This window comes from Oryctolagus cuniculus, chromosome 15 (assembly GCF_051225735.1).
Source record: "Oryctolagus cuniculus isolate XC-2025 breed Fujian yellow rabbit chromosome 15, ASM5122573v1, whole genome shotgun sequence".
Classification (NCBI taxonomy): Eukaryota; Metazoa; Chordata; class Mammalia; order Lagomorpha; family Leporidae; genus Oryctolagus; species Oryctolagus cuniculus.
Window position 1 is genome coordinate 90,208,233 of NC_142881.1, and position 144,179 is coordinate 90,352,411.

The following is a 144,179-nucleotide window of genomic DNA, read 5'->3' on the forward strand; positions in this document are numbered from 1 at the left end:
TCTTTTCCCCACCTTCCTTCCTCCATCAAGCTTCCCTGTAGAAGGGGGACAATACCAGTTTCTCAGGAACAAAACTGAAAGCCCTGAGGTCAAAATTTATGGAAGCCGCCATGGAGAACGGCTGCAAGGTCCCCGCAGAAAATCATGAAGAAAGTTCCAGAGGGCCCCTAAAAACGGCATGGCCGCCATGGGTCTGCAGTCTCACTTGATCCCCCCCTAACGCTTGGCTGTGCGGAGTCTTTCCCAGACTCAGACAGCAGCATCCCTGCTGGCTCCCAGCTGCTTCTTTAAGGCTCAGGCAGGAACCCAGGCGGCGCGCGGTGTAGCAGGAGGTCACACGCCAGCAGCACTTGCGGGTCACACCGTCCCACAGGGGAGTGCTGCCCACGAGGTGGGCATCCAGGTGCAGCCTCTGTCCCACGGAGCACTGCCCGCCTAACACATCTGTGCGCAGGTGCGCTTCGGGCTGCTCCGCCTTTAGGATCCAGGGAGGCCGCAGGTGATGGATGGACTTGAATGCTGCAACTGATACAGCTGACCCAGAGTTCGTGTGGTTGTCATCACTGGGCTCAGAGGTCCAGTCCAAGGTTCGGGGAAGAAAGAGAAAAGTCTTTGGCCCAAAGGAGAAGCAAAATGGAGCCCCACAGACTGCTAGCCTCAGCAGCTGCCCGGGTCCTTTGCCAAGATGGGCAAATAGTGGGTGGGTTGCAGAATTTCACACAGTGGACTGCTGGTGCCCAGAGACCAGAGCCCTGCAGAGAATGGCCAGGCATGGGCAAGCGGCACCACGGAAGGGACAGTCACCAGGCCCAGGCACAAAGGCAGTGGCTGCCCTGCCCATACCAAGGCCTTCAGGACTCCCAGTGGACATGGAAGGCCGCTCTCAGGGAAAACCTTGAGGGCTGCTCTCCCCCAGGCTGAGACTGGGCCGGAACCAGGGACCTCTGGGCTGCCTGGCCGAGGTGTGGCCGCCTGCCTGTCAGGAAGCCTGACCTCTTGGCTCCCACTCCCACCCCCAGGGCTGCCCTCAGTGAAATTCCAGCTCAGGACTGCCTTTCAGTGTGAGTGGTTAAAGCAAGCTCTTCAGGCCCTCCCAGAGAGTGCTCAGGTTGCAGTGGGAAGGGAAAGAAAATTTCCTTCGGGTTAGACAATGGGAAAGACTTACTGAGCCGCCTCAGCTCCCCGCCTCTGGCAGACCCAAGTGCTGCAGACAGAAACGGATGCCTTGGTCACCCTTGGGGAGACCCCCACCTGCACCTCAGATCTTTCCCAAGGCAAGCAGAGGTGCTACCAAAGGCTGGAGTCCACTCTTCTCAGCCAGAAAAAGTGGTCTGGTGACCTCCGAGAGGCTGTTGAATAGGCCTGTTTATTACTTAGGAATGTATTTTAGCTGGCAAAAATTTTTGCATTTATCACATATAACACAATATTTTGAAATACATGACATGGCTAAATGAATTAATTGACATGAATTATCTGAATACACTTATCTTTTTTGTGATGAGAACACTTAAAATTTACTCCTAGTAAATCCTCAAGAATACAATTTGTTCCGTGGTTTTCATGTTATACAATAGACGGTTTTAACTTTTCCCTCCTATTTGCCTGAAATTTTGTACCATTTTATCAACATCCTGCCAAGAGGCAGGCCCTGCTTGACCCTGGTACCCACTATTCCACCCTCTACCTCTTTGAGCTCAGTTTTCTTACATTCCACATGTAAGTGGCAGCATGTGGAGTTTGTCTTTCTGTGCTGGCATATTTTAGTTACCATAATCACCTCCAGGTTCATCCATGTTTCACAAATCACAGGCTGCAATTCCTTTTTTTAAAACATTATTTATTTGAAAGGCAGAGTTAGAGAGAGAGAGAGAGAGAGAGAGAGAGAGAGAGAGAGAGAGAGAATGAGAATATTCTATCTGCTGCTTCACTCCCCAAATGGCCACAACAACCAGGGCTGGGCCAAACTGAAGCCAAGGGCCAGGAGCTTCTTCTGGATCTCCCACATGGGTTCAGAGGTCCAAGGACTTGGGCCTTCCTCAAAAGTGCTTTCCCAGGCACACTTGCAGGGAGCTAGAGCAGAAGTGGAGGAGCCAGGTCTTGAATTGGTGCCTATATGGGATGTTGGCACTGCAGGCTGTGGCTTAACCTACTGCACCACAGCGCTGGGCCCTGTTACTCCTTTTAAAGTAACATTCTGTTGTCTGTGTATATACATTATCTTTATCCATTAATCCATTTTTTAAGGAGTTATTTTATTTATTTGCAAGAGAGTTATATATAGAGAGGTCTTCCATCCACTGGTTCTCTCCCCAGTTGGCCACAAATGCCTGAGCTGGGCTGATCTGAAGCCAGGAGCTTCTTCTAGGTCTCCCACATGGGTGCAGTGGCCCAAGCACTTGGGCCATTTTCTACTGCTTTCCCAAGCCATAGCAGAGAGCTGGACTGGAAAAGGAGCAGCCGGGACTAGAACCGGTGCCCATATGGGATGCCGGCACTTCACAGGCCAGGGCTTTAACCTGCTGTGCCACAATGCTGACACCCTCCAGTCATCCATTGATAGACACCTACTGCAAATTGTACCACAATGAGCATGGGCATGCAGATACCTCTTTAACATACTGATTTCCTTTTCTTTGGTTGTATACCCAGAGGTGGGATTGCTAGGTACATACTGTAGCTCTATTTTTAAGTTTTTGAGAAACAACCATACTATTTTCCATAGTGGTTGTACTAATTTACATTCCCACCAACAGAGTACGAGGGTTTCCCTTTCACCACATCTCCTCTGATATATTATCTTTTTCCTTTTTATGGCAGCCACTCTAACAGCTGTGACGTGACATCTCATAGTGGTTTTAATCTGCATTTCTCTGATGAATAGAGATGTTGAATTTGTTTTCATATACATGTTGGCTGTTTGTACATCTTATTTTGACAAAGTTCTAATAATATGTTTTGCCCATTTTTCAGTTAGGTTATTTATTTTGCTACTATTTAATTTGAGCTCCTTATCTGTTTGATATTGACCCCTTACTAGATGTATGGTTTGCAACTCTTTTCTCCTTACTCTGTTGATTGTTTTCTTGTGTGAGGTAATCCCATTTAACTCTTTCATTTTGTTACATGTGCTTTGAGGTTCATATCTAAAATAGTCATTGCCCGGACTAGCTTTTTCCTATGTTTCCTTCTATCAGATTTTACAGTTTCAAGTCTTACATTTATGTTCTGTGAGATAAAAGTCTGACTTCATTTTTCTGCATGTGATTATCCAGTAGTCCCAACATCCCATATTGAAGAGGCTGTCCTTTCTTAATTATGTGTTCTTGGCAATTTTTTCAAAAATAAGTTGATCATAAACATTCTGATTTATTCCTAGGATCTCTATTATTTTCTGCTGCATCTATTTTTATACCAATATGATGTTTTGATTACTATATCATTCTGTATATTTTGAAACAAAGTAGTGTGATGCCTCCAGCTTTATTCTGTTTGCTCAAGATGGCTTGGTGATTAAGGCTCCTGTGGTTTCCTACGAATTTTAGGAGTGTTTCTTCCATTTCTATGAAAAATGTTACTGGAATTTTGATAAGAATTTCATTGACTCTATAGATTGTTTGGGGTAGGATGGACATTTAAACAATATTACTAATTCTTCCAATCCAAAGTCATAAATACCTTTCCATTTATTTGTGTCTTCCTCCATTTCCATTATTCAAGTCTTTTACCACCTAGATTAAATTTTTCCTATTTTTTGGTAGCTATTATGCATGGAATTTTCTTCATTTCATTTTTGGATCGTTTGTTATTAGTGTGTAGAAGCTTGTAGTCTTTGTTGTTGATTCTTCATCCTGCAACTTTACTGAATTTATTTTGGTGTTAACATTTGGAAGAGGGGCCTGCACTGTGGTGCAGTGGGTTAACGCCCTGGCCTGCAGAGCTGGCATCCTATATGAGCACTGCTTCAAGTCCTGGCTGCTCCACTTCAGATCCAGCTCTCTGCTATGGCCTGGGAAATCAATAGAAGGTGGCCAAGTCCTTGGGCCCCTGCACCTGTGAGGGAGACCTAGAAGAAGCTCCTGGCTTAGTTCTTCTTCTCCTATTTCTAGTTATTAGAGCTGTGACAATAGATTGCTTATTTAAAAACTTTCTTTTTTTCTTGTTGTAGTTATTTCTTGTTCTAAACTTCTCTCTTAGAATTGCTTTGGCTGCATGCCACAAATTTTGATGTGTCATGTTTACATTTGTCTCAAGATATGCTTTAATTTCTTCATTGACCCAGTGATTATTCAGGAGCATGTTTCTTCATTTCCATGTATCTGTAAATTTTCCTAAGTTCATTCTATTATTAATTTCTAGTACCATTTATTTCTGTTTTTATTTTGTCAAAAAACAGCATTGTGATGTAGTATCTATTATGATATAGAAATATAACAAATTGGAGTTCTATGATTAGAAATAAACAGGCCATTATGATCTATGTATTTTGGAACAGTGAAGCCATTTGTAGAAGAGAAGGATTTTTATTTTCTCTAAAATGAGTTTGACTGTGATTTTGTTGTTACAATCCTATGGAATTCCATAGTAATTTTGCTCGTTATGGGTGGCTCAACCCAGAAAATCCGTTTCTCTTGTTGCTAACCTCAGTATCAGATTTTGCTACAGCCTCTTTGGTTGTTTTGGTGATTTGAATATTTTTTCATGTATTACATTTTGATTTTTAATAAATTTTATTATGTAACATATTGTCTTTATGCTGAATGATGAAATTCTGGTATTTGGATAAATGATCTTTTGAAATCAGGACACAGGCATTTGACTTTCTGAATTTCAGTTTGTTTTATTGTTTTGGCTTCCAGCAGGCAAATTTCCCTTTATTAATGAGCTCTTCACCACATGTCTTCTTGTTTTAAATTTGTTTATTTGCTTATTCACTTCATTCTTTCTATTTTTATTCTTTCAAATAAAAAAATACTTTTGCCATAGTATCCATTATGATATTAAAAAAAACCCAACAAATTGGAGTTTTATGATTAGAAATCTACAGGAAACACCTACCATTATGATCTATATGTCTTGGAAAAGTGAAACTGAATTCTTTTGTAAAAGAAGATTTTAATTTTCTCCAAAATGAGCTTCTGCTTCTCTTGTTAAAGTCATTCAGAATGCTAGAGCAAGTTTGCTGGTTATGGGTGGCTAAAGCCAGAGAAATCCATTTCTCTTGTTGCTAACCTCAATATCAGATCTGACTATTGCCTGTATGATTGGGATTTAAAAAAAAATTTTTTTTCATGTACCACATTTACTTTTGGTTTATAAATTTTGTTATGTTGCATTTTGTCTTCATGCAAGATAATGGATTTCTGGTAATTGGATAGGTTTCTTTTGAATCAGGGAACAGGCATTTGATATTATGGAATTCAAGGTTTTATTGTTTTGGCTTCCAGCCAATTTTTTTTCCTTTCATTTTGAGCTGATCCCCACGTTTTTTTCTGTTCTTAAGTTGATTTTTTATTAATTTCTTTATTTATTTACTGTATAAAATCCACAACACATTTGACATAGTTTCCCTTATGATGCAACAAAACACAAAAAATTCGAATGATGATTAGAAATCTGCAGGGAATACCTATCGTTATCTATGTGTCTTAGAACAGTGAATTTAAGCCTTTCATAGAAGAGAAATATTTTAAGTTACTCCAAAACAAGTTGGACTGTGTTTTTTCTTTTGTTAAAATCATTGGGAATAGTATGCAACTTGTCAGGTTTTGGGTGGAAGAAAGCAGAAAATTTAATATCTCTTGTTCAAGACTCCATAGCACATTTGGCTACAGCCTCATTGGCATTTCTTTCATGTATTACGTTTCATTTGGGTTTATAAATTTTATTACATTACATTTTGTCTTAATGCCTGATAAGGGAATTCAGATAATTGGATAAGTGGTATTTTTTTAATAAGGGCACAGACATTTTGCATTCCAGCCATCCTAGGTTTGATTGATTTTATTTTGGCTTACAGCAGTCGATTTTTCATTTGTTTATGGGTTGTTCCCCACATTATTTCTGGTATTAAATTTATTTATTTGTTAATTCATTTGTTGATTTCTTTATTCATGCAAAAACAACAATATATTTGACATAGTACCCTTATGATACTAAAAAACACAAATAATTGGAGTTTTATGATGTGAAATATTTGTTTATTCATTTGTCTATTTTTTGATTCTGTCAAAAACAACACCTTTGACATCTTATCAGTTAGGAACAAAAAATACATCAAATTGGAGTTTGATGATTAGAAAATTTCAGGGAACACCTACCCTTCTGATCTATGTGTCTGGGAAAATGGATATTTAAGTCTTTTGTATATGAGAAGGATTTTAATTTCTCCAGAAAGAGTTTGACTATGGTTTTCTTGTTAAAATCATTTGGAATAGCAACTTGGCCAGTTTTGGGTGGCACAAAACTGATATGGAATTCAGATAATTGGGTTATTATTTTATTCACAGCACAGGCATTCCACCATCTAGAATTCTAGGTTTGTTTTATTATTTTGGCTCCAGCAGCCAATTTTTCCTTTGTTTATTTGCTGTTCTCCACATTTTTTCACGTTTTAAATTTATTTACTTGTTAATTTCTTGTTTATTATTTACTCTGTCAAAAACAACAACACAGTTGACATAATATCCCTTAGGATACAAAAAAAAAACACAACAAATTGGAGTTTTATGATTAGAAAACTACAGGGAACACCTATGCCTATGACCTATGTGACTGGGAAAAGTGAAATTTAAGCCTTTTTAGAAGAGCAGGATTTTGGGGCCAGCACTGTGGCGAAGCAGGTAAAGCCACTGCCTGTAGTATTGGCATCCCATATGGGCACCGGTTCCAGTCCCAGCTGCTCCACTTCCAATCCAGATCTCTGCTGTGGCCTGGGTAAGCAGTAGAAGATGGCTCAAGCCCTTGGGCCCCTGCACCTATGTGGGAGACCAGGAAGAAGTTTCTGGCTCCTGGCTTCAGATAGGTGCAGCCAATTGGGGAGTGAACCAGCGGGTGGAAGACCTCTCTCTCTCTTTCTCTGCCTCTGCATCTCCTTCTCTCTGTGTGTAACTCCAACTTTCAAATAAATAAATACATCTTTTTTTTTTAAAGACCAGGATTTTAAGGCTCTCCAAAAAGAGTTTGTGTTTTTCTTGTTGAAATCATCCCAAATGCTAAAACAAGTTCGTCGCTTTTAGGTGACACAAACTATAAAAATCTGGTTCTCTTGTTGAAAACATCCATATCAGATGTGTCTAGAGCCTTTTTGTTCATTTTTCTGTTTTGCATTTTTTTCATGTATTAATTTCATTTTGGTTTATAAGTTTTCTTATATTACACTTTGGCATCATACTGGATAATGGAATTCTGGTAATCAAATAAATGGTCTTTTTTTTTTTTTAAATCAGGGCACAGGTATTTCACCTTCTGGAATTCTAGGTTTGTTATATTGTTTTGGCTTCCAAAAGTTTATTTTTCCTTTGTTATGGGCTGTTCCCTACAGTTTTTAATAGTTTTAAATTTATTTACTTGTTTTTTATTTGTTTATTTATTCTATCAATAACAAAAACATATTTGACTTCATTTCCCCTAGGATACAAAAAACACAACATGTTGGAGTGTTATGATTAGACATCTCCAGGGAACAGTTACCTTATGATCTCTGTGTCTGGAAAAAATGAAATTAAAACCTTTTGTAGATGAGAAGGATCTGCAGTTTCTCCAAAATGAGTTTGACCGCAGTTTTTATTTTTTTAAACTATTGAAGTTTTGATTTGCACAAAGCAGAAACGTCTGGTTCTCTAGTTGCTAACCTCCATATCAGATCTGGCTACAGCCTCTTTGTTTAGGTTTTCATATTTTCTCATGTATTACATTTAATTTTGGTTTGGAAATTTTAGTTTGTTACATTTTGCCTTCATGATAGATAATGGCATTCTAGTAATTGGATATATGGTCTTTTTTTTAAACAGGACACAGGCATTTTACCTTTTTGAATTCCAGGTTTGTTTTATTGTTTTGACTTCCAGCAGCCATTTTTTTCTTTGTTATGGGCTGTTCTCCACATGGTTTCTAGTTTAAATTTATCCATTTGTTTATTGGTTTGTCTATGTTTTTATTCCGGCAAAAAAACAGCAACATATTTGACATAGCATTCCTTAGGATACCAAAAAGAATCACCAAATTGGAGATGTATGATTAGACAACTACAGAGAATACCTTCACTTATGATCTATGTATCTGGAACAAGTGAAATTTAAGCCTTTTGTAGAAGAGAAGGATTTTAAGTTTCTCCAAAATGAGTTTGACTGCAGTTTTCTTGTTAAAATTTTCATAATGCTAAAAAATCTTACAGGCTGGCGCCACGGCTCACTAGGCTAATCCTCCGCCTTGCAGCGCCGGCACACCGGGTTCTAGTCCCGGTCGGGACACCGGATTCTGTCCCAGTTGCCCCTCTTCCAGGCCAGCTCTCTGCTGTGGCCCGGGAATGCAGTGGAGGATGGCCCAAGTGCTTGGGCCCTGCACCCCATGGGAGACCAGGAGAAGCACCTGGCTCCTGCCATTGGATCAGCGCGGTGCACCAGCTGCAGCACGCCGGCCGCAGAGGCCATTGGAGGGTGAACCAATGGCAAAGGAAGACCTTTCTCTCTGTCTCTCTCTCACTGTCCACTCTGCCTGTCAAAAAAAAAATGCCAATTTACTACGTAAGCATGTCAGTATATGCCACAAGTAGCCTTTGGCCGGCGCCGTGGCTCAATAGGCTAATCCTCCACCTAGTGGCGCCGGCACACCGGGTTATAGTCCCGGTCGGGGTGCCGGATTCTGTCCCGGTTGCCCCTCTTCCAGGCCAGCTCTCTGCTGTGGCCTGGGAAGGCAGTGGAGGATGGTCCAAGTGCTTGGGCCCTGCACCCCATGGGAGACCAGGAGAAGCACCTGGCTCTTGCCTTCGGATCAGCACAGTGCGCAGGCCGCAGCGCGCCGGCCGCAGCGGCCATTGGAGGGTGAACCAACGGCAAAAGGAAGACCTTTCTCTCTGTCTCTCTCTCTCACTATCCACTCTGCCTGTCAAAAAAAGAAAAAAAAAAAGAATCTTGGCTGGTTTTGGGTGGCACAAACCAGAAAAATCTGGTTTTCTGGTATCAAAGCTCAGGCATTTTATCTTCAAAATTCCAGGTTTGTTTTATTGTTTCACTTCCAACAGATGATTTTACCTTTGCTTATAGGCGGTTCCCCACATTTTTCTGCTTTTAAATTCATCCAACTCTTTATTCATTTGTCTATTTTTAAAAAAGATTTATTTATTTTACTGGAAAGAGTTTCACAGAGAGAGAAGGAGAGGCGGGGGTGGGGGGATCTTCCATCCTTTGGTTCACTCCCCAATTGGCCACAATGGCTGGAGCTGCACCGACCTGAAGCCAGGAGCCAGGAGCTTCTTCCAGTCTCCCACGAGGATACAGGGGCCCAGGACTTGGGACATCTTTTACTGCTTTCCCAGGCCACAACAGAGAGCTGGATTGGAAGTGGAGCTCCGGGACTCAAATTGGCACCCTTATGGGATGCCAGCACTGCAGGCAGCTACTTTACCTGCTATGCCACAGTGCGGGCCCCCATTTATCTATTTTTTTATTCTCTTGAAAACAACACATTTTTCATAGTATCCCTTAGGATACAAAAAAAAAAAACACTACGATTTGGAGTTTTATGATTAGAAAACAAAAGGAAACACCTGGGCTTATGATATATCTGTCTGGAAAAAGTGAAATTTAAGCCTTAATAGGAGAGAAAGATTTTATGTTTCCCCAAGATGAGTTTGTGGTTTTCTTGTAAAAGTCATTCTGAATGTTAAAGTAACCTGGCCACTTCTGGGTGACACACAAAAGAAAAATCTGGTTCTCTTGCTACAAAGCTCTATATCAGATCTGGCTACAGCCTCTTTGTTCATTTGTTTATTTTGTGTTTTTTTTTTTTTCATGTATCACATTTATAAATTTTATTATGTTACATTTTGGCTTCATGTCTGATATTGGTGTTTAGGTATGGATTAATTTTCTATTTTTATCAGGGCACAGGCATTTTACCTTGAATTCTAGGTTTGTTTTAGTATTTTGGCTTCCAGTAGCTGATTTTTCCTTTGTCTTATGGGCTGTTCCCCTCATTTCTTTCTAGTTTTAACTTTATTCATTAGTTTATTCATTTGCTTTTTCATTTATTCTGTCAAAAACAATACATTTAACACAGTATCCCTTAGCATATACATTTGACATAGCATCCCTTAGCATACAAAAAACACAACACATTGGACTTTTATGATTAGAAAACTGCAGGGAATAACATATTTTATTGTTACATTTTGTCTTCATGCTGGATAATGGAATTCTGGTAATTGTATCAATGGTCTTTTTAAATCAGGGCACATGCATTTGAATTTCTGGAATTCAAGGTTTGCTTTAATTGTTTTGGCTTGCAGCAGCCGAATTTTCCTTTGTTAATGAGCCCTTCCTCACATTTTTTCTTGTTTTAAATCAATTTATTTGCTTATTCATTTCTTTTTTTTATTCTGTTAAAAATGCTTTTGGCATTGTATCTATTGTGATATAAAAATACACAACAATTTGAGTTTTATGATTAGAAATCTACAGGGAACACCAACTATTATAATCTATTTGTATTGGAACAGTGAAAGAGGATTTTAAGTTTTTCCAAAATAAATTTGAATGAGGTTTTATTGTTAAAAATCATTTAGAATGCTGAAACAGCTTGGCCAGTTTTGGGTGGTACAAACCCTGAAAAATCCTGTTCTCTTGTTACAAAGCTTGATATCAGATCTGGCTACAAATTCTTTGTTTATTTCATGTATCACATTTCATTTTGTTTTATAAATTTTATTTGTTACATTTTGGCTTCATGCCAAATAATGGAGTTTAGGTAATTGGATTAATTTTCTTTTTTAAAATTAGGACATGGTCATCTTACCTTCCAGAATTTTAGGCTTCTTTTATTGTTTTGGCATCCAGCAGCTGATTTTTCCTTTGTTATGTGCTGTTCCCAACATGTCTTCATGTTATAGGTTTATTTGTTTATTCATTTGTATATTTATTTATTCTGTCAAAATCAGCAACACATTTGACATAGTATCCCAGAGGATACAAAAAAAAAGAACAAATTTGGACTTTTATAATTAAAAAAACTATATGGAACACCTATGTTTATGATCTATGTGTCTGGGAAAAGTGAAATTTAAAACTTCTGTAGAGGAGCAGGATTCCAAGTTTCTCCTAAATGAGTTTGAATGCATTTTTCTTGCTAAAATCATTCAGAATGTTAAAGCAACTTGGCCAGCTTTGGGTGGCACAAACCAGAAAAGTCCAGTTCTTAGGTGCAAAGCTCCATATAGTATGTGACTACAGCTTCTTTGTTTGTTGGTTTGTTTTGCATCTTTTTCATGTATTACAATTCATTTTGGTTTATAAATTTTAATATGTTACATTTCAGATTCATGCTGGATAATGCAGTTCAGGAAATTGGATTAATTTTCTTCTTTTAATCAGGGCACAGCCATTTTATGTTCTGGAATTCTAGGTTTATTTTATTGTTCTGGCTTCCAGCATACAATTTTTCCTTTGTTTATGGGCTGTACTCCACATTTTCTCTGGTTTTAGATTTATTTATTTGTTTATTTATTTATTCTCACAAAAACATAACACATTTCACATAGTATGTCTTAAGACACAAAATAAAACACAACAAATTGAAGTTTTATGTTTATAAAACTACAGGGAACACTTATGCTTATGATCTATGTTTCTGGGAAAAGTGAAATTTAACCTTTTTTTAGAAAAGGATTTTAAGTTTCTTCAAAACGAGTTTGACCTTGGTTTTCTTATTAAAATCATTTGGAATGCTAAGGCAACTTAGCCGGTTTTCAGTGGCACAAACCAGAAAAATCTGGTTCTCTTGTTACAAAGCTCCATATCAGAAATGGCTAAGTCTCTTTGTTCATTTGTTTGTTTTGCATTTGTTTTCATGCATTACATTTCTTTTAGGTTTATATATTTTATTATGATACATTTTGGCTTCATGCAAGATAATGGAGCTCAGGAAATTAAATTGATTTTCTTTTTTAATCAGGGCACAGCATTTTACCTTCTGGGATTCTAGCCTTTTTTCAGTTTTGGCTTCCAGCAGCCTATTTTTCCTTTGTTTGTGGGCTGTTCACAACATTTTTTTCTGTTTTTAAATGTATTTATCTATTTTTTAATTTGTTTACTTATTTATTCTGTGAAAAACAACACATTTGACATAGTATCCCTTAGGATACAAAAAAAAAAAATACCACAACAAATTAGAGTTTTCTTATTAGAAATCTACAAAGAACAACTACTCTTATGATCTATGTGTCTTGGTAAAGTAATTTTTTTTGACAGGCAGAGTTACACAGTGTGAGAGAGAAACAGAGAGAAAGGTCTTCCTTCCGTTGGTTCATCCCCAAAATGGCCGCTACAGCCAGTGTGCTGTGCTGATCCGAAGCCAGGACCCAGGTGCTTCCCCCTGGTCTCCATGCGGGTGAGGGGCCAAGCACTTGGGCCATCCTCCACTGCCTTCCCGGGCCCCAGCAGAGAGCTGGACTGGAAGAGGAGCATCCAGGACAGAATCTGGCACCCCAACCAGGACTAGAACCCGGGTTGCTGGCGCCACAGGTGGAGGATTAGCCTAGTGAGCCGTGGTGCTGGCCGGTAAAGTAAAATTTAAACCTTTTGTAGAAGAGAAGCATTTTAAATTTTCCAACATGAGCTTACTGCAGTTTCCTTGTTAAAATCATTTGGAATGGTACAGCAACTTATCAAGTTTTGTGTGGCACAAAAGGAGAAAAATCTGGATCTCTTATTGCAAAGCTCCATATCTGATCTGGCTACATCTTCTTTGTTTGTTCTTTTTATTATGTTTATAAAATGGGAAATGCTAAACTGTAAGAAATGGTAACAAATTGTAGTACTACACAAATAAGAAAATCAGTATAAAATGGTTAAAACTCAAGAAAATAGTCAGTGCTGTGGATGCACCTTCTCAGAGGAAAATGTGTATTCCAAGTTCTAAAAACTCACTTTCCCACTTTGACTCATCTATATACGCTTATTCCTAAATCAGTGTAAATTGAACAATCTGTTCATGTACCTATCCAAAGTTACATCTGTGTAACTATTTAGACAAATGTCCATCATTTCTCAGTGGCCTCTGAAAAACAAATGCCAACATCTCATTTTCCCTTGATGAGATTATTGGGCTCTTTCCTGATTACTACAAGCATGGATATCATAAAAGTGATTATAAAAATTGTTTCTGCTTATTAGAACACTAGTAAACCAAATTCTTGCTTCCACATCAGTGGAAGTCCCATGTGGGGTGTCATGGGCAGGGTAAAAGAGGCACTCAGGTAGGATCAAGGGCAGTGGCAGAAATGGGAGATTAGTTATACACAGAAGGATTAGCAAAGAAGTAAGTATAGTATGGATATTGGGAACCAGGTTCTTCACTGTTAGAGCATGGAGGAAATCTGTCATGTGATTTGGATTGGCAGTCAGAATGTGACTCTGTGGTTTCTAATATATTTATATAGAAATCTAGACATAAATATGAGCAGAAATATTTGAAGACACACTAAAAAGTTTATGGAAGGAGCCGGTGCTGAGGCTCACTAGGCTAATCCTCTGCCTTGTGGCGCCGGCACACCGGGTTCTAGTCCCGGTCGGGGCGCTGGATTCTGTCCCGGTTGCCCCTCTTCCAGGCCAGCTCTCTGCTGTGGCCCAGGAGTGCAGTGGAAGATGGCCCAGGTGCTTGGGCCCTGCACCCCATGGGAGACCAGGAGAAGTACCTGGCTCCTGCCATCGGATCAGTGCGGTGCGCTGGCCGCAGTGCGCCAGCCGCGGCAGCCATTGGAGGGTGAACCAACGGCAAAGGAAGACCTTTCTCTCTGTCTCTCTCTCACTGTCCACTCTGCCTGTCAAAAAGAAAAATAAAAAAAAAAAGTTTATGGAAGGAGCAAGTATTGAGGTGCACTTGGAATGTCTACATTTCATATCGAGTGTCTGAGCTTCAGTCCTGTCTCTGCTTATGCTTCTAGTTCACTGTTAATGTGTTCCCTGGGAGGCGGCTGCAGCTGATTCAATTACTTGAGTCCCTGCCACTCACATGGGAGACCCAGATGGAGTTCAGGTTCCTGCTTTGGCTTTTTCTCCTTTTCAGAAAATAATATTTGGAACATTTAGATGAGTTTATGGAGATTGGAATTAAAGGATGTTTATTTTGATCCAAAAAGTTTTTGATATCCTTGCATAAGTTTTTCAAAATCTACATTTTTTCTTGACTTGTTATAAAGATCCCTTGTATGCATGGGCTTTAAAATTTTTGTACCAAAATAAATTCACTGTTTAATTGCATTTTTCTACAAGCCTTTGGAATGAAATTCATGTAGACACAAATATATACAGATATGCACATATATTTTTATCCCTGCAAGAAAGATCTAGGGAGCTGCAGCACTCAATGGCAATGTGCACATCTAGAGGCTGATTGCCTTCTATGTACTGCACTCCATTAAAATAACCAAAGCCCCTTGGAAAAATAACTGATGCCAAAACTGTGCCAGAGAAAGGACTACCAAATATTAGAATATCTTGTATGAGAAAGCAAGGAAATGTTCATAAAGGGATGGGAACATCAGAAGCCATCCAGAACCCATTAGATAATAAATAATGACAGCAATGGATTATAATGCATTGAAGCAAATAGAGATCATGAACCCATAAAGATAAAAAACAAAATAAAAGCTTGATATGGAATATTTATATACTTTCAAAATATTTCTTCACAAAGTGCATATTAATTAAAACATGGAATAATTTTATGATGAATAAGCCTCACAGATATCAAATGATCAAAACATACATCATCAATGGCAGGATAGATTAAAATCATGAAGAATTTGAAAAAATGCAACAAAAAACAAAATATCATTTCTGCGATAGTCCTGCTGAGAAGGCAGTCCCTGAATCTAATCATGAAAAAATATCAGACCATCCTTATTTGAGAAACAACCTATAGAATAATGATCTGTAACTTTCCAAAGTATCAAGATAATGAATGACAAGGAATACTTACAAGGGAAGGTCTAAAAGAGACTAAGAAATTTCATAATTAAATTCAATCAGTGATTCTTTTTTTTTTAACTTTTATTTAATGAATATAAATTTCCAAAGTACGATTTATGGATTACAATGGCTTCCCCCCATACCGTCCCTCCCACCCACAACCCTCCCCTTTCCCACTCCCTCTCCCCTTCCATTCACATCAAGATTCATTTTCGATTATCCTAATATACAGAAGATCAGCTTAGTATACATTAAGTAAGGATTTCAACAGTTTGCTCCCACACAGAAACATAAAGTGAAAAATAATAGATGATTTTTTTTTAAATGATGATGAAATCAGATCAGACCTATTGTCATGTTTAATCCCAGTGAGAGTCAAGTTGGGAGTTGATAATTTCTTTTTTTTTTTTTTTTTTTTTTTTTTTTTTGCAGAGGATCAGTTTAGTATGCATTAAGTAAAGATTTCAACAGTTTGCACCCCCATAGAAACACAAAGTGAAATATATTGTTTGAGTACTTGTTATAGCATTAAATCTCAATGCACAGCACATTAAGGACAGAGATCCTACATGAGGAGTAAGTGCACAGTGACTCCTGTTGTTGACTTTACCAATTGACACTCCTGTCTATGGCATCAGTAATCTCCCTATGCTCCAGTCATGAGTTTCCAAGGCTATGGAAGCCCCTTGAGTTCTCCGACTCTTATCTTGTTTAGACAAGGTCATAGTCAAAGTGGAGGTTCTCTCCTCCCTTCAGAGAAAGGTACCTCCTTCTTTGAAGACCTGTTCTTTCCACCAATCAGTGATTCTACACAGGATAATTTTTTTTTTTGACAGGCAGAGTTACACAGTGAGAGAGAGAGAGAGAGAGAGAGAAAGGTTCTTCCTTCCATTGATTCACCCCCCAAATGGCCACTACGGCCAGCCCATGGCACCAACCCAAAGTCAGGAGCCAGGTGCTTCCTCCTGGTCTCCCATGGGGTGCAGGGTCCAAGGACTTGGGCCATCCTCCACTGCCTTCCCGGGCCACAGCAGAGAGCTGGACTGGAAGAGGGGCAACCGGGACAGAAACGATGCCCCAACCAGGACTAGAACCCGGGTTACCGGTGCCGCAGGTGGAGGATTAGACAAGTGAGCCGTGGTGCCGGCCATGGATAATTGTCTTTCAAAGAACATTCTTGGGACAATTGACAAAACTTGAATACAGTTTGAAGATAAGATGTGAGTAATATACCTATGTTCATTTCCTGAAATTGATGGTTTTATTTTAGTTACGTAATAAAATACACATGCCTGTAGGAAACACATGCAAAGTATTCAGGGTTAAGGAACAGGAAGAAAGTACTCACAATTTCTATGTAAGTTGGTGTGGGGCTCCATGGGATGGGCAGCCATGGAGCCCCCACGTCAAGGTCGGTCTGATAGCTGTTGCTGTGTCTTTATCACAAGGCGGATGTTGCTAGTTTCGGTTAGGGCAATGCTTTCCCACGGTCGGGACTTTCCAGAGGAGTTGAGAATGTTGTAAACAACAAGATGGCGCTGAGGACTGCGTGGTGAGCCTGCCTGCTGCGTGACACCTCATCTGATTGGCCTGAGGACGCGTGCACACTGCGTGAACAGACAGCGGATTGGAATGTTCCGTGCATGGACTTGAGCCCACTTGTAATTGGCCAGATTTTTTATATAAGCTGTGTGCTGAGGAAGGAGGGGGCTTTCCTGTCCACTCTCCTCCCTTCATTCTTTCTCTGTCACTGTTATTTTCTCATTAAAAGTCTGCTGAAGACCGATAAGCTGCGAACAGTGTCGTTCCTTTGCGGGCAAGGGAGCGACAAATTGGGCTTCTCCAAACTTTTTTAAAAATGGTTTTTGAAATTCAAGTGTGAAATGGTTTATAAAAGGAGGAGCATTTGGACTAGCAGTTGCTGGTTAAGATGCCTGTGTACCACCTCAGAGTACCTGGATTCAATTCTCTGCTCTAATCCTGACTCTGGCTTTCTGCTAATGTTCACCCTGGCAGGCAGCAGGTACTGACTCAGATGACTGGGACCCTCCACTTATTTGGGAAAACAGCATTGGCTCCTGGATTCACCTTGGTCCAGCCCAGGGCGTTGCAGACACATGGGGAATGAATCAGTGGAAGTGGGGCTCTCCTTCCTCCTCCTCTGTTCCTCTTGCTCCACTCTCTTCTTTCTCTTTTTCTATAAGTAATTACCAAGAAAAACAAACAAACATAGAACAGACAGTGTGTAAGGGAGAGAGCTCCAAGTGGTGTTTGCAGAAGGCAGGCTGGCAATAGGCAGTCCTCAAAGCATTCCTCAGGGCAGATGCTCTCTCTCCAGCTGGGTCTCCATCAGCAGAACTCCCACTCACTGTTCTCACTGGCACTCAGGCCACCATGTAGCCTCCTCGGTAAACTCCCCTGCCCTTACAGCAGCAGCACCCTCTATTCTTTTATGCCTACCATCTGCCACCATCCTATGGTTTCTCTTTTTCTACTGATGTCTTTAGACTATACTCACAGGTTTACAGAATGTAAATTTATAGCTTATACAATCAATAGGATATCATGTATTTATTTGAGCAGAACTGAAAAACAGTTTATGATTTTTGTGTAGAACATCAGAGACCAACGTTTACACCTATTTATTCTCAGCTATCTTTTATCTAGCAAATCAAAGGTAGTAAGAAGTCCATTTAGCAAAGAGGAAAATGCATGGTTCTCTCATGAAAATAAGGGGATTGGCTCTCCTAATGGGCACAGGTGAAGGGTGAATAGAGACTACCATGGAGCCAGCCTGATGTGGAGAACTAGGCCTATGCCACAGCCCCTGGAGGACGGTGTCTGTGCAGAGTACTTACACAACAGACACCAATAGCTCCCCTGTGGCCATTACTATCAGGAGAATGACACACATGCCAAATAACACATTTACTGAGGAAAATAATAGGACTTTGTAAAGAGATTCAATATTTATTTACCTCAGAGACCAAAGATGCACCAAATCACAAGATTTGTGGACGCACAGAGGAGTCATTATAGTATAAGTATGTTTATAGCCTCCATCAATAGAAGAGAGTGGGAGGACATAATTCTTTAATACATTTAAGGCCTAGGGAGTTTCATGAATGTGAAAAGAAAATAATCCCATCATAAAACCCGTGGTCTGCTCCCATTGAAGCTCCCAGCTGCACACGTGGAATCTCTAGGAGGTATATGAGGGAATTCAAAATCCATAGTTTCTTTCCCAAAACATACATTTCCATGACATTTTTATGACTCCTCATATGCATGAATTTCAAAAAATTTGTGGCAAAATAAATGTGTATTTTAATTCAATTTCCCACAATCTCTTTGAAGTACACTTATACCATGTCTGCACTCAATCCATGCCTTCAAAAACCAGATTGGGAGGTAGGGGTTCATTCCAAAGAAACTCTGAGGTGTCAGAACAAGGTTCCAAGTTCATCTGACAGGAAGGACAAACACTACACCTGTAGCTTCCTCAGTTTCTAGACCTAGGGCAAGTCCCCATCCCAGTTTGACCTGTGGATTCACAAGTGTTAGGCACCTGAGTTACATAAGGAACACAATCCTTGCCTGGAAGTCACTGAGTCACAGGCTTTGTCTTAGCAAAAAATAGTCTGCAAACATATAAGCTGGATGCCTTCAAAAGTCATAATTTTCCATTTAATAATTTATCCTTACTGCCAGGAAACCTCTTACGGAAATCACACATTACCAAAGGTGACAGAAAAGCAACAAAGGTTACAGTATAGCCAGCATGGGAAAATGCGGCTCAGAAAGAGAAAAGCACTGTGAAAAGTTCACATAGCAGGATTAAAATAGAATCCAGGGGTAAAAGCTGTCACCTGCAGTGACTTATACCATATACCATATAATATGGACACTGGTTCGAGTCCTGGCTGCTCCACTTCCAATACAGCTCTCTGCTGTGGCCTGGGAAAGCAGTAGAAGATGGCCCAAGTCTTTGGATCCCTGCAGATACTTGGGAGACCCAGAAGATACTCCTGGCTCCTGGCTTCAGATTGGCCCAGCTCATGGCCATTTGGGGAGTGAACCAGCGGATGGAAGACAATCTCTCTCTCTCTCTCCCCCCGTTTCTGTAACTCTGCCTTTCAAATAAATAAATCTTAAAAAAAAAAAAAAAAAGATCCAGGACTTTGCTCCAAGGCAGCACCAGGGAGAGCTCTTCCAACAGCAGCAGCAGTCAGAAATCCCAAATTACTAGCATGGTTAAAGTTACTGATGTCCTTTAGGGATGCTGAATTCTTACAGCAACATCATAGGGCCACAGGAGATTGGCTCTTGCCTTCAGTGGCCCTGTCTTAGCAGCCCAAAGCAGCATATAAAAAGGGTTTATTGATGTGTTTTGTCTGCTATTTTCTAAAACATCTGCCATGCCCAGTAGCAAGAACCAGAGGAGAAAAAACTGGAAGATATCTCTTTGCCATGTCTTACAAGTTAGTGATTATTCCACTAAAAATGAGAAGGAGCAAAGTCTCATTTCCTAAGACACTATGAGTAGGCTAGAGATGGAGAGAGGGTCTGGAGTGGTACCATAAACCCTTTAATCATCTCCAGCACTTGTAGATAGCATCTATAGAAGACAGGTTCAAACAAACGTATTCTTCTTCCAGGATGGAACACTGGTGTAGAAGCAAGCAGTCATTTATCTAGTCGCTAAGACACTTATCAGATAAATCTGAATTCAGATCATGAATACACTGCATACTCTTTGTGACAATCGCTTTCATGATACATGCATCTTTGGAGTTCAACCACGCAATATATATAAATTGCTTTGCACAATAATAAGTGCCAGTAAAAGGGAGTTAGTGTTAATACATGAGAAAAAGGAAAGGGAAATATCATTTTCTGAAAAACTCCTCTAAACCAGTACATGGAAGCTCTGCACTGACAATTTATATGGTTTATACACCTTAATTATCCTAGCTATCAAACAAAATGGATAAAACTATTTCCATCTTACAAATGAGGAAAAGAAGATTCATAGATACTCTGATCTGGGGGACTCTGTTTTTCCTTCACCATGTTTGATGGCTGCATTTCTCCATTTGACTGATTCCCCCATCAGCCATCATGCTAATGATGCACACCAACTACAATTTTCCTTTGGGGTAAAGTGTGGTTTTAAGCAACAGTAGTCTACTTTAGTCTACTTTAAGTGATAACAACATCTGTCTAAACCACCCAAATTTATGTTCATAATTTATTTTCCTTTTATTTTAAAGAGAGAAAAAGTACAGTCTTGAAGGGACAAGCAGAAACAGGAAGAGGTTCCTTGGACAGCCGCTCCAAGCCTCTTACAGAACACAATTCCAGAGGAGCAACCTCTCCTGCCTAACAGAGTGAGACACCGCGAGGAAGCAGGCTACAGCCAGCTTTTGTGCAGATCCCCAAGTCTGAGGTTTTCATTCACAAATCTCCACCTTGGCAAATGCGGTCCCCTCTATTTTGGCATTCACTTCCATTGTTCTCCAGTTAAGTTATCGCCAGTTCTTCAAAATCCAGCCAGAGTTTCCCCTTTTTACTAACTTTTGCTGATACCCCACCATAAAGTTAGTTGCTAAAGCATGATTTATTCCTGTTTAATGAGTTCTGTCTCACTATATTAGAAGATATTATGTATAAGTTTTTCCTAGTAAGAATTTTCAGTGAGTTAGGGGAGAAGGATAAGATTACTTTTTAAATCTAAATAGAGCATAAAAGTCCGAGAAACAGTGAGCTAGATCCTTAAGGACAAAGACCACATTTTAATCATTTCTGTATTCTCAGAATACAGCACAGGGGCAGACAAAAAGTAAGTGTGAGTGAAAATTGCCTGAATGAATAACTGTGCCCAAAGTCCTAACACTAATTCTCTGGAATCAGAACCTACTAGAACAAAATAAGGTCCAAGTACCAACGTTTTCTTCCTTTTCTGTTTATTCTTTCTTCTAGTGAGACTGTACTCATATAAGGTAAAGGTAGGACCTAACTTCTTGTCTGTTGCCCTTAAACAAGATGTCATGGCCTGTCTTTTCAAAAATAATTCTCTGGGGGCTGGCATTGTGGCACAGTGGGTTGAGCCACTGATTGCAACACCAGCAACCTGTATCAGTGCTAATTCAAGTCCTTGCTTCTCCACTTCTGATGCACCCCCTGATAATCCATCTGGGAAAGCTCTGGAATATGGCCCAAGGTTGTGGGTCCCTGTCACCCTTGTGGGAGACTTGCATGTAGTTCTAGGTTCCTGGCTTCATCCTGGCATAGCTTGGCTTTTATGTACATGTGTTGAGTGAACTAGCAGTTGGGAGATCTATGTCCCTGCCTCTCCCTCTGTAACTCTGCCTTTTAAATAAATAAAATAAACCTTTCCAAAAAAAGTAATACATTTAAATGAGGGAGTGATAAAACTGGCCCAAGAAGCTTCTGATAACTGGATTCCAGAAGTCATTTGCTTCTCCAATGTATAAAACTCTGTTGGCCAGTATTCCCTGGAGGGGTTTGTGTAGGGGAATTCCAGCACAGGAAAGAAAATTCCAGGTAGGGCAGATGGGAACTATGACTTACCTGTGATGCCACAGAACAGGTAGAACTCATCATAAAAATTCCCTATAGAGCACAGCGTTGACGACCGATCCAAGGAAGATCACGAGCATCACTGACCAGCAAGGAGCATGGAGGTGAGCTGAACATACACCTCTCAGCCCAATTTCAAACTGCAGGAACCTTCACCCCTCGATCCTCAGGGAAGCTGGGAGTTAAGCAGCAGCTGCTGGTTCCTTGTTGTGCATGTTACAACAAATATGTACTTTCCTCCATCAGCCCAATGTCCATGATTGGCTTCTGTGCACTGGCCAAGAGACTCAGGCTGGAGATTCTACAGCAACACTTCCAACTAGTTTGGGGCATTATTTTACTGCATTAACCCATCCCAGCCTGTCCTCCTCAGTGAAATAGATAGATGATAGATAGATAGATAGATAGCATTGCCATGATACCTGAGTAGTATTAAAAGGATTAATTTAGGGACAAGTATTTGGACTGTCCCATCCAATTACCACCCACAGATCTACAGTTCCCCAAATCAGGCTCATGCAAAGAGAAATCAATTACCAGGACACAGAAGGTTTGAACAGGCATGTTGGTGGTCTCCTGAGAAGCCAGGGTTGGCTTTGACACTCCCAAAAAATTAACTGCCTTCTTATTTTACTTGTGGTTGTGGGCACAATTTTGAACATATCAAAGCAATCCTTAAAAATACAAGTTTCCCCAAAAGAATGTCTGTAAAGGAAGAAATGCTTAAAGTAAGGACACCAAGTAAATTTGCTTCTCAGTAGGTCTAGGCCGTAGTCATCATTTAAAATACAAAAAAATCTGTTTCCAAGAAAAAAAGTATATATACATATATGAATACATATGCATACATATAGGATATACTGTGTACATCTGAAGTGCATGTGACAAAATATTTTTAAAATAAACAAAATAAACTTACAATAAAAAAGAAACCATTCAAGAAAACCGAGTAGATCCAGTGGGGCTCGAGTCAAACCTGGCAGGTGTGGCCAAGGAACGCATCAGATTGCAGTCGGCCCAAACCACACACCTCTCCTCCAGGGAAGAGAAACCGCAGCAGTAAGGTGACAGCTTCATCTGGTAGCAGCTCTGCACTAGCCTTGTCAGCACCTCATGACTTGACCTCTAGTAACTCACTTAACATTCCTGGGCCTGTTTCTCACACAGGCAGTAAAGACACAAATGTTCACCTTCTTGCCCGTTTCCTGCAGTGACTGTGAGAAGTTATTAAAGAATTCAAGAAGCACTTTACAAAGATGTGTGAGGCCACAGGGGTGGCAGCACTAACAAATGGCCCCATACAGACAGGAAGAAATGATGGGCCACACTTTGGAGAATTTCTATAGAGAAGCTGCTCACTTACTTTGCCTTTCTGACAGACTTTAATCCATCCTTAAAAAGTCCATCCTGGGAAAACCTAAGAACCCCTGCTGCCTGAAAATTTTTCATTATAAAGAGTGGTACCTTCCTTTATTTCCTCTTTTCTGTTGGCTGCCCCCACCAGGAGTTGTGTGTACCACATGGTCACAACTGTGAGAACCCAAAACATACCAAGCCACTTAATACTGGCTGGCTTTTAAAAAATATTAACTGGGTAAAATATTACTATTGATCAAGTATCCTCTTTGTAAACTATTGTCTCCATAATTAATCTAACTAAGGGTTAAATCAGATGATGTAAGGGATTCAGTCCACTAACCTGGCTTCTAGAATAGGTGTTCAGGAATGTCGTTCTCTATCCAATTCCCCACCTTTCTACATTTGGTGAATTAGAGGATATAAAATAATCTTAAAAGAACTACAAACATCAATAAAACACCAATAAAATATTATTCTCGCATGAGGATGTTAATTTATGCTCTTTGCAAGCCCTCTAAGTATTCACACCCATGTATTATGTTATTTATTACGTTATTCTTACAGCCAGAGACGCAGAGATGCATTCCAGGAACAGAGCAGCAGGTAAGATTTTTCCAGAAGACAGAGTTTAGGAAAGGCCAGGATTTGCCGGTGGGTCAGTAGCAATAAGGGTTCACTCTTAAAGGTTCATCTTCAGGAAAGGAAGAAGGAAGAAGAGCACCGACCGATTCTTGAGAGTTTTGGGGTTAGGGAGGGATGCAAACAAAAGCGAACACCTTATAATTTCCATTCCGTTTCCCCTGGAGACTTTCCAGTCCCTTGGTGAGGGCCCGCACGTCCGCAGCCTGCACACGCCCCGGGCTGGACTCCATTTCCCAGAGTGCCCAGGCGCTCCAGTGTGTTCCGTGCTCTACGTGCGAACGTGGGAGGTCGGTGCGCGCGCGCCTGCGAGTCCCCGGACTGGCCTGGGGCGTCCCCGGATCCGAGCGAGCGCGCTTGCCTCCCCGCACTCGCAGACCCCGGCTCCGCGCCTGCAGTCCCGGCTCTTTCCGAGCGCAGCCCCCCACTCCCGGGCCGGCCCCCGCTGCTTCCGCTTCCGCCGCCCCGCGTGCCCAGGACTGTCCTGGCGGCGCGCTCCCCCTTGCTCCCGTGCGTCCCGAAGAGCGCGGCGGTGCTCCCCAGGGATTTCCACGGCAAGTACAGCGCCGGCAAGGGCTGCGGATGCGTGTGTGCGTGCGGGCGCTAGGGCAGCTGGCGGGTCGGGGACAGCTGGTTCACTTTCTGGGCGCGCTTCCGGGGCGATCGGGGCTGATCCCCCCGGGCAGCGGCCAGGGGCTGAGGCTCGGGCTGCCCTGCCTTCGGCCGTCGCCTCCTACCCTTCCAGCGCCTGGCGAGCCCCACGCGCGCTCTCAGCCTTTCCTTTAGGCGTTTTATTTAGGGGGATCCGAAGAGGGAGCGACCCGACGCGGGAACTGTGCGTACCTGTACAGCGAGAGGACCGCGAAGGAAAGCACCCGCACTCCGGTTCTCCGTATTTTAAAAGCTCTGTTCCCACTTTGGGTCGGTCGTGAGGGCCATCTTCTCCGTGTATCCCGTGCAGTTTCCGGCGGGGCGGGAGAGGTCTTGGCGGGAGCCCGGGCAGCCGGCGGGATGGGGAAGGAGAATCTGATGAGAGTCTGCCGCGCGGTTCCCAATCTTGCCCTGCCGGCCAGCGGGGTAGACGCGGACACCTCGGGCAGTTGGGGTCCTGAGCGCTGGGCTGACTTTGTCCCAGCAGGAGCAGCGTGGGGGCGGGGTAGGCCGTGGCTTTGTGGTGTCTAGTTAACAAAGACTTTTTGCAATTTGGAGTTTGAGGCTGTGGAAAAGTAGCTGATGACTTATTTGGCTGCTTTTCGACTTTTGTCTTCAGTCCTTTCTTCCTCTTTTAGCAGGGCTGTCACTGTTATTACTTGTTGATCCCTTCGCAAGGTGAGAAGTGCTCTGAAGTTAATGCAAATCTACCGCTTGGGGCAGTAACGGGAGCTGTTTTCCTCTGGAAAGTGCTAACAGGAAGAAAAGTTAACACTTTCCCTTTATCTGAAACTACCATCATCTCAATGCTCCACCCATGTTGTTACAATGTATAGTGTTTTAATTAAGATGTCCAATTAGTTTTCTTATTTTGGGTTCTGTGTTTAAGCCTATAACATTTTTTTTTACATTGGGAGCATATCAGCTATACATTTTTATAATGACTGTGCTCTGTGGAAGCCTCCAGACAAGTTGTTAGTGTGAGGAGGAGGTAAGAAAGAAAAGGGAAAAGAAAAAAAGTGCCCACACAGTGGGAGTAAAAGAGATAAAACACTATTGCTGCCTAATGTTCAGCATAATAAATTTTTCAAATGATGAACCAGGCTTGAGTGACTCACCTGTTCTGTTAGAGTGTCAGCAGAAATACCAATTTTTGAAGCTCGTTAAATGAGGTCACGTAGGAAGTATAAAAAGTGAATCCTGGGTAGGAAGAGTATTAGGGTAGCAGCGTTGCTCCTCTCAACCCCGGTGTGCTGTTTGTTCTTTTCTTTAGCATAACTTCCTGCCATAGTGCTTGTTGATAGAGAAGCAGCTCCTTCAAGCCCTTCAAGCAGCTGTAAGCTCACTCACATGTTGCGTAACCATTAATTGACTTGGAAATATCCAGTATCAGGATTCCTAGGCTTGTCAGTCTAACTGGCTGTCCAGGGCAGATCATTCCTTGTACTGCTACTAAGTTGGTAAGCAAATTACTTGCACGTTGTCCTTCCACTCCACAGCATTTCCTATCTCATTTTCAAAGCTGTGACAGGCTCCGGGTAGGCAGGTGGTGGTATTTACACACTGCACAAATTGCCACTACCAACCAAGACCCACAGCAGAACTCTCTCTAGGGAAGTTTTCCAGTCAGCTGGCCCCAGGGTGATTATTTTGAAACAAAATTATTTTGAAACAAAATATACATGCTGTATCCAAATAATGGAAGTTGTTCCACACAACCCTCCCTTTTATGTTAGTAAGGAAAAGGAGGGAAAAAAGGTTCAAAATGCCTTTTCTGTCCTGGTCCAGCTGCTTCTCCTCACTTCGTTGTTACCCATCCACTAGGATTAGCCCTGGATTTCCTCTGACTTCTTTGTCCTTTCATTTTTTTATATATTTATATTTTATTTTATTTAATGAACATAAATTTCTGTCCTTTCATTTTAATTAGATGCAAGTTCATATAAGAATTAGACAGACTGGGTCTCTGAGTTAGGAACGGACTTCAGAGTTACATATCTACCTGATAGCTTGGGTTAGAGAACCTCCAATCTCAAGATACTTTCTTATTCTGGAATTTATATTATTAGATATTGTTTGAAAGAAATAAGCTAGTAGAATTTGCCTGTCATGGAGATTGGGGTGAAACAATTAGATGTGCTGTAATATTTTGAGGAGCATCCAAATTCAGGGTCCTAGAGGTTCCAGTGTGTGCTTCAACACTTTGACCCTCTTGCTGAGGGGAGACCCATCTGTAAGCCTCCCCCATATGTGTGCACAACAGATTGTCTCTGCTCAGGAGAGGCTTCGGGTGGGACTTGAAGGACCTTGCAGGTTAGGGGAAAAATACAGAGCAAGGCAGAGATAGGACTTCTGGACTGGGATGAGAAGGGAAAGGGAGAGGGGAGATGGGTAGGGAGCCGCATAGTGACTGTGTATGTGGGGATATGAATACACACACAGACACAGCAATATTTGTCTAAAGAACAAAACAATATTCAGGAACTGAAATAGCTTATGAAGTACCCGACTGTACTACTTGGAGGGAGCCCTCTTACATGTAGTTGTTTACTTGAAATCAGGCTGCAACAGAGAATCCTTTCCCTGACTCTGATTACAACATTCCTTCCTTAGGTGGTTTGGAGCAAAAGTTACCCAACTTTTGTTGACTTTTGTGAGTGTAGGCTGGTAGAGCATATTCTGTACAGCATATTGTGTGACATCTCAGCTGACATTTACTTTGCCAGATCTCCATGAAAATAATCCACCTTTTGCCTTTCTCAGCAGAAATCAGAGCAACGTTATTCTTCTGTGTCTGGGGCCAGTGACTCTTTCCCTATGCTGTGGAGGGAGATACTCTGACTCAGAATTGTAGCACTTCAGCCTGAGGAATGATGGGTGGAGTTCAGATGAAGAGGGCTTCCTGCCCTAGAGGTCTTTCCTTGGCTGCAAGCATAGCTGTGCTCTGTGCTGGGCCACTATGATGGGATGAAGAGGCGCTGTGAGACTTGGAAGGGCTAATCCCTTAAGAGCTTTAGAAGTTAGAACTGGGCCAGAAGAATTGGAAAGAGCAAGCATTTGAAAAGGCTTTACTTGTGTGGCAGACTTCATTATGAGGTTATTTAATAGGCCATTAACAAACAGATTAGTTGACAAAATCTTAATTAATAAGTTACAGGATTATTCTTCTAACCTCCATCTGTCCATCTCCTATTTCATCCCAGGGACTCCATATGCTCCTTAAGCTAAATATATCCGATGCAATGAAATTCAGTCTTTTTATTAAAATGAAAGCAGGCAGATGTAGAACTTAGTGCTATGCCTAATAATAATAGCAGACATTATTTGAGTGTTTCTTGATGTCAGACAATATTCTGGATGCATTGAAGGTAGCCAGTTGTTTACAACATCTTTATGAGATAGGTGTTATGTATCTCCATTTGCGGTTGAGGAAACTGAGTCCCAGGATTTTTAAGCAAAGTTCCCTTTGTCACATAAGCAAGAAGGAACATTGATGAGAGTCAACCCCAGGCAATGTGGCCTCAGAGTCAATTAGAAGGAAGAAAACCCCAGGGGAGGGAGACCTACGAGTCAGATTCATGAGATAATAAGAGTATTAATGATATTTCTCTCTGTTCACTGAGTGCCACACACTGTTCTTTTTCAGTATTTATTTGAAAAGTGGAGTCATAGAGAAAGGAAGAGAGACAGATAGAGAGGGATATACAGAGAGCTGCAGAGAGAAATTCTTCATCCACTGGTTCATTAACCAAATAGCTTTAATAGCCAGGGCTGGGCCACATTGAAGCCAGGAGCTGGAAATTCCAAGCAGATCTTCCCCATGGGTGGTGGGCCCGTGTGCTTGGGCCTTCTTCCACTGCTCTTCCAGGTATCTTAGCAGGAAGCAGCACTGGAAGCATGGAGTAGCCAGGTCTGATGTGGGACACCAGTGTCACAAGCAGCAGTTATATAACAATGTCTGACTCCAAACACTGTTCTAGTACTTCACATGGATGGATACACTTGAGACAGGCTGTGTCCATACTAGAAGAAACTGTAGAAATCTTCTGTAGGGCAGCAGCCTTTAGGTACAGTTGATTTTAGCCCACTATCAAGCCTTTGTCATCCTTGCCACACTGTGGGTTTTTTGAGTTAGGAACTGTGTCTTATTCATGTTTGTTGCAAGGTTCTGATGAATTGCCTGCGATTTACTAGTTAAACTCTTAAAAAAGTTTGCTAAATGTATTCCTTGATGGGATGGGGCAAGATGATTTAGCATCTGTTAATTCCTAATCTTCTTTGTGCTGCAGCCCCTGTCTTTGGGCTGCCCAAAGTACTTTATAGATCCTGTGGTTTAAGGAGTGTTGATTGTGGGCTGGCAATGTAGTGCAGCAGGTTAAGTCACCACTTGTGATACCTGTATCACCTATCAGACTGCTGGTTTGAAGCTTGACTGCTCCAGTTCCAATCCAGTTTTTTTAATATGTCTGGAACAGCAGCAAATGATGGTTCATGTACTTTGTTCTCTGCCATCCATGTGGGAGACCCAGATGGAATTTCTGGCTGGCTCCTGGCTTTAGCATGTCACAGATCTGGCGGTTGCAGCCTTTTGAGAAGTGAACCGCTGGATGGATGATTGATCTCTTCCTTTCTCTCTCTCTCTCTTGCTCTGCATTTTAAATAAATAAATATGTAAATAAATAAATTTTTTAAAAAGAAGTTCTGAGTCTGTGAGACAGCAGACATGCATCTGTTCTTTGTGTGCCTCCTTTTCTCAAGGGTAAAGTGGGATGAACATTGATAGAATTTACACTGGACCACTTTTTCTTAGTAACTTTGGAGAGAAGATGAAGAAGTAATAGAAGGCCTAGAACTATTTTTAATTTTGAGCTAGGAGAGAACTGTATCATGCTGCTTTATTTTTCTCATTTTCTATGTATCGTATTTAAATAAAACTCAAGAATTTGTTTTCCAAGGTGGGTGTTTAGTGCACTGGTTAACATAGCACTTGAAACACCTGATCCCATTTTGGAGTGCCAAGTTCAAGTCCTAAATCCTTCATTTCTTAACCAGCTTTTTGCTAATGTACACCCTGGCAGACAGCAGGTGATAACTGAAGTACCACACATTTGGAAGACATGGATAGAGTTCCAGGCTCCTGGCTTGAGTCTGACCCAGTCCCCACTGTTGTGGGCATTTAGGGGTATACCAGTGTCTTTCCCTGCCTTTCAAGTGAAAGATAAATTGCTAAAATCTTAAAAAAAAAGAATGTATTTTCCCTTGTATCCTACAAAAAACTTCTTTTGCTCTATGTAGATCTTATTTGTATATTTTGCAAATTTTCTTCTAAATCTCAATATGAAACCTTGCTGAGCACTGCCATCAGGCTGTCTACTTTGCTCCCATTCCATGATATATCCCCTTACATCATCTTCAGTTCACTGTAACTGCTCATAAACCCCCAGGCTGCCTCCCCATTTTGCATCCTTGTGTTCTTTCTAAGAAACTTGGTCATGGCCATATGAACTTTCTTTAGCAGCATCCTAATCTTTTAAGAGACTTAATATGCAGATTGTGGAGTAGTTGATTTTTGTTCTGAGCCTTAGCCTTAAGTGGGTTATTCTATGAAGCTGATTTTGGGTAGTGGGTAGAATTTTGCTGGATCAGAAGTTGGGGTGGGGGAGTTTGATGTTAGGGAAATAAGGCTGTCACTGCCCTTTTGTCTGTGCCCTACCTTGCAACCCATGCCTGCCATTGTATTCATTTTTAGAACTCTGGAGTGAAGACAGTAGTGATGGAATGAAGGAAAGAATTTTTCTTAGAGAATTTAAGAAGCTGACTTTTTTTCCTAACCTAAGCTTTGCCTTCTCACCTCCACCCTTCCTGCCCATTTGTTCCTACTTTTCAATCTGGTACTTTTAGGTTTTTCCTTTCTTTTCTTATACTACTTTTGTCCTATACCCAGCCTTGCTCCAAAAAGGAGTAGTGAATACAAATTATGAACTAGTGAATATAAATTATGAGCTAATGATTCAGAGAAAATTCATATCCAGTGTGGAACATAGAAAAGAAAAATCCATTTAAAAAGAGACACCATGCAGAATTCCTCTAGATGACTTTTCTTTCTTCAGAGCTGCATCAACAGTAATTTATTCCTTCTGATAATGTGACACAAAATAAATACTTCTAGGTTTCCTGATTTACATTCTCTGTTGGTTCGAGAGGCTGGCAGGTTGTTAGAGCAGGGGAAGAGCATCTGTCTTCCATTCATTTGTGCTGAGCTTCAGGTAAACTGGAAAGAAAGGAAATTTTTGCACAGGAAAAATGAAGTTGGAGGATTGAGGGAAGGGAATCTAGAGTGTAGAGGGGAATAAGTGCAAGGCAGTCTTCACAGGGATGTTTAGAAAGAAAACCAAATGAGAGCTAAATCAGAGAGCCAAAAAAAGGAAGAACTTGAAGAAATAGGTGGGAAGATGGGAAATTTGCATCATCTCAAGGAATTATGAGTAATCTTATAACATCTTTTTGATGAAGTTGTAGGGAAAAAGGATTTTGTGCTCATAGTTGGTAGAAATATAATACAGTAGAGTCTTTTTGGAGGGTAATTTGGCAGTTCTACCTGCAAAATTTTTAAATGCAAATGTTCTTTGGTGGGATTCAACTAGAGAAATTTTTCCTACATATATTTGGTAAAGTACTTAAAGACTTTGTAAAGTTCTTTCTAATATTGCTTGTAATGGGAATAAAATAGAAGCAACCTAATTATATATTATTAAGGAACTGATATTGTGATACATGCATATAATAGAATAATAAATATGGAATGGTTTGAAAAATGATTTGGGTACAAAGTACTTATGTATAAAATAATGTACAAAAAAGATACCTATTTGGAAAAATACATATATACATATATATATCTTTATGAAGGTACTTCAAAGGTTCATGAGAAATAACGTTAAAAGAGAGGTTGTTTTGATGCTCAAAAATTGAAATCCTTCGATAGTTTTTTGTGATATACACTTTATACAGACTTTTTGGAGATGCCTTCTATGTATGGATTTCAAAATTTGTTGCACCAAAACAAGTAGTTTTTTTTTTTTTTTAAGATTCATTTATTCTTTTTGAAAGTCAGAGTTACAGTGAGAGAGGGACAGAGGGATCTCCATCTGCTGGTTCACTCCTCAGGTGGCTGCAATGGCTAGCACTGAGCCAGGCGAAAACCAGGATCCAGGAACTTCATCTGGGTCTTTCACATGGGTGGCAGTGGGTGGCAGTGTCCCAAACACCTGGGCCATTCTCCACTGCTTTTCTCAGGCCATTAGCAGGGAGCTGGGTCAGATGTGGAGCAGCTAGGACATGAACCACTGCAAAAAGGATGCCACAACACCAGCCACTATACAACAACACCAGCCCCAAACTTATATTTTAATTCATTTTTTCATGATGTTTAAAGCAGCCTTGTATGCATGCATATAAGACTTTCAGAAGTATGTAAGAAACTGTTAAGAGCAGTTTCTTCTGGGAAATTTGAGTAGGATAGAAAGAAGGGAGTAACACTTTTATTTTATGTTCTGCTGCAATATTTAAATAGCTTATATGTGATATATTATTTTTAAAGATTTATTGATGTTATTTGAGAGGTGGAGCCTCAGAGAGAAAGAGAGAGAGAGAGAGAGAGAGAGAGAGAGAGAAAGTGGTAGAAAGAGAGAGCGAGTGAGCGAGAGATTTATCTTCCATCCACTGGTTCTCTCCCCAAATTGCTGCAACATCTAGGATAGACCAGGCTGAAACCTTGAGTCAGGAAACTCATCTGGGTCTCTCACGTGTGTGGTAGGGATTCTAGCACTGGGGCCATCTTACACGGCCTTCCCAGGTGTTAGCACAGGAAGCTGGATCAGAAGAATAGCCGGAACTGAAACACCACAATTCTGGCTCCCCCAGATATTATGTTTATAATGAAAAATTCTACTGTCTGGTTTTAAAATGATAATTTGTATATCCTGGAACAGAAAAAGGACATTAGGTAAAAAGTACAGAAATGCAAATAAATGAGATTTATTCAATAATGCTATATCAATATAGCTTCTTTAATTTTAATATAAGATGATAATAAAGGGGCCAGCACTGTGGCATAGCAGATAAAGCCACCACCTGTAGTGCCCGTATCCCATGTGAGTGCCAGTTTGAGTCCTGGCTTCTACACTTCTGATTCTGCTCTATGCTATGGCCCGGGAAAGCAGTGGAAGATGGCTCAAGTCCTTGGGCCCCTGCACCGGCATGGGGGACCCGGAGGAAGCTCCTGGCTCCTGGCTTCAGATCAGTGCTACAGAAGTGAAGATGTTTAAAAGTGTTTAAACAATTCTTTAAGTGAGTAAGAAGGAGTGCACAGAGAGTAGATGTAAGTGGTCAGTGTAATCCATTTAACCAGCTCTGTGAGTGGTCATTTCTGTAAGATCTTTTTCCTTTAAGTTGGCACCACAGGAGGAAAACCAGGGCACTCCACTCCTAGACGTTTTCAAGTTGTATTTCTTCCCTCCTTATGCATCAGGGCGGATTGTAGCAGTTTGTTGAGTTCTTTGCAGGGTTGGGATTAGGGAACAGAGACCTGCCATCTCTTTGCCTTTGACATTAAGACATTGTTAAATTAATTTTTTGAATTAATTTATATCTTCAACAGAGGGAGGCATTTTCATTTCACCTTTCCAGGTAGTAGAGGGAGATCTGTACACCCTCATTCCAGTTGATTCAGGCACCAAGTTTGAAGAAAGGGGTCCTCTGTAGTGTCGTTACAGCCAGCTCCTTCATCCTTCTTTGATTTCCTCTAACTTTGGCTTCTGGGCCATTTTACTCCTATTGTTTTACTTCTACCCTGTTTCTGTTGCCATCACATACTAATTCCCACATCACAGCACTCACAATTTTATATTGTGACAAAAGTGTGCACATGGGAAGAGAGCAGAATGTTGTTAGTCTGTAGAGGAATTTTAAAACAGTGATCAGTGGGGCAGGTGTTGTGGTGCAGCAGGTCAAACCACCGCTTAAGTGCCCAAATCCCATTTTGGAATGCAAGTTGAAATCCTGTCCACTCTGTTACCAAACCAGCTTTCCTCTAATGCATCCTGGAAGGCAGTGGATGGTAGCTCAAGTGCTTATGTCTCTGTCACCCATGTCAGAGAGCCAGATGGTGTTCCTGGGTCAGTTATGGCTATTTTGACCATTTGGAACATGAGCCATCTCTCTCTCTCTCTCTCTGTCTCTGTCTCTCTCTGTCATTCTGCCTTTCAAATAGATAAAAATGAGTAAACATTTAAAAAATAAAACAACTAGTTTTATTAGATATTAGTCTATTAATATCTAGCCTGCTTCTTAATCGCTTTCTGTACTGGGAATTTTAAACAACATTCATTGTAAATTATTTCTCCAAAAATCTATTGAGTCATCCACTCCAGAAACCTGAAAGTCATCCTTAATGACTGCTTTTCTTAGCTCTCATAGCCAACCCATCACCCAGTGTAGCTGATTTCTGATTACTCTTTATTTCCTGGTTCTGTAAGTTTCTCTTCCCTTTACTCTCATTGCTGCTGCCTGTGTGCAGGCCTCACCATTGCTCTCCAAGATGAAACCAGTCTCCTGCCTTCTTTCTGTACCTGGAAATCCACCGTATAGGAAGTTACCAGGAAGCCCCTCTGTCCATCAGGATCTCTGTTCTCATTGAAACCCTCTGATGTCTCCCCATCATGTGCAAATCAAAGACCAAGCCATCTTGTAGAATACCTGACTGTCTGTATCCACCACTCCTAGACTTCAACTTTGTACTTGCCAAACACAATTCCCCGTGCTTGCTATGTTCTTCAGACTGTTTTTGCTGTTGGTAGCCACACTGCTTGGAATGGTCCCCTCCCTGCTTTTCCTTACTCACTTCCTCATTCTGAAGGCTCAGCTCAGATGTTACCTCCTCCAAGAAACCTTCAATGACCATCCCAGGACAGGGCAAGTAGCCTTTCAAAGAGGATTCTCTAGGCTAATCATGCATGTATCATGTTGGGCCATTATCTATGTATGATATGGCTTTCTTCCCAGCATAAGTGTCCTGGGGCAAAAATTGTCATCCAACTTCATATTATTGTGCCAAGTTTGATGCTCAACATGACTTATACTACCTAAAGTAATGTAAATGCTATGTGAATGGTTGTTATATTCTATTGTGTGGGAAATAATGGCAAGAAAATGTTTTTACATGATAAGTATAGATGCATTTTTTTCCAGATGTTTTCAATCTGCACTTGGTGGTTGAATCCACGGATGCAGAACTCCTGGATATGGATGGCCAGCTGTAGTTTCTGTGGAGATGGAGGACATGACAGTCCTGAGACAGGACTTTGGGGGGTTGTAAAGTACTGTCTACCTTGAGGGTCTACTTGAATTCTAATTTTCTCTTTTTAAATCATGATAGCCAAACACTAAAATGCATGGGACCTTTCAGAATTATGTTACCCAACACAGTGGCCACAACCACTTATGGTTTTTTAAATTGGAAAGGAATGAAATAAAAGCTCAGTTCCTTAGTCAAATTTGCCAAACTTCAAGTTCTCAATAGTCACACTTTACATATTGGACTTGTGACACACAGAACATTACCATCTTTGCAGAGAGTATGGTTGGACACCAGTGTTTTAGAATGAGAGAATCTTGGGGGCTGGCACTGTGGTGCATGCCGCGAGCGTCTTGGGGAGTGTGGCCGGCAGACTCAACCCAGGGCCCGCGACGACGGTTTCTCGGGCAAGAAAAGAACGAACGACGTTTATCGCCCTTCAGTAGACTTTTTATTAGAGAAAGTAGACGTGACAGAGGTAGAGAGGAAGGAGGAAAGGAGAGGAGAGAAAAAGAGCTTCCTCTTTACACCCGCGGCTTATATACAAAATGCGACCAATCAGGAGCAAGCTAGAGTCCATGCATCAAGCACACCAATCCGGTCTCTGTTCACATGAAGGGCACGCGTCCTTCGGCCAATCGGGTGAGGTGTCACGCAGCAGGCAGGCAGGCAGACTGACTGCGGGGGTCCTGCTGCCATCTTGTTGTTTACTGCGACCTCGATCCCTCCTCCTCCGGAGAGCCCCGCCCATAGGAAAGCCCCCCGGTCAAAACCGAAAGTAAAAACCTCCGCCTAGCGATGCCGTGGACTATTCCCTGACAGGTGCAGTGGGTTAAACTGGCATATGCTGCACCACCATCCCATATGGGCGCAAGTTCAAGTCTCGGCTGCTCTGTTTCTGATCCAGTTCCCTGCTAATGTGCCTGGGAAAGCAATGGAGGATGTCCCAAGTGTTGTACCTGGAGGAGGCTCCTGGTTCCTGACTTCAGCCTAGTCCAGCCCCAGCTATCGCAGCCATTTGGGAAGTGAATGAGCTGATGGAAGATCCCTCTCTGTCTCTCCCTCTTTCTCTGTAATGCTGAATTATAAATAAATAAATAAATCTTAAAAAGAAACAGAATGGGAGAGCCTTGATGAGTAATATCAAAGTCACCTTACATTAGCGGAAGCTTAAATTATGAAATAAGAATTATTTTAATTTTTAGGTTTTGTTTTTTAAAATCAGAATATAGAGAGAAGAGATAGCGAGAGAGACACAGAGACATCGTCCATCCACTAGTTTACTCCCCCAGATGGCTTCAATGGCCAGTACTGTTCGAGGCAAACCCCAGGATCCAGGAGCTTCGTCTGGGTCTCCAACATGGGTAGCACGGACCCAAACACTTGGGCCATCTTCTGCTGGTTTCCTAGGCCATTAGCAGGGAGTTGAATTGAAAAGTGGCATAGTCAGGCCAGCACCATGGCTCATTTGGTTAATCCTCCGCCTGTGGCGCCAGCATCCCATATGGGCGCCGGGTTCTAGTCCCGGTTGCTCCTTTTCCAGTCCAGCTCTCTTCTGTGGCCCGGGAAGGCAGTGGAGGATGGCCCAAGTGTTTGGGCTCTGCACCCGCATGGAGACCAGGAGGAAGCACCTGGCTCCTGGCTTCGGATCAGAACAGTGTGCTGGCCATAGCGGCCATTTGGGTAGTGAACCAATGGAAGGAAGACTTTACTCTCTCTCTCTCTCACTGTCTAACTCTATCTGTCAAATAAATTTAGAAAAAAAAAAGAAAAGAAAAAGTGGCACAGCCGCAACATAAAGCATATGTTATGTCAGCATTGCAGGTGGTGGTTTTACCCACTACACCAGCCCCAATAATTTTTTAAAAATTTATTTTTTAAAATTAATATGAAGAAAACAGATTTCCTGTTGTTCATACATACAGTTGTAAGAGTATAATGGTACTTACCCTCCCTCCCTCACCTCTCTTTCCTTTCTATTTAAATTTTTGTCATAACATTTTTAATTTACTTTATGGTCATAGGCCTTATGTTCCATAAATAAAGAATTCGGTAATTTAAAAAGTAGAGCATTGTTGAATAAAAATATAGAAGTGCTATAAATAATAATTAAATGAGAAAATGTTAGTTTCACTCATATACTTTGATTATTTTTTGGATTCTGTATTAGCTACCACAAATCAGAGAAAATGTGATGTTTGTCTTTTTGTGTCTGGCTTATTTCACTAAACATATAATGGTCTCCAGTTGCACCCATTCTGCTACAAATGATGGAATTTCATTCTTTTTTATAGCTAAGAAGTATTTGTTGTATAGATAGACCACATTTTCTTTATCTGATCAACAACTGGTGAATTGAGCAGCTATAAACATGGAGATATAGATAACTCTTTCATATGTTGATTTCATTTCTTTTGGGTATATTCTCAGGAGTGGGATAGCGGGGTCATATTTTAGATCTATCTGAGGACTCTCCATGTTGTCTTCCATAGTGGTTGTTCCAGTCTACATTCCAATTAACATTGTATTAGGGTACTTTTATCCATATCCTTTTCAATATTTTTTATGTTGTGATTTTTGGATGATAGCTGTCTAACTGGGTAGAGGTGAAACTTTATTTACTTTTTAAAAAAGATTTATTTATTTGAAAGGCAAAGTTGAAGACAGGTGTGGGACGGGAGGGTCTTCCATCTGCTGGTTCACTCCCCAAATGGCTGCAACTGCTAGAGCTGGGCCCATCTGAAGCCAGGAGCCTGGAGCTTCTTCCAGGTCTCCCATGTGGGTGCAGGGGCCCAAGGATTTGGGCCATATTCTACTGCTTTCCCAAGCCATAGCAGAGAGCTGGATTGGAAGTGAAGCAGTCGGGACTGGAACTGGCCCCCACATGGGATGCACTGCAGTCAGCGGCTTTACCGACTGTGCCAAAGCACCAGCCCCTATTGATGTTCTTATTTAGATTTTCTTGGTGGTAGTCATCCTGAGAATTTTTTCATGTGTCTGTTGGCCATTTCCTCCTTTGAAAAATGCCTGATCATATCTTTTAATCATTTCTTAAACTGTATCATTTGTTTATTATTGTTGAGTTTCTTGAGCTCCTTATAAATTCTGGTTATTAATCCATTATCAGATGCATGGTTTGCAAATATTTATCCCATTCCGTAAGTTGCCTCTTCACTTTGTTGAGTGATTAGTTTGCTGTGCAGAATCTTCTTCGCTTGATGTCATCCCATTTGTATATTTTGCTTTTATTGTCTGTGCTCTGAGATCTTATCCCAGAAGTCTTTGCCTAAGCCAGTGTCAAGGTCTTACAGTGTTTTCTCTAGTTATTTGATGGTTTCAAGTCTTAAGTTTAGACCTTTGATCCATTGTGAGTTGATTTTTATATATGGTGTAAGGTAGGGATCTTGTTTCATATATAGATTCTGTTTTGTCAATACCATTTGTTGAAAAAACTCCTTTCTCCAGAGAGTGATGTTAGCTTACTTGTTAAAAATTAGTTGGTTTTAGATATGTGGATTAATTTCTGGAATGTCCATTCTGTTCCACTGGTCCACCTATCTATTTTTGTGCCAGTACGAGGTTGTTTTGATTATAACATCTCTATAGAATGTCTTGACGTCTAGTATTTAGGTGCCTCCAGCTTTGTTTTAATTTTTTAAGATTGCTTTGGCTATTTAGCATCTCATGTGTTTCCATACGAACTTTAGAATCGTTTTTTCTAGATCTGAGAAGAAGGTTCTTGGTATTTTGTTTGGAATCACATTGAATCTGTAAATGGCTTTAGGTAATATGAACATTTTGATGTGATTACTTCTTCCAAGCCATGAACATGGAAGATTTTTCCATTGTTTGTATCTTTTTTTTTTTTAAAGATTTATTTATTTATTTGAAAGGCAGAGTTAGAGAGAGACATAGGTAGAGACAGAGAGAGAGGTCTTCCATACACTGGTTCACTCCCCAGATGGCCACAATGGCCGGAGCTGCGCTAATCCGAAGCCAGGAGCCAGAAGCTTCTTCCGGGTCTCCCACGTGGGTACAGGGGCCCAAGGACTTGGGCCATCTTCCACTGCTTTCCCAGGCCATAGCAGAGAGCCTGTTCGGAAGAGGAGCAACCGGGACTAGAACCAGCGCCCATATGGGATGCCGGCACTTCAGGCCAGGGCGTTAGCCCGCTGCGCTATAGCACCTGCCCCTGTTAGTGTCTTTTTCTATTTCTTCCCTTAATGCTTTGTAATTTTCATTGTAGAGGTCTTTCATGTCTTTGGTTACATGCTTGCCAAGTACTTACACTTTTCATAGCTATTGTGAATGAGAGTGTTCTTGTAAGTGCTTTCTTAGCGATAGGATTATTAGTGGCTTTCTGGGAACTATATAAGAAATGGTGTACATAACAGTATGTCATCTTATTTGAGCATATCTGTATTTTTAGGGATAACATTCAGACACTAATAATGTTCTAATATATATGAAAATGTTTTCTTATACAACTAAAAGGAGAAAGGGAAGAATGTGACTTGAATAAGTGGAATTATTTATTTTTCTGCTTCACATTATTATACAAATTCAAAGCAGCTAAAATGTGTCCTGGAAGTAAATATTTATATTTCTTAAGAAAAGCTATACATCCTTTCTTTGAATGCAGAGGTGTATTGTTGGGTAGTGTTAAAAAAAAACTTTGAAATTAAAATAAAAATGGAAGTCAATACCTATTTTCTTTTTTTAAAGAATTTATTTATTTTATTTGAAATGTAGAGTTATATATATAGAGAGATGGAGAGACAAAAAGAAATCTTCTATCTTCTGGTTTACTCCCCAAATGATCACAATGGCTGGGATTGGATCAGGCTGAAGCCAGGAGCCCAGAGCTTCCTCTGAGTATCCTTCTTGGGTGCAGGTGCCTAAGGACTTGGGCCATCTCCTTCTGCTTTCCCAGGTGCATTCTCAGGAAACTGGATTGGAAATGGAGCAGCCAGGACTCTAACTGGTGCCCATATGGAATGCCACAACTGCAGGTGGCCCAAGTATCTACTTTCCCCTTTTCCTTCCCAGTTGCCTTCTCTATCGGACTTCCAGCAGTCAGAGTGGCCAAAGGTTGCTGCTCTAAGAAGTTCTTAGAATGTCATGGAACTCGCTAGAATCTCTTATTGTGGAGTAGCTACTTTGTATATGTTGGATACCAATACCTTAGATGAATGGGATGTTTGGAATGATTGTTCTGAAAGAAAATACAAGGATTTACCTGTGATTGCCATCCATAGAAAATACGGTGTGAAATCACCCCAAGATTAATGATCCTGCCTGGTGTCTGATACTCAGTTCAGAGGCTACAGGAGGTGGGACCTTATCATGATTTGGGGCAGCTGTTTGATTTTATATCAATTGGTTCTTATTGTAACCTGTTCACAACAGTGCCTGAGTAAGTTCTCAGGTTTTAAACATAATTGGGGGACAGAATGTGAGATTCAGTGGGAGAGGGTGTTGAATTTCTGCTTTTCCCTTTCTGTCTGTCTTTCTGGATCCAAAAGAGTACCTGAAAGTTGGACTGTAGTGTAAAACTGTTAATGAAAGAATGGAGAATGAAGGATGTTTATTCCAGACAATCTGCCCAATGTTTTTGTAGTACTAGTTAACCTTTGTATTTACAAGTGAGTCATTAGAATTTCAGCCACCATTGTGGCTTAGCAGATTAAGCTTTCGTCTGCAGTTCCAGCATGCTATAAAGGTGCTGGCATCCTATGTAGGCATTGGCATCCTATACGGGTGCCACCAGTTGAATCCTGGTTGATTCACTTCCAATCTAGCTTCCTGCTACTGTACCTAAGAAAGCAGCAGAGTTCTCTCACATTGGCCCCTGCACCCATGTGGGAGGCCCAGAAGAAGCTCCTGGCTTTGGCCTGGCCCAGCTCTGGCCATTGTGGCTATTTGGAGAAGGAAACAAAGGCTGGAAGACCTCTTTCTTTCTCTCTCTGTCCCTCTCTCTCTCTGTAACTCTGCCTTTCAAATAAATAAAACAAATTTTTAAAAAAAGGAATTTCAGGTATCATTTGATTTTTTTTTTTTTTTGAGATTGTTTGAGATGTTCATGGTCTTTTAAAAATTTTCAACTCTGTCTTATTACAAAGAAAGGCTCATTTTAAACACTTCAAGTTGTCCTTTGAGAAAGCCTAGTGGTATGACCTTGGAATTTGAAAGAAACTCTGCTCACCATTTGGACAAGTTTAAGTGTTTGCACCTTAATTTTATAATGTGTAAAATGGAAATAGTGATGCTTACCTTATAGGCTAGAGAAGTACAAATTCTAGAGGTGCAAAAAAACCTTGCTAATTTCAGAAAGACCTTTAGCTAATTAACATACCATTCTCTCTGGTCATGTTTATATTTGGCCATATGTATAGCTAATTCAAAAGGTTCATGGAGGCCGGTGCCGCGGCTCACTAGGCTAATCCTCCGCCTCGCGGCGCCGGCACACCGGGTTCTAGTCCCGGTCGGGGCGCCAGATTCTGTCCCGGTTACCCCTTTTCCAGGCCAGCTCTCTGCTGTGGCCCAGGAGTGCAGTGGAGGATGGCCCAAGTGCTTGGGCCCTGCACCCCATGGGAGACCAGGAGAAGCACCTGGCTCCTGCCATCGGATCAGCGCGGTGCGCCGGCTGCAGCGCGCTAGCCATGGTAGTCATTGGAGGGTGAACCAACGGCAAAGGAAGACCTTTCTCTCTGTCTCTCTCTCACTGCCTGTCAAAAAAAAAAAAAAAAAGTTCATGGAAAATGAAAAAAATATGTCATTTTGATACAAAAATTGTTTGAAATCCATGCATAGTTTTTTAATAATATGCATTCCCATGAAATTTTTAAAAATCTGTACTTATTTATGTAATTGAAAGGCATAGCAAGAGAGAGAGACAGGCAGATAGTGAGGAGGAGATTATCTGTCTGATGATTTACTCCTCCAATGGCTACAAGAACTAGGACTGGGTCAAGCCAGGAGCCAGGAACTCCATCTGAATCTCCCACCTGAATGGCAGGGATTCAGGTGTCTAAGTAATTATCTACTCCTTCTCAAGAGCGTCAGCGCGGAGTTGGATCCGTAGTAGAGAATTCAGACTAGAACTCCAGTTGAGAGTGAGGGCAGCCTAAACAGTGACTCAACATGCAGTGCCATAACACGTGTCCCTTCATGAACTTTTTTTTAAAAGATTCTATTTATTTATTTATTTGAGAAGTAGAGTTACAGAGAGAGCGACAGAGAGACAGATAGAGGTCTTCCATCTGCTGGATCACTGACCTGATGGCTGCAAAGGCCAGAGCTGGGCTGATGTGAAGCCAGGAGCTTCCTTTGGATCTCTCCTGTGGGTGCAGGGGCCCAAGCACTTGGACCATCTACTACTGCTTTCCCAGGCCATAGCAGAGAGCTGGGTCAGAAGAGGAGCAGCCAGGACATTAGCCGGACCCATATGGGATGCTGGCGCTGCAGGCGGAGGCTTAGCCCACTACACTGCAGCGTTGGCCCCAAACTTTGGTCTTCCTTTCCTGTTTGTTTTACTCTGTATATTTACAGAGTTAAAACTGTTCAGGAGGTCTGGCGCCGCGGCTCACTAGGCTAATCCTCCACCTTGCGGTGCCGGGACACCCGGTTCTAGTCCCGGTTGGGGCACCAGATTCTGTCCCGGTTGCCTCTCTTCCAGGCCAGCTCTCTGCTGTGGCCCGGGAGTGCAGTGGAAGATGGCCCAAGTGCTTGGGCCCTGCACCCCATGGGAGACCAGGAGAAGCACCTGGCTCCTGCCATCGGATCGGCGCGATGCACCCGCTGCAGCACGCCTGCCGTGGCGGCCATTGGAGGGTGAACCAATGGCAAAAGGAAGACCTTTCTCTCTGTCTCTCTCTCACTGTCCACTCTGCCTGTGGGAAAAAAAAAAAAAAAAAAAAAAAACCAAAAAACAAAAAACAAAAAAAAACTGTTCAGTAGAAAGGGCTCTACTGAAATGTGAGATAATCTCAGAATCTATACTGCTAGAGAATTAATCAGAAAATAAAATGGGATGTGATCAAAAAGCTCTGTTTAAATAGCAAAAGTCTTTTAAAGATAAATTGCTGTATTATCTAAAAGAAAATGGAGTTGAAAAACTTAGAAACTTGAACACTGAAAGGATTATTCATTAACAAATTACAAATCCCTTGGTTATTTGTAAGTTTCACTATTTTCAATACTATGATTTACTAGTTTTAGTCTAACCCAAGAGAAACAACAAATTGTTTCCAAAAGGTTTTTGGGGACAGACTGCTTAGTTTTGATTGTCCACATGCATTGTTACAGACTGCTTAGTTTTGATTGTCCACATGCATTGTTACAGAGTTGCAAAAGTCAGATTTGATGGAACTCTAAAACATAGGTGCAATAATCAAGTATTTCTGTTTAGAATATTACAGTGGTCATAACAAAGGGAAATGAAATTCTTTTTTTATTTTTGCATTTTTCAATGGCTTAAGTACTTTATTTTTTTTCCCGAAGAAACCTTTTATTTAAACTTCATGCATTTCAAAAGTACAGCTTTAGGAATGTAGAGATTCTTCCCACCATACCTGCCCTCCTACCCATTCTCTCACCCCTCCATCTCCTCCTCTCCTATTCCCAGTCCCATTCTCCACTAAGATCCATTTTCAATCAACTTTATACACAGAAGAGCAGCTCTATACTAAGTAAAGAGTTCAACAATTTGAATAGAAAAAAAAAAAAAACCTATTCCTCAACAGCCAAGAGAAGGGCTGTTCAAAGTCATTGCATCTTGAAGTTAATTTTACTTTTTTTTTTTTTTGAGAAACTTAATGAACCTTAAAGGAGCACCCAAGAATGATACATCTTTTGTGAGGAGACATACAAATATCCTCCATTTAATACATTAAAAGAAAGTAAGTCCTTGAGCAGGTTTTATCATTAATTAAGGAATCACCTAAGCAAAGAAGCAATGGAGTTAGACATTTAGGCATAACTAAAACTTATGAGACATAAGAATATCCTCCACTTAATACACTAAAATCAAATAAATCTTTGAGAACAAGTTTCAGTGTTAACTCTCATAATATAGCTGTTTGAGACAGAGGTCCTGCATGGGAAGTTAGTGCACAGTGACTCTTGTTAATTTCACAATTAACACTCCTATGTATGATGTCAGTGATCATCCAGGGCTCTTGCCATGAGTTGCCTAGGCTTTGGAAACCTTTTGAATGCACAGCCTTCTTCGTATTTAGACAAAGCCATAAGCAAAGTGTAAGATCTCTCCTCCCTTCAGAGAAAAGTACATCCTTCTTGATGACCACTTCTTTCCCCTGGGGTCTCACCTACAGAGGTCCTTCATGTAGGACATTTTTTGCCACAGTATCTTGGCTTTCCATGCTTGAAATGCTCTCATGGGCTTTTCAGCCAGACCAGAATGCCTTAAATGCTGATCCTGAGGTCAGAGTGCCACTTACAGTGATTGTCATTCCATGAATCTGCTGTATGGACTGCTTCCCATGTTGGAGGGAGGGTTTGAGGTGAAGTATCCACTATGTTCCTAAATTTGTATATATGGAACTTGTAGAACTTAAATAAAATTTTTTTAAAAAAAGGTTAAAAATTGAAGAAATGAAAAAAGAAAAAAACTGAGAGATCAGAGAACACAGCCTCTTACCCCATGAAGGAGGGGAAATCAATAAAAGTCTTCCTGGGAAAGTCACCTGGACTTTTCTCTTAATTCAAAAAGGAGAGAGAGAGAGCACCCATCCTCTGGGTCACTCTCCAGATGCCTACGATGGCCAGGGTAGGCCAGGCTATAGCTGGAAGTTAGGAACTCAGTAGAAGTCTCCAAATTTTCCCACATGGCTGGCAGGGATCCAACTGCTTGAAGCATCACCTGCTGCCTCCCAGTTCTGCACTCACAGGAAGCCAGAATCAGTACCCAGAATTTGCTAATGAAACCAGGTACTATAATATGGGATTATGTATTTTAACTGCTGTGTCAAATACTGAAATACCTACTCTTAGGGTGAGGTGTTTGTTTTTTTTTTTTGTTTTGTTTTTTTTTTTTTTTTTTTTGGACAAGCAGAGTGGACAGTGAGAGAGAGAGACAGAGAGAAAGGTCTTCCTTTTGCCGTTGGTTTACCCTCCAATGGCCGCCGTGGCTGGCGTGCTGCAGCTGGCGCACCGCGCTGATCCAATGGCAGGAGCCAGGTGCTTCTCCTGGTCTCCCATGGGGTGCAGGGCCCAAGCACTTGGGCCATCCTCCACTGCACTCCTGGGCCACAGCAGAGAGCTGGCCTGGAAGAGGGGCAACCGGGACAGAATCCGGCGCCCCGACCGGGACTAGAACCTGGTGTGCCGGCGCCGCAAGGCGGAGGATTAGCCTATTGAGCCGTGGCACTCGCCAGGGTGAGTCTTGAATGATGTTTATTCACATGATGACTGGATAAGAGAAAAGCAGAAGATTGAACTCTAAGAACAAAGTGAGTATTAATGCATCAGACAGTTTGCATGTGCTTATAAGTACAGGACTGTCTGTGTCAGTAGTGTATAAATATGCATGAAGTGAGAAGTCATTGACTATAAAGGAGAGTGGTATCGATGGAGAACAGCTCAGGAAGGGCCAGGTGCACTCTGTAAGGGACTAGACTAATATACTAGTATATTATTATATTAGTACTAATGTGCTATTTAATTAGTACTTGTGTACTAATGTATAGGCTCATGGGGAGACGTGGAAGCATTTTACCCAGAGGTGTAAATGGTTAGATTTGCCTTTTGGATGAATTGCAGTAGCAGCTCAATGGATCACAGAGTTGAGGCTGGTCTATACAGTGCTATTGTCGCAGGCCATTGAGGAGAGTACACACATGCATAAAAGCAGTGACAGTCACTGCTGCAGAGGAGATAGGTTTGAGATGTTTCCAAGAATTGAAGTTGAGATGACTTTTGTTAATTGGCTGTGAATGGTATGAGACACCAAAATGTCTCTGGAAATTCTGTTGCACTATGGACCTAGGAAATAAATGAACAAGAGTACGAGGGCCAAGAGGATATCCTCATAATGAAATGTCCTTTGCGCAGTTGAATGTGAGTCTGTTGCTCTGGCAGCGCGAGTGGCTGGAGAATTTGGTCATTTGCCTAGGGTGGTGGCTAGAACAATGCAAGAAGATGTTCAAGGTCCACTGGGAAGGCAGAAGACTGGATAAAGGATGAAGTCCTAGGGTACATCAGACTGAAGTTGAGGGATGGGTGAAAGAAGACTTTTCTGGAAAATATACAGAATAATGAGTCAGAAGCTGGGAGAAGAGACTTTTATGATGTTTGTATATGGGAAAGCTTATCCCACATAACTCACTATTGTGTTTAGTGAAGTACCATGCAAGGCAAGATGGAATGATTAGTGTAGAGAGAATGGAAATTATTTGGAACACTCTAGTCCTTGAAGGAAATGGAAATGAGATGATGGAGGTAAAGTATATAATGTGAGAATGGGCCTCGTGTTGTGGCACCATGGGATGGGCTACTACCTGTGATGCTGGCATCCCATATCAGAGAGGCTAGTTTGAAACCTAGCTGCTCCGCTTTTTTTAAGATTTATTTATTTGAAAGGCAGAGTTACAGAGAGGCACAGGCAGAGGCAGAGAGAGAGAGAGAGAGAGAGATCTTACATCCACTGGTTCACTCCCCAGATGGCTGCAACGGCCGGGGCTGCACTAATCCAAAGCCAGGAGCCAGGAGCTTCTTCCGGGTTTCCCACGTGGTTGCAGGGGCCCAAGGACTTGGGCCATCTTAGACTGCTTTCCCAGGCCGTAGCAGAGAGCTAGATCGGAAGTGGAGCAGCTGGTACTCGAACCAGTACCCATATGGGATTCTAGTACTGCAGGTGGCGGCTTTACCCACTGTGCCACAGTGCTAGCCCCGCGCTCCTTCTGATGCAGCTCCCTGCTGATGCACCTGGGAAAGTAAGCAGAATATGATCCCAGTACTTTGGTTCCTGCCACCCATGTGGGAGACCCAATTGGAGTTCCTGGCTCCTGTCTCTGGCCTTCCCAGCCCTGGCCATTGTGGCCGTTTGGGATGTGAATCAGCAGGTAGAAGGTCTCTCCTCTCGTTTCTGTAACTCAGCCTTCTTTTACATGATATTAAAAATTGTGAATTTATAGTGTCCTAGTGTACACGGCTCCCCAACTTGTGTGTTGGACAGATCAGAATAGCAGACAGGGACATTCATCCAGAGTAGGGGAATTTACTATGTAGGAGGTACGCCAGAGAAGCAAGATATCAGGGCGATGTCGTCGTGTGGTGGGCTAAGCCACCATTTTGCATGCCCACATTCTGTTTTGGGTCTTGGCTGTTCTTCTTCTGCTGCAGTACATCTGAAAAGGAAAAAGAAAAGATGACCCAGTTACATGGGCCCTTGCTACTCCTGTGGGAGGCCAGATGATGTTCCCGGCTTCTGGGTTCATCCTTGCCTAGTCATGGCTATTGTGAGCATTTGGATAGTGAACCAGTGACTGCAAACTCTCTCCTTATCTCTCTCACCACATTTCAAATAAATAAATCTTTTTAAAAGAGAAAGGGGCTGGGATTGTGGCACAATGGATTACGTTGACTCTTGCAATGCTGGTATCCCATAGTAGCACCTGTTCGAGTCCTGGATGTTCAACTTCTGATCTCTCTCCCTGCTAATGCACCTGGGAAACAGTGGAGGATGGCCCAAGTGCTTGGGCCCCTGCCACCCATGTGGGAGACCCAGATGGAGTTCTGGCTTCTGGCTTTAGTCTAGCTCAGCTCCAGTTATTGTGGCCATTTGGGGAGTAAACCAGTAGATGAAAGATCTATCTTTCCTTCTTTTTCTGTAATACTGCCTTTCAAATAAATACAAAAATCTTAGGAAAAAATAAAATCAAGATTTGAGTTTGTGTTATGTGATAGGGGATGTGCTGGTAGGAGTAGGAAAGGAAATATGGCCAGGAGGATCCCAAGGGGGTGTTAAGGAAACAGTTCTTAGATCTAGGGTTATGTGTATGATCAAAAACAGTTGTAGTGGGATAAGGGTAGGAGGCTGTAGGATGGTAGAGATTTCAGGACAAAGCTGTGTCAGGGTGTGGCTATGAGAGTAGGTTGTAGAAGTAGCCTGGCTGTAAGCAGGTTAGAGGGCAGCTTGTAATGATGACTTTGAAAATGTGGGGAGAGAGGACTTTCAGAGAATGATTTTTATCCCACTTATAGGATTCAGATTGAATTATAAGTCTAAACGTGAATAAAAACTATTTGGGGATGTGCGTTTGACTCAGCAGTTAGGAAGCCACTTGCTATGTTATTGCATATTGGAGTACCTGGGTTTCAGTCCCAGTTGCACTTGCAATTCTAGCTCCCTGCAAATGTGTACCCTGGAAGAAAGTGGATGATGACTTGGGTAGTTTGATCCCTGGCACTCATATGGGGGACCTGGATTGCATTCTGGTCTCCTGATTTTGACCTGGCCCAGCTCCAGCTGTTGTGAGCAGTTGTGGTGTGAAAAAGCAAATAGGCAATTTCTTTGTCTCTCCATCTCTCTGCTTTCCAAATTAATAAAATAAATATGTTAAAAAAATCATTTGGGTGTATAAGAACACAGTGGTTACATTGGTGTCCTAAATATCTGGAGCAGTCATCCTAGGTTCAGGGTCAGGAAAGGACAAGGATACTGATGTGATTCTGTTGTCAGTAACTTATGGTTTGGGGAGTAGCCTGAGTTGAGAAAAGCCTTGACAATGCATGTCATTTGTAATAATACCAATTATATTTATCCTATCATTTCAGAGTTATTTCTTTGTCTTTGCTCTTCAATTTAATTTAATGATTCTGGGTAATCTACTTAAAGTCAATCTTTAGTTTTTATTTTCTGTAGAAATGGCTAGGAGTATATATATACTCCACTAATAAGAACTGAAAACGCTCAGGTAAATGGAAGCCTCTCCTAATACTGAGAGTCAGAGGGCAGCAGAAGATTGATGCTAAGTTACATGCATTTCACTTCTAGATTTATGCATTTGGCTTGGCCATTTTGATATTTATTTTTAAATTTTAGACATCGCTTCTAGAATGAGAAGAAATCAAACCAAATCACATTACCATGTTTAATCTGATCTCCTACTATGCACCAGGTGCTATGAGGTCAGAGAGATACAGAGTACTCAGATTTTGCCCCCAGAGAGCTTCTGATTTAGTTTAAGAAGCAAGGCATGAGGTTGTCATTGTGGTGTAGTGGGTAAGATCACCGCCTTATGCTGTCATTCCATATAGGCATTGGTTCATGTTCCTGCTGCTCCACTTCTGATCCATCTCCTTGCTGATGGCCTGAGAAAAGCAGCAAAAGATGGTCCAAGTGTTTGGGACCCTGCCACCCACATGGGAAACCCAGATGGTGCTCCTGGTTCCTGGCTTTGGCCTAGCCCAGCCCTGGCCATTGTGGCCATCTGGGGAGCATTCCAGTGGATGGAAAATATCTTTCTCTTTCTCTCTCTTCCTGACTTTCAAATAAAATAAATAAAAGAAATAAAAAATATAAAAAGTAATAAGATAAATATACAATAAAATAAACCTTTATAAAAAAGAAAGAAGACATAAATACAGAAAAAGTTAAGTAATTACAGAGGATTTAAGTAACAAGGCATGGTATGAGTAGTAGACAAGTGAATTATGTACACAGCATTCCCAGAGGAGTTTCAGAGGAAGAAGAGTCATTTTAGGCTGTGGTGCGAAACGAAGGTTGTAATAACTTAAAAGAAAAAAGTAGGTAGGGAGGAGAGGAAAACCTGATGGAGAGGGACTGAAACTTAGCAATCACTGAGGCCTTGTTCTGAAAGTTCTACCCTCCCTTTGCCTTGATTTCCCAATAAGGCAGTGATGATGAGATGGTGATTAAAAAGCCCTTTGCAAGGAAGACCTGGTCCTCCCATAATATTTGGAATGTAGAAACTGCACGCTTGGGGCAGGTTTATGAGGTTTAAGGGTACTAGAATAACTGCCTCTTGAATTTACCAAGTAAGATGAAAATAGCCTATTGCATGAAGTGTACCACCCTCCCTCCAGGAAGGAGAGATTCATAATACTCTGAAGAAGTTTTAAGCAAAATGATAGATTACTTCTTTGGGAAAATTATTTTCATAGCTGTGTTTTTTTTTTATCACTTTGCTTCCCTAAGAAAATATAATGATTAATAAGGAAGCAAAAGATAACAGAAGGTAGATTGACACGAGAAAATTGGTTTGTAAGTTCACCTGCTATCCTAGTCACTTTAAGGTAGTTCAGTGGAAACTACAGGTTGCTAATAGCTGGCTTGAGTGAACCCAGCTTCGCACTGGGCGTTTTGGGGGTGAGTACCTTAGAGTTCATGAGTCTCCTACATATAAGGAAGTGGATTCTGAGCTTTTCAACCTTGTTATTAATCAATTTGCAAATAGAAATGATATTCATTAGGCAAATTTGTACCCTAACTCTAATTAATGTGGAATCAATATCTGTATACATAAAGTTCATGGAGAATACACATTTTGAAAACCTGCATGGATTTAAAAATTTTGCTTCAAAGTAAACTTACCTTCAATTTCATTTTGTCTCAAACTTGTTGAAGTCTTTTTTTTTTTTTTTAAAGCCTAGAAACCTTTGAAGTCCCTTCTTAATCCATGTTTATATATGTATTTACACTTACCACAGTTGTCAAAGACATTTGGCATTTGGGGTTCCTGGGGCTCTTATTGTAATGGGCATGAAAACAGAATTTAAGAAGAACTGTAAGCCTTATGCCTTGAATCCACCTGTTACACGTCTCTGTGTAGGGAGGCAGCTTTCTGTGGCTTTCTCCCTTCTCCCTCTAGTTGGCATCATGATGCACTAAATGGGTGGACATTTGCCTTAAGATGCTTCTTGGGGTGCTTATATCCCGTATTGGTCTCTGCATCCTGGCTCCCTTTCCATTTTAGTTTTCTGTTAATGTGTCCTTGGAGGCACCAAGTGATGGTTCAAGCACTTGGGTTGTGGCCACTCAATGTGGGAGACCCAGGCTGAGTTCCAGGCTCCTCCTTCAACCTGGCCCAGCCCTGGTTGTGGCAGACGTTTCAGGTGTGAATCAGTTGGTCAGAGATCTATCTCTGCTTTTCTAATAATACACTAAATCAAATTTACGAAACAAATATTTAGATGAGTAGGGAATGCATTCACTTTCCCACATATTTCGTTGCATATAAAACTTTTGACTCAGGATCGTAAGCATGGCTTTTTGCCATTTGGGAGACTGGAAACCCAGAGTTAAGAGGAGGCAGAAGGTATAACAAAGAATGATAAGAAAAGAGGAGAGGGACAGTGAGAAGAAAGCATGAGTTATCGCCACAGAGGGTCATAGGTCACTGGTGATCCTCCAAAGGACCAATGTCTACCCCTACCCTGGTATGAAGGTCTGACTCAATGATCTTAGGAGGACATGGCCTGAAAAAGAGATGATGCTATTTAGGAATAGGAATATATGTCAGAGGTCAGCCCTGATATAAGTACCACTGAGATCACTATGAGTGACATCACCTTGGAAGAGTCAAAGTGCCCAAGGCACACCTGAGCTTTCCCTTGGTGCTGCTGTTCTCCCACGATTTCCCTGTTTTCATCAGCCTGCACTGTGTCTGGCATAGTGGGTGCCTCATAAATCTATGTTGGGCGAATACCTGAGTGAAGCTGGTGCCAGAGCCCTAATCTGGCTCCTGTGACCAAGGATCCTTCCAGAAGGAATGAGACTGCATACACCACATTCGTGTCTTGCTGGTAAACTTTTTAAGCTTCATTTGATTTATTTGAAAAGCAGAGATACAGAGGAGAGAGAGTGAGAGCAAGAGTGCTGGATCAGAGGTGGGGCAGCCGGGACATGGGCCCCTGCCCATAAGGGATGCTACTAGCGTCAGATGGCAGTGACTTAACTCACTTATGCTACATTGCCGGGCCAAGTAATTTTCTTGTAGTGATCACAAATAATAAGCTATATAGGTGGATAACACATCCCTAATTTGGACCCTTAGAGAAACTCTCAGGAGTCTGAGAGCCTCCTCAGAGTGGGATACAAAGTTAGGATTTCCTAGAAAAGAAGTGAGAAGTATCTGTGGCACGGAATGGCTGAATAGCCCTGCTTTACCTCCTTCAATGAGGCTGTGAAAAGAAGCAGAGGTGGGTGTCAGTCCCAGGCTCTGCAATATGGGAAGCAGGTGGTTTAACCTACTGTGCAATATATAAAAATAAATAATGATACAAAATGTCATTTTAGAAAACAATGACATTACTGCTGTGGCCTGGGAAGGCAGTGGAGGATGGCCTAAGTGCTTGGGCCCTGCACCTGCATGAGAGACCAGGAGTAAGCACCTAGCTCCTGGCTTCGGATTGGCGCAGCGTGCTGGCCGCAGTGCACCAGCTGTAGTGGCCATTTTGGGGGTGAACCAATGGAAGGAAGACCTTTCTCTCTGTCTCTCTCTCTCACTGTCAAACCCTGCCTGTCCAAAAAAATAAAAAAAAAAAAGAAAAAGAAATCCATGCATCACATTGTAGGAGGAAATGAATAGGTGTGAATAGGTGACTAAAGGCACAGTGTTGTGAATAGACATGAAACTACTCAGGGAAGAAAAGCACATAGGGTCAGTAATGATTATTATCTTGAAGAAAGCTGTACATAGTAACATAGATATTTATGGACATGGATTTTAAGTATTTTAGATTTCTTTTGATCAAAAAGGAAATGGATGGCTTATGCTTTTGAGCAGTGGAATCTTGGACATACTGACAAGAGGTATGCAAAGGAAGGTGAAGGTGGAATACAGATAACTTCAAAGTTGCTTGGGATGTGATGCTAATAAAAAAAAGGAGTAGGGGCAATTTTTAATCACATACCTTGAAAAACAGACAATGATATAACAGATTACAATATATGTGGAAAATAAAATAACTCAAAATCAAGCAGATTTTTTTTTTTAATTTTTTTTGACAGGCAGAGTGGACAGTGAGAGAGACAGGGAAAAAGGTCTTCCTTTTTCTGTTGGTTCACCCCCTAATGGCCACTGTGGCCAGCGCATTGCAGCCGGTGCACCATGCTAATCCGAAGCCAGGAGCCGGGTGCTTCTCCTGGTCTCCCATGTGGGTGCAATGCCCAAGCACCTGGGCCATCCTCCACTGCACTCCCGGGCCACAGCAGAGAGCTGTACTGGAAGAGGAGCAACCGGGACAGAATCCGGTGCCCCAACCAGGACTAGAATCCCGGGGTGCCGGCGCCACAGGCGGAGGATTTCCCTATTGAGCCACGGTGCCGGCCTTCAAGCAGATATTTGATGCAGTGGTCAAGTTGCTTTTTGGGGTGTCAACATCCAATATCTAACTGCCTGGTTCAAGTTTCTTTATGCTACTTTTGTCTCAGATTTCTGCTATTGTGTATCTTAGAAAGCCACTGCCGAAGGCTCATGTGCTTGTGCCCCTACTGCCACATGGGAGAGCTAGATTGAGTTCCAGACTCCTGGCTTGGCCTCACCAGTCCTGGCTATTGTGGGCATTTGGGGAGCAGAGAGTGAAAGATCTTTCTCTCAGGGCCGGCGCCATGGTGCACTTGGTTAAATCTCTGCCTTGTGGCACCAGCATCCTATATGGGTGCCAGGTTCTAGTCCCAGTTGCTCCTTTTCCAGTCCAGCTCTCTGCTGTGACCAGGGAGTGTAGTGGAGGATGGCCCAAGTGCTTGGGCCCCTGCACCCCATGGGAGACCAGGAGGAAGCACCTGGCTCCTGGCTTCGGATCGGTGCAGCGCTAGCCGTAGTGGCCATTTAGGGAGTGAACGAACTGAAGGAAGACCTTTCTCTCTGTCTCTCTTCACTGTCTATAACTCTACCTGTCAAATAAAAAAAAATTGCTGAAAAAAAAAAAGCTCTTTTTTTTTTTTTTGACAGGCAGAGTGGACAGTGAGAGAGAGAGACAGAGAGAGAAAGGTTTTCCTTTGTTGTTGGTTCACCCTCCAATGGCCGCTGCGGCTGGCGTGCTGCGGCCGGCGCAATGTGCTGATCCGATGGCAGGAGCCAGGTACTTACCCTGGTCTCCCATGGGGTGCAGGGTCCAAGTACTTGGGCCATCCTCCACTGCACTCCCGGGCCACAGCAGAGAGCTGGCCTGGAAGAGGGGCAACTGGGAAAGAATCAGGCGCCCCGACTGGGACTAGAACCTGGTGTGCCGGCGCCGCAAGGCGGAGGATTAGCCTAGTGAGCCGTGGTGCCGGCCAAAAAGCTCTTTCTCTCAAAGTCTCTCCGTATCACACACACACGTACACACACACGCACACACACACACCTCCATTCAGATAAAATAAAGATAAATAAAAATTTAAAAATGAAAATAATTGAAAAGTATGAATAGGTTAGCAGAACTAAACATTAAAACTTAACTGTGTCAGTGTTTACATGTTTCCATTATTAATTAACATATTTTGTGATTTCAAGTTTATTTTCCAAATGAATTAGGTATTAGAAAGCAGAATGAAGTCTTGAAGATGCTGATGTTATGGGTTAGAGTAAACGATTATTTTGGCCACTTTATCTGTTTTGCTGGTTGCAAAGTGGTAGGAGAAGCTTCACACTCCTCCCTTTGAAAGAACTGAAAGAGTCATCCACTGCCAAGGTGAATTCTTACATAGTTGAATTCAAAGCTTGATTTTATCATTGTCCACAGGATTATCTGTGGTACACAAATTGAGCTCTGCAAAGGTGAGAATGGCATCTTTCCGGAATTTAGGGATAAGCAATCCTACTTCCTTATGGGAAAATTCCAGCGAATGACAACAAACAGAAAATCTTTAGAATGAAGAGAATGCAGGAATCCTAGAAACTTTGTCAGGATTCTCTCTCTAGGTTTTAAATGCTTTACCCAGGTATGCACGTAAATATTGACTAAAATGCCTAAGTTCAGAGTTCTGGAAAACAGTGGGAAGAATCCAAATCTAAACAACAATAATTACAGCTAAGGCAGCACAGGCCATTACCTCATTGAAACAGTTTTAATATTTGATAAATGTATTTGATTGCAGTGTTAATTTGAAATCTTAAAGAATAGATAATAGAAGAGTAAATATGCCAAAAATTGAATTATGCTATCATGAAACTACTGTATAGCCATCACAGTCAGCTAGAATATTTAATAGCATGTTTAAATTCCCAAGTTTAGTTAGTCAAAAAATTCTGTGATTATGTATATTATGTTTTTTATAAAACATACATCTCTTCACATAAAGCAAAAGTACAAGAACATATAGAGGTGTGGGATTTATCTGAGTGCTTAAGATATTAGTTGAGTTGAGCATGTCCCACACTGCAGTGTCTGGGTTTGATTCCTAACCCTGGTCCTTGACTTGAGCATCCTGCTCATGCAGACTGGGAGGCAGCAGGTGATAGTTCAGTTAATTAGGTTCCTGACATTCATGTAGGAGACCTAGATTGTATTCCTGACTTCCACCTGTAGCCCAGCCCTCCTGCAACTGCTGTGGGTATTTGGGGAGTTAGCCAGCAGATAGGGACTCTGTTTTGCTCTCAAATCAATTAACCAATACTTAAAAAAAAAAAAAAAAAAAAAAAGGCGCCACCTACAGCCTGGGAGGGTGAGCGTCATGGCGGCTGCCGGTCTTCTCCCGGTGACCCAGGACCTGCCCACTCTGCATGCTAAGTTGCAGGGGCTGCTATGGTTCCTCAGGGACGCCTTATCCATTTCGAATGCCCATACGGTGGACTTTTACACAGAGTCCCTGTGGGAAGAGCTGGTCGACTTGCCCCCGGAGACGGTGCTCGCAGCGCTGAGGAAGTCGGCACTGGTGGCGCAGGCCCGGCTTGCAGAGTCGCGCCCCCTGCTGGAAGCAGAGATGGGGTCAGGTATTACTGATTTTCCCAAAATATGTAGTGAAACTTCTCAGAAGCTGGTGAGTGCAGAAGCCTTTGCTCTGGCTGCAAAATGTTTTTCCATGCAGAACTTGGGAATATGTACTCCTTTTGAACAGTTGCTTGTAGCCCTTCAAGGAAATCAAAAGCAGAAAACTGGTGAAAATGTGAAGCCAGTTGAGTTTATGAATGTGAAAAAATCTCATGAAGTTCAGGCAATGTCAGAGCTGATCAGCAGTATTGCTGATTACTGTGGAATCAAACAGATAATTGACTTGGGTTCTGGTAAAGGCTACCTAAGCTCCTTTTTGTCCTTGAAATATGGCTTAAAAGTGTATGGAATTGATTCCTCAGATACTAATACTCATGGAGCTGAAGAGAGAAACAGGAAATTGAAGAAACACTGGAAACTCTATCATACTCAGTCAAGATTGGATGTCAGTGGACTGACATTAAAAATGGCAACAGAGACCAAAGAACGAAATGAAATGAAATATAAAGCAGATATTGCGGAAATTTGTAACAACAGACCGGCAAATCAAGAAAAAATATCAGCCTCAAATTTTTTGCCAGCTGTTTCAGAATCTGTAATTTCTCACATCAGAAAAAAAAATGGAAAACCTACATACTCAGTCACATCTAGAAGAAAATTTTTGTTTTGATAATGCGTTGTCCCTTATAGACCTTTTGCCTGTTAATTCCTCGGAGCCTACTTCTTCATCACAAATACCTAGCAAAGAAATAGAAATGCTTGAAGAAAATAAAGAGAGAAGAAAAATGACATCAAAGTCACATGAATCAAATATATATTCACCTTTAACCTCTTTTATCACTGCTGATTCAGAACTACATGATATTATTAAAGATCTGGAGGTGATTTCTGTTTTAAATTTCTCAATTTACTTTGAAAAATATTTTAAACATAGAATTCAGTTTTAATAGCTTACTTAACATACATGTCATATTTAATCACATTGATATAAAAGATTATGATAAAATCATAAGCAGGCTTTCATTATACCCACGGCTATCAAAATCTGAGAAGAGCATGTTTTAGAGTAATCTGCTAATTTCAATCCTCCTAAATCAAACACAAGAACAAAAGCTAGTACTTAAGCTAATTTATCATTTTGCAACTTAGGCTTTGTTAAGATTACAACACAAGAAAACTCTAATATCTTAATGTAAATTTGAAGTAAAGGTATATCTAAGGCAAGTTGTGTTTACTACTTAATGACCACATAGGCAATTTCCTTGAGCAAGAATAGCTTCTTGAGTATTCTTTAAAGCTTGAACTTTTTCTAAATTGCAAGAATTTCAATTATATAACTGAGAGACAGTAAATCATAAATACAAGTAGCGTTATATGTTGAAGCAATATTGTATAGAAGTTCCTGGATCAATTGACCTAACTCATTGTTTCAAAATACAAGATAGCTTTTGGAGTTGCCTTTTGTACTCTTTTAAACATTTCAAAAATTCTTTGGTGAAGAAATAAATAAGCAAAGGATAGAATTCTTTTATAAGTTTTAAAAAAATACATGCTATGTTACCACTAGGTGGTGATCTTGTGGATAATTCTCATTTCCTACTTTATTCTTCTACATATTTTTGAAATATTTTATGATGAGAAAAGTCTTATTTGTATAAATAGTGCTCTGAAAAATACTCGCAACTGTGACTTCCAGAATGTTCACAAATCTACCCATAAATGCACTGTTACTACTTTTCATTCAGAAAAAATTTCTAACATACTTAGTGGGTTTTTTTTTTTTTTTAGATTTATTTATTTATTTGAAAGTCAGAGTTATACAGAGAGAGGAGAGTCAGAGAGAGAGAGAGAGTTCTTCCATTCCACTGGCTCACTTCCCAGATGGCTGCAACGGCCAGAGCTGTGCCGATCTGAAGCCAGGAGCCAGGAGCTTCTTCCAGGTTTCCCATGTGGGTGCAGAGGTCCAAAGACTTGGGCCATCTTCTGCTGCTTTCCCAGGCCATAGCAAAGAGCTGGATTGGAAATGAAGCAGCTGGATCTCGAACCGGCAGCCATATGGGATGCCGGTGCTTCAGGCTAGGGCATTAACCCGCTGCACCACAACGCCGGCCCCAACAACAACATGCTTAGTTTGATATCTCAGAGACTCTGAGCCCGAAGGCATTCAGCAATAGTCTTCCGAGCCATTTTCCATTCTAAGATGATTTCGAAGTATTTTTCTTTGCTAATTACTCTTAGTTCCATTCCAACAGTGTCTCCCAGCCCTAATGATTAGAAGCACTGTGCTATTAATCAATGGGTGGGAGTTCTCTATGTCTCTCTAGTATCTACCTTTGAAATCGATAAACAATAAAAATAGGAGGCAAAATAAGAAAATATAACTGATTTTATTATTCACTGGATTAGAAGTATTTGGAAATATTTAATGCATTTTTAAAGATTTATTTATTTATTTGAAAGTCAGAGTTACACAGAGAGAAGGAGAGGAAGTGAGAGAGAGGGCTCCCATCCGCTGGTTCACTCCCCAGTTGGCCACAGTGGCCGGAGCTGTGCCAGTCCAAAGCCAGGAGCCAGGAGCTTCTTCCAGACCTCCCACATGGATGCAGGGTTCCAAGGACTTGGGCCATCTTCCACTGCTGTTCCAGGCCATAGCAGAGAGCTGGAGTGGAAGTAGAGCAGCCAGGTCTTGAACTGGCACCCATATGGGATGCCGGCATTGCAGGCAGTGGCTTTACCTGCTATGCCACAGCGCCAGCCCCTAAATATTAACATTTTAAAATAGGAAATAGGAAGAGGCGTGAAATTTTACAGAGTGCAGTAGATCCGCTTTCATGCTGCATTGGGTAATGAGAGTAACACTGGGAGCACTGTGCTTGTAAACATAGTCAAAGTGATTTCAGAGACTAATCTCTTCATTTATTTTAATCATAAAATCTACCTAAATAGTATTCTGTATAGTACCTGACCACAATTTCAAAAATATAGGCCAGGAACTTTATAGCTAATTTGATAAACAATTTTTAAGGAGGATAATTTATCAATTACAACATATTGTCTTCCAATAGTACCTAATAATTAAATCAGTCATTGTAACTCAGTGACAGTGTGATCAGACCAGATATTGTTGTTATTTTAAGATTTACTTATTTATTTAAAAGGCAGAGTTACAGAGGCAGATAGAGGTTTTCCAACCATTGGTTCACTTCCCAAATGGCTGCAATGGCTGGAGCTGAACCTGTCCGAAGCCTGGAGCTTCTTTCAGGTCTCCCACATGGATGCAGGACTTGGACCACCTTCTACTGTTTTCCCAGACCATAGCAGAGAACTGGATAGGAAGTGGAGCAGCTGGGAATCAAACCAGCGCCCAGATGGGATACCAGTACTGCAGGCGGCAGCTTCACCCACTGCACCACAGCACCTGCCCCTAATTGTTTTAACAGATAATTCAGGTAAGACTACTCGAATGTCAAAATCCAAGCATCAGTTATTTATTTTCCATGTATTTTAATCTTAACCATCTGCTAAGTGGCTAATAGAAAACTCAATTTAGTGTTACATCAACCATGATTCAAATGGTTATATATCCCAGGCCAGCACCGTGGCTCAATAGGCCAATCCTCCACCTGTGGCACCGGCACACCGGGTTCTAGTCCCGGTCGGGGCGCCGGATTCTGTCCCAGTTGCCCCCTTTCCAGGCCAGCTCTCTGCTGTGGCCCGGGAGTGCAGTGGAGGATGGCCCAAGTCCTTGGGCCCTGCACCCACATGGGAAACCAGGAGAAGCACCTGACTCCTGCCTTTGGATCAGCGTGGTGTGCCAGCCACAGGACGCTGGCCGCAGTGGCCATTGGAGGGTGAACCGACGGCAAAGGAAGACCTTTCTCTCTCTGTCTCTCTCTCTCACTGTCCACTCTGCCTGTCAAAAACAAACAAACAAATAAATGGTTATATATCCCTAATTTTTATTGTTATATAACTTACAGATGCACAACCAAAAGTAAGGAAATAATACTCCTCATGCAATGTGTGCATTTAAAAAATTTGGTAAAAATGAGATAGACATTTGACCTCATGTTCAAAATACCTGAATCTTACTTCAGAGTGCCTGGGTTCAGTATGTGCCTCCTGACTCCATTTTCTGCTAATGCCAACCCTGGGAGATAGCAGGGATAGTGTATGTAATTGGGGTCTTGCCACTCATGGGGAAAACTTGCATTGTGGTCTTGGCTCCCAGCTTCAGTATGGGCTCAGTCCTTGCCATAGCAGATATTTGGTACGTGGACCAGTGAATGACAGTGTTCTTGTTCTCTCTCTCTCTGTCTCTCTGTCTCTCTGTCTCTCTGTCTCTCTTTCTCTCTGCTTCTCAAGTTAAAAAATAGTAAGTTAAAAATTTATAACAAACCTCAATTACTAAGAGGGAGACTGGTTTATTGGAAACAAGGGAGATATGATGAATTTGTCTTACTAAGATTTTATCAAAATGTTCTTTTGGACTCCATACAGATTTTTATGAGATTAAAATTGCTGAAAATAGACATGTGATTCCCCCTTACTCCTTAGTTGAATCCTCTTGTCTCCCAGAAATGCTTCATGACCCTCTCCCAGCACCTCAAAATATTGGGTCAGTTGAACTTACTGAGGAAGCATCTACCTCGCCACCACACTGAGCTCCTGCTCTCAGCTGTGTCTCCTGTGTTCACTATAATCACTTCCATGTATAGTGTAGTGTATATAGAATAGTGCACTATAATCACTTGCATGTATAGTGAAGTGTATACAGTGTAGTGCACTATAATCACTTGCATGTATAGTGAAGTGTATACAGTGTAGTGCACTGTAACCACTTGCATGTATAGTGAAGTGTATACAGTGTAGTGCACTGTAACCACTTGCATGTATAGTGAAGCGTAAACAGTGTAGTGCACTATAATCACTTCCATGTATAGTGTAGTGTATACAGTGTAGTGCACTATAATCACTTCCATGTATAGTGAAGTGTATACAGTGTAGTGCACTGTAACCACTTGCATGTATAGTGTAGTGTATACAGTATAGTGCACTATAATCACTTGCATGTATAGTGAAGTGTATACAGTGTAGTGCACTATAATCACTTCCATGTATAGTGTAGTGTATATAGAGTAGTGCACTATAATCACTTCCATGTATAATGAAGTGTATACAGTGTAGTGCACTATATGTCCATGTATAGTGTAGTGTATACAGTGTAGTGCACTATAATCACTTCCATGTATAATGAAGTGTATACAGTGTAGTGCACTATATGTCCATGTATAGTGTAGTGTATACAGTGTAGTGCACTATAATCACTTGCATGTATAGTGAAGTGTATACAGTGTAGTGCACTATAATCACTTCCATGTATAGTGAAGTGTATACAGTGTAGTGCACTATAATCACTTCCATGTATAGTGTAGTGTATATAGAGTAGTGCACTATAATCACTTCCATGTATAGTGAAGTGTATACAGTGTAGTGCACTATAACCACTTCCATGTATAGTGTAGTGTATACAGTATAGTACACTATAATCACTTCCATGTATAGTGAAGTGTATACAGTATAGTGCACTATAACCACTTCCATGTATAGAGTATACAGTATAGTGCACTATAACCACTTCCATGTATAGTGAAGTGTATATAGTATAGTGCACTATAATCACTTCCATGTATAGTGTAGTGTATATAGTATAGTGCACTATAATCACTTCCATGTATAGTGAAGTGTATACAGTGTAGTGCACTATAATCACTTGCATGTATAGTGAAGTGTATATAGTATAGTGCACTATAACCACTTCCATGGTTAATGAGATTATTTTCTCACCAGTGCCATGAGATAGATGAGAAAAATAACATAAAAATTTCATGTTATAAAATACTTTGGGATTCAATAAACAAGTAACAGATCTGTTCTTCCTGAAATATTGGATAACTCTTATTGTCCAGCACCATCTATGCCTGAACATCTTTTATTTGAAACTGGGACAGTAAGTGAGATCTCTTCTCCATACAACTTAATTATTAAAAGATATCAGGACCAGCCGGCACCATGACTCAATAGGCTAATCCTCCGCCTGCGGCACTGGCACACCGGGTTCTAGTCCCGGTTGGGGCGCCAGATTCTGTCCCGGTTGCCCCTCTTCCAGTCCAGCTCTCTGCTGTGGCCTGGGAAGGCAGTGGAGGATGGCCCAAGTGCTTGGGCCCTGCACCCCATGGGAGACCAGGAAAAGCACCTGGCTCCTGCCTTCGGATCAGCACGGTGTGCCGGCCACAGCGTGCCGGCCGCGGTGGCCATTGGAGTGTGAACCGACAGCAAAGAAGACCTTTCTCTCTGTCTCTCTCTCTCACTGTCCACTCTGCCTGTCAAAAAAAAAAAAAAAAAAAAAAAAAAAAAAAAAAAAAAAGATATCAGGACCGATGTGGCCTGTAGCCCTGTAACTGCTACATGAGGGGGAGATTCTAGCCTTATTACTCTTGTGCTATTGGGCTGCCTTTTCCTCTTGTTTTGTGTGGGACCTCACAAGATCAGTTTCCATCATCTCTCTAGTATCTTCATCTAGTCATTCTGCTCCTACCATAACAGAAGGCTCTTGATAGATCCAGATCTTTACAATCTATCAAAAATGATCTCTGTACTCTGCAATTCACTCTACCATGCAGATTGGGAATTTTCCTAATTTTTCTAATTCTGGAATCGACTAATCATCAGCCAGATCTGAAGAGACTCATATCCTTGAATGTCTTTTGAGTGCAGGAAGATTCCAACCAAGAGAAGAAAAATGGCCATCTGATGATCACAGATTTCATTTTTAGGAAAAACAGGCCTCTATCCCTGGGGATGCACTGCCAAGAACTGAGTTACAACCTGTGTTCCTCATCCTTATTCAGAGACGTTTCAGGCTTTGAGCAGGCAGAGCAAAAGACAGAAGCCTGAGGTCCATTTTTGTTAACACTTCCCCGTTTCAAGACACACCAGACAGGCATTCCCAAATCTTCACCTAAGATTTATCCCTTCCCATCCCACATGCACATCGAGAGTGCTCCAAGAAACACGGGGGAGCCCTCTCCTTTCCCACTTTCCAAATTCAGAAGGTTTGAGTATTGCTGCTGGTAGAGAATACATACTATCCCCGTTCTATATATAAGAAAGTGAAGACCGTAATTTTATATGATAATTGTTCTGAGTGTTCAAAGGTATCACTCACTACCTACCTCTAACTGCAAACCTAGACAACCTGATACATGTCACATGTGGACACTTGTCTCCAGATAAAGGGAGTTACCCTGTTCTTTAGATTTGATTTTTCTTGGTTTGGTACACTAACATTCCACTCTCCTTCATCCATCCTAGAGCTCTTCATTGTCAAACCCGCTACACTCCGAGTTGCTTTCTGATCCTCTGAGAACAGGTGGCTTCACTTACCCTGAGTTTTCCATACTGGTGACTAAAGTAACATTGATTCCTGAATTTTGACCAGTGTCTCTACTCCCTACTGCCGTGTGGTTAGATTTATGCCCAGGCAACTTTGGAGTTTATCTCATGGTTAGGAAAAGCATGTTGGAAGAGTCAGAGATTTCTATCGGGCAAATGTAAATCTAAATTCTCTTGCACATGAAGAACTGCGTTTTGCAGAGCTTTTGTAATTTAACAACATTATCAGGCTAAAATATGACAAGGTAAGAATCAGAATTTAGGTCTGCCTGTTTTCAGTGCTCAGATTCCTAAACATGTTCATCTTTAGGGTGTGTGTCAGACCTGAACTTCATCTAGAATATCACTTCCAAGCTTATTCACACAACTACTCTACATGACTCCTTGGTCTTATCACAGGGATCTCTCCCTATTGTGGATCCACTTTTCATCAGTGCAGCCTCTGATTTTTATGCCTAATTCAATTCAGTTTTGACATATTCCCGAAGACTGCATATCATTCACCACATCTGCTAGTTAAAAACCTGAGCCTTATGACTCCAAATGTCTGCCTATGCCATGGTAACATCTAAAAGAGTCTATTATTAGGTTATCAGTCCTGAATTAAGTAGACTCATAATTTGTAAATAACCTTTTTTTAAAAATTTTTTTTTTCCTGGATTTCTGTTTCTTTTTTTTGGTGGGCATTTTTTAAAAAGATTTATTTATTTGAAAGGCAGAGTTACAGAAAGGAAATGACGGAGAGAGAGATCTTGCATCTGCTCGTTCATTTTCCAAATGGCTGCAATCTCCAGGACTGGACAAGGTTGAAGCCAGGAACTGCATCCGGTTGTCCCATATGGGTGGCAGGTGCCCAAGCTCTTGGTCTATCTTTCACTGCTTTCCCAGGAGCATTAGCCTGGAGCTGGATCAGAAGTGGATCATTCAGGATTCAAACTGCACCCATATGAGATGCTGGCACCATAGGCAGTGTTTTACCTTGCTTTGCTACAATGCTCATCCCTGTAAATATTTGTAACACAGATCCATGACTACTATTTTATCTAAGAAACTACATTATTATCATAAGTTACATTTGTATTCTGATTTTCTAATGCTATTCCCATTTTGCTACAAACATGGAATGAATAATTTAACAAAATACATCTGATCATGCCACAAAACTTACAAATATTTCTGTATACTCCTTTTACACTTATCATTATTACATTTAAACTCATTTAATAATTATTTTATAATAATATTTTCCAAGTTGGTATTTCAACTCATTCCCAAAGTCCTTTGTGAGGTTCCCCTCAATCAATAGTGATGCAGTAAAAACTTATGCCAATCCTGGTTCTCTCCTTCTACTCTGATATATTTGAAATATCATATATTCATTTGCTTTAGTTTTTCCATGTTAGATTATGATATCAATATTTAAGAAGGCATTTGAAATTTCCTTTATAAGGTCTAATGTCAACTTGTATGTATTAGAGGCCCCAAAAAGGTTTGATGTTACTTATATAGATCATTGAAAATTTATTAAAAGGTAAATTTAGGGACTGGCATGGTGGTACATTGGATAAGCCTCCTATTGTGATGCTGAAATCCCATATCAGAGTGCCAGTTTGACTTCCAGCTGCTCAGCTTCTAAAAAACTCCCTGCTAATATGCCTGAGATTGCAGTGGAAGATGGCCCAAGTACCTAGGCTGCCGCCACCAATGTAGGAGACCATCATGATACTCTGGGCTTCTGACTTTGGCCTGGCCATGGCCTGGTAGTGGTGGCTATTGGGGGAGTGAACCCGCAAATAGATCTCTTTTTCCTTCTCTCTTTCAAATCAGTAACAACTAAATATTTTAAAATAGATAAATAAAATGGCAAATTCAGGATCAAGCATTTGTTCTGGTATTTAAAACATCATTTGGGATAGCTTATATCAAATATCAGAATACCTAGGCTCTCTTCCTGCTTTGCTCCCAATTCTAGTTTCCTGTTGATATAAACCCCAGGAAGCAACAGTTAGTGTGACTGTAGTGCTTGGATCGTGCTGTCCACTAGGGGGAGCCAGATTGAGTTTTAAGCTTCTGCTTTGGCCTGGCTCAGCCCCAGCTTTTGTGACATTTGTGATGCAAACAAGCAAGTGGAACGTCTCTGCCTTTCTGATTTACAGAAAATATTTTAAATATAAATATTTTTGTTAATAATGAAATATTTTAAATACATGACTATTTTTTATAATTTGCATATTTCATGGAGTATTAGAAGATCCCTTATATTCCTGGATTTCAAAATTTTAATGTACCAAGGTAAAGACATTCATTTTATTATTTGAAAGCCTGAGAGAAACTGAGAGAGATTGGTTCAGAGATCTCACATCCACTGATTTATTCATCATAAACCCACAACAGGCAGAGCTGGGTGAGGTCAAAGGAGCCATGTAGTCAGTCCTGGGCTCTGACAAGGTAGCAAGGTTTCAGCTGCTTCATCCATCACCTGCTGTTTCTAGGGTGCACATTATCAGGAAGCTGGAATCAGAAGCAGAGTCAGTACTGAAACCCAGGAACTCTGACCTGGATGCAGGCAACCCTAGTAGTATATCAACTGCCTCGCTGCACTTCCAAAAATGAATATTTTGAAGATGTATAAGGTTATGCTGGAAAAAATACTTTGAAGTCCATGATATTTTAAATATATATTTCTTGGACTTTCTGAAGGTTCTTTATCTTCAAACAATTCAAAATCTTGTACTAAAATAGTTTCAGTCTCTAATCTGTACATTTTACCTGAACTTTTTAACATGCTGTCGTATATCAAATCCAGAAGATCAAATTCTCCCCCAGATAAAAATCCTTTCACTGTTCTGCAGTCTTGGACAGTGGCTTCACTAGCTCTCCAGGCATTGTCTGTGGAATGAATTCTCAGAACCACACAAACAAGTCCAAGAGTCTTCTCTCCAGGAGCACTGCTGTCACAGCTCATTTCTACCCTGCTGTCTACAGATTTACTCCCACCCCAGGTACACTGTGCTTGAGTCTGAGGTTTAAGTGTCAACTCCTCAGAAATCCCTCATATTAATTTCTAGCACTGTGTGACCTCTCCTTCCTCCTCCATGTGTTTCTTTGAACCAGTCCACATCCCCAGTATCTCAGCCCATGTTTATTTGGTTGCTTCTTTGCTGGCTGTTAATTTCCATTATACCTAATATAGAAAATTAGCTTTAAAACCATGAGAAATTTTCCTTTGTTACTGGTTTGAGTGTAACACAGTTAATCTTAAAATAATGCTGTGAGTTTTAGAACACCTGCTTTCATTTTGCTAAAAATTTATTTGAAAGGCAGAGCAATAGATGAGAAAAAGAAGACACAGAGATTTTTATCCTGCTACTTCCCCCACAAAATGACCATGCTGGCTGGGATTGGGCCAGGCCAAGCCAGGAGTCCATTATCTCTGTCCAACTTTCCCTCTTCGTTCCCAGGGAACCAAAGTACTTGGCTATTTTCTACTATTTTCCCCGACACATTAACAGGGCACTGAATCAGAAGTGGAGCAGCCAAGACTCAAACTGACAATGCTATATGCGTTAGTGGAATCTCAAGTAGTGACTTAACTTTCTGCACCATAATATCAGCCCTTACATCTGCTTTTAATGTTATTTACATGTATTGAAACATTTTAGGAAAATGGAACATTATATGAAATAAATAAGGCTGTGTGATAAATCTAGTATCAGTTTTATTTAGGGAAGAATATGAGTGACATAGGCCACAGGGATGCAATACCAGTGTCTTTTATTCAGTCTTAGGAAATGTTCTGAAGTCATCTAGTCAGGATTTATTTTATGACAGTAAATTTGCATTTGTTGTTACACTTGAACATCTGTTAGTATGGACCAATATGTTCGAATTCATGGAGGTGGGGTAAAATTTTTCACAGATAGTAGAGTCCTTTGAACATTATAGCTTACAGACATCTTCACAGACCAATGTCTCAGGAAACAGGCTACAAAAAAGAAGACTATTAATTAATTTTAAGGATATTTTGGGGAATAAATAAGGAATATATAATGAACAAAGTGTTCTACAAGGTTGTAGAGAAATGAAAAGAGAAGGCCCCTTGTTGAGGATACAAGTCAGATTCACCTGCTGGATAAGAGGAAGCACTCTTCCTAGATACTTCCCTAGGCAGGTCCCAAGAGATGTTTACAATGAATGATAACATGTATACAGGAGGTCACATTTTTACTCCTTCTCAGGCTCCAGTGATTCCCAGCTGGGTCGGGCTACTCACTGAGAACTGCAAAGTTCTGATGCTCTTATAGTATGTCTTACTGTATGTTTGCCCCTTTATGAATTTGTTGGGATCACCCCCTAAACAACTCTTAATCTGCATAAAACACTACATCAGAATATTATTTATACTCAACCCTTCATTGTTGAGTACATTTTTATAGTATTCTTTTAAATTTTTTAAAAAATTAATTTATTTGAGAGGTAGAGTTGCAGACAGAGCAGGAAAGATGGAGAGAAAGGTCTTCTATCCACTGGTTCACTCCCAAAACTGCTCCCAAGGCTGAGGCTAGGCCAATTTGAAATCAGGAGCCAGGAGCTTCTTCATGGTATCCCATGGGGTTCATGAGCCCAAGCATTTGGGCCATCTTCTACTGCCTTCCCAGGCCATAACAGAGAATTGGATTGGAAGAGGAGCATCTAGGACACTAATTGGTACCCATATGGGAAACAGACACTGAAGGTAGTGACTTAATCTACTATGCTACAGCACTGGTCCCCATTGTTGGATAATTTTATAAAAGCACTGTTGCTTGAAACAGTGTGTGGAGATGTAATAAAAGATTTAGGAACATTCATGAAAATGGGATCTTTTCTGCTACTTAAGAGAAAGATCCAAGACAAGATACTAAATGCCATAATTTTGGAAGCAAAAGGGAGATGGAGCACAATCAATATCTCATGTTTTGATGACAGTAGATGGAGGAAACAAACAGTGCACAGTGTCTATGAATTTTCTTTATGCATACAGTGAGAAAATTAATTTCAGTGTTAACGGGAGGGTGGTATGGTCACGTCTGTTGACTTGACCGTACCCTCACTTCCTCTCTTCCAACATGATTGATGCCCAGTTGTCAACCCCTCAGTGGGTTTAATACTCATCTCTGCTTTCACATGGACTGGACCAAGGATCTGTGCAGCCCTTGTTGGACAAAGAATAGACATGTAGATAACTCAATGGCATAAATAGATCAGGTATATACTAAGTTGATTTTTGTTCAAAAGAAACAAGGGAATTGCATGCAGAATATGGGGTCTTTTCCACAAATGATGATGGTACAAATTGATGACCATGATGAAATAAATAGCAAAGACACTTCCTCTATACCTAACACAGACTCCCTCAAAATATTGACTAGCCATCTATGTAAAATTAACAAAGCATATTACCTTGGCTGCTCATGGCAAAGAGCCTTGGGTGATCACTGATGTCATAAACAAGAGTGTCAATAGTTAAAATCCACAACAGGAGACACTGTGCACTTACTCCCCATGTAAGAACTGTGTCCTTAATGAGTTGTACTATGAAAATTAACTGGAAAACTTGTTTTCAAACAGTACTTTATACTTTGTGTGTCTGTGTTGGTGCAAATTGTGGAAATCTTTAGTTAGTATAGTGTTGGTCTTCTGTATATAAGATAATTAAACATGAATCTTAATGAAGAAGGGGATGGGAGAGGAAGGAGGTGGGACAGGAGTGGTGGAGGGAGGGCTGATATGGGGGGAAGAACCACGATATTCCTAAAGCTGTGCTTTTGAAATTTGTATTCATTAAATCAAAGCTTTCTTAAAAAAACCATATTAATTCTAATAGAAAATATAGGAGAAAACTTCTAAGAATTGCGTGATTAGTTTTACATGTTAAATTGAATGCATGATTTATAAAAAGCATAATGTGGACTTTGAAAAATTAAGAAGCCTTATGATCAAAATACATTCTTCAGAGACTGGCACCGCGGCTTAATAGGCTAATCCTCTGCCTTGCGGCGCTGGCACACCGGGTTCTAGTCCCAGTCAGGGCACTGAATTCTGTCCCGGTTGCCCCTCTTCCAGGCCAGCTCTCTGCTGTGGCCCGGGAGTGCAGTGGAGGATGGTCCAAGTGCTTGGGCCCTGTACCCGCATGGGAGACCAGGAGAAGCACCTGGCTCCCGCTTCAGATCAGCGTGGTGCGCCGGCCGCGGCGGCCATTGGAGGGTGAACCAACGGCAAAAGGAAGACCTTTCTCTCTGTCTGTCACTGTCCACTCTGCCTGTCCAAAAAAAAAAAAAAAAAAAAATCTTCAAACTATAGAAGGAATACCTCATTCTGGGAGTTATTATTTGCAAAAACATGTATAATAGGAATTGAATGCAAAATTTATGACTAATTTGTAAAAACAGTAAGGTGATAAATTACCCAACATATGAACTGAATAAATAAATGAAAAGCTATTTTTATGTTGAATATATACATGAATATACTGAGCATTTGGAAATTATGGGATGAATAAATTTTATATTTAGGAAATGCAAGTTAAAACAGCAATGAGTTACATTACGTATCTATAAAATGGTATAGCAAACAAATATCCATGTCAGTGCCAATAGTTTGAGAGAAAATAGAGTATCCAGAAGTCTCATTCATTATTTTTCAGAATGTAAATGGTATTTTACAAAGCATCTGAATTAATGTTATTATAAAGTCTACAATAGTATCATCAACCCAGTTATGCAAAGATCTCCTTATATATTTATTCAGTTAGTGTGAAAACATGCATTGATGTTTAATTCAGCATAGAATTTTATACAACATATTTATGCATTTTTGACTGAACCCAGTATGAAACCAAGATTTTCTTCAGAACATGAACAGATAACAGAACTGTCACATTAGGTATGGACTGTTGAGGCAGAACCTATGAGGACCGAGAGACTGTTGAAGTTCAGAAATTGGGTAGATGGACACACACAAAAAATGCATGAGGCGGAATCTTGGGTGTTGCAAAGACAAAGGAAGACAGTGGCTATAGGTACACAGGTACCTGAAGGAAGCCATGGCTTTAGTAAAGGACATAGTGGTAACCAAATGCTGCCATGAGCTTAAAGCACAATGCATAAAATCAATCTAGGTTAGAAGTAAAGTCACTCTAAAGAGAAGTGGAGATGGCAAGAGTCCTGATATAGGTTGTATGGACCAGGGAGGAGGAACTTTGAGAGAAGGTCATGGCTATATTAAGAGGGACTGGAGACACAGAATTGGCATTGGAAACAGAGAGGAAGAGATACCTGAGGTAAAATATGCTATAGACAAAAGGGATGGAGACTTACGATGCTGGCACAAGGAATGGAGCCTTTGAAGAGGTGGCCTAGATGATATAAAAAGTTTTCCTGAAGATATATATTATTTATTTGAAAAGTGGAGTTACAGAGAGAGAAGTAGAGACAGAGGTTTTTCATCTACTGGTTCACTTCCCAAGTGGCCACATCAGCTGTGGCTGGGACAGGCTGAAGTTAGGAGTCAGTAGTTTCCTCCAGGTCTTACAGCTGGGTGCAGGGGACCTAGTACTTGGGCCATCCTCTGCTGCTTTCTCAGGCTCATTAGTAGGGAGCTGGATTGGAAGTGGAGCAGCTGGGATTGAACTAGCACCCAAGGGTATACTAGTGCAGCAGGTGGCCACTTGACCTGCTATGCCACAGGGCCAACTCAAGAAACACATTTTTTCAATTACAAAACTAAGAATGAACCTGAATCCCAGTCATATAATGGTGCAAATGGTGGTGACATTTGGATTCCTGGAATAAGATTAGAAATACACAAAATCTAGCATAGCTACAGGCACAGGGGCTAGACACACTGGTAAGTAAACAGGGCATGCAGGTACAAGATTTGCAAAGACAGGAAAGAATACAGGAGATGCATAGGAAAACATATAGCTTCATATGAATATATTAGAAAGCTGAAAAGCCATCAGTTTTGCTTTCTTAAGAACTAAAATGGAGTATACAGTAGAATCTGTGATACAGGCAAAAATAGGATCAGACAGCAGTGAAATACTCTTCATAATACCGCACAAACGAAACAATGAAAAAGATTTATAAAACATTAAGAAAATTAGGGACCGGCATCGTGGCTCAGTGGGTTAATCCTCCTCCTGCGGCACCAGCATCCCATATGGCTGCCAGTTCTAGTTCCGGCTGCCCCTCTTCCGATCCAGCTCTCTGCTATGGCCTGGGAAAGCAGTACAAGATGGCCCAAGCCCTTGGGCCCCAACATGGGAGACCCGGAAGAAACTCCTGGCTCCTGGCTTTGGATTGGCGCAGCTCTGGCTGTTGCGGCCATTTGGGGAGTGAACCAGTGGATGGAAGACCTCTCTATCTCTTCCTCTCACTCTCTGTAACTCTAATTCTCAAACAAATAAAATCTTTTAAAAAATTAAGAAAATTAATAGAACTAGTAAATGTCATTAAGGAAAAGGATGTAACACAAATAACAATTTCACAAAGCTTATAAATTTAGACAAGATACTGAGAGAAATACCTGAAGTTCTTTCGGAATAGCACTCTGGCCTCAGAATCAGCCCCTAAGGCATTTTGATCTGCTAAAAAGCTTATTAGAGCATTTCAGGCATGGAAAGCCAAGATACTGTGACAAAAAATGACCTAAATGAAAAATCTCTGTGAGTGAACTCTCAGTATAAAAAAGGGGCCATCAGAGAAGGAGGTACCTTTCTCTGAAGGGAGGAGAGAACTTCCACTTTGATTATTGCCTTTTCTAAATAAGATCGGAGTTTGTGAACTCAAGAGGCTTCTATAGCCTTGGCAGCTCATGACAAGAGCCTCGGGTGATTACTGACGTCATAAATAAGAGTGTCAACTGTTAAATCAACAGTGGGAGTCACTGTGCACCTGCTCCCCATGTAGGATCTTTGTCCTTCATGAATTGTATGAGAATCAACGGTAAAACTAGTCTTCTAACAGTACTTTTTATTTTGTGCGTCTATGTGTGTGCAAGCTGTTGAAATATTTACTTAGTGTAGAGTTGATCTCTACACTTCCATTCACTGGTTCACTCCCCAGTTGACCATGAAGGCTGGGGCTGGGCCTGGCCAAAGACAAGAGCCTCAAAATCTATATGGGTTTCCCAGGAGAGTGGCAGGGACAATACTTGGGTCATCTGCTGCTTTCCCAAGCACATTAACTGGGAGTCACAGCTGCTGGAATGCCAACTCTTGTTCACATGGGACACTAGCATTGCAGGTGGCAGCTTAACCTGCTGCACCACAGTGCCAGACCGTAGCTTCAAAATTTTCATTGTGTCTTTCCCACAGAACAATGAATAGCTCTGTAAAAGGTTTGTTTTCTGTCTGAACATTTCATATGAGAAAAAAGTGAAAACATTTACCTCTTTCACATACAAAATGTTTGTCCTGCAGTAAGTGTAGCAGTGGTTAAGATACCATTTGGGACTCTCACATCCCTATCAGAGTGCCTAGATTTGACTTCCAGCTCTGCTTGCCATCCAGTTTGCAGATAATGCACACCCTAGGAGGCTGCATATGATAGCCTAAGCAATTAGGTCTCTGCCACCCATGTAGGGGGCCCAGATTTAGTTCCAGGCTCCTGGCTTCATGCTGGCCTAGTTCTGGAAGTTGACCTGTGGGGACTGAACCCACAGATGGAAGATCTCTGTCTCTATTTTGCATTTCAAATAAGTTAATTTTAAAGATATTTATACATGTTATTTTACTTACCGTAAATGCAAACATCTTACCAGATTGTCATTTTTTAAAAGATTCACCCTAGAATTTTCAAGAGTGATGTCTTCATACACCCTTCTCTCTTTTACTTGTCTTGTGTTTCAAAAATCACTTGTGAGTGATAACCCGATATGCCCCCAGTGGCCAGGTTCCCAGGAGCATGGTGTGAATGCCATTCTCTAGCTGATTCTTACGGAATGTCAGCAGTAGGAAAGGAGTCAGTGGAGCAGCTGTTGCTCTGTGACTGAATGACATCTACTGTATACTCCCCTCATATGTGTGCCTAACCCCCTGGGACATCAAGATTTTCTCCCAGCTACAGTTCTCATTCCTTGGAGAGCTATTGCTGATTGGATGCAAGTATTGAAGGAACAAGTAGAAAATGATTTGTGCAGTCTGGATTCTCTCATCCTTGTGTGTGGAGGGATAATTGTAAAGACCAAGGATAATCCATTTAGCTTACCACTAAGCCAGTGTCTACAGCTCTTTTCCTATTTTAATTGAGCGTTCTGTAGGATTACATTTTCACTCTTATTAACATATCAAGTATATGTGTTTCTTAAAGTTTTTTGGTAATTTCTAAAGTTTGCAGTATAAATTTTCAAATAATTTTATACTATCTTGAGGGCAGTACAGGCATCTTATAGAATATTCCCAATTCCTACATATAATTTTTGTCATTCTTTTTATCTCTCTGTAGTTGTTCTGACCCAGTTAATTTTTTTTTTTAAATTTTATTCATTTGAAAGGCAGAGTTACACAGATAGAAGAAGAGACAGGGAGAGAGAGCTTCCATCTGGTTCATTACCCAAAGGTTACAGTGGCCAGGGCTGGGCCAGGCTGAAGCCAGGAGCCAAGAGTTTATTTTAGGTCTCCCTCATGGGTGGCAGGGGCATAAGTACTTGGACCATCTTCTGCTGATTTTCCCAGGCCCTTAGCAGGGAGCTGGATTGCAAGTGGAGCAGCAGGGACTTGAACAAGTACCAATATGGGATGCTGGTGTCTTAGGTAGCCACTTCATCTACTACAGCACAGTACTGACCCCCAGTTCATTGTGTGTGGTTTTTTTTTTTTTTTTTTTTTTTTGACAGGCAGAGTGGACAGTGAGAGAGAGACAGAGAGAAAGGTCTTCCTTTTGCCGTTGGTTCACCCTCCAATGGCCGCTGCGGCTGGCGCACCACGCTGAGCTGATGGCAGGAGCCAGGTACTTATCCTGGTCTCCCATGGGGTGCAGGGCCCAAGGACTTTGGGCCATCCTCCACTGCACTCCCTGGCCACAGCAGAGAGCTGGCCTGGAAGAGGGGCAACCGGGACAGAATCCGGCGCCCCGACCGGGACTAGAACCTGGTGTGCTGACGCCGCAAGGCGGAGGATTAGCCTAGTGAGCCGCGGAGCCGGCCTCAGTTCATTGTTGATACTATCATTTTGAATAAATATTTGTCCATGAGATATGTGGGAATAGAGAAAGTAAATTTTTTGTTGTATCTTCATTTGATGGCTTTCAGATACTCTTTTTATGTTATCTGACAGTCAAAACTCATTGCTTTTTCTGATAATCCCTTTTAATTGTTTGTTTATTTCAGAGACAGAGAGATGCTATTCATTGGCTTACTCCCCAGATGCCCACAACTGCCAAGAAGGGGTCTGGGTCAAAGCAGAGAGCTGAGAACTCTATCTAGGTTTTTCATGAGGGTGGCAGGAACCCAATCCCTTGAGCCATCACCACTTTTTCCCTGGGTCAATTAATAGTAACCTGGAGTCAGCAGCCAGATCCAGGAAATAAATCCAAATGCTCTAAATACTCATGCTAACTTTACTTTTTAAATGAGAAACAGTTGGCAAACCTTGTATGTAATTTATCAGCCACATTAACAATGAATAAACCATATAACGGGGATGAGTGGTGTGGTACAATGCATTAAGCCACAATTTGGGATTCTCCCAGCCCTGTTGGAGTGCCTTATTTTCAAATCCTGGCTACTGAATACTTAGAGCTTCTAGTTGGTGTTCCTGGATAATAGTCCAAGTTACTTCCACCCACAGGGAATACCCAGAAGTAGCTCCTGAGTGCTGGGATTTGAACCTGTGCCCATATGAGATGCTGGCACTGCAGGTGGCTAAACCTGATAAGCCACAGCACTAGCCCCTTAATTGGCTTTTTTAAAATTTTATTTATTTATTTATTTGTTTATTTTTTGACAGGCAAAGTGGACAGAGAGAAAGGTCTTCCTTTTGCCGTTGGTTCACCCTCCAATGGCCGCTGCGGCCGGTGCACCGTGCTGATCTGATGGCAGGAGCCAGGTACTTATCCTGGTCTCCCATGAGGTGCAGGGCCCAAGGACTTGGGCCATCCTCCACTGCACTCCCTGGCCACAGCAGAGAGCTGGCCTGGAAGAGGGGCAACCGGGACAGAATCCGGCGCCCCGACCGGGACTAGAACCTGGTGTGCCGGTGCCGCTAGGTGGAGGATTAGCCTAGTGAACCGCGGCGCCGGCCCTTAATTGGCTTTTAATGCTCTACTAATGAGATTGTTTTCCTAATTTTTTTTTACAGATAGTTCATTATAGTGTAGATATTGTTTTGATTTTTTAAAATAAAATTTTATTTAAACAATTGCTAACAATTGCTGAGATTCAGTTTGCTGTGGACCATTTAATGAAGAGACTTCTTTCCCCAGTGAATTTTTGGTAAGTTTGTCAAAGAACAGTTGCATGTGAATGTGTGGATTTCTTTGTGGGACCCCTATTTTGTTCCATTAGTGAATGTGTCTCTTCTTACTATATCAGTGGTTATCATATGTCTGTACTATGCCTTGTATTCAGATATTCTGGTCCCTCTGGAATTTTTCTGTTCTTCAAGATTGCTTTGGTTATTTGAGGACTTTTTTTCATTCTAGACAAATTTTAGATTTGTTTTATTCTGGTTCTGTGAAGAGTGTCATTGGTGTGTAGATGGGAATTGTGTTTAATCTGTAAATTATTTTGGGTAGTATGGCAATGTTATTAATTCTTCCAGTGCATGAACTTTGGAGTTCACATTGTGTCTTCAATTTCTTTCATCAATGTTTTGTAATTTTTTAATTGTAAAGGTCTTTCATATATGATTAAATCTATTCCAGATATTTTTATTTTCTTTCAGTATTATGAATCTGTTTTTTCTTTTATTTTTCAGTGTGCTCACTATTTGTGTATAAAAGTACTACTGAGATTTTGTGTTCATTCTATACCTTGCAACTTTTACTGAACTCATTTATCAGTTCTAGCAGTCTCTTGGAAGAGTCAATTAATTCTCTCTATATAAAATCATGACATTTAGAAACAAATAATTTAAATTCCTTCTTTCCTATCTGCATTTCTTTATTTCCTTCTCTTGCCTACTTGTGTTAGCCAGAATTTACAGTGCAATGTTGAGTAACAGTGGTGACAGTGAACATCCTTGTCTGGTTCCAGGTCTTAGAGGAAATGTCTTTCAGAAAGATGGTGGCTATGAGTTTTCCAAATGTAGGCTTTATTGTGTTGAGATATTTTCCTTCTATATGTGTTTTACTTAAAATTTTTCTCATAAATTGATACTGAATTTTACTGAATACTTTTTCTACATCTATTCAAATGATCATAATGATATTTATCATTCATCCTCTTGATATGATTTATTTGGTTTACTGATTGCATATGCTGATCTAGCCCTACTTTTTCCTAAGATATATCTCATTTGATTATGATGTCTGAGCTTTTTGATGTACTGCTGGATTTGATTTGCTAGCATTATGATGGTAATTTTTGCATCTGTATTCATTAGGCATATTGGCCTATAGTTTCCTTTTATTTTAAAAAGAGATAGAGAGATCACTTCTAGTTCATATGATTTTGGGCTTCACAGACCATAGGGATCCTTGGCCATGAGGCATGTGTTCTGCACTTACTGGGAGGAGATAAATCCATTGTTCTCAGGTGGTGAGTCCTGACAGTGAAGTGTGAGCCATAGACCTCACTCTGTCGGTAAGGCCACACTGCCTGAATCCTCAGATCTGAGACCATAGCAGGGGAAACATGGGTTGTGTTTCAAGGATTATTTTGTCAGAGGGTGTTGCTCTCTCAAAAGACCAATGTATTCTTCCAGATGTGCTGAACCTAGTTACTGAAGCTCCAGAAATGCAGTTGTGAATCCAAGATCACAACGGTATAGGAGGAATCTGCAAACTGCATGAGCAGTGACATGTGAAGTGTGAGTCCAGTTTGAGTTTGGCCAATGAAGGATCCTGTTACTGATCTATATGACATAAGTTTATCCATCTGTGTAGCCTGAGGGCATTCACAATACCAATGAAATGCTTCATATTCCTGGCTAATCAGTTTGAAATGTGTACCAGCTGTGTCACTACTGGGCAGTTGAATTTGTGGTATTTACTCACCAACTGAAATGTCTAGTCCTTTTTGGTCTATAGTCTGCTGGTATCCATGTCTGAATTTATAAAACTTTATATAAAACCTAGTTTCCAAGGGCATTAGGTTCTATGAGGATAATTAAGGCATTGTATGATGAGCCTGTTTCATTTCTTTTTAAAAAAAAACATTTAAGGCAGAGTTACAGAGAGAGGGGGAGAGACAGATCTTCCATCCACTGATTCACTCCCTAAATGGCCACAACAGCCAGGGCTGGGCCAGCGTTATTCCAGGAGCCTGGTTCTCCATCCTGCTCTTCCATGTATGTGGCAGGAGCCCAAGTATTCCCCAGGAGCATTAGTAGGGAGCTGGATCAGAAGTGGAGCAGTCAAGACTCAACAGGGTACTCATGGGATGCTGGGCATTATAAGCAACAGCTTCACTTACTGCACCACAGTGATAGCCCCGAGTCTATTTCCTTTATAACAAAGTAGTTTATGCTGAATGAACACTTGGCTCCATGAATAGGAAGGCACCTGAAGGACCGCTCCTCTGACCAGCCATCCCTAATTCTTCACAATAGAGGCAGAAGGGTCCCAGAAAGGTGAAGACCCTAGCTTTGACTTGCCCAAGCATTTATTGATTCTTCTGCCCAGAGTGATCAAGGTTTGAGTGATGCTACCTCACCTCATCTATAAAGCTTTCTAAGACTGGGTGACATTAGAAGACTTACATGGACCTTGAGAAGAGAGATGTGAGAGAGGTAAGACACATAGACAGGGGCCCAGGAAGTGTAACATGTTGGAAGAGTTTTGAAAGTGTTACCTGCAGTGTAGATACAACTTGTTATATCTAGAAATCTGTCCATAGTGCTCTCTAACACACTCTCATTACTCCTTGCTCCATTACTCTCATTACTCCATTATTTCCAGATTTGGAACTCTGCTAACTGGTCTTTCACCACATTTGGCATCTAGAGCTATGCTGAATTCTCCTCTACCCTGATAGTTTTCCTGGTAGCATCAGAATTGTTGCCAGGACTCTTGTGTCAGATGATAAATATAAAATATAGTGCATTTTAGAGAATAAGTGTGTTGACAAAGGTCAAATCATTAGTAGATACCAGGCACCCTGACTTTTTGAGTAATATTCTCCATTTTATCAGAGGTGATTACTTATGAGATTCTTAGAACTGAATTCAGTTTAGAAGAAACACTGTTTTAGAGGAAAGCACTTTGAGCATGACTATCCTCCAATACTGTGTGTGGATTTTGTGAATCCAGTGGGCTTATAGCACATGTTTTCTCACTTAGTGCCAGTTATCCATCCTTGACTATCATAAATGCTAAAGAAAGTCAAGATGAATCTGTTTCTGATTATTTAAAATGGTAATAAATCACAGTTTTAGTGCTAATTATTAATACTACAGCAACACAAAATAGTGCTTATATGTGTGTGTGTTTAAAATTAAAACACAGTATTATTGATCTCCAGACTATCTTTCTATTTCTATACCTTCCTGACTCTCATCCAGTTGGCATTTATTATGCTCATGAGGACTTCTTTGAGTGATTGTGAAATTCCCTTGGTTGTATTAGCTTGAAATTAAGTTGTTTCTCTCCTACTCAACAATGTATATCAGCATTTGATGCGTAATAAATCAACAACCAAAAAGTACAGATTTATTTACAAGTAAACATTTTGGGCTGGGCTCTTTACTTACATATCTGATGCGTGTTTTTTAATGTTTTATTTATGTATTTGGAAGAGTGACAAAGACAGAGATATCTTCTATCTGCTGGTTCACTTCTCAAATGTCCTTAACAGCCAGAGCTAAGCCAGGCTGAAGCCAGGAGGCAAGAACTGGGTGTCCCATGTAGGTAGCACGAATCCAAGTACTTGTCCATCATGCACTGTCTCCCAGGAACATTTGCAGGCATGTGGACTGGGAGTATATAGTATCTAGGGCACAAACCAGACACTCTGATATGGGGTATTGCCACTTAGTCCTGCTAAGCCACACTGCCGTGGATGAGCAGAGTGGCTATGCCTTTTCCTTCACAAAGACACCATGGACAGTCTTCTGTGAACATGTCCGTGGTTATTCACAAACACGTACATTTTAAAGGGTAGGTAAAAGGGGTGTAACCAATTCTGGGGAACACTGGCCATAGGGCAGAATGAACACTGGCAACAATATGCCTATCCAATCAGCTTGAAGGTCACGTAGCTTCCCAAGTGGGCTTAATGGGCTTGTTTACCTGATTGGCAGAAGGCAGGGGTGGGGAAAAATATGCCTGGGCTCAGGTAACTGCTGAGATCGCCCACAGGGTATCATGTATCCCAAGCAGTGGATTAACATGCTGTACCACATTTCTCTCTCCCACGCCTGATAGCTTGCTCTGGTTCTTGCCTAGACATTGTGACACCAACAGTATTTTACTTCTTCACAAGATGACTGTCCAATAAGACAAACTCAAATAGGCAAATATATTTCAACTTATGTTAATGTCATACTTAATTCCATTGGCTAAAGCCAGTGAATTGGTTAAGTCAGGGTCATTTTCGGGAAGGACTATCTGACGATCTGGACACAGGTAGGTGTGTCATTTAGAATCATTTCTGAAAGATGTAGTTCAATAAAATATATTGATTTTTCCCATATAATTTTAGACAAATAACAGGTTGCAAGATTCCTTTTTTTTTTTTTGGGGGGGGGTGGTCAAGCAGAGTTAGATAGTGAGAGAGAGAGAGACAGAGAGTTATAGACAGTGAGAGAGAGAGACAGAGAGAAAGGTCTTCCTTCTGTTGGTTCACTCCCCAAATGGCCACTACGGCCGGCACGCTGTGCCAACCTGAAGCCAGGAGCCAGGTGCTTCTTCCTGGTCTCCTATGCGGGTGCAGGGCCCAAGCACTTGAGCCATCCTCCACTGCCTTCCCCGGTCATAGCAGAGAGCTGGACTGAAAGAGGAACAACTGGGACAGAATCCAGCGCCCTGACCGGGACTAGAATCCAGGATGCCGAGGCAGAGGATTAGCATAGTGAGCCATGGCGCTGGCCAAGAGGCCTATTTTCTATGGAATGTTAGATATATAAAATCTGGGGATGTTCTAGTGAAAACTCTAATATGGAATCCTGTGTCTTACATCTATATTAACAGAAAAATGGTTAATACCATTCAAGTATTATTCTATAGTATTGATTTTAGTGACAACATGATCTTTCTTTGGTATGCCCCAATTTACTTCAACAATCATCCTTAGAATTATGAATTATTTTCAGTTACATTAAATTTTTACAAAATAAGGAGCAGATAAATATTTTCATTAGCCTAATGGTAAATTGTATTTATTCTCTCATGATTAAAGGAATTGTTGGTGTTCTTTCTAGGACTTTCCTGCCATTTCTCATGTATAAGCCCTATTCTTTCACAGGCAGGCTCAGTGTTGTTGTTTCTTCAGCTAATGTGTCTATTATTTTGTATTAATTTCCATCATGATCTCGCTTAGCACAGCGGAAGGTAGGAGAAAGCTAGATCAATTTTCTTACCACGCCTTCCACTCATCTTTCTTCCAGGTATAACTCTAGAGACTTCTATAGCTTTCCAAGAACAAAGAAAATGAATACATCTCCAGTAAGTTACTTATTTATTTCTCAGCTTGTTTTCTATTTTAGGGGCTTTGTGAGGGTTTGTCAGTTAAAATGGAAAAGTGCGTGTAAATATAATTCAACATCAGCAAATACGTGTAGGCAGTGTAAAGTTGTTGGAGTTGTAAGACATAACCACCTAAGACTGTGGAAAGTATTCTTGTCTTTCAGATTCCATAACAAAAGGACACATTTGTTCCATGATTTAAATTGAAACTTAGAGAAGAATGTGGTAATTCCCTTGGGCTGTGAAGTTCAAAACAGAATCTATTCATCATGTGGATGTAGTAGACAGTGATAATAAACGTAGCATTCAGCAAAGGTAGGATTTACCTAGTGCTGAAAAACAGAACCAGTTACTAAGGGCTTTATTTGGAATTGCTTAAATACTGTGGTACTCAACAGCTATAAGAAGGCTGCACTGGTTTGATGGATTAGACCAGGAGTGTGTGGACTCTTTTGCAGGTTTTTAAGCATCTCTCTATACATTTCTCCAAGTCAGTGTATGGACACACTGTGCTGTGGATTTCTCAAATTTATATATTCAGACAAATAATTCCATTCTTCATTTGAACCTTAATCTGTTCAAACTTGTCTTTATTAAATTCTTCAAGTATTTACCAATAACATACAGATTTGTTCTCTAATATTTTTCTTACCTGAATCTTTTGCTGTATTAATACACACACATTCACACACAAACACACACACATACATACATGAGACAGAAACAGAGAGTGAGAGAGATATGTAGTTTAAGAGACAGAGCTCTTAGAAAAAATGAGAGAGAGAAGAGAGAGAGCTCTTATCCACAGATTAACTCCCCAAATACCCACAGCAGCCAGGGCTGGGTCAAAGCTGCATCTAACACAGTAGCTAAGATATGGGATCAACCTAAATGTCCATTAATTGATGACTGGATAAATAAATGTATATGTATATACATATATATATATATATATACACACGTATGTATATGTATATAAATGTATATGTACACATACATACATATATATATATATACACACTAGGGAACACTACTCAGCTGTAAGAAAAAAATGAAATCCTGTCTTTTATAACAAAATGGATGAACTGAAAACCATTGTACTTAGTGAAATAAGCCAGTCCCCCAAGAGACAGATATCTTATGTTGTCCCTGATCTGAGGGTAAATGATAGAATACCTAAAAAGTAATACATTGGAGTGGCGAGGACATTTTGAGACTTGATGACTGTTTACAGCCCTTGTCTGTTCTGCTGAAGGATCAAGTTTTTTTCTTCATACTGTTTGTTGAATTCTTTACATAGTGTTGAGTTAACCTTACAGAAGTCAGGTAAGCTGAAAATAAATCTTTGTAAAAATTAAGTCGGAGGCCGGTGCCATGGCTCACTAGGCTAATCTCCGCCTTGCGGCGCTGGCACACCGGGTTCTAGTCCCGGTCGGGGCGCCGGATTCTGTCCCGGTTGCCCCTCTTCCAGGCCAGCTCTCTGCTGTGGCCAGGGAGTGCAGTGGAGGATGGCCCAAAGTCCTTGGGCCCTGCACCCTATGGGAGACCAGGAGAAGCACCTGGCTCCTGCCATCGGATCAGCGCGGTGCGCCGGCCGCAGCATGCTGGCCACGGCGGCCATTGGAGGGTGAACCAACGGCCAAAGGAAGACCTTTCTCTCTGTCTCTCTCTCTCTCACTGTCCACTCTGCCTGTCAAAAAAAAAAAAAATTAAGTTGGAAGAGGAGAGGGAAGAGGAAGAAGGGTTAGAGTGTGGGCAGGAGGGAGGGTAGGGTGGGAAGTATTATTATGTTCCTAAATCTATATATATGAAATACTTCAAACTTGTATAATTTAAATAAATTTTTGAAAGCTGAATCTAAGATCTAGGAATGTAGTGCTAGCCTCTCACATGGCTGACAGAAACCCAATTACTTGAGTCATCACTACTATCTCCCAGGGTCTGCATTAACAAGAATCTGGAATCAAAAATCAGAGCTGAAAATACATCCCTGGCACTCTGAAGTAGGAGCAAGGAGTACTAAGTAGCATCATAAACACAAAGCTAAATGCCTGCCCCACTTTTCAATTTCTCTTCTCTGCCACATTTGGAGCTACTGTAAATGTTTTTCTCCTGAATATTCTTCTGTTGCTATCTTGACCTCACTGATGATTTCTTCTTTTTATTTATTTATTTGAAAGAGTTACACAGAGAGAGGACAGGCAGAAAGAGTGTGAGAGGTCTTCCATCTACTGGTTCACTCCCCAATTGGCCACAATGGCCAGAGCTGTGCTGATCTGAAGCCAGGAGCCAGGAATTTCCTCTAGGTCTTCTCACGTGGGAACGATGGCCCAAGGACTTGGGCCATCTTCCACTGCCCACCCAGGGCATAGCAGAGAGCTGGATCAGAAGCGGAGTAGCCTGGACTCAAAAACTGGCATCCATATGGGATGCCAGCACTGCAGGCAGTGGTCTTACTTGCGACACCACAGCACTGGCCCCTCTAATTTCTTCTTAATATCACACATTCAAGTATTCAATGTGCTCTCCCATTCAATTCTCCCCTTCCCTGCAATTCTCCTCAACAGATCTGACCATCAATGGGCTAACACTGTTGTTTTCCTCCAGCCCATACTTCTATTTCTCATTGAATACTTTTTGTTCAAATAGCATCTCAAACTCAACAATTCTAAATTGGCATTCATCTGTTTTTTATACTCATGAAAGGTATTACTGCCAGCTAGCCTTGAACCAAATCATGAAAACAGGATTTTTCCTGGACTCCTCCCTACGTCTCAAGTCTAACTTCACCTGGCATTAAATTCTGTTTTTGCTTGTTCCTAAATCTTTACTTTAATGTCTGTATGCAGCGTGTAAAAGAAGGAGGAGCTGTTGTTCATTAAAAACAAAATATTCTTCCATTGATGAGAAGTGTCACTCTTTTTATGAGAAGTATCACCCTTGACAAAAATTGTGAAGGATGTATTATCTCAGTGATGAGCGGTGACCTCTCCTATGATGTGGTAATAGGCTTAGGAGTTAGTGGGAGAAAGATTTCATGAAGTTGGAGGTGGCATACATGTGAAGCAGTGTTAAGAGAAAGATACATATAAAACAGGAAACACAGCTTTCATCATGTTTACTTGTGTTGAGCATTTGACACAGTAGTTAAGATACCTCTTTAGGGTGGGCTTTCCCACATAAGCTTAAATTGACACTTGGGATTCCCACTTCCCATATTGGAGTGCCAGATTTAAGTCCCTGATGCATTAATTCTCATCCACTTTTTGTGCTAATGTGCATACTGGGAGGCAGCAGAATATGACTAAACTACTAAAGTTCCTGCCAGCGACATGAGAAACCCAATCAAATTCTACACTATTGGCTGTGGCCTGTCCCAACTCTGCCTGAATTAAATTGCACATGCAAAGCAGAACAAAAGATGTAATATCTTCATTTCTTTCACTCGCTTGCTCTCTCTCTGTTTCTGTATCCTTAAAACAAAATGAAAATAATTAACAATGTTTAAAAACATACCTCTACCTCACCTGAATCCAAGATTGATTTGTGTGGGTTTATCTTAACTCTGCTTCCAATTTCAGCTTCCTGCTAATGCAGACTGTAGGAGGCAGCAGATAATGGCTCAAATATTTGAGAAATTGAGAAACACATGATAGGCCCATGTAAATTTCTGTACCTGGCTTCAGCATCTGTCCATTTCTGGCTGTTGTAGCAATTTTGGGAGCAAACAAGCCAGTAGATTTTCTGTCTTCCTCTCTCTCTCTGTGCCTTTAAAGAAAAGTAAATAAATCAATGAATAAGTTTGAAAATTATTTTGCTTGTATATATATATATGTAGATGATCCTGTTTATATTTTGTACTAATAAAGATAGTATATTTCTAACCCAAAATGATCTGTCATGTTTTCAAACTCTTCTATGTTTGTTCCATCGTTTTACATACATATCAGCCATGTACTAGAGTTTCAGTTTCTACAGATTTGCAATCTTTTTTTTAACTTTTATTTAATAAATATAAATTTCAAAAGTACAACTTTTGGATTACAGCAGCTTTTCCCCTCATAACCTCCATCCCACCCACAATGATCCCATCTCCCACTCTCCCCCCATCCCATTCTTCATCAAGATTCGTTTTCAATTATGTTTATATATAGAAGATCAATTTAGTATATACTAAGTAAAGATTTTAACAGTTTTCACCCCCACAGATACACAAAGTGTAAAGTACTGTTTGAGTACTAGTTTTAATGTTAACTTACATAATACAACACTTTAAGGACAGAGATCCTACATGGGGAGTAGGTGCACAGTGACTCCCATTGTTGATTGAACAATTGACACTCTTATTTATGACGTCAGTAATCACCCGAGGCTCTTGTCATGAGTTTCCAAGGCTATAGAAGCCTCTTGAGTTCACCAACTCCGACCTTATTTAGACAAGGCCATAGTCAAAGTGGAAGTTCTTTCCTCCCTTCAGAGAAAGGTGCCTCCTTCTTTGATGGTGTGTTCTTTCTGCTGGGATCTCATTTTTTTTTTTTTTATAATAAACATTTCAGTGGTTGGAAAGTGGAAATCTCATTGTGATTGTCATTTGTATTTACCTAAAAGTAAATAATGTTGAATATATTTTCATGTGCTAATCAGTTCTTTGTATATCATTTTTGTAGAAATATCTTTTTAAAGGTTTATTTAATTTATTTCAAAGGCAGAGTTACAGAGACAGAGAGAGAAATAGAGAGATCCTGTATCTGCTGGTTCATTCTGTAAATGTGTATAATTGCGAGGACTGCGCCATGTAAAAGTTAGGAGCCTAGAACTCCTTCCAGGTCTCCCACATTGGTGTCAGGTTCAGGGGCCCAGGCACTCAGACTGTCTGCCATTGCTTTCCCAGGCATGTTTGCAGTAAGCTGAATTAGAAGTGGAGCAGCGGCCGGCGCCGCGGCTCACTAGGCTAATCCTCCGCTTAGCGGCGCCGGCACACCGGGTTCTAGTCCCGGTCGGGGCAACGGATTCTGTCCCGGTTGCCCCTCTTCCAGGCCAGCTCTCTGCTGTGGCCAGGGAGTGCAGTGGAGGATGGCCCAGGTGCTTGGGCCCTGCACCCCATGGGAGACCAGGAAAAGCACCTGGCCCCTGGCTCCTGCCATCGGATCAGCGCGATGTGCCGGCCGCAGTGCGCTGGCCGCGGCGGCCATTGGAGGGTGAACCAACGGCAAAGGAAGACCTTTCTCTCTGTCTCTCTCTCTCACTGTCCACCACTCTGCCTGTCAAAAAAAAAAAAAAAAAAAAAAAAGAAGTGGAGCAGCCAGGACTAGAAATGGTAATCACATTTGATTTCAGTATCACTGTAAACAACTTAACCCACTTTGCCACAATACTGGTCCCAGAAATATGTTTTTAAAGGATTTATTTGTATATTTGAAAGGCAGAGCAACAGAGAGAGGGAGAGATAGAGATAAAGAGACAGAGAAAGAGGGAGAGAGAGATAGAGGGAGGGCAGGAAGGGGGGGGGAGAGGAAGAGAGAGAGAGAGAAAGAGAAAGACCTCCATGTGCTAGTTTGCCCCTCAAGGCTTTAACAGTGAGGTATGGACCAGGCCAAACCAGAAGCCAGGAACTCCATCCTGTTTTCCCTCCTAGGTAGTAGGGGCCCCAGTACGTAGTGCATCTTTTGTTGCCTTCCAAGGTGCATTAGCAGGAAGCTGGATAAGAAACAGAGTAAGACTTGTACTGACTTTCCAATATGGGATGCCTAGGATGCCAGAATGGCAAGTCGTAGTTTAACCCATGATGCCACAATTCTAGCCCCTGTACAAATGTCTTTAGTTCATTGCTTATTTCTAAATCTGTTTTTTATTGCTTTTGAGTTGTAGGATTTTCTTATATACCATATATTCCCAATATTAATCTCATATCATATGATTTGTAAATTTTTTCTCCCATGAAATGGGTTGCCTTTGCATTTTGTTGATAATGTCTTTTGGTATACAACAGGTTTTAGTTTTATATAATTACTCTTTTGTTCTTTCTCATTGCCTATGCAATATAAAGGCTATACCAAATAAGTTCTGCCAACCCATTATTATCATTTCTCTATTTATTCTTTTTTTAAGATTTATTTATTTATTTGAAAGTCAGAATTACACAGAAAGAGAAGGAGAGGCAGAGGCAGAGAGATAGAGAGAGAGAGAGAGAGAGAGAGATCTTCCATCCACTGGTTCACTCCCCACTTGGCCACAACAGCCAGAGCTGTGCCAATCTGAAACCAGGAGCTTCTTCTGAATCTCCCACATGGGTGCAGGGGCCCAAGGGTTTGGGCCATCTTCTACTGCTTTCCCAGGCCACAGCAGAGAGCTGGATTGGAAATGGAGCAGCTGGATTTTGAACCAGCACCCATATGGGATGCTGGCTCTGCAGGCGGTGGCTTTACCCACTAAGCCGCAGTGCCAACCTCTCTCCTATTTATTCTTAACATTTAAATTCACAATTATAGCTTTTATCAGAACATAAAATATGGATAGAGTGTTTTTTATTTAAAAGATGATATTTTATTTAAATTTAACATTTTCCAGTTAGGATGCTATCCTTTGCTCTTGATGATATTCTCAGTGTTTCACATGTGCCAGGTTCAATTCACTAAGCACATGGCTCTAGCCAGCTCATGTGCATTAGATTCTACCTCAAAGGTTGGAATATGAGGGAATGTCATTATTGTAGAACAATTGTTTCAATATATTTTTTAAAAAAATTTTTCTTTAAGGTCTACAAACTTCATGTATTTCCTATTTATGGATTCAGGAAAATAGTGATACTTCCCACCTTTACTATCCCTTCTGATCGTTTCCAAACTTCTTTCTCCTCCCTCTCCTATTCCCATTCTTAATTTTACAAATAACTATTTTCAGTTAATTTTGTACTCATAAATTGGCCCTACACTAAGTAAAGAGTTCATTTTTACTTGTTTCTCTAAATTGACTTGCAGCTCTCACACAGTGCTGCTGGGGCATCTTTACCTTCCAATGTTTCCTCATTAACTATGATGCTTTCTCTTATTCTCAGATACATATAATGTATCATGTTAAAGAAGAATGAATAAACATTTTTTTAAAAGATTTATTTATTTATTTGAGTCAGAGTTACACAGACAGAGGAGAGGCAGAGAGAGAGGTCTTCCATCCGATGGTTCACTCCCCAGATGGCCGCAACAGCTGGAGCTTTGCGGATCCAAAGCCAGGAGCCTCCCCCAAGTCTGCCACATGGATGCAGGGGCCCAAGGACTGGCCATCTTCCACTGCTATCCCAGGCCATAGCAAAGAACTGGATTGGAAGTGGAGCAGCCAGGATTCGAACAGGCACCCATATGGGATACTGGCACTGCAGGCATCAGCTTTACCCATTCTGCCACAGTGCCGGCCCCCAGTCATTTCTGTTTTGTGACAGAGGTAATATGTTGAGCAGAAGTGTGCTGTTACAGGGGTTGCTGTCATTTGAAGACCTGGCTGTGGACTTCACCCAGGAGGAGTGGCAGGACCTAGACAATGCTCAGAAGACCCTGTACAAGGATGTGATGCTGGAGACCTACAGCAGCCTGCAGTCCTTAGGTGAGTGGTACTCCCTAACTGAAACATTTTATTCTCACTTGACACATAAACAAACACTTTATGTGGTTTAATGGTGGGTAGGTATGTAATTTGTGTCCATAAAAAAATCTGAGCATCTACCCTCCAGGAAATGATTCAAATTGGCACTTTTTGTTGCACAACTCCTGTACCATGGTTTTGTACTTCAAAAATTAACCTAAATTAGTGATTTGAAAATACCTCACATCATTTCCCATTAACAGGTCACTGCATCACCAAACCTGACTTGATCTTCAAGTTGGAGCAAGGAGCAGAGCCTTGGCTGGTGAAAGAATGCCTGAACCAGAGCCTGCCAGGTCAGTCTGCATGTAGTGGGCAAGGAGACTGGGACAGAAAGAGTATAGCAGATGTTGACTTCTTCTAACTCAAGTCCCAGCTCTGAGGACAGCTGCTCCCATGCATCAGACAAAGCCATTCTGCAGTCTCCACTGAGGGCGCTCATGTTTCCAGTAATTTAAATACAATCTTGGGCCCAGCTTTGTGGACCCTGTCTCTGTGTTTTACTCTGTCTTTCCCTCTTTCTCTGTAACTCTGCTTTCATTTCAATAAATAGATCTCTAAAACACCTAAAACATTCAGTCACTTTCTAGCTCTACAAAAGCTTTTTACTAGGTTAGATATATTCTATAAAATCTCAGTTGTTTTTCTCTCTACTTTGTGTGTTATTTATATAAACAGAACAGATTTTGTGTATTTTATATATACAGTTTTAAGAACATAATGATGCTTCCTACCCTCTCCTCCCTCACTTCTCTAGTCCCACACTCCCTCCTCTATCCTTTCTTAATTTTCTTTTAATTTTTGAAATGACATACTTTCAATTTACTTGATAATTGCAAGCTAAATTCTCCATTAAATGAGGAATTCAATAAGTAGTAAGAAAAACTATTATTCTTCAGAAGTTATAGACAAGGCCTATAAATAATCAAATCTCAAAATGTCAATTTCACTTGACTACATTACTCTTTTTATACTCTGTATTAGTACCACAAGTCAGAGAAGACATGGTATTTTTCTTTTGCAGACTGGCTAATTTCACTAACAATGGTCTCTACTTGCATCCATTTTCTTGTGAAAGACTTTCATTCATTTATATAGTTGTGTTCTATCATGTATACATATCACAATTTCATTATGTAGGTATCAGTTTATGAACATCTGAGTTGATTCCATGTCTTCACTATTATGAATTGAGCTGATATAAACATGGGGGTACAGATAACTCATAAGCTGTTTTATTTCTTTTGGATAAATTTCCAGGGGTGGGATTGTTGTATTATATGATAGATCTATTTTCAGATTTCTGAAGAATTTCCATACTGTCTTCCATAATGTTCATATTAGTTTACATTCCCAATAACAGTGTATTAGGGTGCTATTTTATCCATGTCCTTGGTGGCATTTTTTTTTTTTAATTTTTATATGGTAACCATTCTAATTGGGGTTATGGGTAACCTAATTGTCTTTTTAATTGCATTTCCTTGTTGGCAAGTGATAAAGAGCATTTTTTCATGTCAGCCATTTGTTTTTCATCCCTTGAAAATTCCTGTTCATATCTTTAGCCCATTTCTTAACTGCATTGTTTTGCTGGTGTTGAGTTTCTTGAGCTCCTTATATATTCCATATATTAATCCTTTATCAGGTGTATAGTTTGCAAATATTTTCTCTCATTCTGTTGGGTGCTCCTTTTGAGTGTTTTCCTTGACTGTGCCAAAACTTCTCAGCTTGGTATAATCTTATTTGTCTTTTGCTTTTATTTCCTGTGTTTCTAGGACCTTATCCAGGAAGTGCTTAACTATGACAATGTTTGCCAGTGTTTTGCCCGTATTTTCCTCTAGTAATTTGATGGTTTCAGATCTTAGATTTAGATCCTTGATCCACTGTGATTTGATTTTTGTGTAGGCTATAAGTTAGGTGTCATGTTTCATAGTTCTACATGTAGAGAGATCCAATATTCACAACACCATTTGTTGAAGAGATTGTTCTTTCTCCAGGGAATAATTTTAGCTCATTTGTCAAAAATTAGTTTATTGTAAATGCATGAATTAATTTCTGGGGTCTTTGGTCCACATGTCTTTTCTTTTGTGCAAGTACCAGGCTATTTTGATTATAATTGCCCTGAAATATATCTTGAAATCTGGTATTGTGATGCCTCCAGCATTTCTTTTGCTGTTTAAGTTTGTTTTAGCTATTCAGGGTCTCTTGTGTTTCCATAATTTCTGGTCGGTTTTTCTAGATCTGAGAAGAATCTCCTTGATATGTTGATTAGGATTGCATTGAATCTTTAAATTGCTTTAGATAGTATGAACATTTTAACAATATTAATTCTTCCAATTGATGACCATGGAAGATTTTACTATTTTTGTGCCTTCTGTTTCTTTCCTTAGTGTTTTATAATTTTCATTGTAGAGATCTTTGTGGTCTTGGTGAAATTTATCCAAAGATATTTAATTTTATTTGTAGCTATTATAAATAGGATTGATCTTACAAGTCTTTCCCAACCATGGGTGATTTTTTTTGTGTGTTGATTGTATATCCAGCAACTTTGCAAAGCTCTCTTATGAGTTCCATAAACTCTTAGTGTAGTCTTTTGTTTGCCCTATGTATAGGATCATATGGTCTGCAAACAGGGAAAATTTTACTTCTCTTTTCAATTTTATATTACTTTTATTTATTTATTTATTTATTTGTCTAATGATTCTAGCTAAAACTTTCAGAAATATATTGACTAGTAATGGTGAAAGTAGACATCCTCTGGTTTTGGATTTTAGTGGAAATACTTCCAGCTTTCCCCCAAATATTTTCTTTATGTCTGTTGAGATAATCATATGATGTTTATTCTTCTGTTTGTTAATGAGATATATCACATCCATTGATTTGCATATGTTGAGTCATCTTTGTATACCAGGGATAAATTCCACTTGGTCTGGATGATTGATCTTTCTAATGTGGTGTTGTATTCAATTAGCTAATATTTTGTTGAGGATTTTACATCTATGTTCATCAGTGATATTGATTTATAGTTTTCTTTGTTGTATTTTTTTCTGGTTTTTGGAATTATGGTGATACTGGTCTCATGGAAGGAGTTTTGGAGGATTAGGATCCCCTACCCTTCAATTGTTTTAAATAGTTTAGGGGGATTTGGTATTAGTTTTTTTTTTTTTTAAAGTTTGGTAGAATTCAGCAGTGAGACTATCCATTACTGGACTTTTATTTGTTGAGAGTGTCATCATTACTGATTGAGTTTCCTACTTGGTTATTTCTTTATGATTTTTTTTGTCTTTATGACTCAATTTTAGTAAATTGTATGTGTGCAGAAATCAGTGCAGTTCTTGTATATTTTCCAGTTTGTTGGAATATAGCTATTTGTAGTAATTCCTGATAATTCTTATTATTTCTAGGGTATTTGTTGTAACTTCTTATTTTGCAGATCTGAGTTTATTCATTTGATCATTGTTAAATCATTTATTTGATGTCTTTCCAGTTTTTGATGTAGGCATTCATTGCTTTAAACTTTCCTCTTAATGTTGCTTTTGTTGTATCCCATACATTTTGATAGTTGTGTTTATTCATTTCTTGGAATTTTAAAATTTTCCTTTTGATTTCTTTTATGAATCATTGTTCATTCAGGAGCTTGTTATTTCATCTCCATATGTCCCACCTCCATGTTGTTCCATCTTCAGGTTGTTCCATCTGTTCTTATTGATAGGTAATGACTTAGTCCTGCCAGTTTCTTTGAATATTCCTATTGTTTGTTTTAAATTTTATTTGTACTTTTACTCAGAAGTTTTCTGCCTTCACATACTTTTATGATGCTGATTATCTTTTTCTCTAGGAGTAACACATCCCTAAGTATCAATTTTAGGACTGTCTGAGTGAAAACAAATTCTTTGAATTCCTGTTTGTTTTGGATGGTCTTTATTTGATCTTCATTTATAAAGGAGAGCTTTGCTCAGCATAATATTGTGGGTTGATAGTTTTTTTCCTTCTAGAACTTAGATTGACTGTCTCTTGTCTACTAGCCTGTAGGTTTCTGAGGAGAAATCAGGTGTCATTCTAGTTAGACTTCCTTTAAAGGTAATCTGGTGTTTCTCTCTTACATACTTTAGGATCTCTTTATATTTTACTTTTGAAAGTTTGACTATAATATGTCATGGTGATGATGTTTTCTAATCTTGTCTATTAGGAGCTCCATAGTGTTTTCCTGTACCTGGATGTTTGTATCTTTATAAAAATAAGAAATTTTCTGCTATTATTTCACTGAATAACTCTTCTAATTCATTTTGTCTTTCCATACCTTCAGGAATTCCTATAACACATATATGATTGTTTGATGTTATCCTTTAATTTCAAATACTGTTTTCAGTTATTCAAATTTTTATTTTTTTATCTGAGATTTTCCTAAAGAGTTGTCTTCTAGGTTAGATATTCACAAGCATTGTTTATTTACCATTGGCAGTTGGTTCACCTCGGCACAGAGGGACTGGAACTGTAAATATGCCTACCAGGAGATTACACTTTCCCCTCTACTGATGATAAAGATTAATCACACCCAATTGGGTCTCACTCTAGACTCTTGCCTAACCCTCAAGCATTGGCCAGTGTCTTAGCTCCACCCAGCACACACTTATGAATATACCCTGAAGGAGCAGTCATTCCACTAAGCCACAGAGGCACATTTCAAAGAAGAAAGTCCTATGAGAAGAAAACCAACAAGTGTTTCTATACTTGCCTAAAAATAAACATAGGGATACAAGAAACAGGAGTAAAACAATATTACTCCCCAAAGGAACACAACACTTCAATATTAGAATATAAAGATGAAGAGATTAATGAAAGGCCTGAAAAGAAAATCCAAAGAATCACGATAAGATTGCTCAGGAACACAGAGAAGTAAATATAGTTGCTAAAGGAATCTACTACATGACAAGGATGAGAAATCCCACTCAGGTCATGAAGTGCATAAAAGATCTATGTGCTCCTCAGGGTGAGCATGGAACTCTTGGAAGTTAACCCTCCCCAGCACTCAGGAACTCTGGAGCTGGATCCAGTGACTACCCAAAGACCCAGTCATACCCCATGTTCAATCAACATTCATAGGATTCTCACAGTCACAGAGAGCTGGGGATTAACTCTCTATTCTGTTAGCTCCTCCATCTATGGAGATAGCCACCCCATTCCTGGAGGCACTGCCTACGTGACATAGGTTAGGATATGTTCTGCTTGGCTAACTGAGTCTGTTATCATGGAGTGAGGGGAGAGGAGCAATAGGCCCACACTTTGTAGACTTAAGTGGGAACTCTGTCCCCACCAACTCTCCAGCTCAGAGTCAAAATCAATGGGAAACAAAGATATATCCCTCTGACATAATCTACCAGTGGTTCATGGGCTGCAGTAGCCTTATCAAGGTGGCACTTCCTCTCTGCAGGTCACTGGGCTCCTTTATGGAATGAGGGGAGGAAAGCAATGCATCCTACCTTCATGGGGTTATTTAGGCACCCTGCCCCCGCCAGTGCTTCAGTTCAGCTTCAAAGTCAGTGAGGACCATGAGGTTTTCCTTCAGACAATATCAAGAGTGATGCATCAGCTGCCACAGATTCCTCTCACCTTGCTCTGAGAAGATAAGTGTCCCCACAAGCCACCTCAGGCAAAAGTCACTGGCAGTGTCCCAGCAGCTACTACTACAGTCCCTGCTGCCTTACAGAATCTCTTTTCTTTCTATAGACCTTCCACTGAAAACTCTCCAACTGCCCCTTGGGAACACAGTTCCTTCTCTGTTCTTCTCATATCTTCCTGCTGGCAGAATCTACACATCTCTTCCCTATTCAGCCATCTTGGATCTCTACCTGTCTCTGCACTTTAATATTGTTTTCCTTAATGCATTTTTTGTGTATGTATTCATTGCTTTAGTGCTTACTAATTTGGAAGCTCATAGATACTGGTTTTTTAATAGTTCTCCAGATTGAATTCCCAATTCTTGCTTTGGTTAGACACAGAGCTTGCTCTTGCAAGCCTTTCAAGACTAAACCAATGAGAGGGAGCTCTCGTGTGTGTGTCTCTCCCTCTTTTCTCCCTCTTTCTCTGTCTCTGCTTCTCAAATTAAGAAAATGATGGACTGCAGTAAAAATTTGAGGAATAAGCAAGTAGATAGGAGCTCTTTGTTTTGCTTTGAATCACATTCTCTGGCTCTTAAGTAAATAAGAAGATAATATAAGATGTTCAGGAGCAAGTTTCTGCACTGTGACATAACAAATCATAATACTAAGCAGGACCCAAGATAGGAACATGGAAATAGGCAGTCCTAGACTCACCAAGTGAATAAGGAGATTCTGCATCCCAAGATCATGTTAAGCCATTGCTACACATTGAATGACTCGGCTTTATTTGAGAGTGCAGTTTGAAGTTTGAAATATCTCTTTTAATATCATTGAAAAACAAAAAAGAAAAGAATTGGAGACTCAGTTTTCTCTAGAAATATGAAACAACTGATCTTCCAACCCAGAAATCAAATTTTGAAACAGGAGTGTGTTCCAAGAAATGAGAGTAGAAAACCAGGAAGGTTGATCTCAGAGTGAAGTAGCAAACGTTTTTCAAAGAAGGTAAGCATCCTGAGTTGCAGAAACAATTCCCCTAAACTAGTAAGGAGTGTATACCCAGGGTAATGTAATGGGAAATTTCTGTACCTGTTATAATTCTGAAAAGCTGACAGAATCAGGTTTTCTTAGTAATATGGGAAAGCTATCATAGAGTGCAGATAAAAGGAGATTTTTTTAAATTTGAAAATCCCAGAAGTGCTGTTCTTGTGGCATGACTGAGCATGAGACTACCATAGGTTCAAATCCAGTTCCTAACATGTGGTCTTCTTTATTCTTTTTTTAGAATTATTTATTTTATTTGAAAGTCAGAGAATCATAGAGAAGGAGAGGCAGAGAGGTCTTCCATCCACTGATTCACTCCCCAATTGGGCACAATGGCCAAAGCTGTGCTGATCGAAAGGCAGGAGCTGGGAGCTTCTTCCTGGTCTCCCACGCAGGTGCAGGGATCCAAAGGCCCAGGCTGTCTGCTACTGCTTTCCCAGGCCATAGCAAAGAGCTGGATCAGAAATGGAACAGCCGGGACTTGAACCGATGCCCAAATGGGATGCTGGCACTGCAAACGGTGGCTTTACCTACTACGCCACAGTGCTGGCCTCTCATGGGGTCTTCTTTAGCATCCCTTTTCACCTGCATGTCAATGATTCAGTAAAACGTTCCCCTCTTTAATGCTGAAGGATCAGCAAAAAACAATTTCTGTAAGGAAAAAAAAAAAAAAAAAAAAAAAAAACCAGAAAAAGTAGAGGAAACACAAATGGCTAGTAGACAGCACAGCGTGTTACCCCAGTTTAATCAATGTGTGAAAATAGTTATTTGAATGTTTTCTCCTCATTTATAGTCTTATTTAGTTGTTTTCTTCTTCTTGAAAGATATAATGACACATAGAGAGAAACAGAGAGATGTTCTATTCAGTGGTTCATTCCGCAAATGCCTGCAACAGTTAATGTTGGACTGGACCAAAGACAAAAGCCTGGAATTCTATCTCAGACTCTCAAATATGTGACAGGGATCCAAGACATTTGAACCATTATCTGCTCCCTCACAGGATACACTAGAAGAAAGCTGTATTGGAAGCTGACTAACCAGGACTTAAACTGGTACTGTTGCGGGATGCAGGCATCCCAATCAGTGTTTTAATCCACCATACCATATAATTCATTCTGCCATATTTAAAAGAAAATAAGGTAGTACAAAATTATGATTGAATATTGGGAAATTTATTGGTGTCATTTATTAATGTGTTGAGGAGCAAAACATAATTCTCATAAATAAATATCTTTTACCAGTGTCTTAAAATCTTATGCCACTAGGATAGCAAGTATCTTCATTGTCTTTATATGAGCATTCAAGAAAAACTTTTAGATGTGATTCAAAGTTGTGACTTTTATTATTTTTTTCATTTCAGTTGCCCAGAAAAGAGATGATGTGATTAGAACCAAACAGGAAAGTGAAGACACAAATTTGAGGCAAGAATTAATTACAAACAGCACATCAACTCACAAGAAAGTTGATTCAAGAAAAGCCCTTATTTTAATCTCAAAACGTATTCCAAAACTGATTATCAAAAGGATAAATTTTTCAGTAATGAAATCTGAGTCATGTAATGTATTTCACAATGTGCATCTGCCTAGTGGGCCTGATGGAATAGAAGCTGGAGAGAAATCTGATACCCCTAATGTACCTGAGGACTCTGTTCAGTGTTGTGAGTCTCTTAGCCAGCATCACAAGACTCGGATTGTTCAGAAGGCTTCTGAACACAGTGTACAAGGGAAAACCTTCAAAAGAAAGAAGAAATGCTTTGAATTTGAGAGGGTTCATACAGGAGAGACTTGTAAAAATAAATCAACTGCCATTGTCAGAATGACAACTAGGATAGGAAGGAAACATTTCCATGAAAATAATAATCTCAGCAAGAATCAACAAACACGCACAAGAAAGAAACTTTCTAAATCTACTGAGTGTGAAGAAACTTTCATCTACAAATCAAATCTTAGAATAAATCAGAGACCACATACAAGGAAAAAACCCTATGTGTGTAAACCCTGTGGGAAATCATTCAGCTGTAAATCCTGCCATAGTATCTATCATAGAACTCACAAAGGAGAAAAGCCCTACAAGTGCAATGAATGTGGAAAAACTACTTACCAGAAGTCAAAGTTCACTGGAAATCAGAGAATTCGCAAAGCTGAGAAGACTTATGAATGTAATGAGTGTGGAAAAGCCTTTTGCCGGAAATCAGTCCTCAAAACACATCAGAGAATTCACACAGGGGAGAAACCTTACAAATGTAAACAGTGTGGAAAAGCCTTTTTCCAGAAATCACTCCTCATAACACACAAGAGAATTCACACAGGGAAGAAAAATTATGAATGTAATCAGTGTAGAAAAGCCTTTTGGTTAAAGTCAGACCTCATCAAACACCAGAGAGTTCACACAGGTGAGAAACCTTATGAATGTAATGAGTGTGGAAAAGTCTTTTGCAGAAAGTCATACCTTACTACACATCAGAGAATTCATACAGGGGAGAAACCTTATGAATGTAAGGAGTGTGGAAAAGCTTTTTGCTGGAAGTCACACCTCACAACACATGAGAGAATTCACACAGGGGAGAAACCTTATGAATGTAACGAGTGTGGAAAAGCCTTTTACTGGAAGTCAGACCTCGTTAGACATCAGAGAATTCACACAGGAGAGAAGCCTTATGAATGTAATGAGTGTGGAAAAGCCTTTTGCCAGAAATCAATCCTCATTACACATCAGAGAATTCACACAGGGGAGAAACATTATGAATGTAGTGAATGTGGAAAAGCCTTTTGCCAGAAGTCACACCTCCTAAGGCATCAGGGAATTCACACAGGAGAAAAACCTTATGAATGTAATGAGTGTGGGAAAACGTTTTGGCAGAAGTCATCCCTCATTAAACATCACAGAATTCACACTGTCGAGGAAGTCTTGTGAAGATAATAAAATGTGGATGATCCTTTGCTAGAAGTAATAACTCAATGAGTGTGGAAAAGCCTTTTGTTGGAAGTCATATATCAATGTGCACCAGACAATTCTTTTATAGAGAAAATTTATGAATATAATGAGTGCTGAAAAGCTTTTTTTTTTTTTTTGCCAGAAATCAGTCTTCGTAGTGTTGTGGAATGATGGTGATCTTGGTTCTTATCTCATATTGAAGAATTTGCGTATGGACAGGAACTAAGAACAAAGTGCAATTTATTGAAATCAGGAAACTTCCTGCCACAGCAGTCAGGAGTAGAGCTCCAAAGGAGGAGTTGCCAAAGAAACTTGCCATTGCTGGCTCTTTTATATAACATGTGACCCTCTGTTTGGTCCCTTTTTGAAAATGAGACCTACATTTAACGAATCAGGAGGAGCAAAGTAACAGCCAATCAGAAAGCAGACATTTCAATCCTGTCTAGCCTTGATAACATTAGGTGCAGTTAATTGACCTGTCTTTCAACTTATCTAACTCCCTATTAGCCCATCTAACTTCTCACATGCACCTTCTCAGAAGAATAGGCCCTCACAACTGTTAGGGATTAGTGTGATGATGGCTTTTGTTGCTTCATGCTGAGAGGGGGCATCATTAACAACAGTAGAGCATTCTTCTGAGGGTCAATCTAAATGTCCCTAGCAGAATACAGATTTCCTTGAGATCTTTATCTGGAATACTGCCTGGTGTTCAAAGGCTTCTAGTTTAATCTACTGGAAGCTACAAAGAGTATAGCAGTTTATTTTGTATGATCCTCACAAGATGATAAAAAGGATGGCAGATTTGGTAATAGAAAAAGCAATAGCTAAGATAGCCACTTCCAATTTTCAAAGAAATTTCCTGGTGACATATACAGTTTGTCCTCTTTTTCATGTAGTTTATTAATTTCTCTTTTGTTTAGGTTTTAGTTAACTAAAGCCACATTCCTGACAACTTCCAATATCCTATTTGACCTTTCAGACTAAATGATCAGCAGTCACATGGTTTTCCAAGACCCCCTTTTGAATTTGACTCAGCTCATTTTTAATATGTTAAAGTGGTTGCAGTGTTAGCCATCTTTTCAAAATATACAAGCTGATTAATTTTCTTATGTGCATGTATACCTAGTCCAGATGTCACTAAAATGAAATGCCACAACCACTGCTTCAATTAAAGTAAACAGTGACAATCTTTACAGGCCAGTGCCATGGCTCAATAGGCTAATCCTCCGCCTTGCGGCGCCGGCACACCGGGTTCTAGTCCCGGTCAGGGCGCCGGATTCTGTCCCGGTTGCCCTCTTCCAGGCCAGCTCTCTGCTTTGGCCCGGGAGTATAGTGGAGGATGGCCCAAGTTCTTGGGCACTGCACCCCATGGGAGACCAGGATAAGTACCTGGCTCCTGCCATTGGAATCAGCGCGATGCGCTGGCTGCAGCGCGCCGGCCTTGGCGGCCATTGGAGGGTGAACCAAGGGCAAAAAGGAAGACCTTTCTCTCTGTCTCTCTCTCCCTGTCCACTCTGCCTGTCAAAAATAAAAATATAAAAAAGTAAAAATAAAAAGAATCATTACAGTCATGAGATTAATAATCATTTGGCACATAGAGAATGTGTTAATGCTGTCACTGGAGAGATGAGGGAGTGCCACCTGACCCAAGAAGCAAAGATCATGCTATGATTTAGGAATTGAGAAAAGAGAAATATTACCAAAAACCCAAACCCGTTGGAATTGTTATAATATCTGGGTAATTGATATGGATTAAGGAAGGGTGGTTATGTTTTGAAATTAAATCACAGAAAATATAGACACAGTTATCGTATATAGTAAATGATAATGGCATGCATTTCAGTAATAGTCTGAACTATAGGCAACTATATAGCCTAACTATAGGCAAAAAGGATATAGTTTGGTTTGTTATCTTCATAAAATGCCTAAGTGATTTTTACAGAGCTAACCAACTTTGTTTCAATATGGGACGTGATTGTAGTTAGGCCCATCTCCACATCTTGATAGTATGCCACTCGAGCTAAATTTGCCTGCAAGCATGTAGCATCTGCAGTGGCCCCCTTATTTTATTCACTCATTGTGAAACTCAGTACCCTATGCATGCCTTCCCCATTGATATTAACACTTACTGAAGTTGTACAGGGAGACCTCACCCTGACATGCTCAAACACCATATTGGAGCCAATTAGTGGAATGGATGTTAAAGGAGAAAGAACTGTAGGAGGATTTTTAGAAGTAACATAGTAGAGTTAGTTTATGGGAAGGGAGTCGTAAATAAGGATGATAAGAGAACTGAGGACAGAAAGAGAAACTAGAATTTTAGCTGCATGCCACTGAGTTGTATTGATTTTATGGAGATGGCATCTTAAACAATAGCTTGAGTCCCTAGTGACTTCACTTGGGTAGTCCATGCTCATGTGAGACCTGAGGTTGTCTTCCAGTCTTGTCTACAAGCTTCAGAGGCCCAGAATTTTACTCTGGTATGAGTGAACCAGGTATATTGGCCTGGGATCTTTGCTGCAGAGAGGGAATGGGCGGGATGACAGTGAAAGGGCCTTCCCAAAATTCAGAAAGAGTGGCTGGGAAGAGCTTTCACTATTGGTAAGTCTCCAGGGTTGAATTTAGGAATTGTAAAGCCCTAGTAATTTTTTAGATAATTTTTCAAGAGTTTGTTGGAATTTAGCTAGTTCAGTTACAGATTTAGTGAGGTTCATGCTCCATCTGGGCCAGGAGGTCTCTACTTAGTGGAGATGCTGGACTTTCTCATATTATCAAGAAGGAATGAGTGAACATTAGATCATCTCAGATGCAGCTCAAAGACTGAATGAAATATCAACCCTGGAGAATTCCTATTTGTTTTATAGCCGTGATTGGAGAGGGGGCCCAAGCTGTAATGAAAGGCAGAAAAACTTGCTCTGGTGTCCAGAAAGAAGCTTATAAGTTTTTCTTCCACTATTAGATGCACCCATAATCTCATGTATCTCCAGAGCCTGTAAAGGTGACCCCAGGCCCCTCAGTCCCATGCAGGAGGTCTATTGGAAATACCTGACCACATAGTTCTCAGCCTTTGGGGGCAGTCAAACCTCCAGTGATCTCTACAAATGTGACATGGTCCTGGGCATCTATTATGACAATCTTTGATGAAATGTCTACTATCTGCACTGGTAATGTGACTGTGCAGCTGCTTACTTCTGCCATTCTTTTGCTCATGTTTTTAATCCACTTATCCATGTTATATAATAATGTGGTAGCCACCATCAAGAGATTATCTTGGGTGCTTTCAGGTCACACCCTAAATTTTTAGAGTTTTCTTATGATGTCTGGAGTACATAGTTGACCAATCTCTCCTTTAAACTTCCCTGTTCATCCATAGAATCAGGGTTTAATGTAGTATATTTTTTTGAAGTCTCCCTTGGGTGTTCCACAGATGTGGAGAGAATTTCCTGTGGCCCTTAATGAATCTAGAATAATTTAGAGTAATTAAGCAGCTTGGTTCTAATTTCCTTTATTGCCTCTACAACATTTGCAAGATTCCTTCTTCAATTGTCTACAGGATTGTTAAGGTGCCAGTTAGAGTCATTTTGTAGAATTGCCTGCTTACCAGTGGGAATGGCACCTCTTGTTTATAGGTGCAATTACATGGTCATTTCCATGGGATATATAGAATGCATCCACATGTTCTTCTACCACTTACACAGCTGCAGGATTTTGTGATCTTGTTTGAGTTTGGCCAAGGAGAAGAATTACATCCCTCCAGATTAGCTCATACACCTCTGTTAAATTCTGAACAGCTCTGTGTAATGTTCTGGATCATCTGTGAAGCTACCTAGACCCCACTTAATCTTCCTAAGGTCTTGCAGAGAAAAAGGAACTTGGATCCAAGTGCGTCTCTGCCCTCCCAGTATTTGTTCAATAGGTAGTAAATTGGCATGAGACTAGGAGAGCCAAAGATTTGGAGAATGGGAGTGGGTGGATTTCAGGGAGTTCATTGTATTCCTGGAGGCGAAAGGGCCACTACAATAGTTCAGTCAATCCAACAAGATTTATAGAGCTCTGGATTGCCTCATAATGTAAAGCCTGAAATAAGGGAGCTCAATGTACTTCCTTGCTTTATGACAGAAGAGATTTAATTGAAGAGCCATATTACAGTTAATACTCCCCCTGTAGGCTAACTTTCTTTATCCTGTAGTTTATAACCAGGCCAGACAATTGTACATTAAAAGATGAGGTGTTTTTCTTTAAGCTCTGGTGATCAAAGGGAGCCTGATGTCTGAGGATGCTCCTCTGGGGTGTAGGTGTCCCTGCTGTAGATGGTTTGCTTCCCATCTGAAATGAGAGGATAAAAACAGAAACATCTCAGCTTTCATCTCTCGAATTTGAGACAGCCCTCAAACTCTCTTGTTAGCATCTGGATATACACTGAAGCCGACAAGGCAGGGAGCAAGGAGCAGGTGGAATTAGGACATACCATCTTTATTCACTCAGGCTTACCTGACTGTAACCTGGGCTATGTATTTGTCAGAACAGCACATGCAAAAAGAAGTTCCCTTTACTGGAAGTGTAGTAGAATTGGCCTCTGTATAATCAAATATATACCATCATTTTGCCCCCTTACATGAAGAGAAACACTTGTTCTTCATCTCTTAACATTGAGTCATATCTTATGTGTCTGAATTTGAAAGTGAGACTTCCATGACAAGAGCCTTAACAAAAGGGTTTGGGGCTAAAGTTTGAAGTGAGGGCACCAGTCCTGGCCACCACTCAAGTTGATGATTGAGCAGTTTAAAGGATTAAGAAGCATGTTGGGCCAGCGCCGTGGCTCACTAGGCTAATCCTCCGCCTTGTGGCACCAGCACACCGAGTTCTAGTCCCGGTTGGGGTGCCGCATTCTGTCCCGGTTGCCCCTCTTCCAGGCCAGCTCTCTGCTGTGGCCAGGGAGTGCAGTGGAGGATGGCCCAAGTCCTTGGGCCCTGCACGCCATGGGAGACCAGGATGAGTACCTGGCTCCTGCCATTGGATCAGTGCGCCAGCCGTGGCGGCCATTGGAGGGTGAACCAACGGCAAAGGAAGACCTTTCTGTCTCTCTGTCCATTCTGCCTGTCAAAAAAAAACCAAAAAAACAAAAAAAAAAACATGTTGGGAGGAATAAAATTCTCCCCAGAGAGCTACTTCTGAGCTATGGGCTGTATACAAAGCACTTGATTGAGGTGGACCCAAAGAAGAGAACTGAAAAAGAAGGAAGAGGTGGGCCCAAAAGACTACTTGGAAGGAAGGAAGGAGGAAGAGACCAAAGGGCCTCTCTCTTAAGTCCAGGCCACCAGAGGATGTATGCTTAAAGAAGTGACTAGATGGAAAAAGCTGCCTGTGTTTTCATAAGGAATACCTAAATTCTGACTTAAAACCTGCCGAATGTCTAGGGAGACACTGATCACTGGACCAAGAATTTGAGTTCATTAGAAAGAGGAGAGCTGGTGGGACAAGGAAGACAGCTGGAGGCTGCAGGGTGGTAAAGCAGAGAGAGATCTTGTCATTCTAAGGTACAGAAAGAGGCATTAGGGCATGAGCCCACAGCCTGATTTCAAACCATACCCAGTCTCACAAATCGATCTCTATGGGAAGAGCAGAGTGAAGTCTCAGACTGACACCCTAATGGGTTTTGGAGTCTGATGTCAAGGCGCCTTTGAGAAACACAAAAGCATTGCTGTGGCATGAATTTTGCAAATACTGAAAGACCCTTTTCTCGCATCATGGGCCAATCCTCATGAAAGGAAACTTAGACACAACCAGAGGCAAGACAAGAAGTAAAGAAAGTAGACTCTTTAGTGTTACATCTTGTGAGAACTCCAAAAAAGCACTTGAGTCTGATGTAAAGAGGCATTGGCGCATGGAGGCCATGACCCTGTTCCAGACTTCCCAGTCTCAGTAGTGTCACTCCCTGCATGAAATGCACTTTCCAGCCCAACACCCATATGGACTATCAAGGTTTGGGGTTCAGCCAAGAGAATTTCAGAGAGCACCCTAATATAGCTCTGTCCAGGACCTGTAAGAGGGAATGGGATGCTTCTAGGGCCAATATCCTCATGGCTGTTGGGGCCTAGGATGCAGCCAAGATACTTGGGAAGCACCATGTTGTAGCTCCAGCCAGGAACCATCAATCATCTCAAGGCATTCTGAGCCAATCCATGCAAGAATTGGATTGGGACAATGTCTCAGCTCCAGGGCATCGATCCAACCCCTAGTCCACAAGTCTGATCCATGAGACTTCAGACCAGCAGACACAATAACCACTTTATTAAAAAAAAAAATTCACTTGTTTAAGAGACAGTTACAGACAGGGAGAGAGAGAAAGGTCTTCCGTAAAAACTAAAGGCAGAAGCATTCTCCTTGCTCACTCATTGGGCAGTTGAATCTAGTGTTAGATTTAAGCAGTCAGGAAAGGAGCATGTTCACAGCATCCCAACTGATCTAACTGCCTATTAGCACATCTTACTTCACAATGACATGTCAGAGAATTCATGCAGGAGGGAAATTTTATGACTGTAAGGAATGTGGAAAAGTTTTCCCAGAAGCCATACCTCATTATGTATCAGAGAATTCACAAGAGGAAACCTTAAGAATGTAATGAATGTGGAAAAGTCTTTTGCCAAAAATCCTCATTACACATCAGAATTCACACTGTAGAGAAATCTTAAAAATGTAATGAATGTGGAAAAAAAACTATTTCCTGGCATTCAAGCCTCAGTATGTAAAGGATTCACAAAATTGAGGAGACTTTTGAATGTAACAAATGTGAATAAAACAACTTGAGCCAGAAGTTAGACCTGAACAGATATTAGGGAGCTCACAAAAAAAGCCATATAAATATAATGAATGTAAAAAATATTTTGCCATAAATCTTCAGCACATATCATTGACTTCGGGAAATGATCTGTGTGTAGGAACTTTCTACAAGGCACTCTTATCAGAAAATTTATACAGAAAAAAACTGTATGAATGTAATGGCAGTGGAAAAAAACATTACTTAAAAGGTAAACTTTAACAAATGTTACCAAATTTACAGACCAAAAACACTGTGAAAGTATTATGTGTGTGGAGAGGCCCTTTGTTGAAATCACAACTCAGCATGTTTTAGAGAATTCACCCAACAGGGTATTCATGTATGACAGAGACTGATTTTTCTTCAAAATCTATGTTTATCTCTTTGACATTGTAAACTGCATTTTTGGTTTCTCCTTATTGTATGTGGGATTCTGTAAATGAGCTGTACTTTCACAAATAAATTTTAACAAATAATTAGTATATGACACTTATTTGAAATATGCATCAATTATAGTTATTTGGTGTAGCATTTCGTCTTGTGATTCAATCCCCACATTATTCTAATACAGAGCAGTGGTCTGATTATAGTCATGCTACCATATTCATGTGCCAGCCATCATACTTTATCCCCACCTGGATGAGTATATCATTCTGGGTAGATAATGAGTTTCTGGTGACCTGTGTATTTATGGGAATCATAAATTTAACTGTACTTGGGCCTACATTATCAGAGGTATGTTCATTGAGTCTAAAGGGGATGTGAGCAGAATGTTCTAGTGGCCTAAAGTCCAGGTGTTCTTGAGATTGATTCTTGCAAATATTTTTGCTTTTTTGAATGGTTTTCTTTCCACTCTTTTATGGATTGCTCCTATTTGTAATTAAATCCTGACTTGATTGGATTTGCTGGCATAGCTCTGACACATTTTCAATTATATAATGATATTTTCTAATTTCACTTGTGATTTGTTCTTTGATCCACTTGTTATTTGGGAATATACTACTTGTTTTTCTCACTTTTTTTTTTTTTGCACTTGTCAATTACCCTCTAATTATCTTTATTTAGAAACCAAGGAGATTTTCATCTGGTGGTTTGCTCCTCAAATACCCATAACAGCAATGGCTGGGCAGGCAAAATCTGGTAGCCAGGAAGTCAATCCAGGACTGCAAATGGAAGGTGATCCATCACCTTCTTCCTCCCAAGATACACATTAACAAGAAGCAGGATTGGGAGCAGAACCAGAAATTTAGCTCAAGCACTCTAATATAGGATGTGGGCATACCAAGCAGCATCTTATTCATTGGTAAAACACTCATCTCTGATTTTCCATTGTGTTTAAAGAAAATATTTTATATGATTTCCATCTTTTTAAAGTTATTCGGACTTTTTTATAGCCTAGCAAATTGTCTTCTATGGAAAATGTATGTACACTTGAATGCATATTCTCCTGTTCAGTGGTGTGATATTATTTCTCAGTTAACTTCGTTATTTTATTATGTTCAAATAGGCTGCATTACTCTCAGTCTTTTTCATAGTTCTGTCCGTCTTTGAAAATGAGATATTGGCACCACTAAATACTGTTGTCGAGCAGTCTACTTGTCCCTTTACCTTTTTTTTTTCATATAATGTTTAGCATTTTTGTTATATTTAACATAAACATGTTACTTTATCCAGGCTTAGCACTTTTTTTTTTAACTATATTGATATCTATTATTTAAAATTCAGTTTCATCTATTGTTATTATGGCCATCCAGTATAGACATCTCTAATATTTCATTATTTTTTCAACCTGTTTCTATCTTTTAATTTATCTTCCCTCCTGTAAACAGTATATGGTTTGAAATTATTGGTTATTTTAAACTCATATGCAAACCTTTGACTTTTAAAAATATTTTCTCATTTGTTCTAGTACTAATGATTGAACTCTGTGGTTAACGCACAATTATTCTTAGGTGTTTAAATTTTAACTGAAAAATGATCCCTGTTAGGAATCTGGAAAGCATTATGCTGAGTGAAATAAGCCAATCCCAAAGGGACAAATACCATATGTTCTCCCTGATAGGTGACAACTAACTGAGTACCAAAAAGGAAACCTATTAAAGTGAAATGAACACTATGAGAAACGGTGATTTGATCAGCCCTTGCCCTGACTGTTGATGAACAACTTAATATGTTATCCCTCTTAGTATTTTTTTTTGTTTGTTCTACTTACTACTTTTGGTTGAATACTGTAATCAATACACAATTATTCTTAAGTGCTGAAACTTAACTGAAAAGTGATTGCTGTTAAATATAAGAGTGGGAATAAGAGAGGGAAGAGATGTGCAATTAGGGACATGCTCAAGCTGACTTACCTCAAACGGTAGAATTAGAAACATACCAGGGGATTCTAATTCAGTCCTATCAAGGTGGCATGTACCAATGCCATCTCACTAGTTCCAGTGATCAATTTCTGTTCACAATTGATCCTAATGGTAGGACTAAGAACCAAAGGGATCACATAAACAAGAATAGTGTCTGCAAATACTAGCTGATAGAATAAAAAAGGGAGAGAACTATCCAACATGGTAAGCGAGATACTCAGCAGACTCATAGAATGGCAGATGTCCTAAACAGCACTCTGACCTCAGAATCAGCCATTAAGACATGCGGATCCAGCTGAAAAGCCCATGAGAGTATTTCAGGCATGGAAAGCCAAGACACTCTGGGGAAAAACAACAACAACAAACAAACCTAAATGAAAGATCTCCGCGAGTGAGATCCCAGTGGAAAGAAGGGGTCATCAAAGAAGGAGGTACCTTTCTCTGAAGGGAGGAGAGAACTTCCACTTTGACCATGGCCTTGTCTAAATATGATCAGAGTCGGTGAACTCAGAGGACTTCCATAGCCTTGGCAGCTCATGACAAGAGCCTAGGGTGATTACTGATGCCATAAACAAGAGTGTCAATTGGTAAAGTCAACAACAGGAGTCACTGTGAACTTACTCCTCATGTAGGATCTCTGTCCTTAGTGTGCTGTACATTGAGATTTAATGCTATAACTAGTACTCAAACAATATTTTTCACTTTATGTTTCTGTGTGGCAGCAAACTGTTGAAATCTTTACTTAATGTATGCTAAACTGATCTTCTATATATAAAGAGAATCGAAAATGAATCTTGATGTGAATGGAAGAAGAGAGGGAGCGGGAAAAGGGAGGGTTGTGGGTGGGAGGGAAATTATGAGGGGGGGGAAGCCATTGTAATCCATAAGCTGTACTTTGGAAATTTATATTCATTAAATAAAAGTTAAAAATAAAAAAAAAATATTTTCTCATTTGAAAGGGAAAGTGACAGAGAAAGATTTTCCATCCATTGTTTCACTTCTCAAATGCCAGTCATGGTAAGGCCAAGTACAAGCTGGAGCCAGAAAAACTGTCAAAATCTCTCACATGAGTAATAAGCATCAAAGTACTTTGGTTATCAATCCCTCCCTTTTAAGCACATTAGCTAGAAGCTGGTAGAAAATACAGAATAGTGGAAACTACTCAGGCAAAGCAGTATTAGATGCAGACATTCCAAGCAGTGTCTTAACTCACCACACCACAATGCCTGCTCCATTTTTTGCCATTTTAAACTTATTTTCAACTGATGAATATTTACATGTAAGTCTAGGCAAAATTAGTTTTTTAAATGAATGTGTACGTTTTGAAATTATCAGTTAGTTAATATATCTATCTCTTCATGTATTTTTTATAAAACTTTTATTTAATAAATATAAATTTCAAAAGTACATTTGGATTATAGCAGGTTTTCCCCCAAAACCAGCCTCCGACCCACAAACCAACTCATCTCCTACTCCCTCTCCTATCCCATTCTTCATTAAGATTCATTTTTAATTATCGGCCGGCGCCATGGCTCAATAGGCTAATCCTCCACCTAGCGGCGCCGGCACACCGGGTTCTAGTCCCGGTCGGGGTGCTGGATTCTTTCCCAGAAGCCCCTCTTCCAGGCCAGCTCTCTGCTGTGGCCAGGGAGTGCAGTGGAGGATGGCCCAAGTCCTTGGGCCCTGCACCCCATGGGAAACCAGGACGAATACCTGGCTCCTGCCATCGGATCAGCACGGTGGGCGGCCATTGGAGGGTGAACCAACGGCAAAGGAAGACCTTTCTCACTGTCTCTCTCACTGTCCACTCTGCCTGTAAAAAAGATTCATTTTTAATTATCTTTATATACAGAATATCAATTAGTATATACTTAGTAAAGAATTTGACAGATTGCACCCTCACAGACACACAAAGTAAAAAGTACTGTTTTACCATTGTTTGACCATTAATTCACATAGTACAACATATTAAGGACAGAGATCCTACATGGGGAGCAAGTGCACAGTGACTCCTGTTGTTGATTTAACAATTGACACTCTTATTTATGACGTCAGTAATCACCTGAGGCTCTTGTCATGAGCTGTCAAGGCTGTGGAAGCCTCTTGAGTTCACAAACTCCAACCTTATTTAGACAAGGCCATAATCAAAGTGGAAGTTCTCTCCTCCTTTCAGAGAGAGGTACCTCCTTCTTTGATGACCCATTCTTTCCAGTGGGATCTCATTCACAGAGATCTTTCATTTAGGTCATTTTTTTTTCTTTGCCACAGTTTCTTGACTTTCCATGCTTGATAAACTCTCATTCACTTCTTTTTTTTTAACTTTTATTTAATGAATATAAATTTCCAAAGTACGACTTATGGATTACAATGGTTTCCCCCCCCATACCGTCCCTCCCACCCACAACTCTCCCCTTTCCCACTCCCTCTCCCCTTCCATTCACATCAACATTCATTTTCGATTCTCTTAATATACAGAAGATCAGCTTAGTATACATTAAGTAAGGATTTCAACAGTTTGCTCCCACACAGAAACATAAAGTGAAAAATAATAGATGATTTTTTTAAATGATGATGAAATCAGATCAGACCTATTGTCATGTTTAATCCCAGTGAGAGACAAGTTGGGAATTCATAATTTCTTTTTTTTTTTTTTTACAGAAGATCAGTTTAGTATACATTAAGTAAAGATTTCAACAGTTTCCACCCCCATAGAAACACAAAGTGAAATATACTGTTTGAGTACTCGTTATAGCATTAAATCTCAATGTACAGCACATTAAGGACAGAGATCCTACATGAGGAGTAAGTGCACAGTGACTCCTGTTGTTGACTTTACCAATTGACACTCCTGTCTATGGCATCAGTAATCTCCCTATGCTCCGGTCATGAGTTTCCAAGGCTATGGAAGCCCTCTGAGTTCTCTGACTCTTATCTTGTTTAGACAAGGTCATAGTCAAAGTGGAGGTTCTCTCCTCCCTTCAGAGAAAGGTACCTCCTTCTTTGAAGACCTGTTCTTTCCACTGGGATCTCACTCACAGAGATCTTTTTGCCAGAGTGTCTTGGCTTTCCATGCCTGAAATAGTCTCATGGGCTTTTCAGACAGATCTAAATGCCTTTAGGGCTGATTCTGAGGCCAGAGTGCTATTTAGGACATCTGCCATTCTATGAGTCTGCTGAGTATCTCGCTTCCCATGTTGGATCACTCTCCCCTTTATTTATTCTATCGGTTAGTGTTAGCAGGTACTAGACTTGTTTATGTGCTCCCTTTGACTCTTAGTCCTTTCATTATGATCAATTGTGAACTGAAATTGATCACTTGGAATAGTGAGATGGCATTGGTACATGCCACCTTGATGGGATTGAATTGGAGTCCCCTGGTATGTTTCTAACTCTACCATTTGGGGCAAGTCAGCCTGAGCATGTCCCAAATTGTACATCTCTTCCCTCTCTTAGTCCTACTCTTATGTTTAACAGGGATCACATTTCAGTTAATTTTCAACACTTAAGAATAACTGTGTGATAATCACAGAATTAAACCAGTCATATTAAGTAGAACAGACAAAAAAAAAACTACTAAGAGGGATAATGTATTAAGTTGTTCATTAACAGTAAGGGCTATGCTGATCAAGTCACCATTTCTCATAGTGTCCATTTCACTTCAGGAGGTTTCCTTTTTGGTGTTCAGTCAGTTGTCACCGATCAGGGAGAACATATGGTATTTGTCCCTTTGGGATTGGCTTACTTCACTCAGCATGATGTGTTCCAGATTCCTCCATTTTGTTGCAAATGACTGGATTTCGTTGTTTCTTACTGCGGTATAGTATTCTAAAGAGTACATATCCCATAATTTCTTTATCCAGTCTACCGTTGATGGGCATTTAGGTTGGTTCCAGGTCTTGGCTATTGTGAATTGTGCTGCGATAAACATTAGGGTAAAGACCGCTTTTTTGTTTGCCAATTTAAACTCCTTTGGGTAAATTCCAAGGAGTGGGATGGCTGGGTCGAACGGTAGGGTTATATTCAGGTTTCTGAGGAATCTCTAGACTGACTTCCATAGTGGCTTGACCAGTTTGCATTCCCACCAACAGTGGGTTAGTGTCCCTTTTTCCCCGCATCCTCGCCAGCATCTGTTGTTGGTAGATTTCTGTATGTGAGTCATTCTAACCGGGGTGAGGTGAAACCTCATTGTGGTTTTGATTTACATTTCCCTGATTGCCAGTGACCTTGAACATTTTTTCATGTGCCTGTTGGCCATTTGGATTTCCTCTTTTGAAAAATGTCTATTGAGGTCCTCGGTCCAACTCTTAAGTGGGTTGTTGGTTTTGTTTTTGTGGAGTTTCTTGATCTCTTTGTAGATTCTGGTTATTAACCCTTTATCTGTTGCATAGTTTGCAAATATTTTTTCCCATTCTGTCGGTTGTCTCTTCACTCTCCTGACTGTTTCTTTTGCAGTACAGAAACTTCTCAATTTGATGCAATCCCAATAGTTGATTTTGGCTTTGACTGCCTGTGCCTCCCGGGTCTTTTCCAGAAATTCTTTGCCTGTGCCAATATCTTGAAGGGTTTCTCCAATGTTCTCTAATAACTTGATGGTGTCAGGATGTAGATTTAGGTCTTTAATCCACGTTGAGTGGATTTTTGTGTAAGGTGTAAGGTAGGGGTCTTGCTTCATGCTTCTGCATGTGGAAATCCAATTTTCCCAGCACCATTTATTGAATAGACTGTCCTTGCTCCAGGAATTGGTTTTAGATCCTTGGTCAAATATAAGTTGGCTGTAGATGTTTGAGTTGATTTCTGGTGTTTCAATTCTGTTCCATTGGTCTATCCATCTGTTTGTGTACCAGTACCATGCTGTTTTGATTACAACTGCCCTGTAGTATGTCCTGAAATCTGGTATTGTGATGCCTCCAGCTTTGTTTTTGTTGTACAAGATTGCTTTAGCTATTCGAGGTCTCTTGTGCCTCCCTATGAATTTCAGCATCATTTTTTCTAGATCTGCGAAGAATGTCTTTGGTATCTTGATTGGGATTGCATTGAATCTATAAATTGCTTTTGGGAGAATGAACATTTTGATGATGTTGATTCTTCCAATCCATGAGCATGGAAGATTTTTCCATTTTTTGGTATCCTCTTCTATTTCTTTCTTTAAGATTTTGTAATTCTCATCGTGGAGATCATTAACGTCCTTGGTTAAGTTTATTCCAAGGTATTTGATTGTTTTTGTAGCTATTGTGAATGGGATTGATCTTAGCAGTTCTTTCTCAGTCATGGCATTGCTTGTGTATACAAAGGCTGTTGATTTTTGTGCATTGATTTTATACCCTGCTACTTTGCCAAACTCTTCTATGAGTTCCAATAGTCTCTTAGTAGAGTTCTTTGGATCCTCTAAGTACAGAATCATATCGTCTGCAAAGAGGGATAGTTTGACTTCTTCCTTCTCAATTTGTATTCCTTTGATTTCTTTTTCTTGTCTGATGGCTCTGGCTAAAACTTCCAGAACTATGTTAAATAGCAGTGGTGAGAGTGGGCATCCCAGCCTGGTGCCAGATTTCAGTGGAAATGCTTCCAACTTTTCCCCATTCAATAGGATGCTGGCTGTGGGTTTTTTATAAATTGCTTTGATTATATTGAGGAATGTTCCTTCTATACCCAGTTTGCTTAGAGTTTTCATCATGAAAGGGTGTTGAATTTTATCAAATGCTTTCTCTGCATCAATTGAGATAATCATATGGTTTTTCTTTTGCAGTCTGTTAATGTGGTGAATCACATTGATTGATTTGCGAATGTTGAACCATCCCTGCATACCAGGGATGAATCCCACTTGGTCTGGGTGGATGATTTTCCTGATGTGTTGTTGTACTCTATTGGCCAGAATTTTATTGAGGATTTTTGCGTCTATGTTCATCAGGGATATTGGTCTGTAATTTTCTTTCAGTGTTGCATCTTTCTCTGGCTTAGAGATTAAGGTGATGCTGGCTTCATAGAAAGAATTTGGGAGGATTCCCTCTTTTTGATTGTTCTGAATAGTTTGAGAAGAAATGGGATTAGTTCTTCTTTAAATGTCTGGTAGAATTCAGCAGTGAATCCATCTGGTCCTGGGCTTTTCTTTGTTGGGAGGGCCTTTATTACTGTTTCAATTTCTGTTTCAGTTATGGGTCTATTTAGGTTTTCTATGTCTTCATGGTTCAATTTTGGTAGATTGCATGTGTCCAGGAATCTATCCATTTCTGATAGATTTTCCTGTTTGCTGGCATACAGGTCCTTGTAGTAATTTCTGATGATTCTTTTTATTTCTATGGTGTCTGTTGTTACGTTTCCTTTTTCATCTCTGATTTTATTGATTTGGGTCTTTTCTCTTCTTTTTTTAGTTAGTTGGGCCAATGGGGTGTCAATTTTGTTTATTTTTTCAAAAAGCCAGCTTCTCGCTTGGCTGATTTTTTGTAGTGTTTTTTTTTTTTTTTTTGGATTCAATCCTGTTAATTTCTTCTCTGGTTTTAATTATTTCTCTTCTCCTACTAGATTTGGGTTTGGTTTGCTACAGTTTTTCTAGGTCCTTGAGATGCACTGAAAGCTCATTTATTTGGTACCTTTCCAATTTCTTGATATAGGCACCTATTGCTATAAATTTGCCTCTCAATACTGCTTTTGCTGTATCCCATAAGTTTTGATATGTTGTGTTGTTGTCTTCATTTACTTCCAGAAAGTTTTTGATTTCTCTTTTGATTTCTTGAATGGCCCAGTGTTCATTCAGGAGCATGTTGTTCAGTCTCCATGTGTTTGCATACTTTCTGGGGTTTCCTGAGTTGCTAATTTCCAGCTTCATTCCGCTGTGGTCTGAGAAGCTGCATGGTATGATTCTAATTCTTTTAAATTTGCTGAGACTTGCTTTATGGCCTAGTATGTGATCAATCCTAGAGAAGGTTCCATGCGCTGCTGAGAAGAATGTGAAGTCTGTAGATGTAGGGTTGAAAGTTCTGTAGATATCTGTTAGATCCATTTGGGCAATAGTGTCAATTAAATCTGCTGTTTCCTTGTTGATCTTCTGTCCGGATGATCTGTCTATTTCTGAGAGTGGAGTATTGAAGTCCCCCAGTACTATTGTATTGGAATCTAAATCTCCCTTTAAGTCCCTTAACATATCTTTTAAATAGACTGGTGCCCTGTAATTAGGTGCATATACATTTATAATAGTTGCATCTTCCTGTTGAATTGAACCCTTAATCATTATATAGTGTCCCTCTTTGTCTCTCTTAACAGTTTTTGTATTAAAGTTTATTTTGTCTGATATTAATATGGCTACACCTGCTTTTTTTGGTTTCTGTTGGCATGGAATATCTTTTTCCAACCTTTCACTTTCAGTCTGCATGCCTCTTTGTTAGAGAGATGTGTTTCTTGTAGGCAACAAATAGTTGGGTTGTATTCTTTGAGCCAGTCAGCCAAACGGTGTCTTTTAACTGAAGAATTCAGACCATTAATGTTCAATGTGACTATTGATACGTAGTGACTTTGCCCTGCCATTTTCCCAGAAATATTTTCTAGTATATGCTTTGAGCTTCCCATGCTCTTTTACTGGTAGGTGTTCTTCCTTTACCTTCTTTCATATTGATGGCCGTGTTTCTGTGTTTCTGAGTGTAGCACATCTTTAAGTATCTTTTGCAGGGCCGGACGAGTGGCCACAAAGTCTTTCAATTTCTGTTTGCTATGAAAGGTCTTTATTTCACCTTCATTCACAAATGAGAGCTTGGCAGGATATAATATTCTGGGCTGGCAATTTTCTCTCTTAGCACCTGTGCTATGTCTCGCCATTCCCTCCTAGCCTGTAGTGTTTCTGATGAGAAGTCTGCTGTGAGTCTGATTGGAGATCCTCTGAGAGTAATCTGACGTTTCTCTCTTGCACATTTTAGGATCTTTTCTTTATGTTTCACTGTGGTAAGTTTAATTACCACATGTCGTGGTGAGGATCTCTTTTGTTCATGTTTATTGGGGGTTCTATGAGCTTCCTGTACTAGGATGTCTCTGTCCTTCTCCAAACCTGGAAAGTTCTCTGCTAGTATCTCACTAAAAAGGCCTTCTAATCCTTTCTCTCTCTCCATGCCTTCAGGAACTCCTAGAACTCGAATGTTATTTTTTTTTAATAGTATCCTGTAGCTTCCCAACAATATTTTTTAAATTTCTAATTTCCTCTTCTTTTCTTTGGTTTGACTGTATGTTTTCCTGTGTTCTATCTTCTAAGTCCGATATTCTCTCTTCTGCTTCACCCATTCTGTTTTTAAGGCTTTCTAATGTGTTTGTCATTTGATCTATTGAGCTCTTCATTTCATTTTGATTTCTCTTCACTATCACACTTTCCTGTTCTACTAGTTTCTGAGTTTCATTTTGATTCTTCCTTAAAATTTCATTTTCACGAGAGAGATTTTCAATCCTGTCCAATAAGGATTTCTGTGGTTCAAGGATTGAAAACTTCTAAATGTTCTTATCATAAATTTTTTGAAATCCGTATCTTGCATTTCTTCTATCTCATCATCTTCATAATCTTGGTTTGGGGTGTTTTGTTTATTTGGAGGCATCATAGTGTCATCATTGATCTTGTTCCCTAGATTTCTGTGTTTGTTACTTGGCATAGTTAATTCTTCTTTCGTCACTGTTCGTTTTTTTTTTAAATTTTTTTTTTTATTTTATACTATGTCCGTGTTAAGTGGACTGCCTGCTGTTGGAGGAGCCTTGGAGGCTTGAGATGGGTGCGGCCTGAGAGCTCTGCTTGGTTCTTCCTGGTTAAGGGTGTGCAAAGGTGACACCCTCAGGTTATGCATGGTAAATCTCTCTCTTTTTATTTATTTATTTATTTATTTTATTTATTCAGGGGGTAAGTAACACCGCACGGCACGGCTGTGCAGAATTGATGATATTTAGCTTCCAGTCTCTGGCTTCTACCCAAAGAGTCTGTTTAGGCTCCTCTGGACTCCCACTGGGTTGCCTAGGCTACTGAATTGTAGTGACTCAGTTCCTTAGCTCTCCCCTGTTGATATGTAAATCCAGAGAGGGGGCCTGCTCTTTGTCTCTTGCGAATTCTTCAAGCCTTGCAGCCTTGCAACCTTTGCAAGGTTAGGGGAAAGTGAAACCCCCCTAGCTTTTTTTTTTTTTCCTTCTTTCCGGTAGTGAGTTTGCTGCACTTTCCGGCCCCCCTCTAGATTCTGACCCCTGTTTCCCCGCCAATGTCTCGGGTTATAGAGCTCACCTCCCCTTCCAGCGCCGATGTGTGGACTCGGAGCCCTGGACGTCGCAACTCTCCCTGCTGTTGTCTGTGTGACATGCACTCCCCTTCCCGCACTGGCGCATAGACCCTGCGGCTTCCGCAGCACCTGCGGCACCCGCGGCTCCCGCGGCTCGGTCCCGCGGCTCGGCTTCTGCGCGGTGGGTGACCTTGTTCTCCCAGTAGGTCCTCCGATTCACAGCCACTCAATCCAGAAGAGTTTCCTCTGCAATATTTTCCTGGTTCTTTTTTCTGAGGCTACCGTAACTCCCCTTTTATTAAACTAAATTTTCCCGGACTATCGGTGTGTGCCCTCACTATTCTGCCATCTTGGCTCCGCCCCTCTCATTCACTTCTTGTATTTTTTTTTTGACAGGCAGAGTGGAGAGTGAGAGAGACAGAGAGAAAGGTCTTCCTTTTTCCATTGGCTCACCCTCCAATGGCCACTGCGGCCAGTGCAGGTGCAGGGCCCAAGGACTTGGGCCATCCTCCACTGCACTCCCGGGTCACAGCAGAGAGCTGGCCTGGAAGAGGGGAAACCGGCACAGAATTTGGTGCCCCGACCAGGACTAGAACCCGAGATGCTGGCGCTGCAGGCAGAGGATTAGCCTATAGAGCCCTGGTGCTTGCCCACTTCATGTATTTTTAAAAGCCAGCCTTAGAAACTTTCACATATGCAGAACATAATATTCTCCAGTATACAATACAGCAGTAACACTGATTCCCCCTATCTATTGGAAGTTTTGTACCCTTTGACAAATCTATCCCCTTATCCCTATACTTTTACTTTCACACAAACCCTTTGGTAACCACTTCTGTATTCTTTACTTAGTGGAATTTGCCTTTTCCAAGTCCACATTTAAATTTATGTATTTGATTTTGTGTGTCTGGCTTATGTCACTTAACATAATGCCCTCTTTGTGCATGTATTTTATATTAAGTGACAGCATTTCATTCTTTTTAAAGCTGAGTAAAAATCCTTTGTGTCATTTTTAGTCCATTTATTGGTAGAGTTAGCCACTTCATTGAGGTTTGCTGGTTTGTGAGCTATTGTTTCATCCTCTGGGGTTGGGGGCCTTCCAGACTGCTAGGAAGTCTTGTTCACTTTCCCCATTATTGAGTGGCCAAGGACTTTTTCTGTTTGTGGCTAACCTTGTGAAGTTCCCAATGTTTACTGCACTGTTTGTCTCTGAGTTAGGGCTGAAATTATTCTTGGCTTTCTTGACATTTTGTTGTCTTTGCATCCATTGATGGGACATGTCAGATGTTCCTCTGGGGAAGTTTAGTAGATGATACATATTGACTCAATGACTATTCCAACAATTTTATAGCACATTTTTCCTCATTGTGTAGGATTGGTACTTAAAATCCCTCTGCTAGAAGAGGAAAGCTGAATAAAGGCTCCAAAGGTTCAGGAAAGTGGGATTATTGACTTATGTTGAAAGAGTTTTTACAAATGTGTTAAAAGATTTTAATAAATCCTGATTCACCAGGGTTTTCCACATGAGCCCTGCATACAATCACATGTGCACCCATAAACCAAAGGCAAAATAAGATTTAAACAGAAAGAAGATGTGAACTTGATATGACCATGAAGGCAATGAAGGGAATGATGTGACTTCAGGAATGCCAGATGCTAGCAAGAGGTTGGAAGTGGCAAGGAATAGATTTTCCCCTAGAGAGTTAATTGAGGACAGAACTCCCTAAATTTCAGCTTCTGCCAAATGAGAGTGATGTTGGATTTCCATCCTCCAAATACAATGGGAAAATACATTTCTGTTGATTTAAGTAAGTTTGTGATCATTTATTATAGTAATATTAGGTAACTAAATTCTCTTGCAGCTTGAATCTTGGAGGTGACTGATGTTCCATGAAAGAGATGAGCACAGTCTATGTGGTAGATGTCAAAGAAGTGGCCAGATCTGGGAAATTTGACCAAAGAGCTATTGGGGCCAAAAATAGATTAATCAGGGGCTGTCACTGTGATGTAGCAGGAAAAGTCTGCCTTCAGTGCCAGCTTCCCCTATGGGCATGTGTTTGAGTTCTGGCTACTCCACTTCCAATCCAATTCTCTCTTATGGCCTTCGAAAGCAGAAGATTGCCCAAGTCCTTGGGCCCCTGCACCCATGTGGGAGATCCAGGAGATCCTGTCTGCTGGCTTTGCATAGGCCAACTCTGGCCATTGAGGCCATCTGGAGAGTGAACCAGTAGATGGAAGACTTTTCTCTCTCCCTCTCTGCCTCTGCCTCTCTGTATCTCTGCCTTTCAAATGAATAAATAAATCTTTAAAAATAGATTTATCAGTTTTCTGATACAGATCTATGTATACATGGTGATTCTTTCCTTAACAGAATCATTGTATAAAATTAGCTATGTGGTGTTCCTTGAGGAACTATTCCTTAAATATAGCTGATGATTTTTTTTGTTTTTCCACTGGTTCTGATTATTAATGCCTCAACAAATCCCTTCTTCTAAAGCTCATTGGCATATATTTTGTTATCTAAAAATAATAATCCTGAGTGACAGAGAGAGAGAGAGAGAGGACAGTTACTGTCAGAAGTCCCCTAGCTTCACTGAAATTTCATTTTGGTTTTTTATTCCTTATGGATCCTGTGTTGTATTGGGTTAGGTACTGGGTAGTTTTCTGACTGGTGTTTTTAAAAGATATATTTATTGATTTGAAAGGCAGAGTTACAGAGGTAGAGAAAGAGGAGGAGATGGAGAGAGATCTTTCAAGTGCTGGTTCACTGTCCAAGTTCCATCTGCTGGTTCACTGCCCAATATGCATAGCTGGGATGGTCTGAAGTGAGGAGCCAGCAGTTTCTTCCAGGTCTCCCATATGAGTTCAAGGTTCAAACATATGGACCATCTTCTGCTGTTTTCCCAGGCACATTAGCAGGGAGCTGGATAAGAAGTGGAGCAGCTGGGACTCAAATTGGTGTCCATTTAAGATGCTGACATTGCAGGTGCTGGCTTTTCTCCTTATGCCAAAGTGTCAGCTGTGGTGCTTTTAAAAAGATTTATTTATATATTTGAGAGGTTGAGTTACAGAGAGAGGGAAAGACAGAGAGAAAGGTCTTCCATCCACTGGTTCACTCCCCAGTTGGCCACAATGGCTGGAGCTGGGCCAATTCAAAGCCAGGAGACAGGAGTTTCTTACTGACATATCTTATAATCTTTTTCTGCATAATTGTCATGATGTGACTGGCCTAGAATTGTGTCATCCCATATTCTGAAAGGATTCCTGGTTTTCTGGATGGGCTTTGTATCATTATCTATGACTTGACCTGGGTAGTGAGTCCTCAATTTGCTTGGACATTTTTCTTTCTTAGTTTTGTTTTCTCCAAAAACAGAGCTGAGACATGAGAATGTGTGAACAGTTTATTTTGGAACTGATGCCAGAAAAAAAGAGTGAGGGTATTGGAAAGGTGACATAGGAGGAGAGGCATGACCTACAAAGGAATATCTTCTGAGTAGCTGACCACTGTAAGTCTGTTGGGTTCCATATCACTAGGAACTTTCTATGGAGCTCACTAGTGGCTGTCAACTTATCCTCTATGACTTAGATCCTAAGGGCATCATCTATTACTGAATATTAACTTTCTGATCTTGTTATAACCCTATCACCTTGAATGAGCTTTATTAGAGGTTGGCATATTCTGACCAGATGAGAGAAAGAAAGAATTTTGCAATTTTATTATACTCAAAATGACCAGGCAATGAACATTCATACAGAGACTCTCAGTGGAAGCACAATTGATCACAAGGAATGGAGGAAAACCATGTACAAGTTCTTTATTTTGGATTCAGGTTTAAGATAGGTTAAGTTGGGGCACAGGTCTTTGATGCAATGCTTAATAAACAACTTGGGATGTACACACCCAAATATGAGTGTCTAGGTTTGAGTTCAACTCCACTTCTGATTCCAGCTTCCTGCTTACATAACACACTGGGAGGCAGTAGGTAAAATGGCTTGAGTTCTTGTTTCTGCCATTCATGTGTGAGACTCAGATTGAGTTCTAGCCTCCTAGGTTTAAACTGATTCAGCCCAGTTGTGAGCATGTAGGGATTAGAGGATGGAAAATCTGTCTGTCTGTCTCTCTGCATTCCAAATTAAACAATTAAAGGTTGATCAACCTTAATAATTCCTATTCTCTCTAAATTAAAGGGGCATGGCTGGCACTGTGGTGTAAGGCCACCACCTGCAGTGCTGGCATCCCATATTGGCACCAGTTCGAGTCCCAGCTGCTCCACTTCTGATCCAGCTCTCTGTTATAGATTTGGAAAGCAACAGAAAATGACCCATGTCCTTGGATCCCTGCACCTACATGGGAGGGAGACCTGGAGGAAGCTCCTGACTCCTGGCTTTGAATCTGCACAGCTGCAGCCATTGCAGCCATCTGGGGAGTGAACCAGTAGATGGAAGACCTCTCTTTCTCTCTCTCTCTCTCTGCCTCTGCCTCTCTATAACTTTGCCTTTCAAATAAATAAATAAATATTTAAAAAAATAAAGGGGCTGTCAATTTTTAAAATGTAATTGTCCCTAGGATGATGAGGGCAGTTGCATAGAGACTCAGATATGAGGGTTCAATACAGAATGCAATGTGGGTGGGGTTTTAAATGGCTGCTCTAGAATAGCAATGTACTGACCTAAATCCAAAGCCCTAACGTTGAGTCAAGATGGTGTTTTTATTTTTATTTACTTGTTTTGGAAGTGGAGCATTCAAGACTCAAACTGGCATCCATATGGGATACTGGTGATGCAGGCAGAGGCTTTACCTACTATACCACAGTGCCACTTGCACAAGATGGTATTTTTGAAAATTGTGCAATTTACCCCTTAAAGTCTTCACATCAGATTTATACTAGATTATTTGGTATATTTGGAAGGAGAAACTTTTGGAAAGTAGAGTTTAAGTGGCTCTAAATAGTAAATAAAGTGTTTTACATTGAGAGTAAAAGGGAAGGACATGAAAAGAAATAATTATAAACCACTTGTATCTAAATTTTTACATTTTTACATTATTTGAGAAAACAAATTGAAATTTTTGAAGTCTCTAGCAATATGGTGAAATAGTTAAGTTTTTTAAGTATATAACTGTTGTATACATCATTTTGAAGTGGTTACATTTTTGGGGAATAGGGCCTAGTAGATACATGAAATTTTAGCAGTATATGTGCATAACTGATGTTTCCTAGTGTCCCATGGGTTGTCATAAAAAATAACCTAAGATGGGTGACTCAAGCATCAGAAATGTATTTCTCGCAGTTCTGCAGGCTAGAAACACCAAGATCAAGTTGTAGGCTGATTTGATTCCTGATGAGGGCCCTCTTCCACTCTTGGAGGTGGCCATCTTTTTACTGTGACTTTACATAGACTTTTTTCCAGTGCCAGAAAGCAAAGAGGAGGTATCTCTTACTTTTATAATAACAATATGAAGTTCTTACCCTTACAATGTAGTCTGAATAATTACCAACCAAAGTACCCACCTTTAATCACTATCACATTAGAAGTAAATGTTTTAACATATGATTTGGGGGGAAAATAAAAATATTCAGTCTGTGACATTATATTCGTGGTCCCCCCAAATTATTATGCTTTCATAGAAACTACATTCATTCCATTATAACAATATGCAAAGCATTAATATTTTATAATTAACCATGATTCTAAAATATAATCTCAAATATAAAAATAAGTTATGACAGAATTTCTCCAACTGTGAGTCACTAAAAACAGACAAGTTATGTGCTCCCATTATATGATGGTGAGATAGGCAAAGGATAGACATTCATATTCTAAAAGGAAAAATAGCAAAGAAGGAAATATTGATTGGTGCCAATGAAATCCAAAACTCACTAAAACAAATTATTTGAGAACTTAATGCTGGAGAATAACATTCTGTAATCAGATTTGCTGCTTTCCAGAAGCACCAAGATGTCAGCATTATTCCCACGGGCCTATATGAGGAAACTCAGTTCCTAAAGGCTTTGTGAGGCTCCACTGTATGTATCTAATGACTTCACCCCACATTTCTCAAGAATATTCCTGCACCACAGCTTTGGTCAGAATTCATGTCATTACTAAACCTGAGAAGGTCACCCTCATAATATCTAATCACCTTTAAAATTTTTATTATGTGTAATTTAAGACCGTGCATTCACATTCTAATACCTCCATTTTTTCCATTGTATAGGGTCTATGCATCCATTTTTCAATTCCTCCTGTCTCTCCTCTTATCTTCAAGGTGACAGTTTTCTCCTCTGGTATCAGAATCTCTTTCCAGGCACAGCATTGATGTTCTTTCCTGTGTTTTAGGATATGGCATGTTGAAAATTTTTCAAATCTTTCTGTTCTCATTATGTTTTCCTATCATTTCCACTTTTGAATTTCACTATAAACATTTAGGGGTAATGAAGCCATTCTTTTGATACTTTGCTTAGGAGTCTCCTCAGTTCAGCAGCTGACATTGTGGCATAGTGAGTAAAGCTGCCTCCTGCAAAACTGGCATCCCATATGGACACCAGTTCAAGTCCTGGGTGCTCCACTTACAATCCAGCTCTCTGTTAATGTGCTTGGGAAAGCAGCAGAAGATGGACCAGGTGCTTGGGCCCTTGCACCTACCTGGGAGACCCAGAAAGTTCCTGGCTCCTGGCTTTGATCCAGCCCAGCCCTGGCTGTTGCAGCCATTTGGAGAGTGAACCAGTGGATGTAAGATTCTCTCTCTCTCTCTCTCAACTTGTGTTTGGGGGGTATGGGTGTCTTCCTGTCCCTCTCTATAATTCTGCTTTTCTAGTTTATAAAATAAATCATAAAAAAGAGAAATATAATCAGTTAAATATGCAATTTTCTTGCTCACAAGTTTATCTTCCAAAAAAGACAAGAATAAAGTCTTTATTTTTGTAGCTTCCCATTCTCCAGCTTCTTACAGCATGTTCCTCATTTCAATCTGAGAACACATAGGAATAATGTTTTGTCCATATTTCTTTTGTGTGCCTAAAACCATTCCATCCTGTACCTCATTATCCAATACAAATCCACTTCTACATGTTTAAGTACTTGTTAGAAAAATACCCCAAGTTTGAGGTTGCCATTTCTCTTAATTTTTTGGGCTATCATAGCAAAATACCACATATTATGTTGGTTAAATAATTTCAAATAGTTCTGAAAGCTGATAAGTTTTATATTAAGATGCTGACTTATTTGTTTTCTGATGAGAATTCTCTGTTTTGCAGATTAGGGCCTTAGTATGTCTTCAGATGGCTTTTCTTAAGTTTCTGCTTGCAATGCGAGGGTAATTTTGCTCTCTTTTTTTCTTCCTGTAAGTGCACTACTACTAACAGGAAGACCACTATGTCATTGCCAAATATAGCACTGATTGCTTTCCAAAGACCTCATCTCAAAATTTCCACACTGCAAAGGGAAGGGCTTCAACATATATATGGGGATACTACAAAAACTGGTGGGAAATGAAATGAAAATATAAATTTATTTTGGTACAAAGATTTTGAAACTACATGTAGTCTTTCATAATATGTATTTTTAATTAATATATTTTTTAACTTTTATTTAGTAAATATAAATTTCCAAAGTACAATTTATGGATTACAATGGCTTCTCCCCCTCATAATTTCCCTCCCACTCGCATCCCTCCCATCTCCCACTCCCTCTCCCATTCCATTCACATCAAGATTCATTTTCAATTATCTTTACATACAGAAGATTGATTTAGTATATATTAAGTAAAGATTTCATCAGTTTGCACCCACACAGAAACACAAAGTGTAAAATACTGTTTCAGTACTAGTTATGGCATTACTTCACATTGGACAACACATTAAGGATAGATCCCACATGAGGAGTAAGTACACAGTGACTCCTGTTGTTGACTTAACAATTTGACACTCTTGTTTATGGCGTCAGTAATCTCCCTAGGCTCTAGTCATGAGTTGCCAAGGTTATGGAAGCCTTTTGAATTCACTGACTTCAATCTTATTCCGACAGAGTCATAGTCAAAGTGGAAGTTCTCTCCTCCCTTCAGAGAAAGGTATCTCTTTCTTTGATGACCTGTTCTTTCCACTGGGATCTCACTCACAGAGATCTTTCATTTAGGGTTTTTTTTTTTTGCCAGAGTGTCTTGGCTTTCCATGCCTAAAATACTCTCATGGGCTCTTCAGCCAGATCCGAATGCCTTAAGGGCTGATTCTGAGGCCAGAGTGCTATTTAGGGTATCTGCCATTCTATGAGTATGCTGTGTATCCCACTTCCCATGTTGGATCCTTCTCTTCCTTTTTGATTCTATCAGTTAGTATTAGCAGACACTAGTCTTGTTTGTGTGATCCCTTTGACATTAGACCTATCAGTGTGATCAATTGTGAACTGAAATTGATCACCTGGACTAGTGATATGGCATTGGTACATGCCACCTTGATGGGATTGAATTGGAATCACTGGTACGTTTCTAATATATTAAAAATGCCTTATGTGCATGGGTTTTAAAAAGTTATAGGATAACAAACAAATTTTAATTTCATTTCCAGGGTTGTTTTGAAGTACCTTCATATGTGTGGATGACATAAACATTCCATTCATTACATCAAGGAAATATGTGTTTGTGAGATCATAGTTGGAGGAAGGCTTGAGGTGGAGATTCATAATGAAAACTTAGAACAATGAATTTGAAGAGAAAGAGATTGGAGTCGTTCAGTCACGAGATTCAAAGTTGACTACTACTGAAAGTAGTAATCTTCACTGATTTTAAGTGGCACTGATACGAGCAACTTCTGCCAGATTTCTGCTTTTGGCATGGAAGTGTAGAGCATATATTTTGGGAAAGTTCAAACACCATTTTAAGAGCATTAACAGTTTTGTAATACAAGGGCATCATTGGACCTGGGATATTGATTTGCAACTACCTCTTAAGTCAAGGGATTTGAGCATACATGTCTAGCAAAGATTATATTAGTGACTGTGGTGATTCCATTGAAGCTCAAATCTCTAAAATATATCCAGCACTATTTTGGCCCAGATGGGTGATGAAAAGTTCTGTTGCAAGTACATTTTTAAAACTTGCTGTCTAATGTGATCATATGTTAATAGAGTGACAGCTTATCAATGAAAATAATTATGGCTGATGTTCAAGATCCAGCACTAGCTTATATGATGGTCCTATAATTATGCATGTTATTATTGCTTTTTGCCTCAGTTTTCAGCCTAGCTGCAGAATCTTTGTATGGCAGTTTTAATTAGTAAAAAATGATGGCATGCCTATCACATCATTTATCATTTTTGGTTGATACAACAGCTTATAAACTGTATATCTAAACCAACAGTAATAGTATCAATATTCAGCATAACGGTATGCAGTCTCACTAAAATATCTTTTCTGGGTTGATATGAAGGCTGACCTCCAGTACCCTGAAATCTGGCAAGAAGCAGCAGACATTGGAGATCATCTAGTCTGGCAAGTGGAATATGCCAGAGTGCCCCAAGTTTGGCTCCATTATTAAGGAAACTTTAGTAACCATGCTCAGTTTTTGGTATTTTTTCTTCAATAGCAGAAGTCAGAGCAGGCAACTGTGTGTGGGAAGCCTCAGCTTCAGTGCTTGTAGGAGACTCTTTCTCGGAAAGCACAGCAGCTAGGCAACAAATTTTATTTTGCTGGTGTGTATCATGTTTCCAAGAGAGGCAGTTGCTGGCATCACAGTCCTTGAGAAATAATGGCTAATATGGTTGGTTCAGAGAATCTAGAAGGCAGGAGAGGATGTTGCTGAATGAAGTCATTAGAGTGAACAAACCTCCAGGAGCACTAAAGACAGTACCTATTTATTTTCATTTTGACTGACTCTGGAGCTCTTGTTGAAGGGAGCCCTATTTAATGTATGAGGATTTATGAAGTACCGGTATCAAGGAGCTTAATCAACATTGATGAGCAAGGTACAAACTCCCACCAAAACCTTAAACAAGGAAAGGTATTATACATGTCTATTCTTCCCAAGTGTGTTAAGTGGACCCCCTTGGAAGAAGTTGTCATTAATATGCTGCTATACCTATTCTGCCAATAAAAGATGGGTACAGTTAATATCAGAGATTGAATGATAACCAAGCTGTTTAGGTGCTGATGTGTACCCTTGAAAACATGTATTGTGATTTTTCAAGGAAAAAGCAAACAGACTAAGAGGCTATTCATAAAGCACTGAACAAAAAACATTGGCCACATTTTTAATGAGGGAATATATACTTATTTATTGGGTGGAGTAAAAAAATGTTAATATTTGGTATAAGAAGTGGGGCATAATTGATGAATTACAGAATTAAAATTATAACAATCCACCATGAGGTGTCATTTATTCTTTCCAGGTTTACAAATGGGCAAAATTGAACTACCAAATGGAGAAGTAGCGGCAATAACCAGCCCTTTGTTAATTAGGTCTTGCCTAAAACATTTCAATCTTGAAAGTTTTTATTGTCCTTATTTTGGTCCATCTTAATTTTTTTAAGATTTATTTTTATTTATTTGAAAGGCAGAGTTAACCATTCGCTCACTCACCAAATGATAGCAATGGCTGAGGCTGTGCCTGGCTAACGCCAGGCGTCTAGAACTTCTGGGTTTCCCATGTGAGTACAGAGGCCCAAGAACTTCAGTAATCTGCTGCTGCTTTTCCAAGTGCATCAGCAGGAGGCTGGATCAGAAGTGGAGCCATTATTGGTGCTGTGGCGTAGTAGGTTAAGCCTCCTCCTGTGGAGCCAGCATTCCATATGGGCAGCAGTTTGAGTCCCAGCTGCTCCATTTCTGATCCAGCTTCCTGCTAATGGCCTAGGAAAGTAGTGGAAGGTGGTCAAGTACTTGGGCCCCTGCATCCACGTGGGAGATCCATAGGAAGCTCCTGGCTCCTGGCTTTAGATCAGCTCAGCTCTGGCCATTTCAGTCATCTAGGCAGTGAACCAGAGGATGGAAGACCTCTCACACTCTCTCTTCCTCTGTAACTCAGCCTTTCAAATAAATAAATCATTTTTAAAAAGTGGAATAGTCAGAACTCAATCCAGTGCCCATATGGAATGCTGGCATGGCAGGTGGCATTTTAACATACTGAAAACACTGGCATCCATCTTTTTTTAAAAAAGATTTTATTTATTTATTTGAGAGGTATAGTTACAGGCAGTGAGAGGGAGAGAGAGAGAGAAAGGTCTTCCTTCCATTGGTTCACTCCCCAGAAGGCCACGATGACTGGAGCTACTCTGATCTGAAGCTAGGAGCCAAGGGCTTCTTCCCGATCTCCCATGTGGATGCAGGGGCCCAAAGACTTGGGCCATCTTCTACTGCTTTCGCAGGCCATAGCGGAGAGCTGCATTGGAAGAGGGATGGCCAGGACTAGAACCGGCACCCCTATGGGATGCCAGCACTGCAGGCAAAGGATTAACCTACTGTGCCATGGTGCTGGCCCCATGGCACCCACCTAAATTATTTTATTTTGGGGTCAGTGAAGTCTCATTTTAGTTACCCAGTTTGTCACTTCCAAAAACTTAATTTTATTTAGTTTATTGTTCAAACTGTTAGAACTTTCTGGAATAATTGGGAACACTTGACAACAGAAAATTGGTACAATATTTTAGTTAAAGTGACTAAATAATTTTCTTTCTTTTATTTTTAGTAACTTTACTAAGATTGTTATTTACTATTTAAAATTAGCAAGACCCCTTGGTAGGATTGTGACTTGAGCTGCACCATTTATTATAGCTATGGAGCTCTGTAAATAGGTGCATTTTAGAAGCTGTGAAAGGTAGTTTGCATTTTATGCTGCAGTCAACACAGAAGTCAGTGTACATTTAGCCTTTCATCATTTAAAAAATGTAGATTTATAAATGGATCAATATATGGACTTTTCAAAAAAAGATATATAGATATATACACACATATGATTTATTCATTTTTGTATTTTCAGCTTCCTGTATCTAGGTTTTTATGGGCATTTTTCAGTTATCTTTAGAAAGCTTTTATTTAATAAATATAAATTTCATAGGTATTGCTTTTAGAATATACTGGTTCTACCCCCTCCTTACCTGCCCTCCCACCCCCACTTCTATCCCACTTTCTACTCCCTTTCCCATTCCATTCTTAAAATATTCATTTTTAATTATCTTTATATACAGAAAACCAGCTCTATAGTAAGTAAAGATTTCAAAAATTTGCACCTCCAAACACAATGCATAAAATACTGTTTGAAGACAAGTTTTACCATTAATTCTCATAGTACAACTCATTAAAGACAGAGGTAATACTTGGAAACAAGTGCACAATGACTCCTGTCAATTGATTTAATAATTGACAATCTTATTTATGATGTCAGTGATCACCCGAGGCTCTTGTCATGAGGAGCCAATGCTATGGAAGCCTTTGAATCCACAAACTCTGTCAGTATTTAGACATGGCCATAAGCAAAGTGGAAGTTCTCTCCTCCCTTCAGAGAAATGTACATCCTTCTTTTATAGCCCCTTATTTCCACTGGGATCTCACTCACAGAGATCTTTCATTTAGGTAAATTTTTGCCATAGTGTCTTGGCTTTCCATTCTGAAATGTTCTCATGGGCTTTATAACCAGATCTGAATGCCTTAAGAGCTGATTCTGAGGCCATAGTGTTGTTTAGGATGTTTGTCATTCATGAGTCTGCTGTGTGGCCTACTTCCCATGTTGGATCATTCTCTCCTTTTTAATTCTATCTATTGTTATTAGCAGACAATTGGTCTTATTTATGTGTTCCCTTTGATGCTTATTCCTGTCTTTATGATCAGTTACACAATTAAAATTATCACTTTAACTAGTAAGATGACATTGGTATCATCCAACTTAATGGGATTTGGAGTCCTATGGCCAGTGTTTAGCTTAACGCTTAGAGGTAAGTCTGTGGGAACGTATGTCAAATTGTAAATCATCTCCTCTCTTAATCCCACTCTTATTTTTTATAGGAATCAATTTTCAATTGGATTTAAACATCTAAGAATAACTTGGTGTTAAGTAAAGAGTTCAGCCTATTGTATTAATTAGAAAAAGAAAATAGTAAAAAGAATAAAATAATAAACTGTACCTCAAAAGTCAGTACAAGAGCTGATCAAGTCATTGCTTCTAATAGTGTCAATTTCACTTCTACAGGTTTCTTTTTAGGTGCTCAGTTAGTTGTCACAAATCAGAGAGAACATATGATATTTGTCCCTTTAACACTAGCTTATTTCACTATGATGTTTTACAGATTTATCCATTTTGTTACAAATGACTGGATTTCATTTTTTATCTCTATGTAGTATTTCATAGAGTGCATATCCCATGATTTCTTTATCCAGTTTTCTGTTGACAGGCAATTAGGTTGATTCCATGTCTTAACTATTGTGAACTGAGCTGCAATAAACATGGAGGTGCAGATAGCTCTTTTATTTACTGGTTTAATTTCCCTTGGGTAAATTCTGAGGAGTGGGATGGCTGGGTCATTTGGTAATACTATATTCAGATTTCTGAGGTATCTCCAACATATCTTCCATATGGCTTTACCAGTTTTCATTCCCAGCAACAGTGGAGTGTGCCTTTTTACACACATCATCACCAGCATCTGTTGTTTGTTGATTTCTGTATGTAAACCATTCTAAATGGGGTGAGGTGAAACCTCATTGTGATTTTGATTTGCATTTCCCTGACAGCTAGTGATCCTGAGCGTTTTTTCATGTGTCTATTGGCCATTTGGAATTCCTCTTTTGTAAAATGTGGTCAATCCTAGAGAAAGTTTCATGCACTGATGAGAAGAACGTGTATTCTGCAACCATATATTGAAAATTTCTGTAGATATCTGTTAGGTCCACTTGGACTATAGTGTCAATTAAATCTGCTGTTTCCTTGTTAATATTCTGTCTTGTTGATATGTCCATCGCTAAAAGTGGAATACTGAAGTCCCCTAATACTATTGTGTTGGAGTCTAAGTCTCCCTTTAAGTCCCTTAACATTTTTTTTAAATAGCCAGTTGCCCCATAATTAGGTACATATACGTTTATAATAGTTACATCTTCCTGTTGAATTGTTCCTTTAATCATTATATAGTGTCCTTATTTGTCTCTTTAAATAGTATTTGTGTTAAAGTCCATTTGTCTGATATTAAGATGGATACACCAGCTCTTTTTTGATTTCTGTTGCCATGGAATATCTTTTTCCATCCTTTCACTTTCAGTCTGCATGAGTCTTTGTTGGTGAGATGTGTTTCTTTTAGGCAGCAAATAGATGGGTTTTGTTCTTTAACCCATTCAGCCAGTCTGTGTATTTTAACTAGGGAGATGAGGTCATTTACATTCAAGGTGACTATTTATAAATAATGACTTTACCCTGCCATTTTTCCAAAAATATTCCTAATTTATACTTTGAACTTCCTGTGGTCTTTTACTGAGAGATTTTCTTACTTTACCTTCTTTTGTAACTATGACCATGTTTCTGTGTTTCTGTATGCAACACATACTTCAACATCTTTTGTAGGGCTGGATGGATGGTGACAAATTCTTTCAATTTCTGTTTGTTATGGAAGGTCTTTATTTCATCTTCCTTCACAAATGAGAGCTTTGCAGGGTATAATAACGTGAGATGGCAGGTTTTTTTTCTTAAGACTTTTTAGTTTTCTAATTCCCTCTTCTTGTCTTTTGTTAGACTGTATACTTTCCTTTGCTTTGTCTTCTAAGTCTGATATTCTTCTTTCTGCTTCACTGATTCTGTTTGTAAGGCTCTCCACTGCATTTTTTATTTTTTCAATTTAATTCTTCATTTCATTGTGATTTCTCTTTAAGATCTCAATTTCATGGGAAAAATTTTCTTTCATGTCCTGCATGGATTTCAGTAGTTCATGCATTTGCATTTGATTACTTCTATGTGATCTTATGATCAATTTTTAATTCCATTTCTTGCATTTCTTCTACCTCATTATCTTCATGATCTAGTATTAAAGTTTCATGTTGTTTGGGGGGCATGATGTTGTCTTCCTTATTCTTGATTCTTGGATTTCTGCATTTGTTGTTCGGCATTTGTGGAGATACTCATTGGTTTCTTTTTTTCTTTGTGATGTGTTGGCTTTCATCAATCTGACTCTATAGATAAGTGGAATGTCTGCTTTCAATGAATCTCTAGAGGCTTGTAGTGAGTGTGGCTAGAGAGCTGGGTTCAGATCTCCAGTGTTAAGGGCATGCCTAAGGTGACACACCCAGGTTTGGTGTGGTAAATCTTCTTTTTGTTTTTATCAGAAGGGCAATTTATATGCTCAGCTGGGCTCCTCTCCTCAATGGAGACCAGAGCCTGAGCGCTAGCCCCAGTGGATATAATATTTGTCCACTCTGCCACAAGAACCACACGAAGGTTCTGTGCAGTCCTCAGTATAAGTTCAGATCCACCAGCAACATCTCTCACCCAATAACCAGGACCCCCCAAGCTTGTGGTGTCTCCCAATGAGACTGCTCAAAGTCTCAGCCACACCGTGAGTCCTCCCACACACCCTCAGTTTTTTTTCTCAGTCCCAGTACAGAAGCTTCACACAGTCACAAACTTCTAGCCCCCATTAGTTCTCCCCACCATAGTCAAGAGTCTCCACTCAGCTTGTTGCCAGGCACAGACCCAAGCTGGCACAGCTGTTACATATTTACAAAATGGTGCCTGCTCTATTGGCTTGTAACAGGACACCATTGTAAAGTGACTGGGTAGAGAGAAATGTGTCCATCCCATCCTTTGTTTTTTTCTCCTTTAGCTTGGCTGGTACACTTCCCTCATGGGGCTCCAAGCCAGATTCCCTCTAGTCTCTTCCTACCACTTTTTCATCATGGCTTGGGCTGCTGAGGTCTGGTCTCACCTTACTTTCCAGCTACGGTGTGTAGGCTCTCAGCTGCTGGATTCCCGAGCCATGGGTGCCCACACCCTCCACTGTGTCCCTGTAATTTTGGTAGAGTTTCTTCTCTCAGTTTTTTAAAAGATTTATTTTATTTATATGAAAGGCAGAACAAGAGAGACAGTTTTTTTCATCTTCAAGTTCACTCTTCAAATGGTGACAATGGCCAGGGCTTGGCCATGCCAAAGACAAAAGCCTGAAATTCCATTTATGTCTCCCATGAGTTGGGCCATCTTTTGTTGATTTCTCAGGCAAATTATCCAGAAAGCAGCTTGGAACTAGACCTGCTGGGCCTCAGATTGGTACTCTGCTATAAGACACCAACTTTGCAGGGGTTGGCTTAATCTGCTGTTCCACAACAACAGTTCTAGTATATTTCAGGGTTTTTTTCTCCCCTTTTCTGTTTTAGTATTAAAGCAACTGTTTCCACAGATTTAATTCCTATATTTTTCTTATAATCCAGTGTTTGGAGCTTCTAGATGGTTGCAGGTAAAGCAGGAAGAAGTGAGTGTATTTCTTTGCTAGAGTCACCATAATATTATCTCAGATGAGACTTTCAAAAAACAGAAATTTCTCATAGTTCTGTATATTGAAAGTCCAAGATCAAGGTGTTTGTAGCCTTGATTTCTTCTGAGGTGTCTCTCTTTGACTTTCAGTCAGACACCATCCTGCTGCATCCTCACATAGTATTTTCTCTGTCCATGCGTACCCCTGGTGTGTTTCCTTATAGGAGTATAAATACTTATAAAAAGTCAGTTTGGAGTAGTTTCTCAACCCTATGTTATAATTTCAGTTTAATTACCTAAAGTTCCTATTTGCAAATAGTTGCATCGTAGGTTAGAGGTTCAAGAGATACATTTCAGAGAAAAATAGTTGAATCCACAAATGATGGGAAGAGGTTCAGTGCTCTGCCTAACAGACAGCCAACTCTGATGAGGACTTACTGTTTTAAATAAGGATAGGACTCCTCAAAGTATTTTCTAATTTTTTAATTTTTAAATTATTTTTATTTGACAGAGTTAGACAGTGAGAGAGAGAAAGAGAGAGAGACAGAGAAAAATGTCTTCCTTCTGTTGGTTTATTCCCCAAATGGCTGCCATGGCCAGAGCCACACTGATCCAAAGCCATGCCAAGTGAGCCATGGCGTGGGCCCCAGTGAAGGATGCTTTTTTTAAAGGCCTTGCAAATTTTAGCTTGTTGCTCTAAATTAGTAATTGTGTTTATGTGATACACAGGAAAGATACAATTTGAGCAAATGAATCTATTACTATAGTGAATTTTAATTAATACTTTCTTTTATCTTATAGCATTATCTATTAGTAAATTGCACTTATATCATTGTGGATTTTTCAATTCCTTCTCTGCTTCACATTATATCTATCTGAAAGGCTACCACAAAACACATCAAATGCCTGAATTAAAGGAAAGGGTTTGTTGACAGGGGGAAACCCCACAGGCTGTAGGGAGAGAGTGAAAAAGAGAGCCTGGGATGGAAAACAGGCCTTGTTATAGACTCACAAGGATGAGGGAATGGGAACAGTGAATCCTGTTAGAGTGGAGGTTGGGTTGCCACTTATGGTTGGGCATTAGGTCACCTGACTCCTAATAAGCCAGGTTGGGTCCTGGAGATGCTGAACCTAGTGTATAAGGTGGCAACTTAGCCAGAGCCCTAGATAGCATCTGGGGCTTGAAATGGAGCTTTAGATAAGATAGTGCCATTTCACTAACATTCCCTCCTTTTATTTTTTATAAAGCAAGTGTTGTGTGGGATTACATCGGCTCCCAAAGCCCAGGAGGGACAATGATCTGTCTTCTAGAGCTACTTTCTACTGACTTGGGGTGATGAGTCACTCTCCACTGGTGGGGTAACATCTCAAATCATGATTTCCTGGGTGGGGAGCCAAGTAGTAGTAGCTGTGTAGTAGCATTTGGTTGACTGCCTCATTGGTGAAGGCTTTGGTTCATTCCTTTATCACCTCCTGTAAACACATAAACAGACAAGGTAATATAAAATCCAGAGTAAGAATAGCAGCCAATGGTCCTAGGAATGGCATTAACCAAGTGGTGAAATGACTCCATAGGGAGGGAGAGAGGAGAGACTCTCTGGACGCTAGCAGACTCTTTAATATATGTGGCAATTTTTTGGAGCTTTTTAACATTTTGTTCTACCTGGCCTGATTGATTAACATAATAATATTCTCTCAGAAAAATACAAGTTCCTCCTGTTTCAGCTGTTATAAGGTCCAGAACTCATCTATTTTGTAACACTACATCTGCCAGTGAGGAGATATAATTTTGGAGGCCCCAAATAGCATCTGCTGAAGTTTCAGTGGACCTGGTGACCTCCTCTCATAGTTGTTGCAGTTGTTCTTGGAACTGGTTAATTGTGCCTAGAGCAATTTACAAGGCCACCACCAAGGAGAGGGAAGCTGCAATCTGATTCCAACCAAAACTGGGAGAACGATCACTTGTCTCTTGCAGGTAGATGCATTAGTCTGTAAAAGGAACTCTGAGTAGTAATATAATGTTAGATGGGGAGCAAGGATCACCAATACACATGGACTGGGTGTAGAACTGTTGATACAAGTGTATAGGGTATGGTTACAGAGAAATGAAATTCCAAGTGGGCTAAAGAAGGAAGCTGTGGAAGTAACAGGTATATTAATAACACAGGGAATGTTAGTGCAAAAGCCCATTAGGTTGTTCTGTTATGGTAGTAATCCAACATTTTGCATCTTTTTCTCCAGAATGTAGAGGAATATGACTAATGATTTTCTGAGGATTATGGGTACAGGAGTTTGCAGAGGCAGGAACATTAGTGAGTAGGGTAGCTCAGTTGGAGGTTCCCAAAGAGTGACGCATATAAAGCATGTTGTTGGTAAAGAGCTGAGGGTAAAGTAGAATTAGATAGTTGATAAAGTAGAGTGAGAAACAGATTGATGAGTTGTAGCTACATTAAAAGAGGCTTGGTAGAGTTAATTAGCTGAGACAGGTGTTTAGAGGACTCCTTTACTATATCGACCATCACATCCATGAGAGCTTTCAGGAACTGAGTGTAGGCTCTGATAATTTTCATAGTTCCATGGAGATCTCGCAGGTTAGATCCTGTATACAATTGACAGACCCCTCGACTCAATCTTGCCAGGCCTGAAAGTAGGAATCAATTATAATGAAGGCGAAAAGGGGTTGGGCATGGTGGTCTGTGTCTACCCATGAACTCCAAGTTAGAGTGAATTTTTCTTGGGGCAGGGCTTTATAGAATTGTTTTCCTGGAGGCCATATCCATGGTCAGTATAGTAGTACTTACAGGACCATGAATAGCACCCTTTCCAGTAAGCATCGTTACATGATCCTGTGTTGTCCTTAGTTAGGCAGAGGTAATATAAATTTGCTCTAAAATGAGATCAACAAAATCTAGCCCAGTCAATACAATTATGTGAGCAGGCCTGAGCAAAGTCAGAGTGATAGGGCCTTAACAGCCTGTGATAGAGCAGAAAGTCATATAAAGTAGTTTAGCAGGAGTGAAAGTGGTGTAAATCTGAAATTGTCACACATAAAGTGTTCCTGGGGCCAGTGTAGATGTAGGGCAGTCACAAAAATAGAAGAAGGGATGAGATTATTGGGAAATTCATTGTAATGTATGGAAGAGGGAGCGAGACAATAAGAGAATAGATGGAAAAATCTCAGTGGGAGTGAAGTCTGAGAAGGTTCCCTGGAGATATGGGTCTTCAATACTTGAAAGGAGTCTGGAGGGAGAGATGGGCAAGGAGTGTTTGATACGCCTCCCACAGAGGTTGTAGAAATAGTTGGTAGTGGTATAAAAGGGCACCAGTACTTATCCAGTGTTGGAGATGGTGGGTGGCCAGGTGGTCACCATTTCTCAGAGGTGGGTTCATTAAGTACAGATGGATCTGAGTTTTCAGGCACCATTGGTAATGGAATTTGAGTCTGGGTAAACTTGACTGTGAGTGGCCCTGTGGGAATAACTGTATAATGAGGGGAAGGGGAACACTTGGGGTGGGTGAAGTATACCCAATGAGGAATTCCTCATAACTTTGTTTATGTAGGAGTAGTGAGAATAACTTGGTAAGGTCCAGTGAATTTAGCCTGTAGTTTAGTGGTTGTGAAGGGCAAGGAGGGGTGTGAAGAGGACAGGAAGATTTTGTCTCCCACTGTAATAGGAGGACACTTCCTTAGGTGGCTGGACCTGGAACTGGGCAGTAAGTGTCCATATATTTTCATAACTCAGTTCAAAGATATCTGAGGAGAGGCAAAAGTAAATGGTGCTGCAAGAGTGAAGATTGAGAGTTTATAGTCAGAAGAACCAAGAACCAATATTTCACTTCAAAAGTGAAATATTGAGAGGGTTTTTTTATAAGGGTTCTCGTACAGAGTAGGGCCAATGGGAGTAGTTTAGTCCAGTCCAGTGGAGCTCAAGGAATAGCACAGTAAGAATATTTTTTATTGTATGATTTTTCTTTTCTACTTTTCCTGAGCATTGAAGGTGGTAAGGGATATGGAAATGCCAGGGGATATTAAGAACCTTGGTAAGCAGCTGAGTTACCTTGGATGTAAATTTGGGGCCATTGTCTGACTGGAGAGAGCCAGGAACCCCAAGCATGGAATAATCCTCTGCAGTAGGATGTTGGAAACTGTTAGTGCTCATGTGTTAGTAGTTGGGAAGGCCTCGATCCACCCACTGAAGGTATCTACCAGTACCAAGAAATATTGAAAATGCCATACTCTGGGCATATGGGTGAAGTCAATCTGCCAGTCAGCGGCTGGCAGGTGTCCTCTGGCTTGATGAGAGGGGAAGGGTGGAGGATAGAGGTTAGAGTTAGGGTTTTTTTGACATATAGGACAAGAAGAAGTGAGTCATTGAAGATATTTGGTATCTTCTGGTGAGAGAAGAAAAGATTGTTTGACAATGATAATAAAGAAGAAATGTCAGGATGAAACAAATGGTGGAGGTAGAATAAGACACCCTGGATGGAGGGCTATTGAGATAGTTGGTCTTGGCTGGTGCCGGGGCTCAATAGGCTAATCCTCCACCTTGCGGCGCCGGCACACCGGGTTCTAGTCCTGGTCGGGGCACTGGATTCTGTCCCGGTTGCCCCTCTTCCAGGCCAGCTCTCTGCCATGACCCAGGAGTGCAGTGGAGGATGGCCCAAGTCCTTGGGCCCTGCACCCCATGGGAGACCAGGAAAAGCACCTGGCTCCTGGCTTTGGATCAGTGCAATGCGCCTGCCGCAGCATGCTGGCCGCAGCGGCCATTGGAGGGTGAACCAATGGCAAAGGAAGAGCTTTCTCTCTGTCTCTCTCTCTCACTGTCCACTCTGCCTGTCAAAAAAAAAAAAAAAGGATAGTTGGTCTTGAGGGCAGTTTGTTAGTATAGCAGATGGAGTGGAGGACGAGCTGAAAGAAAAAGAGGACAGCGCCACCTGATGGGCAATACGGTCTGCCCTGTTATTACCAGCCTTGATAGCAGAGTTATCATTCTGATGAGCCATAAAATGGACAAGTCTGATTCATGTAGGAAGATGGGTTGCCTCTAGAAGAGAGGTTATTAGCATTTGAGATGACTGTCCCTTAGTGGTAAGAAGGCCCCTTTCTTTCCAAATCACCAAGCAGGATAGGAGAATATAGAAGGCATATTTTGAGTTAGTATAGAAAGAGATAGTTTTATTTTTTGCCATTATGAAGTCACAAGTGACAGCAGTGAGCTCAGCCTGTTGATTAATAGTATTGAAAGAGAGCAGTCCTGTCTCAACTGTATTGGTGGTTGATATCACAGCGTATTCTGCCATTTTTATTCCCTCTTGAAAGATGGAGCAACCATCTGTGAACCAGACTAGAGTAAGGTTAACAAAGAGACCCTTTTGGATGTTTGAGGGATGAGATAATAAGTGTTTGAGAGACTCAATGCAGGAGTGAACAGGAGCCATGTGATTTGGAGATTGAGGGATAAATTTCAATAATTTGCACACACAAAAAAACACTGAGAATTTTACAGTTAATTCTCATAGTACAACTCATTGAGGAGAGAAGTGCTGCATGGGGAGTAAGTGCACAGTGACTCCCATTGTTAATTTAACAATTAACACTCATGTCAGTGATCATCCAAGGCTCTTGACATGAGCTGCCAACAATATGGAAGCCTTTTGAATCAATAATCTCTGTCAGTATTTAGACAAGGCCATAAGCAAAGTGAAACTTCTCTCCTCCATTAAAAGAAAAGTATATCCTTCTTTGATGGCCCTTTATTTCCTCTGGGATCTCAACACAGAGATCCTTCATGTAGGACATTTTTTTTTGTCACAGTGTCTTGGCTTTCCATGCCTGAAAATGCTCTGGTGGGCTTTTCAGCCAGCACAGAATGCCTTAAGGGCTGATTCTGAGGTCAGAGTGCTATTTATAGTGATTGTCATTCTATGAGTCTGCTGTACTCTAGACACTTGATCTTATGTATATGATCCCTTTACCACTTAACCCTATCTATCTGATGAATTTAACACTTAATATGATCATTTCAACACTTAAGATGGCATTTTTACTACCCAGCTTAATGGAATTTGCAGTCACATAGCAAGTTTTTAAACTGTACCCTTAGAAGTAAGTCTGTAGGAATGTATGCAGAATGATACAGCTTTACAATTACAAACTACCTCCTCCCTCTCTTATCCCCACTCTTATTTTTACTGGGATCTATTTTTTCAACTTTTATATAAGAAATATAAATTTCCAAAGTACACCCACAACCATCCCATTTCCCACTCCCTCTCCCATCTCATTCTTCATCAAGATTCATTTTCAATTATCTTTATATACAGAAGATCAACTTAGCATATAGTAAGTAAAGATTTCAATAGTTTACACCCACACAGATACACAAAGTATAAAGTACTCTTTGAGTAGTTGTTTTACTGTTAATTTGCATAGTACAACACATTAAGGACAGAGATCCTACACGGGGATAGGTGCACAGTGACTCCCGTTGTTGATTTAACAATTGACACTCTTATTTATGACATCAGTAATCACCTGAAGTGCTTGTCTTGAGCTGCCAAGGCTATCAAAGCCTCTTGAGTTCACAACCTCCAATGTCATTTAGACAAGGCCATAATCAAAGTGGAAGTTCTTTCCTCCCTTTGGAGAAAAGTACCTCCTTCTTTGATGGCCTGTTCTTTCCACTGGTATCTCACTCACAGAGATCTTTCACTTAGGTCATTTTTTTTCCACAGTGTCTTGGTTTTCCATGCCTGAGAAGTTCTCATGGTTTTTTTAGCCAGATCCGAATCCCTTTAGGGCTGATTCTGAGGCCAGAGTGCTGTTTAGGGTATCTGCCATTCTATGAGTATGCTGTGTATCCCACTTCCCATGTTGTTCTCGCCTTTTTAATTTTATCAGTTATTATTAGCAGCCACTAGTCTTGTTTATGTGACCCCTTAGACACTTTATCCTATCATTATAATCAATTATGATCTTAAACTGATCACTTTGACTAGTAAGATGGCATTGGTACATGCCACCTTGATGGGATTGAATTGGAATGCAATCTATTTTTGATTGATTTTATACATATATGATTAACTCTATGTTAAGTAAAGAGTTCAAACAATAGTATTAAGAAGAAAAAAAATTGTTCCTCAACATTCAGGATGAGGTTTGTTCAAGTCACTGCTTCTCAAAGTGTCAATTTCACTTCTACAGATTTCCTTTTAGGTGCTCCATTAGTTATCACAGATCAGGGAAACATGTGGTATTTTTCCCTTTAGTACAGGCTTATTTCACTAAGTATGAAGTTTTCCAGATTCCTCCATTTTGTTTCAAATGACTGGATTTCGTCCATTTTTATTGCTATGTAGTATTTCTTTTTATTTTTTTTAACTTTTATTTAATGAATATAAATTTCCAAAGTACGGCTTATGGATTACAATAGCTTCCCCCCCATAACGTCCCTCCCACCTGCAACCCTCCCCTCTCCCACTCCCTCTCCTCTTCCATTCACATCAAGATTCATTTTCGATTCTCTTTATATACAGAAGATCAGTTTAGCATACATTAAGTAAAGATTTCAACAGTTTGCTCCCACACAGAAACATAAAGTGAAAAATGATAGATGATTTTTTTAAATGATGATGAAATCAGATCAGACCTATTGTCATGTTTAATCCCAGTGAGAGTCAAGTTGGGAATTGATAATTTCTTCTTCTTCTTTTTTTTTTTACAGATCAGTTTAGTATACATTAAGTAAAGATTTCAACAGTTTGCACCCCCATAGAAACACAAAGTGAAATATACTGTTTGAGTACTCGTTATAGCATTAAGTCTCAATGTACAGCACATTAAGGACAGAGATCCTACATGAGGAGTAAGTGCACAGTGACTCCTGTTGTTGACTTTACCAATTGACACTCCTGTCTATGGCATCAGTAATCTGTCAAGAGTTTCCAAGGCTATGGAAGCCCTCTGAGTTCTCCGACTCTTATCGTGTTTAGACAAGGTCATAGTCAAAGTGGAGGTTCTCTCCTCCCTTCAGAGAAAGGTACCTCCTTCTTTGAAGACCTGTTCTTTCCACTGGGATCTCACTCACAGAGATCTTTCGTTTAGGTGTTTGTTGTTGTTGTTTTTTTTTTTTTTTTTTTTTTTTTTTTTTTTTTTTTTTTTTTTTTTTTTTGCCAGAGTGTCTTGGCTTTCCATGCCTGAAACACTCTCATGGGCTTTTCAGCCAGATTGGAATGCCTTTAGGACTGATTCTGAGGCCAGAGTGCTGTTTAGGACATCCGCCATTCTATGAGTCTGCTGAGTATCTCGCTTCCCATGTTGGATCACTCTCCCCTTTATTTATTCTATTGGTTAGTATTAGCAGGTACTAGACTTGTTTATGTGCTCCCTTTGACTCTTAGTCCTTTCATTATGATCAATTGTGAACTGAAATTGATCACTTGGACTAGTGAGATGGCATTGGTACATGCCACCTTGATGGGATTAAATTGGAGTCCCCTGGTATGTTTCTAACTCTACTATTTGGGGCAAGTCAGCCTGAGCATGTCCCAAATTGTACATCTCTTCCCTCTCTTTTTCCCACTCTTATGTTTAACAGGGATCACATTTCAGTTAAATATCAACACTTAAGAATAACTGTGTATTAATTACAGAATTAAACCAGTCATATTAAGTAGAACAGACAAAAAAAACTACTAAGAGGGATAATGTATTAAGTTGTTCATTAACAGTCAGGGCTATGCTGATCAAGTCACCATTTCTCATAGTGTCCATTTCACTTCAGGAGGTTTCCTTTTTGGTGTTCAGTCAGTTGTCACCGATCAGGGAGAACATATGGTATTTGTCCCTTTGGGACTGGCTTACTTCGCTCAGCATGATGTGTTCCAGATTCCTCCATTTTGTTGCAAATGACTGGATTTCGTTGTTTCTTACTGCGGTATAGTATTCTAAAGAGTACATATCCCATAATTTCTTTATCCAGTCTACCGTTGATGGGCATTTATGTTGGTTCCAGGTCTTGGCTATTGTGAATTGTGCTGCAATAAACATTAGGGTAAAGACCGCTTTTTTGTTTGCCAATTTAAATTCCTTTGGGTAAATTCCAAGGAGTGGGATGGCTGGGTCGAACGGTAGGGCTATATTCAGGTTTCTGAGGAATCTCTAGACTGACTTCCATAGTGGCTTGACCAGTTTGCATTCCCACCAACAGTGGGTTAGTGTCCCTTTTTCCCCGCATCCTCGTCAGCATCTGTTGTTGGTAGATTTCTGTATGTGAGCCATTCTAACCGGGGTGAGGTGAAACCTCATTGTGGTTTTGATTTGCATTTCCCTGATTGCTAGTGACCTTGAACATTTTTTCATGTGCCTGTTGGCCATTTGGATTTCCTCTTTTGAAAAATGTCTTTAGAGGTCCATGGCCCATCTCTTAAGTGGGTTGTTGGTTTTGTTTTTGTGGAGTTTCTTGATCTCTTTGTAGATTCTGGTTATTAACCCTTTACCTGTTGCATAGTTTGCAAATATTTTTTCCCATTCTGTCGGTTGTCTCTTCACTCTCCTGACTGTTTCTTTTGCAGTACAGAAACTTCTCAATTTGATGCAATCCCAATAGTTGATTTTGGCTTTGACTGCCTGTGCCTCCCGGGTCTTTTCCAGAAATTCTTTGCCTGTGCCAATATCTTGAAGGGTTTCTCCAATGTTCTCTAATAACTTGATGGTGTCAGATCATAGATTTAGGTCTTTAATCCATGTTGAGTGAATTTTTGTGTAAGGTGTAAGGTAGGGGTCTTGCTTCATGCTTCTGCATGTGGAAATCCAGTTTTCCCAGCACCATTTATTGAATAGACTGTCCTTGCTCCAGGAATTGGTTTTAGATCCTTGATCAAATATAAGTTGGCTGTAGATGTTTGGGTTGATTTCTGGTGTTTCAATTCTGTTCCATTGGTCTATCCATCTGTTTGTGTACCAGTACCATGCTGTTTTGATTACAACTGCCCTGTAGTATGTCCTGAAATCTGGTATTGTGATGCCTCCGGTTTTGTTTTTGTTGTACAAGATTGCTTTAGCTATTCGAGGTCTCTTGTGCCTCCATATAAATTTCAGCACCATTTTTTCCAGATCTTAGAAGAAGGTCTTCGGTATCTTGATTGGTATTGCATTGAATCTATAAATTGCTTTTGGGAGAATGGACATTTTGATGATATTGATTCTTCCAATCCATGAGCATGAAAGATTTTTCCATTTTTTGGTATCCTCTTCTATTTCTTTCTTTAAGGTTTTGTAATTTTCATCATAGAGATCTTGAACGTCCTTGGTTAAGTTTATTCCAAGGTATTTGTTTTTGTAGCTATTGTGAATGGGATTGATCTTAGAAGTTCTTCCTCAGCCATGGGGTTGTCCGTGTATACAAAGACTGTTGATTTTTGTGCATTGATTTTATACCCTGCTACTTTGCCAAACTCTTCTATGAGTTCCAATAGTCTCTTAGTAGAGTTCTTTGGGTCTCCTAAATAAAGAATCATATCATCTGCAAAGAGGGATAGTTTGACTTCTTCCTTCCCAATTTGTATCCCTTTAATTTCTTTTTCTTGCCTAATAGCTCTGGCTAGAACTTCCAGAACTATATTGAATAGCAGTGGTGACAGTGGGCATCCCTGTCTGGTACCAGATCTCAATGGAAATGCTTCCAGCTTTTCCCCATTCAATAGGATGTTGGCTGTGGGTTTTTCGTAGATTGCTTTGATTGTATTGAGGAATGTTCCTTCCAAACCTAGTTTGCTTAGAGTTTTCATCATGAACGGGTGTTGTATTTTATCAAATGCTTTCTCGGCGTCTATTGAGATAATCATATTGGTTTTCTTCTGCAGTCTGTTAATGTGGTGTATCACATTGATTGATTTGCAAATATTGAACCATCCCTGCATACCAGGGATAAATCCCACTTGGTCTGGGTGGATGATCTTTCTGATGTGTTGTTGTATTCTATTGGCGAGAATTTTATTGAGGATTTTTGCATCTATGTTGATCAGGGATATTGGTCTGTAATTCTCTTTCAATGCTGCATCTTTTTCTGGCTTAGGAATTAAGGTGATGCTGGCTTCATAGAAATAATTTGGGAGGACTCCCTCTTTTTCGATTGTTCTGAATAGTTTGAGAAGAATTGGAGTCAGTTC

At 40.3% G+C, this 144,179-nt stretch overlaps 1 protein-coding gene, 1 long non-coding RNA gene and 1 pseudogene across 4 annotated transcripts; 2 read left to right on the top strand and 1 right to left on the bottom strand.

Annotated features, from left to right (window-relative positions):
* Nucleotides 1-16,432: 16,432 nt before the first annotated feature.
* Nucleotides 16,433-23,853, bottom strand: LOC149122172 (uncharacterized). Its single transcript, XR_016221280.1, has 2 exons — nucleotides 23,710-23,853; nucleotides 16,433-17,382 (listed from the first exon to the last, which is right to left on the bottom strand). It is a non-coding gene; the product is annotated as an uncharacterized LOC149122172 (long non-coding RNA).
* Nucleotides 23,854-24,042: 189 nt separating this feature from the next.
* LOC138845290 (uncharacterized) lies at nucleotides 24,043-105,469 on the top strand. 2 transcript variants are annotated; one of them, XM_089313735.1, is made up of 5 exons: nucleotides 24,043-24,344; nucleotides 80,891-80,948; nucleotides 88,439-88,565; nucleotides 88,808-88,900; nucleotides 96,603-105,469. In XM_089313735.1, exons 2-5 carry the CDS (start codon nucleotides 80,934-80,936, stop codon nucleotides 98,153-98,155), a joined length of 1,788 nt encoding a protein of 595 aa, XP_089169861.1. In that variant the 5' UTR covers nucleotides 24,043-24,344; nucleotides 80,891-80,933; the 3' UTR covers nucleotides 98,156-105,469. The 2 variants fall into 2 exon arrangements, with proteins under 2 accessions (XP_089169861.1, XP_089169860.1); XM_089313734.1 differs by having other exon boundaries at nucleotides 24,051-24,340.
* Nucleotides 53,750-68,042, top strand: LOC149122173 (putative methyltransferase-like protein 25 pseudogene; annotated as a pseudogene). Its single transcript, XR_016221203.1, has one exon. The product of XR_016221203.1 is annotated as a putative methyltransferase-like protein 25 pseudogene (transcript).
* Nucleotides 105,470-144,179: the final 38,710 nt, after the last annotated feature.

Coding starts and splice junctions, on each gene's coding strand:
- LOC138845290 (XM_089313735.1), top strand. Junction 88,566..88,807: donor CAGCAGCCTGCAGTCCTTAG/GTGAGTGGTACT, acceptor TCCCATTAACAG/GTCACTGCATCACCAAACCT. Junction 88,901..96,602: donor CCTGAACCAGAGCCTGCCAG/GTCAGTCTGCAT, acceptor TTTTCATTTCAG/TTGCCCAGAAAAGAGATGAT.